The sequence below is a fragment of the Gymnogyps californianus genome, chromosome 17, assembly GCF_018139145.2.
Source record: "Gymnogyps californianus isolate 813 chromosome 17, ASM1813914v2, whole genome shotgun sequence".
NCBI classification, from domain to species: Eukaryota; Metazoa; Chordata; class Aves; order Accipitriformes; family Cathartidae; genus Gymnogyps; species Gymnogyps californianus.
Window position 1 is genome coordinate 5,328,754 of NC_059487.1, and position 144,179 is coordinate 5,472,932.

A 144,179-nucleotide genomic window follows, 5' to 3' on the forward strand; every position below is an offset into this window, starting at 1 on the left:
CAAGGCGATGGCCTGTCTGTGGGTGATTTGGATGCTCCCCTAGTCCCTGTCTCCTGATTTACCTACTGTAAAACAAATTGTTTTTGAGAAGAATCGTGATCTCTAGATGTCTGAGCGCTGGACCTCTTCCTGCTTCTACCAATGGGAGCAGGCAGGGCCAGAAGAAGATGCCCCCCATCTTCTCTCCATCCTTCACTGAGGTGTTCAAGCTGCTATCCCTTTGCTTTTCCATGGCCTTTGAAAGACTTGCAAGGATCCTGTGCCCAAGGAATGAAGATCACAAGCCCTCCAGAACTGATAGGCACTCTCCAACTCCAGTCTTCCCCCGAGCCTGCCTGGAGAGCCTGCAGCCAGCATCAAGGGCAGTTTTGCTTGTTCAGGGAGGGGAAGCTGGTCTGGTCTGCACCATAATCCCACCTTCCACATATACAGAGCAGTTATTGCAACTCGGGCCACAGAGCTGCTTGCACATTACACACAGCCCAAATGTGGCTGCTGCTGTCTACTGTCAGGTTGTATTTCATTAGGGTTTAGATGGATTAGAGGTGTAATGAGGACAGGCTGCTCTAGGCACCCACTCCTGCCTTTCATGTGCCACAGAGAACTGCAGAGAGTCAGGATGGGCTACGAGCTTCAACAATGCCATCACCCACCCCTCTTCCACCAAATATGCCAACGGTGCGAAGTGGTGAAGACAATACCCTAGAGGGTGGCTCCATTAGTATCAAGGCACTCTTTGAAATTGGGGTTATCCTCTCCTACCATCAGAATTGATCTGCTTTATGGAAAGCCATGAGCAGCGATGAGCTTGCAAGGCTCTGTCTGCAGATAACCTCTGTGACTGAGGAATGCACAGAGTGGAGGGTGTTTGCTAGCTAAACTGGACTGCCTTCAGTGAGAAGAGAAAGTGCATCCAATTAAAAGTACTCAATCAGTGTAGAGGCACATGCAAAAAAACCAGCAAAGACCAATCTTGTTTGCAGTGAAGAAACTGGCAATCTTAACATAAGGAGAAGTACAGGCCATGCGGTGCCTTGTACACCACGTATGTTCAAGGGAATCATTTTGCAAAAGTGTGCAGGATCTCTGTTTGTAGCCGCCATTGCGGAAAACTGCAATTTCATTATGAAGCCTGCCAGCAATACATGGTAACTGGAAACCACCAAGCCAGTTTTTCTATGAAGTTTTTTCTTCTATCTTCAAACTGGAGATGATGCCTAAGTACTAAGCTGGGAAGGGCACTTTAAATCAGAAAAAAATGGTACACACCAGCTTGGCTTCATTTTGGGGGATTTAGGACTGATGAATGACTCAGGAAAAAAGATTCCACAAAATTAGACTCTGATTTCATCAGCTGAGGGACAGAACACCATCAGCTCTGCCGCAGACTCTGGCTGGAGCAATCAAATGCTGCAGATATGAGACCGAGGCGAGCTGCTGTGAAACTGAGGGATAATTGATACCTAATAAGTTTAAGTGCTATCAGTGGTATTGTTAAATATAGTTAAATGCAGTTTATCCACCTCTAATTCAGTATTGATCCACTTCTCCTGTGCACCAAGGAGGCTGAGTGTACTTGATTTTTAGTGCATCACTTCAGCATCGCTAACTGCCCTGGAACCAGTGGGACCTTTTGGAAACTGTGGTTGACCTCAGCGATATCCACTCCGATTAGCTTAATGCAAGTTCTGTGATAACTGCAGTTTTCATTAGTAAAGCTCCAGCTCCTTGAGTCATGCAACCATATGAAGAACTCTTCTTCTCCTTGTTTCTTTAAACATTTATAACCTCCAGCATGACACTGAAAAAGGCTCAAAAATCTGAGCCCTAAAATCTCAGGACCTAAAATTCAAATCAAAAGGCTTCGACAATTATTATTCTCTAAACCTACAAGCTTTCAGCGAAACTCATTGCCTTTTTGCAGCCTGACTCATGCTACCCGATCACCCGAGGCTGGCAGTATTGCTTCCTCCTCCCTCCCCAGCGCGGCGGTCGGCTCTTAGACGTGGAGTGGAGAAGAGGCGTCGAAGCTGCGGCGGGGGTGCGGGGGCTCAGCTGCACCGCTCGCTGCTCGCCAGCCCCCGAGCATCACCCACAGCCCCGGCGCTGGTGATTGTGCAGTTTAAAGCTGGACCAGGCCGCGCAGGTGATTACTCATTGCAAATCGTTTGCAGTTTCCAGTGCCAGGGCTTTATCTGTCAGTTAGCCACAGGAGCAGAGAAGAGCCGGCTTCACATTGGCAACGGACCGAGCTGTCCCTATTTCTCCTCTGTGTGCTTTGAAGCATCAGTCCTGCTAACCCCCCTTGATGCAGACGCTGTTGGGGGGACATGTCAGACCGGTCAGGCTGCAGAGACCTCCTCAAAGGACAGCGTCATGGTTGTGGCTTCATCATACACTCGCACATTCCTGGCTTCACTTTGGAAGCTGTGTACCAAACCAGGGCAGAGAGAGAGCAGCAAATGTGCAAGGGATCAATCCTGCAACATGCCAAGCACCCTCCTCTTCCCGCTAGCTCCCACTCTCAGCACCTTGCAGCATCAGGCCCTTTCTTATGAACTGTCAAGTCATTATCGTCTTTCCCTGTTTGGCATTTAACGTCTCTTGGCAAAAGATTAATGAATTGACTGGCTTTCAACAGGTTTTATGAAGCAAGACAAGAGCATGCCAGCACAGACAGAATATTAAACGCGTTCAGCAGGGAAGCCTCGCATGCCTGTTGTGTGTCTGTGCAGCCAGTGTGTGTGTGTAGGCACGAAGGGCTCCGAGGGAACCGTTGGCTCAGAATGGCAAGCAAAGGGGAAAATTGCAATAAAAGCAACATGTGGCCTTTAGCTTACTGCCTTACCTCAGATGAACCTTCGTTAAAACTGCTCTGAGCCTGCTGATTTCACACTAACCCCTCCACGCACACCATGAAGATGATCATCGTGTATATTCACATGACTGAAACATATGATTTAGGGATTGGGGGATTTAAAGCATTGTTCATATTTCTGTGGTTATTTCACCGCAGCGTGAGTGCCCTCCCAGCCATGCCATCGGCGTTTGGGTGCACAGGCTTGCTTTGTCACCTGCTGCAGCAGGCAGCAGGCAGAGCTGTCTGCACAGGCGAGGGGAGAGAGAACAGTGAGAGGCGCCTGGGTGATTTATACAGGAATAATTCAGCTGAAGAGTTCTGGTGACTTCAGAAACCACGGAGAAGAGACTTCCCAAAACCAGATTTCATGCCATGTAATGTGTCTTTTGGTTGTTTTTTTTCTTTAAATATATGGATTGAGTGTTGATTTAGGTCTTTAAAACAAATGAACCGTTTTATTCAAGTAATAGCTGCGTTAGCCGTGACTGAAACTATTGCAGTGCGTATTTGCACGCGAGGATAAAGTAATGGAGTTCCAAGCCTGATGAGATCAAGCCAAAATGCTCATAAGTGTTAGAGAAATTTCAGTCCTGGACCTACTTTGAACTCCACGACTCACATCCCAGACCCAAATTTTTAATCCTCTTTAGTAATTGGCAATATGTGGCACAGCACATCTACTTTTGGAAGGTTTAAAGACAGAAAGCCATAGATGTTAGAAGGTCCTGACACTGCGAAGCGCTGAGAGGTGCAATTAATTTCTGATTCTCATGGATGTGAATGGGAAATAAATTTGGTCAGCATCTCACAGGTTTAGACTTATTAAGACAATCAGAATGATGTGATGGTTTACTAATTGTTGCCTCTCCCCATATAATATTGCATGGTTACTTTCTGAATAGAAGTTAAGAGCGCCAGATCCTCAGCTGGAGTCAGCCGGACTAAATCCATGGGAAACTAAGGGTGAGACTTTATACCATGTCTCCAAGGCCATGTGGGATTTGTAAACCTCTCTGGATCCTTGGCCTAGTCGTGAAATATCTGCTCAAAGTAACCAAGAAAAGTCGTTCAGAGGAGCTCCTCTGGAAAATACCTAGGGGAACCCACAGATCAGAAAAGCGATAGCCACTGCTCTTAGAGGGGTACCAAAAGGCGCAGGAGCTGTCCTGACGCTTGTGATTGATGATAACCTGTATGAGCTAGCTGTTGCAATGTTGGGACGGCATGCTGTGGGGTCATGGTGTGACACACAGCCCTTCTCCTCGCACACCCTTTGCTCCAGGGCTTGCGCGGGCACTGCTGGCCGGCAGAGCAATGCTGCCTTTCTCCAGCTGCTGCACGGGCAGAGCCTCAGCAGCTAGACAGAGAATCTGCGAACTTAAAATAACGCCAGGTCTCTTATCCAGCACAGACAGACAAGAGAGAAACAGCAGAGATCTCATCCCATGCCCTTCCTTAACAGACTGCGTGGAGATTTATGACACATGGCATGTTATGCAGGTAAATATTTCCACTCACATTTACTGCACAGAGAAGTTGTCATCACACACCACCACTCCTGCCAGCAACCCATATGACAGGGACAGTAGAGGAGGTCCTTTTCAGGTGACAACACTCTGTGCTAAAAATTAGAGGCATCCTGTTTCTTTTGGTATTAATAATGAAGTGTGCCACTATGAATTGGAGCTAGACTTGCAGGAGTCGTTCCTGTCTGGCTGTGCTCCTGAGGCCAGCTGCATGGTACTGAATCCAGCATAAAGGCAGTTAGCACTGGGGATCCTCCTTGGCAGTCTCAGGGATAGCTGTAAGTTGATGCAGAGGCTAAAAGACACTTTTTCCCTCCAGATGGGTTGTCCTGGAATGAGACTGTATCATCATGTGAGGGTCCCCTCCCTCCCTTTTTGCAGACAGGTACGGGAATGCAGACTGCCACATGGATATTCAAATGATACATATACATACAAACCATTATGTTCCCTTGCAGAGGGTTCAGCTGACAGTCATTTTGCAAGTGGTTTTCTTTGATACGACATCATGATCAGCATGTTCTAACTGGAACGGTGACATCGTTCCACACCTTGAACCACCCACATGTGTATCACCACAGCCTCACCAGATGCAATATCCTTGTATAGGCAGGAGTTTCCCAGGAGAAAAAAAAAAACCTGACTGAACCTACTTAGGGAGCTTGCAACACCGTGTTTTCTATTGTGTCTTTGACATTTTCTGCCATTACTGCTGTGGCCATGAAGTGAAGCCTTTAATGGCACAGAAGTCATGAATACAAGGCACGCTAGGCAGGCATTGCGACAAACTTCCACCAGCAGGAAGCACGAATGACACGAGTTACAGCTTTTGTAATGTCCTGTTTTCCCAGGTACCAATTCCCCACAATCGTCCTAAACCTGTATTTTTCACATATAGTCATTTAAGACTGCATTAGTGCAGCAGTAGTTTTCATGCTGACACCAGCGCTGGGGTACACTTACACACATATAGTCTTTTGAGAATTTGGACGAAGCTTTTGTCTTCTAGAGTTTTGAGTTCAGAGAGCTTTCCATGCTCAGAAATAGAAGACACTCACAATGCATATTTAATTGCAGCTTGGATTTTTATTTATTTACTTTTCATCAGTATGCTTCCTTGAGGCTCTTTAGCAGAAGGACTGACACTCAGAGCTTGCACACTCCAGCAGGTGATGATGACCACATCGCTCCGTCACATCAAAGCACTCTTTCGATACCCAGGAAGATTGGGTTCTCTGCACAGGGGGAAAATGTGCAGGTAAAAATCCTCTCCATGCATTTTGTGTGGGCAAATGATGGGGCAAACAAACTCCTTCACATCGCCTGCCTTCAAAAATATTCAATTTGTATGCCACCATCCACTCTGCATGAAGCATGTATGAGTGCAGGTGCTGTCATATAGGCCTGGTGGAAACTGTGGTCCCAGCAAGCCACCCGTGCTCCCTGCCACTGCTGTGCTTTCTGCGTGACCTCTGAAATGGTGGGGCTGCCTGGTGCTCACCGCTGATGAGAATGCACAGAAGGTGTCACTACTCAACAAGTGAAATGGGTATTTATTTGCCAAGCAGAAGCAGAGGGGGAAGAGATGTAATTCCCCAGTTTACACACACACACATCTGCAGTGTGTCAATGTTTCAAAAGCGCAGTTTAAGGGCACATGTGATCTCTGCTGCAAAATGAATGGCTGTTCTCAGCCAAGAAGGCTAAGCAAAGCTGCGCAAGTGACAGATTTATATGCCATTGCATTAACAGATAAACCAACAGTTTAAATACAGCTTACGTACTTTGCGTGGAGCAGTTCTATACCCTGGTTCACACCCATCCACGCAGGGTTAACTGACTAATAGTAAACGAGATCCCTACAGTGCACACATTCACGGCCTCATCTACAGCACACCAGCCTCACGTTTTTACCAAGTCGGGCTGTAAAACTCTTACTGTCTGTATCTTTCCATCCCTATCAAACCCCTCACCTGACGGAAGTACCCTGGGCGTGCCCACAACCCCGTCTCCCCATCAGACCTTGTAGCATTAATGCTTATGAGATAACAGCAGCTGTCATCTGATATTGCCCCAACAGCCTATTTTGTCTTAGGAAGAGTCATGGTCACCAGCTGCCCCAGGAAGGAGGCAGAAGACCATCTCAGGCAAGGGGAGTTTCTTCTTCAGCCGCGCCAGCTCCATGTGAGCATCCTCAACGAGAAAGGTTGCTTGCTGTTCAGGTATGCTGCTTAAAAAAGAGAGAATACTTGCAGTTGTGAAGTCTCCACAGATTTGTATTAAGTCGACTCGCTCTACTCCCTCCTGAAATGCAAATGATCATCCTGAAAGGTGCTGTAAAACCTTTGTGCAAAGCAAGATCTGAGACAATTTCTAAAGTTTCTGAGAAACTAAACTAACTCTAGGGTGGGGAGGGGATTGTAGCCAAAGGACTTGTTGGACTAATTTCAGGAGTATTCCTTGAAAACACAAGAAGGAGCAGGAGTGTATGTGTGTGTGTACACATACATATACATCTCTTTCCTTTCCTTCCAACAGCTTTTCCTGCTCATCCTCTCCCTTAATTGAGATTTTTTAGCTCCAACAGTGGATCACAGCAGTAATTATTTTCTTGATCTCTTGCCACACACTCTCTTTCATCTAAACTATTTCACCCACTCACTTTTGTGCAACTAAATGAGACAGAGCAAACACGTGAGTAGTGCATTCAAGCAGCAGAGGGAATAGGAAAATTCAAATTGGGGCAGCAGGGCTGTCTCCAGGCTTGCAGGACTCCATGGAAAGTGCCTTTTTGGGCCTTACACAGTTTCTTCTCCAATTGTAATTTATTTTTCCCCTGTTCAAAAGCCTGTGTTTCCAACCCTCATCATGCCAGAACTCTTCATGGCACTTAGAAATGAACCCAGATACTCTGTTCAAATTACTGGGAGAAGATCAGAAGAACTCCTGACCTCTAGAGTTTGATATAGACATCTCCTGGCACTTTTCTTGCTGATTTAATCTGAGTAATCTGTCCAAAATAACTGCCATTGATTCATTTCTGTTTTCAGCAAAACAGAGGTTTGGTTCTTTCTGGTGGAAAAATGTTTTGTCAGAAATATTTTGACTTTATTTCCAAACTGTGAAGCGCTTGCTAGTTCCTTTCTGTAATTATTACGCTTTTTTTACGTGTCAGGGAGAACACTGAAATGAAAGGGATGCACTGCTCTTGGCAAACCTGATCTTCTTTCTCCATTGTTTCTTTTCCGTAGCTGAGGGAGGAATATATAATTTTGTTCAAGAAGGGAAAATTTCTGCTATTTTCAGTGCTGTGAACGCTGGGAGTTCGATGACATGCAACCACTGTTCTTGCCAATGCAACAGGACACCAGTTCAGCTGTATTTTTGGCTCAGTCCTGTGCTTTCTAGGAACCACTTCACAGCACCACCACCACTGATTAGGAGTACGAGGGAAGGGGGCAGAATCCTCCTGCTGCAACACCCTATCCCTTTTTTACACCTGCACTGAAGGTGACTTTTGAGAAAGCAATGAAACAGCACACAAAACTTCAGGGAGTGCATTACCAATGCACACAGAGGAACTGCAAACCTTCTTCATACGGGGGGTTGTTGCAGAGATCCTCTTCGTGCTGCACTTCAGCTCCCTGGCTTTGCTCGTGCATGCTGAAGTTGGCACTGTGGTTCTCCAGCTACTGACACCTGTGCATGCTAACACTTGTGCTTGTTCTCGAAGCAGTTTAACACCTGCAGCGTGCTCAGACATCACCGCTCGCCCTTTCAAAACCCCTCGAGGGGTCATCTGTAGTTGTTAAATGGTTTTCTTCCTCCGTTCCACTTTGTGTCCCCTGTGAGTGGTAATGACAGAAGCCAGAATTTCGTTCTAGCCTTTGATATTCATAGCATCTGCTTTTCAGCTGCGGCTTTCTTAAATGTGAATGATAGCAACCGAAATGTCCATTTCTACAAAGCTGCTACCAGGCTTCACGAACAGCAACTCTGTGAAAACGCAGACAGTTTTCACCAGCAGTAGTCCTTTAATGGCAGTCACCGAATACTACCTGTAATGAGAAAGCAACAGGTCTGAGACTTGGTGTTAGGCTGACGTCTGCTAACATCTTCCTCTTTATCTGGAGGTTTTTTTTGCTATCTAGGAAAAAAACCCCAACCCTGAATAAGTGCATATTAAAAAAAAAAAAAAAGCCAGACAATTCAGAGGATGAAAATGCCTTCAACTTCATACAAATATGGTTAAAAGTGTCACTCATGGACTCAGGAGTTGTCACTCTTGACATTCTTCCAGATGATCTTTTAGTTTCCTGTATTTTATTCAATAATAGGCTTGTCCATATGGATTCCACAGGAAAATTAGGCCTGGGAATTTAAGGATTCTCAGGGAATGCTGTGGGAGGCAATTTAAGGTAGGCTGCTTAAGCCACAATTGACTAGTGAACTCAGAATTAGAACATTTCAAATTTTCTTTAATATCATAAATTGACTTTTATAGAACCATAAACAGCAGACCAGACAGTACTGGCAGGTGTGCCATGGGCAGTGCTGACAATCTGTGCAGTCATGAGAGCTTGTAGAAACTGCTTCCTGCAAAATGACTGAAGTTAGGATGGCAAAACCAGGTGAAGATCCAGACTCACAACCAGCATCACCTTAGCACTGGCGTCCTGGCATGGCTAAAGTAACATAATTGCCCTTCAGTGGTGTTATACTGTTACTAAACAGGTTATTAAGCAAAAAGGGAAATTAGCTCTACTATTTAAAAGCTTTTTTTCTGATGATAGAACCATTTTGTACATTAGTATTACCTTGCTGGGAAAGTAAACCACCTTCCTTAGCAATACAAACCCACCAGTAGCAAGACCGAGCAAAAATAAGAGCCGAGAGGCAATGGTTATTTCACCCTGTGTGGTTCCCCCACTTCCAGACCCAGTTCCTTGACATCAGACCGGGTATCAAACTCCCCAGTACACGCGCAGGAAGTCAGCAAAATAAGAGACTGTTTCTCAAGCTGCAGAAAAGATGTTTGCAGTGTTTCTAAAAAAAAATCTCTAAATATGGAGTTTCTTGGGATGAATTAAACTGATCCGGTGCCACGGTAGCCCAGGTGATCCTTTGCAAAACTGTTCACTGAAAAAAATCAACATCTGCCCTACACATTGAGGTGCAAAAGCAGGCAGGAGGACTTACCCCGCTGAAAAAAAAGTCATCTTTCCTGAGTGAATATGCTTGACCCGGGCTGAAGCCATCTGTTCAGAAGAGTGTGTCATCTTACAGCGCGCGAGAGAGTGTGTGTATATAGGAGTGTGTGTTTTCTGCTCCCTGACCTAGAATCATGCTGTTATATAAACCCTGGGATTATCAATAACCTCACATTACAAACCAGCTCCTGTTCAACTCATTAAAGGATTGTGTCTCTGCCTGTTCTGACTCATTTAGCCTCTTTGGCATTCTTTCTGTTAATGAAGATAGCAATTCATTACTCTGCACTAGCTGAAACACCCAGAGGTTAACTCAGATTTCCCTTTTGAAACAATTCTTTTACAATGGTATTGCAGCAGTTCCTTCTGCCCTGGCAAAACAGGCGTCACACCAGCCAGCAGCAAGATATTCCAACCTCAAATACTTGCTTCTGAAATTACGGCTAGATGTATCTGAAGTACCCAGACCTGGATTAAACCAGCAAACTTCCACCACTCTCGGCCCAAGCTCGGTTCCCCCACTTTATCACGTACGACATTACATCACCGCCTTGCAATGAAACATATAATCAAAAACCCAGAAGCTGACTCTCTCTAGGGGTTTTGGAAGAACCAGTTTTTAGGGAGAAGCAGCTGAGATGTGACCTTGTTTCTTTAAGCTTTTGTCATATTGAGCAAAACAACTCGTCTGTAACTAGGTACATAACACTGTCCTTTTTTTCTTTCACCAGCTCTACAATTTGACCAGGCCAATGGGATCAGCAAAAATTCTGCAAGAATTCTTCCTTGGAAATCCAGGAATTTGCTGTTCTAGTTCTTCTGGCTCTCAGCTCTTGTGCAACCTACTGTCTTGCATAGAGCCGTGCTCTGTTTCCCTCCCAGCAACTCATCCTACACAATCCACTGTGAATGCTGAAAGTCTGCTTTACAGACTGAAAGGCTCCCGTGATTTCTTATCTTTTTTTCTTAATGATCTTAGTGGGCTTTGACTCTAAACCCAAAGAAATCAGCCAGACTTGAAGGTGTAAAATTCCTCAGTGTTGGCCAGTGCCCCATGAGTTTAAATCCCAGGGTAGCCAGGACAGATTTAAAGATGCTTCCAGTCAGAAAGTGGCCAGATACTGATGGCCAGTATCACCTGAAAACATACCGGAGACAGGTTTGAGGGAAAAGCATTTTACTGGCTGAATAATCATCACTAAACAGGTGAATTTCCAGGTCGCTTTGTAAAGGAACAACCTGGACAAAACCAGAGTAAAGAAACAAGAACTAAACCAAATCCTCCAGAAATCACCCAAGGTTAGAGGGCACCGTGGCTGGAACTTAAGCAAAACAAAACAAAGGGGAAAAAGAAAAAGAAAAATAGAAGAGAAGAAACAAGAAGAAATGAAAAATAGGGGGCAGTTAATTTTTTTTTTTTTTTAAACAAAGCTACAGGACTGCAGGCAAAACCAAGGAAAATTATGTTGCTCTTCCTGTGGAAAAATTATGAAATTCAGATTGAGAGAGTGTTCTGATCCGTCTGAGGTTGGCATTTTAATGGGGCTGGCTTCTCCAAGGCAGCCTATTACAGCCCCATTCAATAGTTCTAACCATTGTGGAAAAATGCCATGTGCCAACAGCTATTTTCCACAATTTTCTTCAGAAAATCTGAAAGAAATGCAGAAAATTGATTTGCAGCCCTGGCAGAGAGATAGAGAAACAGTAGCACAAGGCTGCAGGCCAGTAATTTATGTTTCGAATGTCACTGAGTGCTTTGCCTATAATTTCAAGGGAGAATGATAATAATTAAAAGAACAAACTCTCCAGTCGTTTCTTACGAGGGAAAAAGCTGAATGTAGTAAGTGTAGGGATTTCTTTAAGTGCTTAACTTTTCCAGTGGAGTTTCAAAAATTAAATATAGTAATAATATCTGTCATCCAAAATTATCCCAACGAGCTTTCCAACGTAGACAGGGGAAGCACTTCAGGCACCACTAAAATGCAGCCACTGCTTGGATGAAACGTGGCAGCTGTTTTACAACAGGCAGCCCTCCACGGCCCCTTCAGCCCACGGACGTGGACCAGCGGCCGAATGCTCCCCCGGGACACGCAGAAGCTGCCAATGCTGTCGCTGGGGGAGCAGGGAGGGCTCGGTCATTCCGGCATGTCCCTACCCAGCACTGTGAAGGGTGATGAAGGGACACCTGAGCCGGAGATGAACGAAGGTCCTGCACCACGTGGACATGACAACTTGTATCAGAACTTGCTCATTTGGATTTCACCTGGGATCCCTTGCACGATGCTGTGTTGCACCATTAAATGAGTTTTTCATGAGGAAGTAGTCTGTAGTAAATCTGAACATACAGAGCCAGCATAGAGACAAGAATGCAAGGCAGAGTGTTATCAGAGCAACCAGCTCTGTTTCTGGCTTAAAGTTCATGAGATGTAAAAGATGACCTCTATACACAACATTGGCTCCAATATAATGCCGGCGGTGGTTGCTTGGTGTATATTCACTATGCAGTGGTTACATATGGGGTACTTATTTGGGCCTACACCAAGCCCAAGCCCCTCCTGGGCTGGTTCTGTAGCTAGCTGGGATACTGATTGAATATCAGGTTCCAATTCAACTCAAGTTGCAGGCTACTTGCTTAGCTGTAGAGAAACAGGGAAAGAATCACTGCAGCTGAAACCAGTCCTCTAATACCCTTCCTATCTACAGGTTCTTTGGCAGGGGACACAATACCAAACTGCAAACTATAGTTTGCCATAGCTAGATTTCCACAGGAGTCTCCCGTGGGAATCTCTGAATAAATGCCTGAATTCACCTCCATCCTGTGTTTGAATAAAACTAAGTGTGCAGGCCCCTGCGTGCGTGGCCCAGGAGGATGATTGTTCACCCTGCAAATACAATGCACTTTCCTAATAGTGGGAGCAGAAACCCAAACAGCCATTGCAATCACAAAGGACACATATGAGCCACACAAGCATTTCCACTTACTCTTTGGTAAAGTTAGTAAGAATTAAGTGTATGCACCTAAGAGCGAACTTTCTCTATCCTGCAAATAGGGATCATTTCCTCTACAAATTATTTCATTTGCCAATGACTTTATAAAAAAAAAAATGCACTTGTAACTTTCCACATCCATTCTGACAACCGTAAGGACATTCCTCAAGGCATTCACTACATCCACTGAGAAAAAAAAGACTTACAAGTAGTACTTTATATACTTCAGAAAACTAAAAGAATGGTCCTATTTCAGTAGATGAGAGCAAAAACTAAATACTGTATTTATGAAAACAATAAAATCAATAAATAGAAGAGAGACTGAAGAAAAAATTCTGGGCTGAGGAGGTATTTCAATACTATTTTTTCAGCAATGTGCCCACTACATTAAGACTATATCTTGTCTAGATTTTTCCAAAGTACATCACAGAACCTTATGGATACAGGCAATATCATTGCAGAGATAAGTGGCTTTCAGATATTAGTTTCTGACTGGGTAAACATTGACCCTTTGACCATTGACCATTTGTCCACAAATCATAATATTTACTGAAATACAAAGGAGATGTATGTATTGCTACATATATTCACCTTTTTGCAGCAGAAAATCTTCCTGACAGTGTCTTATATTGATTATGAACAGGACTTGAATTAGGACGGAGTATGGTAAAGTTGTGTATATCAGTGCTGCCCCCAAATCCTTTTTCTTCCTCCAGAATCTAAATCTTCATTAAAAATAAAAATAATTTTATACCTCTTCTAATAGGTATAAGATTAGATATTCCTTTTATAGGAGGAAAACTTTGGAAAAGTATTTGACTGTGAATGACACAATCTATGCCTGCCTGAGTTCGAAGAGAGCCTGAAGAAAGGCATAAATAAGTCCTCTATTCATCTCAGTCGGGTATTAACTCATTTTGCTTCTTAGCAACACGTGTAAGAAAGCAGAGGGTGATCTCACAAATTGCTGTGCTAACTTGTTACAAATTCCCACCAGAAACATTCAGAAGGAAAATTATCCCCAGGGATCACACTGTGAAGTTCCCAGCAGCTTCCCTGGATACAGTTAGCCTTGTGGAGGGGTAACAGCAGCAAAAATCCTCAGAGGAATGCAAAGCCCATGGAAAAGGATATCTGGATCTCCCTTCTATGTGTTACTAGCGTGGTGGTGTGCTTCACTGGACACAGCAATCCCATCTCAAGTCATAACTACTCAGTAAAAGGTAGATGATCCTACCTAGGGCAAGGCCTTTTGCTCATTCTTGGAACTGGTACACTCCTGAGAAGTGGCCTTTAGTACTAGTTTTCAATTGCACCAACACAATCGCACACGTTGCTGATTTAACTGAGGGCAGAATTTGACCCTCAAGCCTCGTTAGCTCCACGCAATGTCAGAGATGCTTCGACCACTGGACCTATGTTCCAAGCCCTATATGGTACGTTATCATATAATAAATATGTGATTAACGATTACTAAGCATCACTTAATGAAAGGTTTTCTTGCTTTTTCTATTTATATTACTGCGTATAATTTGAACCTTGGATAATGAAATGCTACATAAAATATTCCAATACTAGTGATCCTGGGAGCATCTTTTTGAATACTTGGCAACCTTGTAATGGTTTGTCATTAATAACCATGCCCTAATGTGACATTCCACTTCAGCAGCCTCTCTGAGAAGGTCTTTTTTTTTTCCATTGCAGCAAGGAGATGAAGACTGAGCTATCCAGAAGAAGCAGGTGTTGCAGCGTTGCTCCCTGCGGAGGTTATTTCAATACCCAGACGTCATTAGCACTGAGATACAGTACGTTGTAGTACAGTAAATGCGTCACGTTGCACTGGCTTCCATGGTACTCTAGTGCATCCTGCCATGTATCATCGTGGGTTTCTGTCAGCAAAGGTTGTTTGAAAGGGAGGGACTAGTCACCGTAAGCAGGAACTGCAGAGCAAAGAGGAAGATTGTAATCTTCTTTTTCCCCCTTTTATAGACGCTCTCTTCTTTGCACGCACTTGGCGTTGAAATAAAAGGAAAATACTGCAAATTCAAGAATCACTGGGTCCAGTTTAGAATAATTGTATCAACAGCAATATTAGCTGAAAAAACCATTATAAGTAATACTGAGTTACAGCCATGTCTCTGATGGTGCACCGGTGCTCCAGTGGTTTCACCAGGGAAGGATTTAGCCCTCTTGTCGCATTGCCCTGTGGTCGGCTGATGATACCATTTCTGAACAGGTAACATCTTACCAGGGAGGAGGTGGGTGGGACATGGATGTAGGTGTCCGTGCAACCTCTTTCTTGCCATGTGGGAGAGGCTACACCAGTTCTGGGGACCTGCAAGTCCTTTAAGCTCCTTGTCCCCAGAAAACCTGTCCCAGTTTTACAGCACAGGTGCCCGCCTTAGAATAACAGGATAATTCAAGTTTGAAAGCACCTCAGGAGGGTCTGCTAGATCAGACCAGGTTATTGAGGGCTTTATCCAGCCTTGTCTTGAAAACCTCCACGATGGAGACAGCACAGCTTCCCTGGGCAACCTGCTCCACTGCCAGTCTGTCCTCCTGGAGGAAGGTGTCCTGGTGGAGGCCCCTTGTTATGGTGCCAGTAAGCATGCAGAGCAAGTGGAAATTACACCCCGAGTGAGTATGAAGTGCTGTAGCAAGGAAAGCAATTAGCACGAGCGTGCAAGATAAAACAGGGGGGAATTAGAGAGGTTTGTCTAAACTGCTTTCTCAGATTACACCTAACACGGAGATAACCTGATCTACCTTAAACTTGCAGCTGGTCCCCATGCTCGTTAGCTGAGTGGACGCTGATGGTTTTTGGCCACAGCCCCTGTTGCTTAAGATTTGACTGTTTTGGTTAGAATAACTGTTTTGTTATTCGACTCCCTCTGTCAAGCTGCCTCCTCCTCCATCACATAAGTTAATTCCACTCATTTTTACACCCCTGAATAGCATCATTTAATGTCTCAGCTGGAATGAACAGTGAAGTCTCTCCACGGAATTAAGCTGGGTTTGTGTAGCTTTGCATGAAGTCTGGATTGATTTAGTAAAATCTGATACCAGCAACGCATGACGTACCGGATAGTCTTACTGTGTATGATGGGGTAGGAATGTATTGCTAATGCAGCAAGGAGGAAAACACAAACCTCTGGTACATGGAAGTAAAAACAGGTAGAAACAGGTACTCTTAATGAAACAGTTCAGAATGAGATGCCGCTTCAGCTCTGTAACTAAATCCAAAGTAAGAGAAGGCCCCTGCGGACACCCAGCAAGCTGACAGAGCAATCTGAAGTTACTCCAATCAACATCTGTTTCGGTGGGAGCAGAACTTGCCTCGGTGTTGTTAGTACAAGTCACAGTTTACACAGCATGAAGCGTTTCAATTTCATAATGAGGTTTGCATTTGAATGCGGGTCTCTGGGAATACAAGAGGATAATTTTATCTAAACCGATTTATCCACTCCTAACAATTTTACCCAGCAGGTCTCAGATGCCGAGTAGAGATTCACTAGTGGCTCTGCCTGTGTATTTCCAGGAGATGCCTCTTTTAATTCCTTAGCAATTTCTTTGTTACTGGAGGACGAGAATGAAAGGCTGGCTGAATGAAGGGAGGCACGACCCCTGTGTCTTAATAAAATAAAATCCTCTGGGGTTGGCCCAGAGGTTATGCTTCCATTGCCATGGGAGAGACCTGGATTAATTCCTGCTCTGGTCCTTTGCTGTGAGGACCAGCAGCAGCAGCGCAGGGTGTTGCAGAGGTTTCAGGCAGCGATATTCAGCAATGACCTTTCTGATTGATTGTGGGGCGGCGTGGATGAGCCCCGGGGGGACCCAGCCTTCCTCAGCCGGGCAGCATCACTGGAGAGGAGCGGGGACAGATGACAGCCCAGGGAAAGGAAGAGGACGCAGGGCTCTTTCGGGGGCATAGGAGTTGTCCTCAGGTTTAAAAAGCAAAAAGCATATAAAGTGACACACCCCGCTGCCATAGCTAGGCACGATGTGGGAAATTCAACAACATATTATTTGCTGGAAAGAAAACGTACTTTTTTTTTAAATGTGGCTCTCAGTGAAAACCACGTTTATAAAATTTCAAACAATGTATGTTTTGTGGTTGTTGGGACTGAGCACAGCACTCCTCACGGAGCTTTAAATCATTTCATATGAATGCAAAAGCCCTCTCTGCTTTGCTGAATCGAGAGATCTCCAAAAAAGCCTGAATGTGAAAAGAAAAGTAACAGCTGAAAATTCCAGCCAGTGGGTTCGAGTTTTCCAAGGCCTGTTTGCTTTGGCCTGCCTCTGCCATTCCTTTCTTTCTTTCTTTAGAAGTGTGAAACTGGTTGGTCGCTGGTATTTGTTCTGCGGTCTGCGCTAACTGTTCCATCTGTGTAAACTCCAACTTGCCAGCCTGGGAGTTTAACAACACTTTCCCTTCAGCTGGAAGGAAAATGAAAGTCCCGTTAAGTGGCACTTTGAAGCTTTGTAAAACACACTGCATTGAGTTTGAATGTAGAGCGGGAAGGTCTGCTCCTGCCCCGGGCTGCTCCTTGCCGTCAGCATGGGATCAGCCCCAGGCTGGAGCCGGCAGTGGGGTTTGGGGGCTGCACGCTCAAAGCATCTCTTGGCATGCTCAAAAGTGCATTAGCAAATTAAACAGCTGTAACCTACAGAAAAGCAAGGAGAGCCACGTAGCCAAGCCACCTACGTTTTTGCTCGGGGTATCTCTTTGTCTCTACTTACCAAGACTCTGATCTATGAAAGTATTCAGGTTCTAAAATGATCTCTTAGGCAGCCAAGTAGGAGTTAAATGCCTAAATATCTCAGTGGGTCTAGTTTCTAGCTAGTGTAGCACATTAGAATTGCTGGTTTTCTTGTCCTGGATGTCCAGCTTAGTCTTAAAGTGAGTCCAGTTCCCCTCTGATCAACCAGTTCAGCTGCGCCCAACATGATCAAATCTTTGACTGCCTCTGATTTTTAGGATTGACGATATTTCTATGTTGGTATTGTCATTACAGGTCACTACTATAACTGATATTTTGTGTCCGTGGATTGCCAAGCTGTGATTTAAATCTGAGTCCAGCTTCCAGACAACCTTGGTATCATTGACCAAGTCTTGGGGAGTGAAGGCTGAGGAGCAACCAGCTCCAGCACCCCGTTGGTTTGATGGAGGACAGACTCACTGTGCCATGTTGGATTGACCTTGATGGAGGATTGATCCCATCCTGGCAGGACTTCGAGTCTAGCTCTGATGGCACCTCTCTGTTGTTGGGCCAGTTCTAATCTAGAGTTAAGTTTGGCTCAGTTCTTGTTTAAAGATAAAATATAAAAAAATCCCTGATTAACTCTGCCTCGATGAGAACGCTCTCAGCCTTTTATTTACACAGAAAAGATGACTGAAATGCTCTTTTGCCTCCTATTTTCACACTGCTGTTCTTCTGACCCATGCTGTGTATTTGTCCTTCCTAGGGTTCATCAGCCCTGCCTAGATCATACTCCAGAGCCCTGGGCATATGGCTGCCTTCTCCCCTTCCTCTTTTTTCATGTTGTTTTGTTTTGTTTCCTGACTGTGTGCTTAGCGAGGGTGTATTTTCAAAGCTACGTATGGGTTTTAGCTGCCTGAATCCTGTTATGGCTAACGGAGAAGCTGTGCTGCTAATACACAAGTAATACTCTGAAAATGTGTAGTAAAATTCAGGATCAGTTAATATCAGCATAGGAGAGGGGCATACCGGCTCAGAAAAACTCATTGCTGCTGAGAAAGCAGAATTCATCAGATTCTTCTAACATAATGTTTCTGAACATTCATATGAACTCCCAACAGCTGTTGAGTTCAATCATGTTTACTCCTAATCAAAAAACATACTGTAGTTTTTTCACAGAAAATTTAGAGGAGGGAAGAGGGGATTGCGAGTGTTTTAAAGAAAACTATAAGTAACACTGGAAGTAAATGTATTTTTGAAGATGACTTTCAATAAATAACCAGCTTCCTGAAAAATGCCTTTTCCTGAAATTCAAACCAAAAAAATCACTGAACATTTTTTAGATTTGGCTTTCCCCTGCTGCTTTTTTCTGTTTAAAAACTGATTCTTTTCCAATACTTTTTAATTCAGCTGCAACACCTGATTTCTGCTGAAAATAAATTTCTATTGAAAAGTCCAACCAGCTTTTCTCTGTGAGGATTCAGGAGATCTCTTCAAGAAATGTTAGCAAAATGTTCTGTCACATAGTCTCTGCTGCATGTAACCTGAGATATTTGTTCTCTGAAGAAATCTCCATTGCCTAATGCAGACACCTTTCATTTTTTCTGCACTCGAGCTCAAAAGCCTGTACCTGCCAACTTACTTTGACCAAAGAAAGGTCAGCTGTGCATTTGCATAAAATCGAATATATTTGCATAAATCAAGCTGCAACTTCCTCATTACATTGATCTTGAATGCATATTCTGTTTTTCTTGGTGACAAGGGATGAGAGGCAGCAACAACCAGTTATAAGAGTGCCTGTCTTAAGCTCAATCCTGCATTGAAGTGAATAGAGATCAATCCCTGAATCTACCTGAATGCTCACAGATGTCAATGAGACCACAGTAGACAGTCAGTTCTGCTTCTGCTCGGCTCACCAGGGGATGGGAGACTCTTTTTTCCCCATTTTTCACCTGTTCTGCTGTGCAGAGCTCTACTGAAGTCATGGAAGCAAACCTGTAGGTGTTCAGAGGTCCACATAGGCTGAGAATTCAGATTAAACTATCCAAAACCAGGCTTTGCCAAGATCTTCAGTAAATTAATGCACCCGAGATTTTTATACAATAAGTTTTAGTTCATTTAAGTTTACCCAAGGTGGGAGGGTCATGATACATTTGGATCCAATTTTTTGTCTGATTTCATGAAAGTGGCAGAGAAAATTGAGACTCTCCTGACTTTAGGAACTTAAGCCTTCAAATTAATTTCAAATTCCAGGAAATATCTAATAAAACCACTGCAGCTGGCACTGTTCAAATTGCCAATATATTCAAAAGCAATTTAGAAGTGCCAAAGTGATGACGTGCCAGGCCAGCCTCTGCTACTGCTCTGAACCCACAGTGGCACCAACTCCTGTGCTGGAAAGCCAAGGGGCCAGGTCACCCACCCTCCGTGCTGACCTCTGGCAAAGCTTTTTCTTAAGAAACCACCTAAGCAGCTCCAGACTGGCCCTTTAGATAAGATGTGTCATTCCTTTCACCCTTAAATCCACCTAAATATGAGATTTACAGAAGGATGGATCTTAAAAACAGACTCCTGCAAGGGAACCCTTTTTTTTTTTGGTTTGGAGAGGAATCATTTCATTTCTTATCACAACCAGAAATTGCTTTCAAACCCCGCACCCAGGCTGTGCGAGTCAGGCAGGCAGGATTAGCTCTTTGCAGAAAACCCCTTTTAAAACTACACAGAGAATTGAAGTAGTGCCTGGGCCTTTCAGTGGCTTCCTTCCTGCAGCGGCTTTCTGTGTATGCCACCGTGGGGGGGTTAGCAGATGGCATGGCTAACAGTGTGAAACATTTTGATTTACCTGAATGCCAACCAGTTAGCTCTGAGAGAAATGACTGCTGTCAGCTCCACTACTCTGAGTAAAAATTAGATTGCTTATCCAACCCCCTTTGCTTTGATCTGCCCTTTTTGGGTATCACTGCTCTCCATGCTCACAAGCAAAACGTGCAGCAGAGTCAACAGCATTCAACACCCCCAGCAGCACCAAGTCCGCACACCAAAGCAGGACACAAAAAGGTGTCTGGCTGAGCCCCATACTAACCCCCCAGCACACCACAAGTTAATGCACTGCTTAGATCTAATTAAGCATGCAAGGTGGGATCCCCAGGCAGGTGATCAGAATCAGGAGACTCCAGAAAACAATAAGAGGAATCACCTGGAAACCAGCAAAGTTTTATTGAGGGGGAAGGGTGTGGCTTCATTTCCCCCCCCTCACCTCACTTGTGCCTCTGCTCTCTTTTTAGACCCATGTTTATGTTAAAAACTAGCTGGTTTTCATTTTGGTGTGCGCATGCCAAATCACCGGAGTTACCAGGGCAAAGGCTCTTCCTTTGAAGTCAGCAGCCAGACGCTTCAGGGCACCCTCTCAGACTTTGTGGTAAGTGTGGAGCTCTCCCTTGTGCCTGGGTGCGGTGGGACGTGGGACAGCCTGGGCTGCCCTCTCTGCTGGTGCTTTCTGGCTCTGCTCGAGCACACGCTGATTTGTAGGCTCTCTGCAGTGGAGCTGCTCTGGGGGCAGCTTTACCAGGCATGGCTTGATGGAAGGTTGTGCAGAAGTATAGGACCACGATGGTGCTGACATGACAAATGAAAGCAAAAGCAGCTCTTGGCCTGGGCATAGAAGCCGTTTATTACCTGCAACTGCGGTGGGCTTCAGGGGACACTGTTCAGTGGCTAGCAGCTCAGCTTGCAGAGCTGTAGAGCATGAGCTACTCTACAGAAGGAGAGCAGATACTGTGTGTGCCAGGGTCTGAGCTTCCTCTCATTCTGGAACAAAAAGGGAGAAATCCTACTGGGTCCATGGAGAACTTGGCTCCTCATTTCTAAAAATGCTGGTCCAGCAGGAGCGAGCTGGTGTATCTGCACCTGCATGAAACAGTCTTGAGATCTAACCCATCCACCGCAAATCAGGCAATAATGCTGTAAGCAGGTGATAGGTCACAAACTCAAACCTTTGATGCTACCAACTGGACTAATTTCTGCCCTAGTATTCAACAGGAGCTTTTGGAAGGGTGAGATAATGATTTGGGAATTGCAGCTGGCCTGAGCATAGCACAGTGAAATCTCTTATCAGTACTAGCTGAGAGTGTGACACATTTAAACCAAATCAACAGTGTATTTATTTTATTACAATCTTCTAATAGCAACAATGACATCAGTGCGGGGTCTTTTCTGAGCACTAGAGATTACCTGGGGTTAATAATCCACAGGGTGCTGATTTCTCCAAGGCAGTGATGAAGACATGGAGCTTTTTAAAAGGATTCATGACTGGCTGCTGAAGTCTCCACCTAACAGCTCCGTAAGATCTAGGCATGGTTTTTAATAAGCCAGGTCTGGCCCTCCATCACCCCATGCATTGCCTCCTAGCCAAAACTGCTTTCTTCTGGCATTTTTAGGAGCGTGTCTGTTCTCATTGCAAGTTTGCTTCCTCTGCGGTTTTGTAGCATGTTGCCTTCCATGCTGGTAGGGCCAACATAAGGGGAAGTAGGTGGGGAAATGCCACTCCTGTTCCTCTGCCAAAAGCAGAGGAGAACTCTGCCTTCTATCTTTAGCTTGAGGGAAGCAGCATTCCCTCCTGCTTCCCTTTCCTGAGCCACTGTGCAGCGAGGGCTCCCCGGCGGTTCAGTCCGTTTCAGCTGGATGAAGGGAGGAGCTGGTGGCTGTTAGTCAGCTTGGAGACGCTCAGTGCTTCTCCTTCTGCATGCCTGCCCTTGCCGTACTGAGTCTCAGGGCTTTTGCACCACAGTGCATGTGATAAGAATCAGGCCAGGGAAGTGCACATAAACTTAAGACTTAATTTAAAAAAAAATCTCCCTTTGCAGAATGATTAAAAACAAGAGGCCATTTAAAAAGCGTTACCAGGATTTTGAAAGTATCAAGAACATTTTGGCACCTCTGCTGTCCATAGTATGTTGTCCTGGTGTATTTCTTGAGGCGCTATGTGATGTTTTAGCTCCTGGCTAGATAATTATCAGACAAATATCCCATAATGCAGAAACATCAAGTCATTATCAGACCCTAGAAGAAAAAAGTAAAATCAAACTAAAAACAAAATAAAGCAATATCCTACAAACAAGTGATCTGTCTGATACCATTCTTCTGCTGGAGGCATCTCCATTAAGTTCCAGTGACAGCAGATGAAAGGCAGGACGCAGAAAGGCCTCTAGGAAGACTTCTTCGAGCCTGTGCTAAAGTTGCTTTTAACTACAATTACAAAGTCAATTAGAAAGTCATTTCAGCACTAATGAAACAACGAATGATTGATACTTAATGGTCTTGGCAGGCAATCCAGCCCAGTAAATACAGCTGAACAAAAAAAGGCAATTCAAAGTTACAAGACGTCAAAAGTTTAGGTTTTTTGTGTGTGTCTCTATATATGTATGTGAATGCATGTATGTTTTCCAAAATCAAAGCATTTCAGTTTGGGGTTGCAAATGAATATCTTTAACAAGAGCTGAGTTCGTACTCCCAGCCATTCCTGTGTAACCCATAATGTGCTCAGGCTGGCAAATCTGGTTCCAGATCCTAGGCTGGATTCGGAGCACGTCACTGTCCAGATCAGGTGTCAAGCGGTCATTTTGCCTCTGCTCCAGGTAGCAGTGTGCTTTGTGCAGAAGTAGGGGTGAAGGAGGCAGAAACCCAGATCTTTTCTATATATTATAGATAGATATATTATATTTCTCTATAAATATACACACATATAGATGTATATATATTTCTAGATGCCTCCACCTTGAAGAGGCGATAGGTCAATGCATTCCTGTTCTCTTTCCTGTGGCTTCTATTGCTCTCTCTGGGTTTAAAAGCAATATTGATGTTGTGGTGTCTTGGCCTACAAATCTAATCCCAGATGAGATTAGAAATCCTCTCTGCAGCAGGAGGAGAATCCTAGGGGGGGATTCAGACTAAATCCAGCTGCTGAGATAGAGAAGGAGGTTTCTGAGCTTTGTCCAAATGGAAAATCTCAAATTTCAGTCCTCAGAGTAGACAAGTTTTTCCTTCGCTGTGGTACAGCAGCGCAGAGCCGGGTGACTGCAGGGCACTCCAGCGTGAGCAAAGGCAGATGCCCAAAACTGATGCAACACGGAAGAATTAAAACAGCTGTAGGGAAAGTGCTGCAGTACAAACTGTTTGAGCAAAAACTCTTTAATGTAGATATGCTGTCCACACACAGATCCAGTTTAAAACGTAATACTAGAGCAGAGCTGCTTGTGTGTTATAATTATGTCACAGAGATTTAATTAGCAAGAGGAATTTCCTTAGTTTTCCTGTAATCCTAGTGAAACCTGATTGCAGCAAGGAAACTTTTTTGCAAGGGAAATGAAAGTTCTGGGATCTCCTTTTTGTTTCCAGTGAAAAATAGCAAAGGTCAGTTCATGGTGACAGTTACATCACTGTAAATGCAGGATAACTCCACTGGACATGGTAAAGCTCTTTCTTCTCATGCAGCCTGTGGTGTGCTCAACTTGGCTATGGAGCTTCTCTAGCTTTTTTCTCTGCGATGATTGTATGAAGATGCCAGGATCAGAGGCTGTTACCTTTGGCCCTGGACACACACACAGACACTGTCTGAAAGAGTTTGACCTACTCATTTTAACTATGCTTTATACTTCCCATCGGAGAATTTTAATGTGCTTTAATGTGTGTTCATGGTGCCTAATCATCTCTGAGGCAACTACTTTCTTGAGGTCTTGGGTTCAGAAAAGTGACACGTCTGTGATCTGTGTGGGTACCATCACTGCCCACCCTGTGCTCTTTCCATCACTCCCGTGTCCTCTATCTCCTTTCTCTGTGCAATTACATGGAAAGGTGCAATTTAACTGCAAAAGAATACCAGTGCACGGAGCAATTGGCCAGATTGAAACATTTACTTAAGGCTGTTTGCTTATAGCATCCTTTCACTCACCACAAGACCTTTTTTAGTTTTAATCTAGGCATATGAGGGCTGCGTCTTACAGATGCTACAGGCTTAACCTGCCCTGAGAACACACCACCTTCCTTACTCCCGGGACCCACGAGCTGGGTTTTTCTCATAATGCATTTGGTCTGCCTCTAGAGAGGCTGCTGTAAAATGATTGCTGAACCCACCTCCAGTTCACTCCTGCTAATTAAACACCTCTGGTTCAGTGCTCGCTCGCTCTTTTTTCTTTTCCTTTCTTTTTTTTTTTTTGGCTAGTTCCAAGAGGATATTATTTTTAGCTCCAGAGGGTTAAAGGGGAAGGGAATTGTGCCAGAATCAGGTTGTTAGGAGATGGGGAGAGAGGAAAAAATGCTGGGGGTGGGGGGAGATCTGTAATGATTAAAATTCCATCTAATAATAAGACAGAAAGCTCTGGTGCATGGGCCTAGCCTAAATTAAGCTCCTGAATTAGAAGCGCTTTCCAAAATTCCTCTCTAGACAATTTAATTAGGCGACAGGTATTTCCGGAGTCACACGGTGGTTCCACTTGGCAGTAAATAAAGACTCCAAGAATTTTTACCCTAGAATCCAATGAAGAAAACAAAACAAAACCTTCAGCAGGAGACAGAGCGGCGTGTTGTGAAATTGGCCCGGCTCTGTGCACCGCGGGCATGCTCTGCCTGCAGCCGTCTGCCCCCTCCCTCCCCGTCTCACCCCCTGCCCAAGTCTGGTAATAAATGGTGTACCAGCACAATCCCGATTAGGGGGCCAGGAGGTTAATCTCTGGGTCGCTCTCTGATAAAGTCCATATCCAGGCACTGTACTCCACAGCCTATTCATAATCTTGGGGCTTACTATTATTTAGTGTCGGTGCTGGATTGAGGTGTACAGTCTGCAGTCCTGCCACAAACGATGCGATCCATCTAAGTCAGCTTTGCTCTTTTTCTTATGCTGTTCACCCCCGTCGGCCCCCCCTCCCTCTCTGGTGCAGTGATTAAGGATGCAGGATCCCCAGCCCCTCGCTGACAGTGCTGAGCACTGAGGAGAGGTGATGCTGTCATGTTAGACAGTCTGGAGGAAGGGAGAAAGAGGGACTCGAACCAAGAGAAAACCCTTTTGCTCCCCCAAACCATCAAGCCCTTTATTCCTCATTTATAATTAATAAATAATAATATATAAAAAAAAATAAAGTTAATTATTTCCTTTTGTGGTGTAAATGATCTTTGTAACCCATGAAAGCAACACTTACACTCCTCCCTCCAAAAAATCTGCCCAGACATGGCTACGCTGAAGAATGTGTAGTGACACAACAAAGGGGATGCATTACTTTTACCTGAAAGGTATCACTGCTTTTATTTCAGACACAAGGACAAGTGTAACAATGTAGGCCACGTACTGATAGGAAAAATGGGAATTTCCAGAATTCCCAGAGACTATTCCTTCCAGCCACACTGATTTTCTCATCATCTTCTTTCTACTGGCTGGTCTTGTACTAATTCTTCCTTAATTCCACTCCCAAATATTAGATGCTGCCTTAACATTGTCTTGGAAACGCTACATGTGTGAAAATATCCTTTAGATTTCCTTGGGGTGAAAAAGAGAGAAATTAGAAACAAGAGTTATCAACAGAGTGTCCGAGTGTGACATCATTAAGTGACTTCAGAAGTCCCTACTGGAGAGTAATGTCTTCACCAGTAGCCTTTCCAGTATCAAGGGCTGGGTGTACAGACAGGCTGAGCAATCCTAAATTCAAGTTAAGCACCCAGAATGAGTGGAAATTTGGAAAATTCTTAAGGATTTTTAGTGTGTGAGTCAACTCAATGCTCATGGGAAGAGTCCTTGTTTCTCATGTGGGTGTTCTAACCTTTAGCAAACACGGTCTCTAGTAACTACCAGCTATTGCCAGGAAGAATTGCCTAATGCTTTGGGAAATGGCATGGGTTTGCATTCCTTGAGCCAGGCATCCTGGCCTCTGAGCAGTCCTCCGCATTTCTTCCTGAGTGGGTGTCTGAGTGTCCAGGTTAGGAGGATGTTGGGGATAAAGTATCAATTTTTGCACGAGGCTGGAGGAACAGAGTATTTCAACTCATCCTTGTTTGTAGAGTACCTTGAAATTGTTCAAATGTATCTGTGTTCCCATTTAACATATAATAATGATTTCATTTAAATCTGAAGGGATTCTTCTAGTTGCAAGAGTTATTACCCCATGTTAATTAAATATCCATTGATTTCTAAAACGAAGGAAAACACAGTAAAATCTCAATAAGCAGGAGCGATATTCAATATAACGTGGATCTATTGTATGGTTTAATCCTCTGCAAATTTGCATTTAATAAAGGACAGTTAATATATAGCAAAAGATTAATTAAGAAAATGTAATCAGATGGCAAAAGAATCATTGGCAATGGCAAAAAGGTGAATTGATGGTTAGTTTAAAATCAGACCGGACAAAGCTCTCGCCACTGAATTCAAAGGCACTTCTGTCATTTAATTTGTGTGGAGCAGTTCCTGTTCCACACCTCTGTGCAGAAGACCACTTTGTGCTGCTAGTGGGATGTTGTGGGGACCCTGATAGATTGTGCTACTATGGAATGAAGCTTATTTCAATTGCTTACTGATGATATAACAGTTCCTTTGTGCAACCTGCAGCTTGGCACCTAGCTCTCCTAGTGTTTTCTATGAGGCTAGCTCATCTGACGTGTTAAGGGAGTCTCTAGCCAAAGTCAGATAGCCAAGAACAAGTCACTGCCTTGTTCAACTTGATTTTCTTCTTTAAGTCTACCCTGTAGACCTTAATGTATGTGGAGTTTCTCTGAGGCCTTTTTTTCCACCCAAAACTAATATCAAATTGGAGGTCAACTTAAAAATATCATTAGGAACATCAAGTCCTTTTCATGTGATAGACATTTTTTTTTCTCTTTGACCAACACATAATTGGAAATACTAAAACAATAAATTTATTTTTAATCTTGTTTTTGGTTTAGTCCACAAGGGAAACATTGAAGTCTCATGTATTTATACAGCTAAGACATTTTAAAGTACTATTTGGAACAGTTACTAAGTCTGAGAGTCAAGGCTGGAAAGCATTAGCCCAGAAACTCTGTTTAATACGGACTTGATGATATGTGCTATAAAATCATTGCCTGAAAAAAAAAAAAAGGAAAAGAAAAAAAAGAGAGAGAGGCAGAAAAGAAGAAAAAAGCCCTCTTAGCTCTCACTTACCTGAATTATAGCTTCAAAATTCTTCCCCCGTATTCACCATATGCACTGCTCTTCATCCAAGTGTTGGGTTTCCCATGGTGCTGCCAATCTGGAAAATAAAATATTAAGGCATGTAAAAAAAAAATGAATCCTGCCCATTAATTGTTTATTTTTTCATTTGGTTCCTGCCTAGCACGACCTCTTCCATCTGAGAAAGCCATTAGCACTGGGAAGACGGGCACTGAATAAGTGTTTTGCTGGAAATGGGACATGTTTGCTTTCTTTGGAAGGTGAAAGTAGTGGAAGAAATAGAATTTGACAATAGGGTGAAACTGCAAAAAAATGGGGGTGGGAGGTGGATTTATAAAAGAGAAAGCACGTGTTTCTTACCATAAAGACTTCTGCTTGGATTTTCATGCATATACACGCCCCTGCATCTTAACAGCTGCTTCAAAATACCTCTGTCCTGTTAATAATACTGTGGATTCACAGTCTCTGAGCTTTTTTCCATATGACTCTATCATATTGTTTGTGTTGCTGAAATTGGCTTTAACGTAAAGTTGAGAATAGTCCTGCAGTGAGCAGAAAGCCCCAGAGGCTCTCCCGTGCAGGCAGGTGATGTGCAGCCTGTCCCGCACAGCTCTGCCAGAGCCCCTCAGCCTTGCTCTTCCGTGCTTTTCCCAATATTTCGATCTAAGTCTGGTCCTATATATCAGATTAGGCCAGAATCACATCTGCTTAGACCTCGGTGATGCTGCAAAAGATGAAATAACACTGCAGACTTCATTCAGATATAAGTTTGATTTGCATGATCTGTACTCACACTTTTTCCCAGTGTTGTGCTGTGCAAATATTTGAGGCAATCGACTTTCACTTGCACAGAATCTGGTAAACGATGAACTTCAAGTGGCTGCATTCACGAGTCACTTGGGGCGTCCTCTTTTTGGAAGAGTCTCAGGAGATGGAAGCCTGGAATAAATTGTCTTTCAGTCAGGACCTGCGCAAGGAGGATTTGGGGACCTTTTTTCTTATATTGTGTCAAGAATCATAGCCCCAAAAAAGGACTGGAAGGAAGCTCGTGAGATTGTCTAGACTATAGACTGGCCACAAAGCAGGATTAATTCAATGGGTGTCTTTCCTGACAGATGGTTATTTAACCTGTTTGTAACAGTCTCCAGCAGTGGAGATTCAGGGTCTAAACATTTCCATGCGCTGCAGAACAGGAGCTCCCTGTCCATCCCGTGACCTCAGGTTGTGCACTCGTGTCCAAGTTTTTTGAACTAGACACAGACTTTAGGCACAGCCCTGGGCGAATGGGTGGGGTGTAAAATTCCTCAGCTCAGGCCCAGCACTGAGATGACACTTTGTCTCAGTCTCTCCTTTAGTCACAATTCTTGTGTTCATTTTTTTTTTTCCACTGGGAGGTAAAAAATTTACTGTTGGCTTATAGTAACAGCAAAGCAGAATCCTTTCCACTGCGTCTCAGAACATGCTGGTCAGACACCACAAAGGTAAATCCAAGATTTTGCCGTGCCCTGTATGTTCCCACTCTTATGCTCAGTTTCCGTTCTGCATTTGTTACAGATTCAGGACTAGTTAGGACATACAAAGATAAAAGGGACTTTCTGTCTCTGTGCTGTAGGCCACTGTCTGAGATAGGCAAGGAAAAAAAGTTAAATACGACCTTTGCACCCAGCCAGCACATCTCAGGAGGGCTGATTTTTCCTCTAGGATGCTCCAAGTTTAAAACTCCCTTAACCTGTTTATCAGATCCTACTCCCTTAGTATCCGTACCCCTGGTGAATTCTGATTTTATTCCTGACTCGCAAGATTTATAGCTGTCACTTGTAGAGGAGGAATGATGCCGTGTGATCCATGTGACCAAGCCATTAGCTAAATCAGACCATATTTTGAATACTGAACAGCATATCTTCCCAGAGAATTGTTTGTGATCAGTCAATATTATTTATTTTTAAAAGGGCAAAAGATACCATTGAGTAAATTTGAATAAGAAATTTGGAGAAATTGTAATCAGCCTGTGAACATTTTGCAAGCAAAGAGAAAAAGAAATGGGCTAAATTAATTGATTAAATTATTTGCGGCAAGTGTCTCTCTCTGTTCTGATCCTCTTCTCAGTCCCTTTGGTATTTTGGTAGCATACCTCAAGCCTGACCTGAATCAAACTCTGCTATTCCAATCAGAGCTCTTTCTTTAGTGGAGATTGCCAGCCATACTCCATTAAGTGATGGGTTTGCATTGTCGGCGAATGATCATTAAGGGAGCAGGCTGGTAACATAAATCTCATTTTCACTTGCAAACAAAGTCAGGTCTTTAGGTGCAATAGAGACTGATGTATTTGCTCTTTGCCTTGCTTTTTTTGGCTTCCCACCCCCAAACAGCGATACAGTTTTCAGGATGGTGTTTACCACACGCAGTAAGTCTCTAGTTTTCCACCTACTGAAGAAGTGCAAGTAACATCTGATCAGCTGTAGCTTCACATCCAGGGATGACCCTGCTACGCAGGGAGATTCTTGAGGATAATAACAGATGGGGGCTTCCATCTGAACCAGAATAGCACTAAAGGTTGGAAGACTTGTTGATCTCAGCATGGAACCTCCCACACTGCAAAGCATTCACCAAGATGCTCACCAGACTGAAGTGTACGTGCCAGAGGCCTCATCCACTGAAATAGCTTCCTGATCTTTCCATGCTTTTGAGCTCAGCTTAATTGCTAGGAATCCCCAGGAAGGAAGGAAGGAAAAAACAATATCCTCTTGCTCCTCCGTACCCCCTCGTATTACAACTCAGCACTCTGCTTTGATGCTTTGCTTTAAGAAATCCTTGGCCCACAGCTAGAAGATATCAGGAGACAGTCATGGCACTCATTCTCCTTTGCAGCTCTGCTAGATGAGAAGGCTCTAGAGCTTTCTAATTCCTGCCTCTTGCAACTGGAAGCTGAAATTTCCAGTATAAGAGTGCCTGGCCACTGCAGCAAGGAGCTGAACTGTGCAAAAGCCTATGCTAGCGCAGCGATCTGTTCTCGTGCCGCTTTCTTTAGTCTATAGACCCTGAGGACTCGGCATGTGTGTGAACGGAGTTTGCGTAACTGTATATTGGAAGGGGGAGATGTGAGGAACTGTATGGAGGAAAAAGTTAAAAAGAAAATGTTGAAAGGAGTATGGTGCGGGCATTTCTGACCCCAACATCTGCACACAGAGGGCAGCAGCAATATTGCTATAAAGTAGAGGAACAAAGCAACATCTGGCATGACTTTTACCCAGCTGGGAGGGAAGCTGCCGGGGAAAGCAAAGAGAAGAGGGTGAATCTGGAATTTCAAATACAAAATGAAGAATGAGGCCAGCTCACGCAGGTAGGGTGCACTGCAAGTGCCTTTCTCCTTACCTCCTGCTGGCCGTGGCGGGCAGGGAAGAGAGCAGCAGTAAGCCGGCTGTAATCTGCAGGGGTGGTTTGATTTGGTTCGTTGAGCTAGTGAACCTCAGAAAGAGTGAATTATGGGCAGTTTTGCGTAAACCACTTCAGGTGAAGAAGGAGGCGGTTGTGATTGATGCCAAGAACTTACTGAGCTGAGGTGAAAAGTGTTTGCGTATTTCAATGTAGCGTGACATATAAGCCCTTCCAGTTACAAGGTGCTACCCAGCATAACCCTAGCACAAGGGTTGCCTTTTCATAATGCTAACCTGTGATGATGAAGGTTTCAGTCTGATGTAAAGTCTCTTACTTGAATTTTTCATTCTCTTTCCCAGCAGGGCTATGTTCCTCATTCTTGGAATGCAAAAATGGTGGTAAAAAGCCATAGTCTGTCTTCACCTCGGTATAGGCTTGGCATTTACTGCAAAAGACTGTTCCGCATAGCTTTTCCAAATTATGCTTCTTCCAAAACTCTCTGCACCTACCCCTAAGCACATTAGCAGTCCCACTGACTTGTATAGCTATGCTTCCCAGGTCCTTCCCCAGCTGCTGAGCTACAGGCAGAGGTAGGTCACTCTTCAGTCAGGACAACACTCAGGCGTTCCCAATAGTGCTCTTCCACTGGGAAGGGAACTAAAAGAGCTTGGTGGAAAAACAACATGCCCAGAAGAGGAACCTGCCCTTTTTCTTATTGTGAAAACAAGAAAACTCTGGATTTGTTTCATCAGCATAACACAAAAACAGCTGACGTTGAGACTTTGAATACCCAGACCAAGGGGCAGAAGATACTAGTGCAAAGGAGGAACGGCTCACAGAGGCAGAGCTGTAAGCCACATTAGCGGAGTATGCTGCAACATATACTTTCTTACTATCAGGTTACTATTTCCCAGATAGTAAGTTTTCCTTCTAGCGTGTCATTTGAAGGCTAAAGACTGTAATATGGAAGGTTACAAAACGGTAAAGAGAAAAATATGGAACTACCTCATGGACGTCCCTACACAAAGCATTCTGGTTAACTGTGATTAGGTAATGAATTCAGTGTGATATATGCTGAATTCTCAAATTTACAGACTTCTATTAACCCATGGGAGAGACCAATGTTTCAACATGCTTTAGCAATGAGTCTGAAAGATGAAATTCAGCTCCAGCCTGGAGTGCAGGAGTCAAATTCCCTTGGATGCCAAGCCTCCTCTGCAGATGCAGCTCCTAGCACCACTTTTAGACATACCTCAAAAAAAAATGTAAACAATTAAATATTTCTCCCTCTCGAACAAAAACTGCTTTGTCTTTGATGCAAATAGAGATTCACTTCCTCGAACGCGCTGTGTTTACACTCTTTATGACAATAACTCAGCTTTCACAAGACACTGATTCACAAGCCGTGGTCAGTGGTCTCCTAAATACATGCTTAACACATCTGAGAATTATAATTCTTCCATCAGCTTCCCCATATAAGCTAGGAGAAGCACAGGTTATAAAACAAGCAACCCGTCATCATGTTATTTTCTGACAAGTAACATTTCTTATGACAACTGGTAGATTTTTTTAGTCTTTCTTTGAACTATTATTAAAATATTAATATCTGACCAATGATGTCACATATTACTTATTGCTCTGAAAGCATATTGGTGCTTCAGAGACATACTGAACTATATTTGCCTATGTAGCAGTGATAGACAACATAAAGAATTTTTTTTTTCTGTAAGTCTTTTTGTTCAAGTTCCTTCCACTTTCATTTTGTCACTTTCTTGTTTTTTTGTTTCACAGATATCAATGCAGTTGGCATTGACCAAGCTCTACTTATGGTGATGTACAGAACAATAAAGTCACGTTGCTTCCTGAGAGGACTGAACCAGTAGGCAGAAAGAAGCTTCATCATTGTTCATTTGAGGATGTTATCCCAGGGAAGGCAGTTCTAGTTTGCTGAGAAATTTGTTTCAGGGTAAGTAAATGGATAAACACAAATTGGGTTCCGTCGTATCTCCAGACCTTTTGTCCCTTATGCGTGCCTCACTGATACTCCAGTATTAATTTTCACTGTGTTGATGGCCAGGGTGTCTGCTGCTTCTATCAGTCGTGAAGGCTTGTGCGCCTGCACAAGCAATACTCTAACAATGAACAAAGCTTTTGAGTACAGAATATTAAAACATGGATTTTCACTCCTCTACAAAAGCATCTATAGTAATCATGCACAAAATTAAACATGTCGTAAATTAAGACGGCTATTGGATATCAATGCCTCTCTTAAAAGTGTATCTGTCCCCAAAAGGAGAAAATCTACTTATTTGATCTTGTATGATATTTCCATTGTACTCTGTAGAGCAGCACTGGTGGAACTCATGCATATGATTAAAATCAGCTTCACTGGCAAAGTATTTAATATAAATACAGCATTTCTAAAACCAGAATTGTCCTTAAGGAAAGGGGAAAAAAAAAAAAAGCGCTTTCTACCATAACAACCAAGGTGAAAAAACTTTTTCTTCATATTTGATCTGGAGTTTTTGAATATATGAATGTGTGAATGGAGGACAAGAGCCCCTCGCACACTAATCAGAGCTCAGGGTCATGCCAGAAGTTATTGGAAAGGTAATTTTTTCTAGAGATGTAATACGGTTTTGAATTTGACCTATGACTTCTCAGTTGTTACCCATGACCCCAAATAATCCAACTTCAGCTTCTTGAAGGCTATTAGGAGTTGAAGGTCATGCCATATGCTTCCACATTTCCAAGGTAAAGTGTTAGGCCAAATTATAGACCATTCAGAAAATCTGTAGAAAATAACCTGGTGAACAAAGCATTTCTTTATGTTTCCCATCTAATAGGATGTGATTTCGGATTACCCTGTGGTTGAACAAGCCCCTAGCAGATTCTACTTCCTTATTTTTTGCTGGAGAGAAGGAAGAGATGATAATTAGTTACTAAATGTGGTTATAATCTGAAAAAGTCAGATATTTGTTTATTAAGGAAAATCTGTTACTGTGATCTGTGCTCATACAAATACCTAGATTTTTGTATTTTTCATGTTATTTAGGAAAAAGATGTGAAATTCACTTTTCCCAAACTTTCACTGTAGATACCTAAACTGTAAATGTCTAAAGACCTCCATATGAGCTAGTTGTATAAGTTCTCCTACAGACTATGGAGAATAGTCAACAGTTCCGAAGCACAATTCATCTCATTTTGATGTGCTTGACAAAAATTGGTCATTAATCATGATTTAGAAATCCCTACTTCTCTCCATTGACTCGGCCGTAAATGAATCATGGATCACTGGATCACACACAGTTGTCCACACTAGAGTTGTCTGGAGTCAGGTGAGATGAATCCCTCCCTAGGTTTCTGAAGAGATCCATGCCAAGGACAGATCTCTTCTCCAGAGGAAGCTAATTCAAAGCTTGATGAAAGTCATGTTTCCCTCAACTTCCGAGGGAAGTCTGGGACAGGAAGACTGTTAAATGCTCACTTTCTTTCTCTCCTCTGTTAATTGTATATATTGTGATTCTCTTCAGCAATTTATTTGTAAAGACGTTAGCCTCTTCTCGGCATCTGCTGCCTTGGTGATCTCACAATTTACATAATAATTTCCTTCCTAAAGAAGACTGAAGAATATCTGCCTTGACTGCTCATGGTAAATTACAGTACTTGGCAATGGGACTTTTAAGATTGTAGTTCTGAAGCCAATTGTTGCAGATCTGCATACACTAAGTCTGAGTTCAGGCCACCAGTTGGGTCAGATAAGAGCGGTACTGTGTCAAACTCCAGTTCCTTGTTGCTGTTGCGAACCCAGAGTGATTCCATGAGTAGAACATCTACCAGCAGTTACACCGGTGTGCCTGAGGGCCCAATTTGGCACCTATGCAAACATAAGTATTTGCTATTTTTCAAGTAAGTTTTAGCTAGATGAGACTGAACTGAATTATTGGGAGTGACTGAAGCACAAAAAAATAACCAGGACCTATCAAAACAGACTTAACAATTTGGTATTCTGTTAAATGAAAAGTTGGAAAACTAAAACGTCTTTTCTAAAATCAAAGTTCCCCTAAAGGTCTCAGAAATATATGCATTCAAAATTGCTAAGTTTTCAAAATCTTAAACATCATAGCCTTTGAATGCTGTTTTCTGTTCACTGGGATTTATCAAACTTACTTGTTTCTTCCACATTCTCCATTCATTTAACTTCTCTTATCCCACTTCCCAAAAGCCCAAATACTTAATTTAATAAAAGCAATGATTACTTCCATCTATTTCTCCTCCAGGCAAGACCCTTCAAATATACCACTTTCTGTGAAACTCCACTGTCTGGTAACTAAAAATGCATGTGAGACGAAACTATGCCTGTCCCTCCATGTGACTTCTGACAAACTGAGATGAGTGAACAGAGATGTGAAACTTTGAGGAAAGGGGAAAAAGGGAGGCAGTTTAAATGCTGAATGAGTGGGTCGTGTTGCCTCATTCTTGCTCATTTGTTACCATCTGATGACTCAGCATCACAAGGGGAATAGTGACTCTGCAATCCTTTTAAACCCTGTCTAGTAATTCCTCCACATATCAAGTGGTGGGGGTTTTTCTTCTAAAGCAGCTAAAACTGGTTTGACATCTAACTTTGAATCCTGCTTATGTGCTGCCCGCAGTTTGTGTTTTTCTCCTACAATGTGGAATGATAGAATATACCAGAATGTGGACATCTTTTTTCCTGGATGCTCTGGAAAAAAAAAAAAACAAACCTGCAAAAATTAATTCTTTATCTCAAAGAGTTTGCAGTGTAAGTAAAACATATGCAACAAGCCATACCATGCTGAGGAATAGCTTTGTGTTGTGTTGCTGGAAGCTTTTTTCCATAGAGGAAAAAAAATGAACACTCCTGGGGAAGTCAAGCCAGTTTAAATACACGGTGCAGATCTCACATGATGACTGCTACGGTTTCTTGTAACTCTTGCTAGTGCAGAGAGCACAGTCAGCAGAAATAGTGTACGACCAGAATATCCTTACCCTCAGCTTCAAAGTTGAACAACCTCTGAAGTGCATTACTCAGTTGTGCCTTATGAAATTTTTTTTATTGTAACATTAGTTTTGATCATTGCCAGCAATATGGTCTGTAGGATGTGTCTGATACAGAGCTTGGAAACGTTGCAGGCTTCCGTTGCAAGGTAGCTTGGAGAATGTGCTTCTGCACATGCATTGCGGTCAACGCTGTTGTCTAACAAAATATCTCTGCAGAGATGTTTTCAAGTCATTTGAAGTCAAAAGGTTCAATAACAGGACATCTCCGAAAGCAGAGCCAAGTAACGTAAGCTGTTCCATCAGCTCCTGATACTATTCTTTTATTTTCTTCCAGCCTGCCTCTCTCTGAAGCACTTGGCATTTGTCTGTGCAAAACTCCTTCTTTCACACCCACCATATGAACTCCTTCAGGGAGATAGGTCTGTTCTCTTGTAAGACACGTTCTTCTTCTGTGGGCTCCTGACCCACCAAACTAGGAAACTAAAGGTGGTCCTTTCATAGAAGGAGAATACATCTGAGCTAATATGTTTTTGAGCAAAAAGAGGATAAGTGGGAACTTTTATTTCTGAGGAAAATGAAAAAAGAGCTCCCTCAAGCAGCATTGCACTAAAATAGGAAGAGAAGGTTCTTCTACCCTAATCCCTTAGGTACTTTTGAAGTTAGTCTCCATCCACAACCAGATTTCCCTTCAGAAGGTGTCCTATCTTGCCTTGATTGTAAGATAAATAGGATGTCTAGCAGTTGTTTCCTGTTTCTGCAAATGTGCCTTCGGTATTCAAGGCCTCATTTTTAGTTTGAGTCCAAATCCCTGAGTGGTAAGAACAAGGTTGGAAGCTCATAGGAAGTTATTTTGCTTAACTAGTCTTGTGCTTCTTAGTTACACCGACTGCTATGAGTAGATGGACAGCACTAAGAGAGTAAGGAGTTTCAGCTGCGCCAGACTGCAATGCTTCTAACCAGAAGTCCAGCTTCTATTAGTACTAAAACAGTGGGACACAGAGGCATGAACCCAGCGGGGTGTCTCTGGGTGTGGTGGTGCCATTTTGGCCAACGCTGGGGATTCAGAGCCACACATAGACCAAAATCGGCATATCTGCTGTGCAGTGGGATCCAGCTGTTAAAACCTTAAACAAGCAAAGGAATCTGAGGGCTCTGTTGAGGAATAAAGAGAATAGTGGGAAAATGCCAAGAGATTATTAGCTTAGCCAAAGATTACACATTTGCACTAGTAATTAAAGTATTTTGCATTGGATGCAGGCTTTGGCAAGTACCACTGACAAAAGATTTCACACATGCGTGCGTGCAAGTACACAAGATATGTCGCTCACACACACACACACAGGCAAACAGAAAGAATGAAATAAGCCATTAAGAAATATTTCCGCATAATGCAATTATTACAGCTGTATAATTGAATGGGGAAACCATTGATCTGTAGTAGAAAGGAAATTGCTCTTTTCATTGTGTTCCTATGAATATGTGAACATTAATCTCAATCTATAATCAACGTTCATTTCAAATCTGATTGCGTGCCACTAAACACCCGTAGCTATGCTAACATTATGTTAATACGGTTCAACATCATAGCTCCCAGCTTCACAGCACAAATATTTTTCTTTGGCAATCAATAGTAATTTCAGCTGAGTGGATGGAAGTCACGTTTTAATGGTAATCTTTCCTCCAAGCCTCCAAGTGGAAACTCGACTGGTACCTTAACACGGCTGCAGTGCATTGCATGTAATCAGATAAATTAACCTAAAAGAGAGAGAGAGAAAACACAGATCAGAAATAAAAAGCAGCGCCAAGCAGCTCTACATTTTCCTGATAGATTAAAGTGCTCATTACCATGAGAGAGAGAGTGGATTTCAAGAGGGGGAACTGAATTCCCTTGGCTCTCAGCCGTGGCTGTAGAGGCAGCAGGTCACGGTACACACGGCGCTCGGCGCAGTTGGGGGATGCCTCTGAGGAGGGGGAAGCAAGGCAATTCGGCGAGGGCTGACCTGGACTCTGCTTCCGAGAGCCTGGCTGGCCTCAGGGCACCAATGTTTGTCCAAGAATAAGGAGTCTCAGTTTTAATGCTGTGGTGCACTGCAGGCTTCCTGCGGGACCTTGGGTAAATCACTTATTCTGCTTGTGCTTTGCTTCCCTGGTTTTGTAAAAAGGACATAATAGTGCTTCACTGTCCCCTGGGGATGCTGTGAAGATTTTAGGGTGATCAGTCCCTGGGAATGGGAGCTACAGAGCTATGTTGCATTATTTAGATCTCTCTTGGCTTTGCTGTCTCACAGAGGTAAAGCACAGGAAATTTTATGCTGCTGCTACGTTATATCAAACTGCTTTATTTCCTTAATGGCATCTATTTTTAGGTATTTCCAAAGCCTTTTTTTTTTTGCATTGGAGGGGCCAAACTGCTGGACTGAGTTCCTTAAAACCTTCCTTCTTTCTAAAGTAGAAAAAAACAGTGGTCATTGTAAAATCTAGACAAAAAGTACTAGGTACAGACCAGTGTCATCTTCAGTTACCAGGAGCTCCATAAATTATTACCTCTATAAAGGTATTCAGACGTAAGAACATAAGGATAGGAAAACATCTGCACTGATTCGGACCAAGGCCTGCTTAGCCCGATATCCTCTCCTTTAAAGTGGCCGGATAACAGGAGTCTAGGCGAGCATGGGAGAACTGATCAGACATATAGAGATACTTCCCCCATAGCACTCTCCCAGGATCTGGTGGCTCAGGCGCTTCTTGAGCTATAAATGTTATCTTTACCCACAATAAAGGGTTTTGTTTGTTTGGGTTATTTTTTTTTTTTAATTATTTCTTTTCTTTTTTTTTTTAATTGGTGAATATGTATTTCTAAGAAACCCCAAGGGGTGTTTTTTGTCCAGGAGGTTTTCCAGCCCCTTTTTGAACACTTCAAGCCTTTTGCACCTTCAGCTTCCTCTAGCAAGAACTTCCTCAGCTCTGCTGTGTGCAGGAGTGAATTGCTTTGAATTCTACTGATCTAAAACAAGATTTTTCAATAGCAAATATAGACTGTGGGTTGCCTTGGTAGTAGTTATTTTGTTTCACATTATTTTTATTCCCTACCTTGAGGCAGCTTTTAAAGAACCTGATCTGTAAATCTGTTATCTGTAAATCTACTTCTTCTTTGAAGTCTCGTCCCTCCTAGGTTCCTTAACAGATTTAGGTGTCTTGACTTGTGTACCCCAAAAGACTCTCCAAATGGTGAATCACTTAAAAAATCTTATCCGTGTTATTTTGCTTAATGCTGGATAAATTCCCAGTGTCCTGTTAAGCCAGGTTTACCTACAAAGGTGTTCTTTATGGGAGGCAATCTTCTCAGTTGTTACTCCAGGATGCTGGCCCAGGTCTAGCAGAGGTCCTTGGGACTTTGCTCCAACCCAGAAAACGTCCATGCTTTAGTGGACATGTTTTAGGGGAACAGGGTCCTCCTGAATGGCTGCCATGTCTAATTTTGCAGATCTTCATAGGGGTTTTTCCTCTTTTCTAGTTCCCCCAAAGGTGTTGGCTTCCAGCAACCTGCTCAGATTTACCAGTGAGGAAACCAGAAGCAGAAAGACAAGCTCTGAAATGTGTACAGGTTCCACATGAACAGGCCTCTTTTGTGAGAGTACCAATTTTCCCTGCTTTGGGCCAAATCAGAAATCCCTCAAACTATTTCATCCTTGCAACTTAACCATTTTGACTTTTTGCCCTGTGTAAAACCAGAAATTCTGAGTAGTGTCAACTTTACTGTCACTATTGATTCAAAGTTTTCATAGTTCTGTTTCATGTCCATTCTCGGATCCCTCCTTTTACACCCCTTGGTTTTCTACGTAAGAAATGTTTAACCACTTGGTAAGCTTGCGTTACTAAAGGTGTCCAGCCAGACTGCATTTGGTTCAATAGTGCTTTTCCACTGCCTGGGTGGGAAGTGTGTTGGAATATGGGACTTAAATCCATCTTGGCTAACTTGGATATATCTAAGGTAGGTCCTTAAAAACAATGTTATTTCAAATTTAATAGAACATACTTGCATGTACATAAGCAAAAAGCAGTCCCTTCCCTCCTCTAAGCTGAGCCAGAGTTTCAACTGGCCTCTGGCTTTCCCCAAGATCAGGAAGCTGAAAATGTGACTGAGAGCCAAATCTCTCCCTTCTCCTATTTGTGCCGAAGCCACTGTGGACCTGACCCCAGGACCTCCTGGCTCTAAAAATGGATATTGTACTGCCCACGTGGCTCTGGTAAAGTGCAGAATTGGAAATGCAGTGTTTGTAGTTGTAATGATTTGCAGGGTCTTTGGAAACAGGGAAAATTGGCTGCCATCACCTCAGTGGCTTCTCTATGTGGTCCAAAGAAAAGGAGAACCAATATCTCCTACTTGCTGCAGACTATTCAAGTCTGCTAGCTAATGGGCTAAATTCCCACTGATGTAAATTGGATTAGCTCTGCTGAAGTCAATGGAGCTGAGCTGTCTCACATGCTGGCTTAGGATTTCTTCTGTTATCTTTGAGCATGGGTAGAATGAAAATTGTAGCATTACAATTAAAGTCCCTCGTATGCTGTGGATGATAATCCATGCCATTCCTTGCCCCTTTGGAGCTGAGTAAAGTTGTCTCAAGATTATGAGCCTTAGATGTTTAGAGCAATTTTGACTGGATCAGAGGTTATAGCCTCTGCTTTTTAACATTCTGCTTTTATTTGCAGGCTATGAAGTGTAATAGTTCACCATTTTGGTTTAAGTATCACAATAAAAGTCAGTGAGATGGAACAGGCAATAAGCAGCCGTTTTACATCAGTGCTGCTGAGACGGAGTGCTTAAGTCTTCATTAACCTACAGAGGAAGGAGTTACAGAAAAGACACTTGAAATAAAATACCAGGGATGAGGCTCAGATCTCTTCTGGATCTGCACAGGCAGGCACATTGGAAGGCTGGTCGCTGGTGTGAATGTCTCCTCGTGTCTGTGCTGTCATGCAAAAAGTGGGAGGGTGAGGACACCCCGCACTGGTGTGGCAGGGGCAGAGGTGGCCGGCTGTGTCACCGCTGATGGACACCAGGAGTTGAACTGAGTATATGCCAGACAGGCTGTACTGCAGGGTTTTAATAACTCAGGGATGGCATTTCTGTAGGGTGCATTTGCAGCATCTCTTTGTTCTTCATTAGGCCCTTTATTAGACTTATGAAACTGCTGGGTCTCCTTCTGACACACGGTATTCTGTTAATGGTCCGTGTGTTTCTACATATGGCCCAGGAGAAGGTGGGGAATACAGTGGTAGGTGGACAAATTTCAGGTTTCTAGGTACCAAAACCGCACAAAAGTATGGCAATGTCAGTTAGCTCAAGGCATGCTGCTAATACTTCTGAAATATATACTATTTCACTACTTTCCAAATATTTAGAGCTTTCATAACGTATATTCATTAAACTTACAAAATCGCGCTTTAACAAGTCACAGAAAATAATGCTTAGTAAGAGGCAGACAACTGGGGAACTGAATACAAATCTGTAAGATTTGTTGGAGGTTCAGGTGAAATTTTTTTTATGTTCAGCAATAACACAGCTTGTCACCACTGGAAACATGGCCATGTTTTGACTGCACTTGATGGTAGAAGAGATAGGCCAGCTGTGAAATAGTAATAAATAAACAAATAAATAAATAAGTCTCCCTCCCATCCCCTGGGTGAGTTCCACCGCCAAGAACAGAGTGTAACGCTCCTGACACTCGGCTGCAATCTGGACTGAAATCCCTTTCTCTTCGTTCAGACTGAGGCGGAAAAACCCTGTGGCCCAGTTTTCTGGGCTAGTGTGTGGGTAACTGGCACAGAAAGCTAACGCAGGGCTGTGGCTGGTCATCGCGTAGGGCCGTTGGATGGCACGTGCCCAGGTGTGTCCCTGGAGAAGCCTTGCTTCCCTCCCAATCCCCTTGGCTCAGTGGGTTGTGCCCGTACCACTAGTCCTAACTAGCGATGGAGAAACTGAGTGACGTGTGTGTCACCCTGGGGAGTGCAATCAATTGCAGTGAATTACCTCTCCTGTGAGCAAGCACAGGGGAGCCAAAGGCAAAACGTAGCTCAAAGACTATATTTTGAAGGCAGGAGAACCTGTGTCACTGGGGAGGAAACGGGCATCACAAGCTCCTGGGCTTGTCAACAAATACATTTTTAGAATCATAGAATAGTTTGGGTTGGAAGGGACCTTTAAAGGTCATCTAGTCCAACCTCCCGGCAATGAGCAGGGACATCTTCAACTAGATCAGGTTGTTCAGAGCCCTGTCCAACCGGACCTTGAATGTTTCCAGGGATGGGGCATCTACCACCTCTCTGGTGGTACTGTGGGCACCTGTGCCAGTGTTTCACCACCCTTATCATAAAAAATTTCTTCCCTCTATCTAGTTTGAATCTACCCTCCTTTAGTTTAAAACCGTTACCCCTTGTCCTATCGCCACAGGCCCTACTAAAAAGTCTGTCCCCATCTTTCTTCTAAGCCCCCTTTAAGTATTGAAAGGCCGCAATAAGGTCTCCCCGGAGCCTTCTCTTTTCCAGGCTGAACAACCCCAATTCTCTCAGCCTTTCCTCATAGGAGAGGTGTTCCATCCCTCTGATCATCTTCGTGGCCCTCCTCTGGACCTGCTCTAACAGGTCCATGTCTTTCTTGTGCTTTACCTGCTCTCCGCTGGGGCATAGTTGATGGTGCCCTACGTTAGACTTCATTTTATGAAGGAGAAATCACACTTTCCCTACATCCCAGAATCAGGAGAGCTCAGCTTAAGATGAAGGTATTGCTGCTTTCCCTCCTCCTGAACCGAGCCTTCTCCCTGGTCCCAAAAGTGCAGCATCCCAGCCCTGGGCCTTACGCAACGTACTTTTTTGCTGCTTCTTTAAAAGGTCTCCTTGAGATTGTCTCTATTTACTTTTCAGCATAATGAAGATTGTTTCCCTTGCCTGGGGGAAACACAAAGTAGAAATGCTGAAAATTTACTGTTCTGGCTTATTGCTTAAAAGAGATGTTGCTGTTCGGGGGCAGAGCTTACTGTGCCATGCGTGTGTCTCCTCCTTGTCCTGGGTTTTGCAATGTATGAGTACTTCCAACATCTTTTGCAATCTCTGCAGGATCTCTCTGTCTGCCGGGCTTCTGTTTGAAACCCAGTACAACTATTACAAACTTTCCAAAACACAGTCTCTGCCTGTGTTTGTGATTCACTTTCCCCCCATTCTCATCCTAAATTTTCTCTTTTGCCAGGCAAGTTGAACACCTCCTCCTGAATGCTGAACAGAGAATGATAATGTGTTTTTTTTGTTTCCTAACGTAAAACTGGGAAGAAACAATACACAAGGAAAACATCTCTCTTAAAATAGATGGATATACCTGTCTACTTCATTTATTTTACTGCAGGAAAACACAAAAAATTTAAGCAGCTGTAGGGAGAAAGACAGGGTTTAGAGTCTGTTCAGTTTTCAGCTTTGTTACAGGCTTCTTAAGTCACTTATTTTTGTGGAGAAATTCAAAGATATCTACCTGTTATTTAAAGTCCTTGTTTTCCATGGTGTTACACAGAAAATGGCGGGTTACAAGTAATTTTGCTTTCAATTGAAATTAGACGTAGTAGTCTTCTGGAGTACATCTGCTTTGTCAATCTACGTTGCCAAGTGGAGATTCACAGCTAGGTGTAAATGAAGTGGAAGCAATATATTCACATCAGTGTCTGTGAACCTGGGCTACTTACCTATACAGGCTGGCCATGCTGTATGGATATTCAAATCATGGCTTCAAGTCCCTCGTCTTATGCAAGGGCAGAAAAGTACTTTATTTGCATGACAAAAGCAATATATTAATGATGAGGAAGATTCAGGATAAATACTTTAAAGACTATGAAGCATTTTGATGCTACCACAGTGAATGTAATATAAGTAACTAAGAAAAATGGATGGTTAGGAATAAGTAATAAAGTAAATAAAACTAGATAAGGAAGTGCTTCATAAAGCTCTGCTGTTTCGTCGGAGAACAATGAGCTTTCCTGGTGTCCTAAGATTAGTAGGTTGTGTGTGATTTTACTGGCTACCAAAATTCATGTGAGAAACTGAAAAAATCACAAAGGTCTTACGTAGTTTTGTATTTGTATTTTTAGGCCTCTGAATTCCTGTGTGTGTCCTTGCCCTGAGAGGCAAAGATGTGCTAAAGCTGTGCTGGAGTCTGCATGGTTTTGAGCATAGACTAAATGAAGCACTTTTAACTATCCACCTAGTGACTCAGTGTAAATCTTATACACTACTTGGAGATAGCATCTAAAATAAAAGTGCTTTTTTTCCTCTTTTTCTCCATGGCCGCTGTTGTCCTACGAGAAGGGGCTCTCTGTGTATTTAAACGTTGATGAACTCTTAAGTAAAGAATCAAAACAAAGGGAAAAAAAATAGTCCCCAGGAGTGTATGAACAGTGAGGGCTTCTCTGCCTTTGCCCTGATTTCTTTTTCCCCTTCGAACAGCTGTAAATCTTCATGATCTCTCTCCTTGTCCACCGACTCTGCTAGAGGCAAGTGAGCAGGAACATGCACAAATATTCAACCCAAGAGAGAGAAAAAATGCCGAAATAATCTCTATCTACACTCCACCCCCCATTTACTCTCTCCCCTCTCCATGCAGCCACGCCAGTGCCAAGACGTGTCAGCACATGCAGGGCTTTTATCTGATGCCTTTTTAGATCCCTGCTATTTGCTTGCAGGACTTAAGCAAGTGAGAATTTTATAAGGGGCTGATCAAGAATGAACAGAAACCTTCTGTTATTCCCATCTCAATTTTCTGAATAGCAGCATCTATTTCTATGCATCAGGCTTTGGAAAGGGGACACTGCCTCTCTCAGAATCCTTTTTCTTTCCCCATATTTTTTTCTCCAACTAAAAAAAGGATAAAATCCATAAGAAGTGTGTAGCAACACCAAATTGGAACCATCCAGTTTGTGCCTGGGAGTCCTCCTGGAGAGGTGATGGTACATTACATTCACTGGGAGTCCGGGTAGCATCACTGGGATGTTGCATTTATCCCACCCAGGGATGTGGCTGAGATATCCACATGCTCCTCTCCGATCTCAGGAGCATTGGCTGTACAAATCTGAGGCAAACACAGTGCAGGAATGACGTATCTGGTACAAACCACGTCTATAACTACAAGAATTATAACGTAAATAGAAACAACTGAATGAACTTTTAAAATCTTCAAAAACTGAGACTCTAGAGGACTGGGTCTATGTTGCTTTGTTGTTTGTATTTGTGACAAGGTTAATCCTTCTCTCACTGTGTCAAAGGGATTTTTATCATTGCCTTTTAAAGTGTAAGTTCAAACAACATTAGGATGTTCTTCTCTTTAGCCCTATTTGATTTTTCTATATGAAGTGAAATGAGCAGTATGTCATACAGAGGCTTAAAAGGGCTTAAGAATTGGTATTTTTCCATCATATTAGACATATACAGGCCATCAAGACCTCACCTAAACATGTATTTAGCCAGAAATTCTAAAGCTGCTTCAATTTTTGGCATTTAGCACCTGGGGATCTGGTGGTTGAGTCTCAGTGGTGGATTTGAATACACAGCAGGACTGATACAGGGGTGACTCCATATGGTCTCTAATGTAGTGATATAGAAATGAAAAATCCCTTACGAGTTGCTGAGTACATCGTGTATATTTTAATGACCAGTTAGATGGTCTGTGCAATGAGCATAGCCAGAATATCCTTATTATTTCTCTATGAGAGAGCTCCTGCGCCTTTAACGGCGTGTGACAGTTCCTTAGCCGCCGAGCCCCTCGCCAGAGGTTCATTTTCTTCCCCTGGGACATCACTCAGAGTAATTGTCCCCAGTAATAATCAATAAATCCAAATTATCTTGAATAAAGCCAGATTTATTTAACACAGTGTAACAAATAGAAAACCAGAAAGAAAATCCATGTAAATACAATTTAAAGAGAACAGACTTGTTTGAGGCTATAGGCTGTGTAGTAAGCACTCCAGCTGGCCAAGATACTTTACAACACTGTGTAGAGACCAGCTCATTAACTCTTTATATTTAGGAAAGTAGATTTCTGACCTGGGAAGACTGCAGGCTGCATAGGACCTTCTTTTCTAAAAGACTCTCTCTAAAAAAAAAATACTTAGCTCTCTGCCTTATTAACCTGCCCAGTAAATAAGAAGTACTAAAGATGGATGCAGTTTTTAACTGAAAAGTCTTTTTGGATAATGCCACTCTGGAACTTCTCATGGAAATGCCTTAAAGGTTTTTTCTTTTTCTTCCCTCAGATGGGAGGCCATCAGAATATTCTCTGAAATCATCTATTGGTGCTTCAGCCTTTGGACTTCAGTGACACTAGGACCAAATTAATGCAAAACAATTTTTTACATCAGATTTCTTTCCCATAGCTTAGAAAATAAAATGCTATTCTCGGTTTTCCATCAGCTGTTTTTTCTTTCCCTGTTCCTAGAAGACAGGTTGTCAGAGGCTGTGATTTCAAAATGCCTTTTTCCTGGGACCGCTGGCTTCCAGTGCTTCTTCTCTGTTTCTGTGGTGACAGAAGTTTCCCCTAGAGCAACACTGCTGAGGCTCTCTTTCTCCAGCTGACTAAAAGTTTACACCTACAATTTATCAATACTGTTTGGTCTTTGCCTCCGTCACTGAACACACGTTCATAGCGGTGCAAGTGGGATTGCTCTACCCCTGGACCACTCCTGCAGTTGCCTTTCCCCCTGAATGTCCCTTTATTTAGCTTTATTTGATTCTTCTCTATTAAGTACAGTGAGAGCCTGCATCATTCAGAAACTTAAAAGGGATTTCAGTGGGAGGTTTTGGTGCATTTATACTTTCTTTCATTCTTTCATGGATTGGGTATTTAGAGGCTAATTTTCAAAGCTTTCCATGTAAGATGATAGTGCTGTGATGCCATCCTCCAAACAACGTCTGTTGGAGTCCCAGAGATCAATTGCTATATAGAGGGCTTTGAAATTTTGAAGGCTACTTAGTTAAAAAGGAGGCTTCCAACTTTGGTGGTTTAAATGTGATTTTTTTTGTTATAGATTACTGTAGTGTTCAAGCAAATAATTTCATGAACTTTGGGAAACTGAGTTTATTTTATGTGCTTGTGCCTCCAAGTTGAGGTCCCATGGGGATTCTGCACTAAGGTATCAGTGCACACTGCAGCCTTTCCCTTTCCTCTGAAAACTTTTAGGACCTTAATAACTTTGAGAATCATGCCTCTGCCAAATGCAGTTAAAATTAGCCAACTGTTTCAAAAGTTTAGTGTGCTTATGCACATGCCCAGAGCATGAGTGTATAAACCTTATTCCCTCAGAGAACAGAGCTAAAAGGAAATTGGCCACTATAATTGAAATTGATAAAAGTATTCAACATTTTTTACCAGAGCAAATCAAGACTGTTCTTACCATGTTCTTGCTCTTTTGCAAAAAATGGTAGTGACCCACATCCTCATATTTGTTTATGTCACTGAATACAAGATTGTGATAAGTGAAAAAGTATGCAGTGATGAAGTATACCCCAAAATAGCTGCGGATGCAGATATTTCCCCCTCTGAAAACCTTGTTTGACCAGATTATTGTGCAGTTCTCAATGTGTGTGTTTAGAATTTGTGGGCAGCTTTTAGCATGCACACAATTCTCTACAGACACATTCCTTCTCACGCCTGACCTCCGTTTTACATGATTTTAAGCTGTTTTCCTCTTAACGTGAAGCTATTCCCAGTGCATTTCAACAACATATTTAGCATGCCATTAATTTTTTTTCCCTTCAAATCTCATTCCATCTGATAGCCTGGCAGCTCTGACTATAACCAGTTTCCTCCTCATTACCAGTCCTTTAAAAGAGAGGAAGAAGACATCTTCAGGATTTCATTACCTTTCTTTTTTTCCATTGTGAATTTCCTACTTTGTCAAAAAAACGTGGAGATTGTTGTTCACAGTATGCATCCCACTGACAGAGAGAGAAATAATAAAACCATAGCGCTCAAATAGAATCAAATGCTGTCATTGTATTGCAGATAATTGAGCATATTTTTAGAGTCCTCCTCTGTGGAGTTATTTTGTTTTTCTGTTGAGTCATTCTCTGTGCAGGTTTTTTTCTTTGGGGGCCAGGGGGAACTGTGGGAGCAGTTGGCCACAGCAGTTGTCCTAAAGCCAGAGCAAATGACTGGACCCAAAGATATGCAGAACGTGACTAATTTTCTCAAAAAAGTGATCTTCCCTCACTACATGCATAAGTCTCATAGATTCAGCAGAAAGACAGTTGCGAGTACGGCTCAAAGACCATTAGCTTCTCAGAGATGGGCTTTCAGCAAGTGCTTCACTTCCAAGACCGTGTGGTTCTGCACCATGAATGTGCACAAAGCTCTGCTGAGCAGGACCGGGCTTAAGACCGGGCCTCGGATTTTCACAATTTGCATTATTTCCACATTGTCTTTTCAGTCTGTGCATCTCCCATACTTCAGCCTTGCACATTCAGTTCCCCGATGGTCTGTAACAGCTCAGTCTCTGAAGCATCAAGCACACCAATGTTACCAGAAGTCTAACACAGCCTTTGCTGCTTGTCTTAGGTTTTACCAAGTTGCTGCAAGGAAGGTCTGGTCCCGTCTCTACCCCCATATTCTAGCAAGTGTTAGTATCAGCAGAGACTCTAACAATCAGGTTTGTTTCTTGTTTTCCTTCCCCAAGAAAAGGTGCAGTTTGGCTTGTTGGCTCCCTTCCCATCTTTTGATAGAGTGGCCCTTGGAAGCGGAGTCAGAAATGAAGTCTTATCATACTAGGCACAGCTGAGAGCTGTTCAGTTATATATCTTCCACAGGAGAGGTTGATTCATTGAAATCAAACTTGTCTGAGTGAGAGAGTGAGTTTCAGTTTAAATTTTTCATTTTTAGGTGTTTCACAAGGATTTGCTTTAATTGCCAAAACCTCCCTTCTGTCTTATTTTTTAAATGAAAAGATTCTGACTTTTGTTCTGAAGTGATTCTTTGCATTTTTAAAATTGCTTTTCATTTTTAGCAGAAGATTTTACATGTTCGTGGGCCAGATCCTGCATTAGGGGAGACTTCCGTTTGTAAAAGTACTTGAAGAGAGTTGTTTTGTATTGTCGTCCTAGTTTTGGATAGGAAAATATTTCAAAGCTCAAAATCTGATGGCATGGAAAATGCTTTCCTTCCACTTCACTTTTTTGAATAACTGCCTCTGTTGAAATATTATTTTGCTTCTTTTTCTTTTTCCTAGTACCCATCAATAATTCATTACATTATTAGGAAATGGATAAAGCTGGAATAAATCATTTAATATAGTATTTTCCGAATTCATATCAATGTGAGCTTGAGTGTGTGGGATACAGAAGGTGATTACCATGTCTGTCAAGTAAAAGAAGGAGGTGAACTGTACAAAATACTCAGTAACTGATATAACTTTGGAAATGCAGCTTTCTGGCTCCCTGGACATGGCACAACCCAGATCACTAGAAACTATAAACATACAGACCCAAACACTGTTCAGTGTGGCTGTATATGACTGGGCTGTGGATTGCTAAAGGATTTAAAGATTGTCCAGGAGTGATAACTGCTTTTTTCCTGAAATATTAAGTGCGGCCTCTGACATTGTACATCACCATCTAAAGCAAGCCGGTTTCTGCCCCTCACACCTTTCAACTCGCAAATATGGAGCAGTTTTTTTTAATAGAGCTCCTGGCTGGATCCCCAATGTGAAACTGCACCTCTTTAAGTCCCACAGTCAGCAAAGTTAATCAGCTAAGTAAAAGTTGTGCACGTGCTGAAATGCTTTGCTGACGGGGAAATGCAGGCTTAAACAGTTTACAACCTGCGGAGACCTAAACTGGGACCTGAACATGAAAACCACTATAATATCCCCTCTCCCAGTTAATTTCCCCACCTATCAGTCTTCACGAAGGAAGACTGCAAAATCTCCCAAACACGCAGACTCTGCCCAGAAAGCAGATCAGACCGCAGCCAGTGCTCACGGACATCACCGGGAGCAGGGAGCAGCATGGGGGGCCTTCGTGGGCATTCAGGCACTGCAGAGGGAGCTAAGCTGAGACTGGCTAGTTAGCATGAGGTCAAGTTTCCTTGCTACAAAGTAGGGTTAAGGGGAGGAGGTTTTTAGTTAGCTTCTCTACTGGAGCTATCAGAAAAGCAGCCGCTGACTCAGCTTATTTAAAACTGCCCTAGAAACACGTGGGCTGTAGGGCAGACATGCCCACTTTAAAACGTTTTAGCCATGGAAGTCCATTCCTGCTTGATTTATAGGAATGTGGAACAGGTAGTTGTGCGACAAACCAAATTGTATGCCTTCCATGCTTTTTCCCCAGCTCATACATTATGCTAATGCTATTAATAAGGATTAATGTAGGCTTGAAGGAATTAGGAAGGCATCCCGTATGTCAGCCCTTCAGCAAAGCCATGTCTTACATTTATCACGTTTACAAACCTTCCTCACCAAAAAAAAAGAAAAAGAAACCCAAAAAACCCTCCTGCAAGCTCAGAGCTGGTGGCAGAAGAGTTCTCAAGCTGAAGGGAGGTGGAGGACCCCAAAGACAGGCAGAGAAGAGAGGGGCAGCTCAGCCCCGCTCCAGGGGCTAACGCTGTTTGAGCGGAGGCGCTGGCAGGGCTGGCTCAGCCCCGGTGCCAGCGCCGTGCTCTGACGTGTGATCCAGCTGGCAAGGGGAGCTGCGGAAACACTGCCTTCTCGCTCAGCAGATCTGCTCTTAATTACCTGCCTGTAAATCAGGATTCATTTCATAAGTCTGTGGAGCTGGATGGCGTGTAGGCTACAGTACCTGCAAGCTGAATTTCTCCTCTGTGTGTATGCGCATGTTTCAGCTGCTATTACGGTCACCTTTTCTCAGAAATTCTACATTTTGCTTCACGAGCCATAACTAAGTAGTCTTGAGACAGTAAGTTGGGTTCAAATACGATTTGTACAACCAACAAGAGTTTTTCAGCTGTAGCAGCAGGGCAAAGACACCAGCTCCCAGCTGCAGCGTGGGGCCAGATGCTGCTCTGTGGTCCATGCTGATGAGGTACCAAAATGGGTAGGAATGCAATGGTGTGGTAGTCTGCATATATGAGTAATATGAATGAGGACAGTTTTTCTGAATGGAAGAAAAAATAAACCCCAAACCTGATAAGCACACATTTTAAAAGGCCCTTGGAAAGGTTGAGCTCTAGGCGTTAAAAGTCCCTTGCAAAATTGGCTTAGATGAGACAAGTCAGAGGTGCTGATTCTAGCTGAAAACTCAAGCACTGAGTGCTCTGAGTACCTTATGTTCTCTTTACGTTTTTTTCAGGGTTGTAGGATGGTGTATTTTATTTCAGAAGAGCAGAATGTGAGGGCCCTGTTTTGGTGCCTTTAGAAATGTGTTCAGATCAGAAAATTACTTTCTTCTCCATTACTTTCTGAGCCCTCTGAAAAGTAACCCATCCAACTTTTCACTCCAGAGTTTATCCAACTTTAGACTGCTGTATCCCTCCAGCAGCAGCCCTTTGGCTTCCATAAGGGATGAGTGACGTGCTGTCTATCACAAAAAAAGCGAGCTTCTTCCATCACTGTCTTCATTTCTGATTTACATCCACTGGCACCTCCAGTTATATTCCTAATTTTTGGCTCCTAAGAGGGAAGCTTTTCATACATTCATCGTTAAGCAGAATAAGCCAGTCCATCAAACACAGGAGAGCTCGGGGTGGGGAGGAGCAAGGTCTAAGTCCACATTTTGGGGTTCTAATTTCAGTTCAATGGTGTTAAAAAAGATCATCCTCTGTGAAACAAGGTCAACGCAACAGTAGCAGCCTGGCTGCAGAGCACTCCCATATGCCCAGCTATTAATCATCTCATTTCTCAAGTTGTACCAACCAGCTTAACTCTGGAAATATCATTAAAAAGTAGCTAAGTGTTAAATTGCCAGGAATTTCCAGAATAAGGAGGGAAAGGGAAGAAGAACGAAAAGAGCAACCTTCTTTTTTTAAAAAAGTCTTTTTTTTGTACTCCAGCCAGATGGAATTAGGGCAATTGTTCACTTGCAAATACTATGGAGATTAATGAGGTCCAGAGGCAGAGCCATGAGAAAATAGAAATGTAAAAAAGTGAAGTTTCCAAAAATACGGCCACCACGATACCATAGGGATGGATCAGTTTGAATGTTTCATCTCACAGCCTGACTGGGCAGGCTGCCTCACGTTCTTAGCTTATTAAAAACCTGAACCCTTTTTTTCACCCTCCTAGGCCAACCCCTGTGCAAACGGAGCTCATGCTCACAGACTTGCATGTCTCTACCCAAAGAGTCACGGGCCCTAACTCTGCCAAATGTTTAAGAATACACTTAAACTCATCTAAATGTTTTAGGCTGTTATATTTGCATTTCTTTGGTGAGCTCACTTTGAATTAACTTGTGTAGCACTGACAAAGTGTTTTCTCAGTTTTGAGAGAGGGAGGGAGCACTGGGAGGCTGTGGTGATTAAACTGGGGACTCAGATGCAGATCTGAGCTTCCTGACTTGGAGCACTGTGAACCCAGAAGAATGTACAGGGACCCTTAACTCATCCTACTGCAAACGCAGGCTCTTTGGTTAGATGCTTACAATTGATTGGCACGTCTGAAACTCCAAAGGGTGAAGTCCTTCTCATCTTCTTCACCAAGGTCAGAAGGAAATTTCCACTTGATTGTAACTTGCAAATGCCAAGATTGTACCCTCAAACTTTATTCCTGCCTGTGTTGGGAAGTGCAGAGAGTGTTCAGCTACACGTCACATCTCAGCTTCCCAAGGCATGAGGTGAGGATAAAAAGCTATCTTGCAAATGACTTGGGCCATACTCTTGCTTGCAAAGTGCTTTCACAGCAGCAGAGATGATGTGCAAAAGAAAACAGTAGTGATACACCTGCTCATCGTCACCTCTCCAGAAAGACGTGAGAGATCTTTAACCTGTATACTTGTACAGATGATACAGCCCTGACGTGAAATGTTAGGAGGCAATTGCTGCCCACTTGAAGTTGCCAGTTACTTAAGAGGCTGTTATGTCAAGCCATTGGTACAAGAATATCTGCAAAAGAGTTATACAGGTTTGGGTCCCGCTTTCTTACATACCCATGGTCGATATAGCTTCTTAGTCTTAAAGTTGTGTGTGGAGAAGGAACAGGGAGAGGGGCTTAGACAATGGTACATTTGTTTTTATGCCTTGTATCTTTTGGGTGTTGTTTTAAACAGTTCCTCTTTTGATAATAAATCCAAGATGGGCTTTATTAGAGCAGGAAATACTGTTTAAAAGCGTTGCTTTAAACCGTTAGATGTGGTCTGAACCTTGCTGTGTTAACAAAGCGTAGAGAGGAAAACTCATGAGGCAGCTACTGAAAAATTTCAATACTCAATGCATGGGACAGTTAAATTTAAAGCAGCTTAAATGACTCTTGTGTTTTACCTGCTGTTGCTGCCACACACAGATCTTGTCACTTTAAATCTTCATTTGGCAATTTTCTGTTCCATAACTGTAGGGTATATACTTGGATCCACAGAAGTATAATATTCTGACAGCTGTTTCCTTTGCTAGCAGTTTATTTAAGCACATTATTTGGTGCAATTTAGACCTCATTCAGAACTGCTTCGAAAACTTAAAAAGACTCATTTCTCCCCCCGCTTGTCTGTCTGTCTGATACCACTCCAGTCTTCAGAGCTTCCAGTTCACAGTATCATTTCAGCCATAGTTAATCAAACTCAAAGAGGAAAGGCATATGCTTTCAGGCTACATTTAACCTTTATATGCGTGCCAGAAAATCTTTGGACATAGAAAGAAATAAGAAGAAAATGCTTCTGTTGAGAATAGCAGGAGTGTATCACTTTCATTTATAAGGGCTGCTCCAGAACTTGGATTATATGGAGCAAATTAACTGATTTGGATTAAATATGATTTGGGTTTAAAATTCTATGGGAAATTCTTTTTCTTTATGCACTAGCCCCTGGAGCTCAGACACATGCTCTCAGAGCTGCAGGTATCCTCAGGTCCCTGACTCCTGTTGAAAACAGTGGGAATTCAGTTCCTCAGCACAGTGAGTAAGGAGGGGTTTTGGAGTGAAATGATTTTACAGGAGCAGATGGGAAAAGAGGGATTATCTACAAGGCATTGCAGAGGTTTGTGTGACGGGAGAGATGGCAGAGGTGTCCCCTGCCTTGCTGTTTTTTCTGCCCAAGCACTGGGAAGCAGCAGAGTGCCTAATGCTGGGTCCTGAGATGATACAGCACCCAAAAGTGGGGGAAGGCAAAGCTGGCTTCAGGTAGGTATCGTAGATACATGTGCTATTTGATGGCTTCCACTGGAGTTAGGTCAAACAAAGAGCCAACTCAGTCTGGACTCATGCCCAAAGTTTCCTGAGGCCTGAATAAGCATCATGTCTCGTTTGCTGTTTGAGCCTCTCCGCTGTGCTGGGAGCGGACAGGAGCTTTTGCAGGTGGCGGCGGACAGGGAACCATGGCAATAAAATCATTTTGCAAACTGTGCTGAAGGAGGGTCATACCACATTTCCAACCCCCCCCCCCCCCCCCCCCCCCCCCCCCCCCCCCCCGAGCACTAAATGAGACAGAGAAGTCCAGGTCTGTGCCTTGAAATCAGAGTTTCCGACCTAGTTCCTGCACCCTGACAAAAGACAGAAGCCGTGCGTCTCGTCGCGCATCCCTCCTGCACCCGCTGACCCAGCTGGCTGCACTGCCCGCGCCGGCCCTCCTGCCCGAACCTGCGTGTGCCGCAGGAGGGGCTGACATCAGTCTTACTAATGTGGCTCGGCAGCCAGAGATATCAATCTCCCAGAAGTAATTAAATTAACCAGATTTACGCAGGCATTCACCACGTACTTTGGATTTACCAGAGGGCTGCCAAGATGCGGGACTGAGCCGTGCGGCGGGAGGGCCGGGAAGGGGGCCGGGAGGCTGGAGGTGGCCGTCCTGAGCAGAGCACAGAGGAGGTGTCTCTGCCCGCTGCCTCAAAGCCATGTCTGCCTCTTCCGGCGGCTGGCAAAGGGCTGCGGCATTTTGAGAGGGGCCCTGCCCCACTGCAAATCTCTAGACAATCTTTGACTGGCGAACAGGTCTTTCCAGGTTAGGGCTGCTCCTACACTCCCTGTGCTATCAGGCTGCATCTGATGTGGGAACTCTTCCTGAGTTATAAACTAATTTGTAGCGGGCAGCAGAGTGTTTGGTGGTTAGAGGGAGGGCAGGGAGGCATCCCTGCATCCACCAGCTGATCCAGATGTTTCAGCCGGCCATCACAGCTCAGCCCAGCAGATTAAACCAGCTGATCTGCTGCTAATATCTGAACTAGCTCATTTTAAAGTGAGTTTAAGTAGATCTAATTTACAGTTCAGTCACAATACACCGTGTGCGCTCATTTATTCAGTGCCACATCTTTCTCTTCTTAGTAATTTAACCAGACCCGCTTGCCATAAGGAGACTAATTGCCTGGATGAGGTGCATGAGATTTAGCCAATGCTTCAAGTATCTGGGCAAGTCATTTTAAAAGCCCGATGACTCAGTTTATCCATCTGTGTAATGGGGCATTCCCTTTGTCTCGGTGCTGTTGAAAGGCATAATGAGATCTAGCAGAGACATTGGGCTGCAGGTATTCAGCGTCTCTCAGGGCTTGGTCATTAGGTCTTGATGAAGCCAACCTTGCTCATGAAAGGAGAGGCAGAGACTTTCAAGAGTCCGGCAGGACTGCTCAGATGAGGAAGTGCTTTCAGCTGGAGAATTTGCTTTGTGAAGCGCTTTGATGCTCTTTGGAGAGAAGCAGCTATAACATGAAAATTCTTGCCCTTGCCTATTTTAATGAAATATAACCAAGTTTGTTTTAGTGGGTTTTACTTCAAAATGTCCTTTTGTGTCTGAAGAGAACAAAGTGGCTTTGTCAGCTTTGCTTGTGAGGTAACAAAAGTATTACGTTTGAAATGGAGCTGCAAAGGAGCAGTCTTTTAATTTAGTGGCATTTGGTACCATTCAATAAATGTTTCACCGGACTAGCAGCAGCTAGTGTTTGTCTCAGAGCTAATTTTTGGTGCAGATTTCTCCAACCTTGGAGAAAAAAGACACTGAAGAATAAAGTTCATGAAAATCGAGGCCAAAAAATCCCCTTACATGTCTCTGCTGTCACAATTGTACAAATGCAAAGCAAGTGGGCAGCAGATGCTTGCCCTGGAGATGTGAGTTACTGCTCTCAGTTCTCCCACGAGCATGGGCAACTCTGGTCTAACTCTCTGTGCATATGTTTCTTCAGTCTGTTTCTATTTTGCCTGCTTATATGACAAGCACTACAGCAAAGGTCTGCTTTGTCTTGCTCATTTTACATAGCTTTCCGTAATGCCTGGCCCAGTTAGCCCTGGCCTTGTTTGGAAGTGCTTGACCTACTGCAGCACTAATTTTCACCATGGTGTTGGAAGATCAGATGGTTTCAAACGGCTGGAGGGTGCTGTCAAACAAGTGGGCACCAGCTTGGTCCCTCAGCCAGAATTTTTGGGACCACTGAACACCTTTGCTTTTAGTGCCCTTATGGGATAACATTTCTACCCTTATAATTGCCAGGTATGAGACAAGGGCAGTTTTCACAAGAAAAAAAAATAAATGCAACACTAGCCTGGCACAGCTACTGAGCAGCACAGCTTAATAAAGGACAAGGAAAACCCATCTTCCTGGCATCTTTGTCCATTCACCCAGTTCCCCACCTGGCAGTAGATGTGTTCAGTTTGCAAATGTCACTTTGTCATAACACTTTGTCCTTTGCTGTCTACTAAATTTTATGCAATGACAGTCATTGTGGACTAAAGTTTCCAAGTCCTGAGGGCCACTTCCAATCTCACATGAGGTGCTACCCAGTCTTTCCTGAATATTTTAATTCATTTCCACATCTTGAACAATTCAGCACATGTTGGCTTGCAAAATCTCAGGTTTTCTACTAGGAAGGGAAGGAAAACAAGTAGCACTTTATATTGTTCACACTCACCTACTAACTGTGATGAAAAAGTTCATTCTCTCAGCATCCAAAAGAGTATGATATAGCCTGGCCCCACCTGTTGCATTGTCTCTCTCCCTATTGCATGTCCACATATTGTGAAAGCAAGTAAGCATGCATGTCCGGATTTCTTTCCTCGTTAGCCTCTTCATTTCTTGTGATCTTCCAATCTCTTCAGTTCAGGTGTACCAGCAGGTTAGCATGCAGTGACTTAATGACAAATGAGCCCCCTTCTTCGCCTAAGCTGTATCCATATCCCCTGTGCTTCTGCGGTTGCTGGAACACCATTCAGGATCCGTTGCAAATTGTTTATTTTATATTGCTCTATCAGGCACCATTTTGTATGGCCAGGATTAATCTGCTGCCCAGGCAGAGCACTGGAGAGGAAAACAAATACTCAGCTTCTGAATAGAAAGGTGACTGGGAGAGAGATTGTGCGAGTTCACTGAGCGTTACTGTTACGAAACATCTGTGCTGTTTTGCAGTATTGTGCAGATAACCAGAAAGAAATGACTCTCCCAGAATGATGGGAGAGAATATACAAGATATTTCTATATCTCTCAGACTCAAGACGTTGTATCTCAACCACTGATATATCTTTGGGGATTTCCCTTTCTGACCATAATATCAAAGTTAAAAATAGATCAGAAAAATGCCTCTTTTAAAATTAGATCTATTTTGCGGGTTGAGAGAAAACCATTGAAAAATCCCAGATCATTCTGCCAAGCCTATGAATTACAAATAACAGACATGCTGGCTCAAGAAAATCCTTATTTGCCAAATGCTCACCGTTATCTTCTTTGCGATGTTTCTTGCAGGTGTCAAGCTGCGGTGAGCTTAGCAGACACCACTGATTTTCTTGGAAAGGCTAATACCTTTCCTGAGAGACATCTTTACTCAGGAGACAGCTGGAAACAAATGTGTCCTGTGTCTTCCTGTCATAACTCATCCTTCCAGGAAGGCTCATGGAAGGACTCCATGCTATGACTATTTTCTTGTTCAAGGCAGGAGTAAGCACCATCCAGTGCTAAGGTCTTTCAGCTTCCCCAAGACCCTGGCTTGTAGCATGCAGGAGTCTTCTTCTGAGGGGCTATTTCCCTCTTCATCCTGAAGGTGTAGTCTCCTCTTCTCTCAGGCTGCCTGTTGGCTGTGCCCTGGTGCTGAAGGGGACTTGTTCCTTATTTCAGAAGGACCACAGTTAGACCTCTGCCCTGTCTTCTGCAATATGTGACTACCACAAGTATGAGACTTTGTTCACTCATGTTAGATTGAGAAGGACGGTTATGGGCAGTTGGGGTTTTGCAGGTAAAGAGCAGCTTTCAGCAGTACCTATTTTTACATTTGTGCCTGAGTGTCTTTCAAGATCACATCCTTCTACAAGTGACTGAACTGGCTCCTCGTTAGTGTGCCTCTCTTTTCTCCTAATCTGGGCTTCTTTTGCCCAAGCTTTCTGCTCTGGGATATGCTGATGGACAGTTACCCGGCTTACACATCCCCTCTGTTCTGCTGCATTACATTCTTCTGCAGGGACTGCTGATGCAAGCAATTTCAGAGTGGGACCCTCTACAAGAAGAAATCGTGCACTTAAAAATCCCCTGTTAACAGCATTCAAAATATGATCCGTTAATCAAAAGCACATTGCTAAAAATACTCCCAGTGCTTCTAGTGTTAATTCCAATAAAGAATAAATTTTCATGGCAATCTGTAAGTCGAGTGAGTTTTCAGTAAAAATATACACAAAGAAAAGAAAATCTATAACTTTTAAGTAATTTAATCGAAAGGATACGTTTACAACTTGCCACGTATATTTTGGGAATGTTGTTAAACTAATGAATTCTGAGGAATGACACCATTTAGATTCAACATGATAATAAGCACAGAGACATCCCTTGTTGATCTCAATTTCTTCCCACTGGGAGCCTTATTAAGCCTGGTAGTGAGTCTTAGAAAGTTTTTGCTAGGAATAGGCTGTTAAGACCAAAGGAATACTATGCCATTAGAGGTGGAAATAGGCAAAATATTGGCGATAAGCATGAACATTTTGAGTACGTTGGGAAATCTTGAAAAGATAAAGTTCCTTTTGAAGGGCAAATCGGAGGAATTCTTAGCATTAAAATAGTCTTTGTTTCACGTTTTGTTCAGCAGTCTAATAAATAGAGAAATCATACAATTTTAGTGACCAACACACGGTTCAGTTGAGAGCTCTTGAGCAGAATCCTGCTGTGATCATGTCACAATCAACTGTGCATAATTTGTTTGCACCATTTCCTTACTGGAGAAATACTCAAGACAGGAGAAATCATTAAAAAAAAAAGATCATGATATGTTCATGTAAAATCTATGAGTAGGAAAAAAAAGAAGATATATTCCTCCATAAGAAAAAATTCATAATGAATAATTCAACTTGCTATACTAGTTACTGCAAGTCCTGCCCTAGTTAGCCAGGCTGCAGAATGCTGAGTTAATGAAGGCTACTGCTCTGACAGAGAAGGAGAAAGAGTATGATTTCAGTAGACTTACAAATATATCTCTCTATCTATATTTTAAACTCCATTAAGTGCAGTTAATAAAACTGAAAAAGCACATCCTTAGTGTGCAGTACATGAGCGCTCCCATTAATTCAACTGTTGTTTCTTATGTTTAGAGTTGAGCAAATGCTTTTAACGATTTGCTAAATCTAGTCTTTGCTCCTTGGACTGGAAGTTACCTTCGCATATGTACTGCCCAAACAGTCAAGAAACGATAAAGGAAAAACCCCTGAAATTAGTATGAGCTTGACCTGAGTGTCTGCATAATACTCATAATAATAACCTTTTCGTCATCAAAGAGATTCTCACTGAAGCCTGGGAGGGTGTAATTTTCTCGGGGGCCATTGTGCATGTGATCCACAACGCTGTCTCATCAAATAATCAAGTGCTATGCTGCCGCTGGGATGTGTCAAGTTGCACAAAGAAAATTATGCTTTTTGTGTGTCCATAAAAGTTCAGGGGGGCTTTTTAGCATGGGAAGCATTAAAAAAAAAAAAACCCAGGAAGAAATATTTTCTATCTCCAATTGTACAGCTAAAGAAGAAAAAATCCTTTCTCCTTAAATACAATGATCACAAGCAGAAGGAAACTGCTGTGAAAAGAGCAGAAAAGAGAACTTAAATGCACGACTCCAAAACAGACAAAGGGTAATTACAAGTTAGACATGACATAGGTGAAATGGCTTCTGCTTTTAAGGAAAACAAGACTGAGGAAAGCAGTATGGTTATTTCTTTCACCCACCCAATCTCATCATAACTCCAAGCAAGGAGTGGCACAGAGGCATCATGGTTTGGCACTGTGACCGCAGTTGAGCAAATTGCCGGAGCAAGTGCTTGTGTCCCATTAGTGTGGCTTGCTAAATGTTCAATATGAGCTTCAAGTGCTTTGCTGAACTTGAGGATTTTCACTATTTTAAGCAATGTTTGTTTAGAGCTGGATATTTTTAATACTGTTAGTTATTTACAGTTAGAAAGAGGTGTGCACCAGTAAAATGTGGTCATAGCTGTATGCATGCTAATCTGGTCCTTACTACTGTCACTCTCAATTTTTTCTGCTTTTCACTTTAATATGAACAGTATTTCTTGTTGCTTTTATCTTCAGTTAGACTTTAAGCTCTTCGGTTAGGGAACTTGTACGTCATATCTGCAGTTATTGGCATGTTATAAGCATTTAGGTGGAATTCAAGAAGTGTTCAGCTCCAGACCAGCTCTACTCTGCTGGAGTCGATGGGAGTTTTACCACTGGTAGGGTGGGTGGGAGAAGTAGGGTAGAAGTAGATCTTGGTGCTTCAGAAGATCTCCTCCACCAGTGCAAATAACTCAGCAACTCAGTTTGGCAATGGCCAAGTGTGTTTTACTTTTGCCCTTGTTAAGGTAATGGGAGTTTTGCTCTTGACTGAATCCAGGATTAAAGGTTTGCATTTTTAGAGATCTCAGATTTAGCTCCTGTTCTCAGTGCATAGGGAGAGTCTCTTTACTGTAAAATCGGTAACTTCGGTGTGTGTCAGATCATCTTAATCTGCTGAGAAGCAGAGTTTGCTGCAGCCTGTGGCTTGAGAACCTGTCTCTTAAGGTCAAATCAGAGGTCACTTTTCCAACTGCTAGTTGAAAAATCACTACAGCTGGGCAAATATTGCAAAAAGCATTTATCTAAGAGAGGCCACGTGTTTGCTTCAGTGATACTTGCTTTCTGCAAACATTCACGTAAGCAACCTTTTGTTTGCACAGTAAAACAAAGTATTGCAAAGACCATACGCTAACTATGTTCACTTGGCTGTTTTGAAAGATCCTTCGAAGGTCTGGACTGTGAAGCTTACATACGGACTAACAGAATAAAAATATTTTATTATCATGAAACTTCCTGGACCATCAGAAATGGAAAATAAAATCTCAAAGTATTGCAGGATTTGTGATAGAATTATGACAGCTGATAACTAGATTTAATATCTTTATGCTTTTTGATCTTTGTAAAATGGAGATAATACTTCCTTATTGCAAAAGGGCTGAATACAAGGATGAAATCATTTAAAACTTTGACGTTCTTAGCTTTTGAACCGGTGAGGGCTACGTAATAGGTAGACAGATTAAAATGTTGATCAGTTAATGGACACATCAGTTAATGGATAAGTTGTTCATAGAATAAAAGAGAGAAATTTTGAAAGAAATTGGGTTTACCACTAATAAATTGCAGGACTAGTGTCCAGAAGAGCACACAAGCCAGCTCACTGTACAACACTCACAATCACAGCTTCATCCTACCCCCAGAAAGCTGTATCCCCCTCTGCCTGTGGGGGATTTTTCTGCTATCGTCTCACATCCTATTCTTAATCACCATTTTACAGAAAAGGAACAATCCCGCCTGTCCTTTCCCCACCTCTTTCATTTTGAGCCAATCTGGCATTTTCTACAATTTGCATTGTGCAGGGATGAGTGTCCATTAACCTGCATATCTTTAACTCTGTCTCCACGCACGTGGTCTCCCTCTTCTTCTCTTACAGTTTTGTGTGCTCTGACGACGTGCACACTTCACTTCCCATCCCCCTCTCCAGTGGGTCACTGATGCATGAACAAGCCCCCACCTCTGCTCCCTGCGGTACTCCACTTCTCACCTCTCACCGTTACCCCATCTGTATCCATTTATCACCACTTTCCAACTTGTCTAACCTCAGTTACCGAGTCATTCTTTTTTGTAGCCAATTGAGAATTTCACTATCAATGCCAGACTTATTAACCCTAAGTCTTTTATGCAGTATTGTATGGGAAAAAAAAAAAAAAAAAAGCCTTGTGGAAGTCCAAGTCAATTATGTCTGCTGCTTCAGCCCTGTCAGCTCTCATCGTCACCTCCGCTCCAAGGAGTTAATCATATTTGCTGAGGATGACCTACTCTTCGTAAATGGATTCTGCTGACTGCCCTTGCTTAGCTTGCCATTGCAAGAGCCTGTGTGGCATCTATAATCTTTCCCAATACTAGGGGATACAGTATAATAATTCTCTAATTTTGTCATTCCTCCAGCCAACTGCCCCCTTATACCATTACTTTTGTCACCAACAGGAACTTGAGAGTGATTTTTCCCCTAAAGGCCTCTACCAAAATGACAGTCCCTATAATAGGCACAAACACACAGAGCGAGGCGACGGCTGATGAGCTGCTTAACTCCAGAGAGAAAGAGTGGAGAGAATTTGCAGGCACCCAGGGTGAGCAAGAAGATGCTCAGCCATGTCCCTGCTGCAGGTCAGGAGCAGAGCTGAGAACAGAGCTGGCTTTTCTGATGTCCTTGGGCCTTGCTATGGCTCTGACTATTTTTATCTGGGAAAAAGCCCCGGCAGTCTCTTTGCAATGGTGTCCTCCAATATGCGAGCAAAAGGTACACAGCTACATGTATATCATTCGAGTATTTCTGTTAACAAAGGCTAATCAAGCAGCAGATTGGAAAAGCAGAACTGACACATGTGATGAATGTACGATGGGGCAGAGGGTGATCGTATGTAATGAAATATGTCAATTCAAGTCATAATAAAAACAATGAACTGAAGACCTGACAGGGAGGGTGGAATCCATCTCAGCTAGCACGAGCTGTCTGTGCTAGTGCCCACAGGCTGGGCTGCGCCTGGCGTCAGGGGAAGAAGACACGCGTCCCCAGAGGATGACCCACCACCCGTCACAGGCACCGAGCTTAAGGTGACCCATCCTCCAAAAGGGGTTGTCTTGCTCTTTTGATGAAGCAGCAGCTTTGGTGGCTGATTTTTAGACTTCTAATGTCAGGAGATGGTAGAGAGGCTTTTCTAATTATGGGGTTTGATGTAGTTAAATGCTCCTTTGGCTTTCTAAGAACAGCTAAAGTACCCTTTCTCCTCTCTACCCCACAGCACCATGCAGGACATGATCTGATCCCCAAGGCTCCTCAAGAGAAGACAACAGTGTTGCCTATGAATTATGATAATAGCATCGGGGAAGCTGCTAGACTGAGCCTTGTATTCTTACTCCCAGGTTACCCATAGTCCCAGACTGTGGACTGAGGACATGGCCTTGGGAAGCAGGGAATCCCTGCACCTACTCACCTACAGCATCCAGCAAACACCACAATCAACACAATTAGCGCCTCTTCAGTATAACTTAGTTAGTCTTTTTAGTTATTATCTATGGTTATTTTTTAGAACTGAGATCAAACCCAGGTTACAGTACAGTCAGCAGTAACAGCAGTTTGAAAAGCCCTGCACATCAAGGGAAACTGAGCTTAAACCCCGCCCCCCCCCCCAAAAATCAAAATCCGAAAAAAACAGTCCTAAACATAATCCCTGCAGAGTAGGTTTGCACATCTTTGTCTTCAATGGGAAGCATTTTTATATCAAAACAGTCATTTTGACAAAAAGGACTGTTAAGTGTCACTTCTCGCTAGTTAGCCATGAAATTGTCCTTAATATGTGCAGATATTTCAAGTACCACATAAATGTCACTCCACTAGCACAACTTCTCTTGTATATCTGGACCTGAATCTAATTGTTGCATTATGTGAGGAGCAGCATAATAATTAGATTCTTGTTGTAAAATGAAGAAAGGTTCACTGTAATTCACAGGATCAGATCCAAATGAGAAGTACTCTAATTTTATTGAAAATGGCATGGATCCACCTGTTCCATGTTAACTAAGAACCTGAGACCTCACCAAATCTTCACAGAGTATGTGAAATTTGGACTTCACAACTTCTCTATATCTATTTATATAAATCAGGAGTCTTTGTGTGAAAAAAGTTTGTGTTGCTTTTGGTATATACTCGGATACATCTCTTCTTCCCCACTCCTAGTAACCAACTTCTAAGTAAAACTTTTTTTCTTTTTCTTCTTTTTTCCCCTCATTTCTCCATCTGTGTGTAGTTAAATGTAGAAGCCATATGAAGTCTGTGTTGCCTTCCTCGTGTTTTCACAGCAGACTGTTATTGTAAGGGAAGCTTCCATGAAGAGGCAGAGACCACGCACTGCATTAGCATCTGAGCAGGCAGTGTAAAAAATCAGATCTGATTCTGCCTGTGGAAGATAAATGAGCCAGAGTCCCCAATGCCCAAGATTTGGTCATCTCTTTATGAGTTCTGAAGTACCTATTAGCAGCTTTGATGAGTGCTAGGGGAGATGAAGTCTACCTTGAACAATGTTAGAAAGCTGAATCAAATCACTCGAAATCTCCCAGAGGGAGAAACAGCCTGAACTGGTTATAGACACTGTATCCTTTTCCTCTATTGCCTATAAGGTTTATATGAACACTCTGATAGTGGGGGGAAAAGTAAGCATTTTTTTTTCAGCAAAATCTCCCAAGAATTTACTCATATCTATAATAGCTACTTCTCCAGCAATTTTATGTATGTAGTTAGTCAGTTTTGCTGAAGCTTTTATCTCCGCTCTGTGTCTTTTCTTCCACAAAGAGATGCCACCTGCTAAGATGAAGCAGGTGAAAATGAACTTTCCGTGGCACGTGCTCCTGGGCTCTGCCAAGGCCTGTTCAAGGTGGCCCTGAGGAAATATTTCAGGACAGCAGTATGTATTTCCAAAGCACTACACGATCAAGGAATGTGGATCCTGGACTAGCGTGTGGGTTGCCAGACACAGAAGAGTATGGCCACGCAGTTAAAACTGAGTTAATGTGATTTAGCAAGTCACCATGTGTCAGTGGAGCCACAGTAACTGCTTTTAGATTTGTTTTTAGCAAAGCAAGAATGCTTAAAATACCTTCAAGCTTTGAGCTGGGTGCCTGCTTATTTCTAGTTAGAAATGAGCTTGTCTTCATTGATAACAGACCCTAGAAGCCATTTGCATAACTGTGCCCCAAATTTCTCTGTGCCAGGCACTTTAGAATTGGAGTCTAGCACTCCTAAAGTTTGTTGGGGTTTTGTATCTGTGTTTGGGATCAGAAACTGATACCAGAGCTCCCAGAAATTTTTGCCAGGTGTTGGCAGTGGTGGCTGCAGCAGAGAAGTGACAACGTGGAGGCAGGGACAGTCGCCCCGTGCCTTGTCTTAGGCTGCATATGGTCTTGGTAGGGCTGACACCTCTCCAGCATTTGGTGCTGGGGGAGCCCTTGCTTAGACTGCTGATCTCTTCATTGCAGCACTGGGAGGCTGTAGGGAGTAACAAGGTCCCCTGGGCTCGAGCCCAGAGACTGTGTGGGAGAGAGGAAGAACTGCTGCCTCCTTTTCAGGTGGAGAAATGGAGCCATGGTTGTCCTACGACCTGATCACTGCACAGTGGAAGCCTGTGATGCAGCCAGTATTCTACAATCCCAGAATTTAAAGTGGGACCAGAGGAAAGCAGTTCCTTTCTTCTGCAAGCAACTGTCCCCATGGCTGTCCCCATGGCTGTCCCCATGCTTAGTTTGACAGAAAGACCAAAATGAGTGAGCTGGGAGGAGCTGACGTGTTTACAGTTGCTGAAGATGTGGAGCATGCTGCTATCCATGCCCTAACTCTCTGCATCAGGGTGCTCCAAATCCAGCCAGTTTGCTGGGAGATAATAACCCCCTCATCCCCCAGTATTGCAACTTGCATAGTCACTTGAGGCCTTTCTTTAAAATCTTGGTCTGGGAGGATGAACTGAGATCCAGTTGAATGCAATTCATTTTCTTTTTAATGCATTCAGTGGATGCTCTGAAGCAGATTTTGATGGCAGACTCTGTGCTGCTTGCACACACCCAGGAAAGACTTGTTATGCCATGGCAGAGCTTAGAGCAGGTTTGTTGTGCCTGATACTGATGGTTGGTAGCAACTCCTGAAGCCTTGAACATTGTATAGCACCAGCGGCTGTCACAGTCAGTGCTTTCTTCACTGCAGGGAGCTATGGAAGTAATGTTCAGCCTAGTTTAGAAGAAATAAGAGTTGGATTTGCAGCAAGAGTGACTTTTCTATAGTAGCCAGTGAAGTGGTGCTCCAGGCAGCAGTGAGAAGATCCCATCTGGGGCTGTATGTGGTGACTGTGGGGCTTGGGAGGAAAGGGGCTTGTTGTACCTAATGGGCAGTCACAGAGTTGGTGATGGCAACGCCATGCGGCGGATCACTTGCCAGCAGATCAGACCCTGCTTTATGCCTCTGTAGTCAGAACTCTGCATCTGGGGAGTTTTTTTGTGTTTGTTTTTTTTTCTGCCAGGTGCAGGATAGTCCTTTGTCTAAAAGCTATCACACTAAATCCCTTAGAGTGTCTTTGGGCTTCTCCATTGCTCGATGTTTTCATAACAGGTGCTTGCTTGTGCTCTCCCTCTGGGCCAGTGTGGGATGTGTGACAAGTAAGTGCTGACACTGTAATACTGTGAGTCTATTTTGATCTGAAGAAAAAGAATCAGCCAATATAAAGAGATTTCAGCATCAGAAGATACCAGTTTTCCCTCTGTCCTTTTTCCCTAATTGTGTGGAGCAAATGGCCAGTGCTGAGTTGAACTTTAAGCCCAGACCAAGAATTTCAGGGATATAAAATTATTTGATTTGAAAGCTTGGGTTCCTTACAGCTCCACTTCCACTGTGGGAACAAAAGAACTTCAGAAGCACAAGAGGAAGCCAGAAAAGCTTAGTTAAGCCCTAATGATTGCTGAAGGAAACCAGTAAAACTAAAAGAGGAAACAAGTCCCAGTATAAACCTACCCACCTGCTCCCACCTGATGAGGTTACTTTGTGGGCTGTGGTTTTGAATGTCTATGATTCGCAAAGACCCCCTCCTGCCCCCACTCCCAAGGGGACATGGTGGCGGAGGTTTTGCTGTCTTTTGCAGGGCAGAGGGACTGCTCAGCAGGAAATGAATTTTCCCACTACGCATTAGCCAGGGAGAAAAACTGATCACAGTTTCCCACAACTGGGGCAATGCAAAACAAATAATGCGAACATCCGAAAACATTCAAAATCACGGTCCTTTCATGGCACCTGCTGACTGCACAGGATGTTACTCTGAACTGATGCCTCAGCTCTTTACTCCCGTGACAGGACTTTTGAGGCTGTGTCAGATAGCCGCTGGTGAAACTCAGAACAGGGATATAGCAATGGAGAGCAGAAGTAACTCTGCCACTGTGAAAGGAAATACAGGCTGATGGGAGTCAGCTACACAAGCAGAAGGTAGGAGCTCCTATCCAGTTGGAGTAGATCCTATCCAGTTGGAGAAGCATGACCCCTTTTCTGGAGTGTTGCTAATTAGCAGCTATAGCAATCAAAGATTGTTGTACTCGCCCCAGGACCAGATGGTCCTATCATGATGCAAAGAAGTCTGAAGGTGATTAATTGTGCACTGTGTTACCTGCCCCCGATGCTGTCCCAGCCACTGCTCAGTGCACACGACAGGCTGGAATCTCACTTGTCCTGGAGGGCTGATGGATAGCTTGCTATAGGGTTCTTTTATTTTTCTTTCTCTGTCTGCATATAACCGAAGAGTGATGAAGGCAAGAAAGTCCTGTAGAGACTAGTCTAAACGTGTACTACATAGGACAGCGAGAGAGGAAAAAGGTTTATGGGCTGCAGTGGCAGATATCTAATCCTCTACAGCATTTTTCCATAGAAAAGCCACATGGGCTCCCTGAACTTTTGAGCTGCCTCAAACAGCTTTTGTTAGACCTCCTTTGCCTGCTTGGCTCATGTGTATTCCAGATGTTGGTGGCTTGAAGGATAGAGGGAGGTTCCTAATTCTCAAGCCTGGTGTTGTGGGGTCCCACCATCCACCGCTTTTGCATATTTTACTGTTGCCTTGGGTTTCTCAGCACTGCTGCTGGGATTTTCATTAAACTGTGTGCTCTACATGTCTCTTCGCAGAGTATCCTTCTTTTTCAAAGAGGATGTTGTTTAGAAGACATCTTCTGTACCTTCTTCATGAAAGCACATAGCATTTGCCTGTCTTTTCCATACTGTGGTTTTCACAGCATTTAGGCTCCCTGCAGGACAGAGCAGTGATAAGTAGCTGTTGCTCAACATCCAGCAGCAAGCCTTCCCAAGATCATGGTATAATAACGAGTTCAGGTAGATCCCATTCATCCTGTGTTATTGTAACTCTTCACAGTGTTATCCAAGCTTTGTTATGAGTAAGATAATGCTGCAGATTTTGCAGGTAGACAATGCCTTAGGCATGATGCCAGCAGCAAGAGGATTTTAGTAAAGTAAAGAAGTAAGGATCCAATACTGGTATCAACTGCTATAAATAAGAGTTACAATCCTTTGGGCTCCTCAGACACAGGCAACTGAATGCCCCATTGGGCTTTTATACCTGGGTCTCCCTGAGAAAGGAGAACTAGTGGAACAAATGCAACTTATCTGACATACAGAGAGGGAGCTTTAGGGAAATTATTTCTCTGCTACATTATTAAGGGTACAAGTGCTTGTTCTTGAAGCTTACTAATATTAACAAAAGCCCTGAAGAACAGTGTTTTGTTGTTGCATTAAAAATCTTGCTTTCCTCCCCCCCCCCCCCCCCCCTTCCATCTCTCACTCTTTCTCCCCTCTCTCTTTCCTTCTTTGTCTTTTATTTTTGGTCTGCTCTCTCTCATTTTAGTTGATAAACAGAAAAGGCAACAGCGCTAGAACAGTCAGTGCATTGTCAAGGGGCCTGCCTTAATCCCCTGAAGTCCCCGAGGAATAGTAGGGCTGTGTTAAGTGGGCTTCAAAAGCAGAAGGTGAAATGAGGTGTGATAGGAAACCAGCTCTTACTAACTGGTTCACTTCAGGCTAGCTTTAAATAAATTGCAGCTCTGAGCTGCTTGGACGTTGACAAGAGGGCTGTGATATTTGTGGCTGCACTACAGAGAATTTCAGCCTTTTAAAGCAGGAATGGGGAGAGCCTGAAAGGACTTAAAGCTGTGAAATTGTAAAGCAAAAAAACCCCAAGCCTCTCAGTCTGGAGGCTCCCTGGGCTTGTTCCTGGATTGCTTCTCTCGTAGACGAACTTTACCTGGCTCTTAAGAAAACACATGCTGCATTCCTTGTTATTTCGGCTTGGTTTTGGGAGCGGCTGAGCTCTCTGGCAGCAGCTTTGAGAAGTGCCATACATGGATCTTTCAGAAGAACTCAGAATAATGGGAACTGAGTTCTGGAAAAAATGCTACTTAGGACCAATTTGAGAGTCACCAGCAGCTGAATCTCTGGGGGAGAAAAAAAAAAAATCTGAACCCCACATTAGGTGCTGTGAAGTGAGTATCTAAGTCCTAAAGTGCAAATTCAGCACTGCCAAAGCAGCATGTGGACCGCTTAAGGGTTCACTTAGGTCTCCTCATCACCTAGCTTTACCACTATAGATGTTTATGAGTATAAAACTGCACCCAGTTTATCTGAGCCACTAATTGTGGAAGACCAGGGTGGACACCTGATGACAGCTCGGGCCTGATTTTTTGTCCGTTCAGACGAAGTCAAATCCTAAGTGCAGCTTATTCCCAGCAGACTCCTAACAGCATTGATCAGGCTCCTACTTTTCAGGTTTTTAGTCACAGTTTGAGTATCATATTCTCTCTTGCTCCCAGCTGTTTTTCCACCCTTAATCACCACCAATAGAGATGCAGATTGCTATTGATGTTGGTATAATAGCTGGTCCACTGATATAAATCAACACAGAGAGCAATGGGATAATGTAGATTTATATCAGATGAGGCTATAGTATGCTTTTAAAGGCAAAGTCTTGAAAAGCTGAGGTGACTGTTCAGAGTCTTAATTCATCAACAGCCGCTACATGTGAGGAGGTGTACAATGGAGAACACAGTTTTATTTGGTTAAATAATGTTTAAGTTTACGGGTTTGGCAGCTGGAATACCTTAATTTTTAATAAATTTGACTTAGAGAGATGTTGATGGAGGTGAAGAGCTGTCCTCCACTTAGCTATAGATGGCTGGCTTGCCATTCACCTGGGTGAGAAGTGTCCTACATCGCATTTTCCTGGCTCTACTTGGGGGAATATGAATGGTGGGGAACCCTTGCGAGCAGCTACACCCTCATCTGCTCCAACAAGATCAGCAGGAGCAGGTCTATCTGCACCTTTCATACAGATGAAATCTGACCCTCAGTCTCCATCAGCATTTGTTCAGGATAAAGTAATATAATCCCCAAAGGAGGAGTAGCAACAATCAATTTGAACGATGGTGGAAACCTAAATTGCTACCACAGCTTGGAAGGGGGGAATATGGTTTTAGGTGTAAGACTGCCTTTCATTGCTCTGATAGCATAAAGGGGCCTTAAAGTGAATACAGTCATAACTTACACCTGCTCAAAGATTGATTTGCATTCAAAATGATGTAAATAAGCTGTTTTGAGTGACTGACAATCCAGTTTCTGCATAGTGAAGAGCACTATGTCATTTGTATACACTCATTTCTCCAGCCACAACCCTTCTTCAGTTTGGCTGTCCCTTTAGAGAGGAGAAGAGGCCACTCTAAGCCAGCAATGGTCAGACTAAACCCCAGCAAACACAGAGCCTGGGCACAAGGGGAAGGCCAAGGAGTAGAGCAGTGAACTAAGTAAACACCATGGAAAAAATGCAAACCTCACAGTAGGCATTCCCACTGGGTTTTCACTAGATGTGGTGCTGCGTACAGCATATCCGCTGCACTTCCCATCATGGCTCGCCTCTCTCACATACGGACCTTTGTTAACAAGGCCATGACTCAAAGTGAGGTAAAGCCACAAGAGGGTTCAATCAGAGACCAGCAGGAGTGAGTTAGTGAAAACAGGGGGAACTGGCAAACCGAGCACCAGCAGGCAAGTAAAGCACGCCTTCTGCATGGTCGGACACCATGGGAAGCTCAGGAGTCTTGGGCAAGTCTCCTTTCTCCTACAAGGCTGACCTTTTTCCACAGCCGCTCTCCACATATGCTTTACCGCCCGGCTGTGCTGTGGGAAGGTTGCTGGGAGGTGTGAATACAGCTTGTTCAGCAGCACCCACTCGTACCATTCCTGAGCAAGATGGGGCAGGCAGGCACCCGGCCGGCAGAGCTGGCTGAAGGGACAAAGCCAAGTTTAGTCATGTGCCACTTGCGGTTCCTCAGAGGCTTGTGAGCTTTAGGGAGCACAGGCAGCAGCAGCCAGCTCCTGGCCACCATCCTTTCCATGAGGCCCTCTCCTAAGGAAAGGGCAGGTCGCCAGTAAAGTCAGCACAATCAGTCTGGCATGCCCGGGAGGTGCTGCACGTACCATGCGTGAGCAGACAGATTGCATGTCGGTGATGCACTGAACTAGGCCATAGGAGAGGTGTGCAGAAAAGCCAAGCTGGTGGGGAAGTAGGGTCCATGTCCTCTAACCCAGGTTTTGCAACCGAAGCGGCCACCACAACAGGGAAATAGGTTTGTGCTACCAGTGCCCAGAAGCTCTCTCATATGCACTGACTGACATCTGTCAGTGCCTTAGTTGTGTTGAGAGAGAGCACCCAGGTGACAGCTGTCACTCCCCACTCGTGGATAGGGACACTTCATGACTTGACTCCATCTCTTCAGATCTTAGCTTAATTTATGGGGGGAAAAAGTAATTTTTCTTTCAAGCATTTTTGACAGAAAAATAAAAAAACAGAACAGGTTACCCTCCAAGACTGGAAGACACCCCCAAAAATATCCTAATTAAAAAGTAACTTCAAATGGCAAAGAAAAGTTTTGTCTTTGATTCTGTTTTTGGGAGAGAGGAAGGGAATATATATCTCTATCTATCTATCTATATATCCATGGAGATACGTAGATAGATAGATAAGATATGGACATATAGATACATGTATAGATATATTTTGTGAATGTATCAAAGATTCAACTCAACAACTGTTGCTGAATCTGCAGGTTAAAGGAGAAGTGTAGGCTGCAGTAATGTTGCCCAGTTCAGACCCACCGCACTGCCCTGCTGGGATAAGCAAACCAAAGGAGAAGGTCAGAGCTGCAGGCAAATGCTGGCAGGGGAGGGGGCAGCTAAGGGATGGGCCACGATCCTGTGAGTCGTAGTCTATGCCCTGCTCTGTTCCTGCGGAAATGCAGCTGCATGTCATCCCATTCAGGTCAAATTGCAAGGTTCAACCGATCCCAAAGACTGTCCACGTCTCAAGGCTGTACCCTGCTCATTGTCTGCCTTTAAAATACTGAGTAAGTCCTGCTGCCGCAAGAGCGTGAATGTTAATGACAAAGAAAGGCAAAGTCACAGAGCTGTTAGACCCCACCGTGTTATCAATGTGGATGTATCCTTCCTGCCTGCATGCTGCCAGGTGTCCTCCCTGCCAGCTGGCAGAGCTCCATCCACCAGGGATGGCCTTGCAATTATGCAATAGGTACATCTGCCTGCCGGCCCAGCTGAAAGCTCCGAAGACAGTAGTTGACCAAGACAGGAAGAGCAAAACTGTGTCTCTCAGATAGAGCCCTTGGTTAAAGTCCCATTGATTTTGTGCTAACTGTTCCAAGTTCTCAATATCTTATAAAAAAATGAAACAAGAAAGGACTCTCAAGATGGATGGATGGAAATCCAATATGCCAAATGCTCCATTGACATTTAAAATGCTACCTAATCTAATGCAAATATTCATATTTAGGGGTGAAAAGGGTGACAAATGTACATATGATGACAGCTGCAATGCAGGGGACGGTGACCAACACTGTCTCCATGACACTGGAGGTCTAAAATGTATCCAGAGCAATTCCAGTTCAGGCCAATTGCAAGTAGATAATAGAGTCTGCTCTTTTCAGCCCTTTCTAAGACTGCTTATCTCCTGAAATCAAGTCATTGAAAGATATGCTTCTGAAAGCCATAGAAGTATTTATTCCCTTGAGAATGCAACTTGAAACTTGACTTTGGATGCAGGCTGACCCAGTTCATTGCTGTAACTGCCTAGCTCACTCCCCTGTGGGAGCAGGCTTCTTGGCTCCCATTGACTTGACCAACTAGAGCTGTGGAGGGCCTTCTATGTAAGATCCATGCTTTGGTCCTTGTAGCTTACACTGGTAGTGCAGGATGAATAAGATCCAGCTGTGGGTTAATGATCAAGCCTTTCTACCTGCAGACGAGTGCTTGGTGCTGGATCTTAGGCAAGTTGTTGATGTCTCTCCACAGTTCAAATTGGGCAGGCCCCTCCATAAATTGGTGGCATTAGTAGCTTCCAAATGGAGAACTTCTTGGAGGTTAATGGTGAGACATGCTGTGGTCAGAGAAGAAGGCCTTTCTATCATTTGTCTGTTGAGCAATTACTGTATTTCATTGTACAAGGTTTTAATCTTGCACTGAGAGGTTGATCCTTCTGCTATAGAAGTCAGAGGCAGTTCTGTCATAGTCTTGAACAAAGCCCGAATTCAGGACCAGATAATGTTATAAGAGATAAAGAACATGAATGGGAAAGAGAAAAATTGGTGTGTTGGCTGGACATTTCCTAAACAGATTTGTTTCATGCTTCTGAAATTGCACAATTTTTAGTTTGTGTAAACCACTAGTAATCTCCCATTTGGATGTATAAAATTTATTAGACAGTCCTTAAAAACAGATTAAAAATTGACCACAGAGGTCTCCCTCCATTCATAATAAATCCATCTTTATTAAAAGTAAAGTGGTGGGGAAGGGAATCTTCCAGTGTCCGTTTTCAGTTGTTTAGTTACTAGCCTAATCAGTGACAACTTGAGAGTTTAAGATTTATGACATAACAAAAATTAAACATATCCTTTTCTCAGAAGATTGTTCTGGAAAGGGTAATTACACAAATACAGTCTAAGCTTATTATCTTTCTCTTTCTTTTTCTTGTGCTATCTTCCCTCCTCCTCTTCCTTTTTACACTACTACATTTCCTACATGTGTTCAGTGAAGCTGAAAATTATATTTTGATAATGGGCACACAATGAACGTTTAAGAGGGCTGGTTGACAATGTGAGACTTTGTTAAGGAAAAGAGGATACAATGAATAGCTATAATGGGAGTCATTAATGAAGGGACTGCTTTTTTTTTTCCTGAGGAAGGCTACATCTTAATGCTTCTCAGGTTTCCTTCTCTATTTATACAACACTGTGGAGGTCAAACCTAAAGTTAGGTCTTTCCTGGTGATGTGTAATGAAACTTAGGTCACTGAAGAATTTGTTGAGCATTTTTTAGCCTACATGTATTCTGCCTGCAAGAGATTCTGCCTTCCTTTTTGTGGGTGTTCTCCTCCATTCTGCCTCTTAAAATAATTTGCAAATGAAAAATGAAATGAAACTATCAAAAATGTCTGCATATCCCTCTCTGATATCATTTGTATTCCAGTAATATCTAGGAGTCTTGGTCTGGGACAGCACTGTGCGAGGAGCTGTATAAACTCATAAATACAGATAATTCCCATCTGCAGAAGTTTACAATCTATTTTTTATAAAACTTTTTTTTTTATTTTAAAATGGCACTAAGGCTGTTTATCCTCATGATGTCAAGAGAGCTATTCTCACGAAAACTCACCTGAAAATTTAGAGCACCATTTCAGTTAAGAGAAAATCTAGGGAGTTTGATTGCAATAGTTTGTCAGAGCTGGCTGTTCCCAGCGGTGATACATCTGTTGCCTTCCCCTTTGTTATCACAGGTTTTCCCAAGGACAACAGGAGCAGCACACCCAGCTTTTCGTTGCCTCCTGTTCCCATCTCAGCCCCTCCTATGAAAGGGTCATCCTGGCACCAGCTTGGCTTGGGGACCTTCACTATTGGGGTGGCAAAATCCAGCTCCAGCCACGTTTCTGAGAAACCTTGAAGCTGCTGGGAAGGTAAGTACCTAGATTTGCTTTACTGTCCCCTTCTGTGTTTAGTAGTTGTATTAAACTATTGCCCAAGCGGCCATGCAGTGGATACACAGTGTGTTTCTGTGTCTGTGATGAAGGAGCATACCATGAAGTAAGTAAGTATTAATTTTCCTGCTGAGTGCTGGTGGATTGCGAGCCCGATGAGCAGGTGCAGGGCAGGGAGAGGAAGAGAGGGAAAGTTTTCTCCTTTAGCAGCAGCAAAGTAGTAGTAACATTTTGCTTTATTGCTGAATTGCTTTTCACTAGAATAGCATGCAAAGGAAACCCACGCTTCAATACCTCCATTTCCTTAATGACGGAGAAATCCTGAGATGAGTTATTCAGTGTCCACATCCTTCCTGTTGTGTGCATCCTGTCCGCAGCAAAGGAGGCTTCTTAATGAAATAAGTCCTTTTTCTTTCTCTTTTTTTTTTTGTCCCCTCTTTCCCTCTACACCGCATGTTGTAACTCACCTCTTCTGTCTGCCCAGAGAGGAAGAGGAGGAGACGCACCTTGCTCCACAGCCCATTAAGCTCAGAAATGCCATTCCTGAGGGCCAGCACCCTATGCCTTAGAGATTTAGCATCTGGATTGCCAGTGTGGGACATTACCGATGAATCTGATATGCTCTTCAGGTCAGGGTCACTGAAGCTGACATTATTTCTTTACTGCCATTGCTGTTGAGGAGAATGAACCAAATTCCAAACTCAGATTCCCCTGGGTAAGTCAAGACTCAAATCCACTGACTCCAGAGGAGAAGGTCTGTTGCTGTAGCGAAGTGCTGTGCTATCTGTTCTCTTCTAGCAGGTTTTTTTTACCCAGTTTCTCTTTCCATATTTATTTAACATCATCCACATTGTGATAGAAACTGTCCATGTTGACACAATAGGAGTAAGGCCAGCATATACACTACAAGGAGAGAAAAAGGATTTTTTTTTTTATTTCTTTTTTTAAAGATGCTAGATTTGAGATGGTTTCCACACTCAGACATAAGGTCATGGCTATCTAAAGAGCAGAGTGGTCAAGACCTTTTAATGAATCCACCCATTGCATCTAATTAAATAGCTTCAAAAGACGAGAACAGTTACAAGAACCAGTAACCACATGAACAGAGAAGGGATGCTGAAAAAAGTTGCCGATCTTCAATAAGCAGGCTTTTTTTTATTTTTAATGTAATGCTATATTACCACATATGGTTACACATGCAATGTTGGGGAGCTAGCTCTGAAAACAGTTCTTTTACTAGCTTTTAATAACACCAGATGTCTATGTGGCGAGAGGGAGGAAAGGACTGCAATTGAACTGGGAATTGGACCCTGTGGACTAGTTGAGCCCCAAAGCTGTAGCGAAGTCTCTTCCCTTCATACAGCACCACCTGTATTATTAACTGGCATCTAGAAATGGAAGATGCTCTGGGTTTTCAGATATCATAATTCCCTAGCCATCTGTTTGATGTGAGGCTAACATCGTGATACTGCTGCTTATGCCACATTGAGTGTTAAGCCATTACACAAATAATGTAACAAAACCACTCTGCTTTCTGTTGTTGTTGGTCTTTTTCTCTGAAATAGCCAAACACAAGTATTTTGTTGTTCCGTCTCAGCAAAAGACACCAGATGGGCTTGAGAACCAGAGTGCAGACTTATTCTCATGATCTCACCAGATGAGGGGCAGAAACCATGTTAATGTGATTGTCCACCTGTAGGGATATTGTCGCACAAGTCAGTGATGGGATATAGGAGAGTTCTCTACTTCAGTGTAGTAGAAGTTCATCCATACATCTTCATAATAATACAATATTATGCACTCACAGTATAATTATGTATTCATAGTATAATTCGATTCCAAAGTGAAATTATACTGTGAATAACCCTGGCTTCCTACCTGCTGTGGAAGTTGATGCTAATGATTACCATAGTCAGAAACAGCACAATCTGTGAAGCACGATCACGAAATAGCTGTTATAGCCACATCACTCTCCTCATTTGTTGTGTCTGTTCCAGGAGGGCTGGTAACATCCAAACGTGCCTCTGCGGGCACTTCCACTCTACTCAGGAGCCCATCTTTCCCTGGGTGAGCATGGGAGCTGGGATGTGGCCTGTTGCAGAGAAATGGCTTACCAGGAGATCCTCATTTTGACAAAGTTGCTGAGGTTAGTATCCCAAAGTGAGGAAGAGGAGTGTCCTGGCCTGGGGGATCTGCCACTGGAGGACCCTGTTTCCACAGAAAATTGAGTAATCTTGCAGATTTAACAGCTTTCGATGTGGGGTTTTTACAGACATCTTTGAGAGTTATACCTTCTACTTTGCATGGCTGTTGAAGGGAACTAGGGACCAAACTCTTTTTAGAGGTATTCTAAAATCTCAGTCTCTGTATTCAACAACAGGTACCAAACCCAAACATTTACTAGTTCACTCACTGCTATGGCTTTTATATAACAGAAACAAAACTCTAGACAACCATAACAGAGTGTTCTGGCCATGTAAAGGCGATGATACTTAAGTTTTTTAACTGCATCCTAAAAGCCAAGGTGAGGAGGGATCCCTGCCATCCCAGCTGAGGTGGGATTCTAGTGATGGGAAATGAGTGTGACTCAGAGCATCTGCCCCCTGAATTGTCCCAGTGAGAGCCAGTCTCCCTCCATCCACTCTGCCAGGAGCCCACAACACTCATAACTGAGGCACCTTGGTGAGATGTATGGAGTTAAATGTAAATCCTCCAGCACCTACTCCCTTTCCCAGTGGCACCTGGCCAGTGGCAAGTGTTTGACAGCAGGGAAAAGGTGTCTTCCAGACTGGGAGTGCTGCGGAGCAGCTCAGCTCTGTCAGAGCTATTCTCTATCCAGAAAGATGCTAGCACTGATCAGTAAGTTGATTTTAGTGCCAAAAGACTGTGAGAGTGGTTGAATTCTCTTTACGTTTTCCTTTGCTTTCTACTGAAGGTTGCATTCCTGACAACCTGGTGCCCATGAGAGGGAAAAACATGGGTGGACACAGCTGTGGTCAGAACGGTGGGAAGGCTGTGACTGTACCATGTGGTGCACCACAGCAAGGGGACCTTCCTCGTCTTTCCTGGTAAACTCAATCTGCATAAGGAGGAATGGTTTCTGTGCACCTCACACTTTTCTTTCTCATTTTTTGGAGGAGGATGTGGCCTAGAAACCTCTGGTACACACCATGTGTGAAAGGGTGTGCACCAGTGCCACTGTGTGAGTCACAGGACAAAATGTTGTCAACAGTGGTGCCCAACAGATGCTGCACTGCTTAGCTGTGGTCCATCGGAGAGTGAAAGGTGAACAAGTACCAAAAACCCTTATGCGCGCTCACTCCCCTCGAGTTGGTTTGTATGTGCCTTCCAGGGCTGTCACAGCCTGCCAGGCCATCTATTTATCACACATCCTCTCCCTCTGGCACTGCCAGCATCCAGGATCACCCACCTAACCCATTAGCTGGTTTGGTTTGCTTCTTCAGAAAGGTTTTGCGGTCCACAGAATAAAAAATCACTGAAAAACACTAAACTGGAAACTGTTTTCTCAAATTTTTAAAGATCTGGAAACGCACCCTTTCCAATTCAGACAAATATTTTGTAGCTACTTGGGAAACCAGCTCTCACACTGTCAGGAGCTTTTTGGGTGAAGGACAAAGCACCATGTCAGAGCTGCTCTAGGATGTGGGTAGAAATAGGCTGCTGCAAGCCACATGTAAAGTACATGCACAAAGCTTTCATATGGGGACAGGCGGGACTGAGTTAGAATTAAAATGTATGGAAACATTGCTAGATACATGCTGCCTCCTTTACTTCTTCATGAGTTGCTTCCCACTCTCAGGACCAGACCGTTCATTCCTTCTCCCTGAACTTAAATTACAAGGAGAATAAATGAATGCAGAGCAGTAAAAGCACAGGGGGGCAGAACAGGGGACATCCTCAAACCCCTCATATCTCCATCATATGCCTTTTGGAGCCAGGGGCTTTTTGGCCTAGGTGCCAAACACCCATCCACCAGAGATTTTCATTTTTGCTCTTGTGCTCTGCTTTGCTGTTAAGGTCTAAAAAGCAGATGGCTTTGGGAGCCACTCTTTTGGGGAGAAAAAAAAGAAGGATGATGATGCTTCTGCACTTTTTCAGATTGTGCGCTTTTTATCTCCCCACACAGTTCGTAAACAACAGGCTGTAAAATACAGAAGAGCAGTCCTCAGAAGTAATAAATAGAATATGGATTCAATCCAGCATTTTAAGAAAAGATAGTTCCGCTTACTGCAATGGAGAACAATGATGCCAGAATGAGATAAAAATAGCTGTAACAATTTTTGTGTTTTTAAGACTTTAGCAGAGAATAATCATAAATCAGGCTTTGGAAAACTCGGTATTTTTACCCACAGAAAACTATTCCGCAGCAGCAAGTAGACCTGAAGGGAGATCACACAGCCGGGGTTTCGTTTATAAAGTGACTGTCAAATTTGAGTCTACATCGTCTTACACATACCATCTGCAATCACATCTCCAGTCTGTCTCTGTGCTCTGTGCTTAAGGAAGCAACCGTACAGAAATATTGTGACTTATCCCTGTTGTGTGGAGAGGCTACACCTGTCATTTTATCTTGTTCACTTTGATCCTTTCTGCTTATCACTGGCTTGGGATGAAGGCTCATCCTCAGCTGTGTATTTCTTAGAGCTGATGCTCAGATTGGCATCTAAGGAAGGAGGTAGAGCTTTGATTCCCCGTTGCTCTGCAGCTGGTTTAGTCATTTGCACCAGTGCAAAATGGACGCAAACCGCCACTCAGGCAGAGCGGTGAATGGTTATACAAGGTGCATTGGCAATGGAGAACGAGACGCTGGGAGTATTGATTTAGCAGACCATGAGTGAGTTTTCATTGTTTCTTTTAGAAATGTTCACAAAGTTTGGTGCCAAGAGCAAAGATAAACAAATTTATCATCCAACGGTGGAAGGAAAAAAAAAATCACCACTCTGGAAATTCAGTTCTACAAGCTTTTGTAATACTAAACATAAAGGGATAAAGGAAGCAATATTCATTTTATTCCTTGCTATGGTGGTGGACATATATTAGCTACTGGAAGCCTCAAAGCACTACTTAAGGGATTACAAACTGTACATGCAGCTCAGCAGTCACTAAACTATTGCCACCTCTAGGCTGCAGTAAGGCCATCATTAACATGGCCTTGAATACTGATTGGGGGTTTTTGGCAATTATTTTAAATTGAAAAATGCCAGTTGATGGAAATCACAGGTGGTGATCTGAATGTCTGTCTTTGGGGGGGGAAGTGAATTAAAGAGGAATATTTTTGCTTTCAAATTTGCTGTGATTTATATTTAAAAAGTAAAAATTTTGAAATTAAAGTATTTTAAATTTATACACCAAAATATTAAAAAAAAGGAAAGTTCAGAAAAATTATTTGGTTGATATGATCTGAATCCTTTTAAGTTTCAGATTTCTACCTTTCACTCAGTATTAGGATGGGAAACCTCTAAACTGAGAATTGCTTGTGGATTGGAAAAACTGTTTCCTGCCCACCTCTCTTGCAAACTGCTATGTTTCTGTTTTGCTGCTGCAACTTTAAAAAGTACAGGCAATGGCTGGATCAGAGTTGATCTTCCAGTGAATGAGAAATCCTCCTGGGATATACATTTGTTCAGTAGCATGTTCATGGCCATGGGAATGTTTTGAAAGGTGAGGTTTCTGTAATAACTCCTGTGGCTTCTTCACCATGGGAAGGTAAACGAGCGATAAACATGCCCTCTTAGTCCCTTTCCACATTTGTGTTTGCTCTTCTGCAGGAGGAAAACATTTATGTGACTGATTTTCAAATGGGAAATGGCCATACCGTTGCAGCCATGTGATGTGGCTGTGGGGACTTGCAGCACACTGTGGTTTCGGGTGCTCTCTACCTTCCATGATGTCTTGGGTCTATCTTTACCTTCTTCCCCTATGAGGAAGGAGAACTCCTAAGAAAATTCAAATCCAAAACCATACCAAAACACCTTCGCTGACAAAGTCTAGATAACCCATGGAAAAGCATGTTCAGAGGAGATGACCTCAAACCAGGTGTCTCCACTCTCTGCAGGAGAAAGCTGAACTCAGATGTCTGGACTGGTGCTGAGAAGACCTCAGCAAAGTTATTATTTCTAACCCCAGAGCTCCTTTGGAACCAAAACCATCTCTGCTCCTTGCTCTGAAAAGACTGAATGAGGATCATCTTTGCACTTACCTAGTCATGCTGTTACGATGGAGATGGCCCTCACTAGTACAGTATCCATATGCTTCACAGCTCCCATTAGGAAAAAGTAAGCAAAGCCTTGGCACCTGCCTTGAGTTGTGACGCAACATCTACCATCACAGTAAGCAAAACCAATGGCCACAGTCATCTTGGGAAAGGAACAAATATCTAAACATAACAAAAACAATAATATAGTTCTTTTTGGAGAGGAAGAAACTATACTGGGGGCAGAGTGGAAAAGGAAAGCTCAACATGGTCCTTTGAGCTCTCTAGTCTCCCTAAAGAGACTGAAGAGACAAGACTTGCTCTTCAGATCTGGGAAGGTCTGCTCTTCTTGAGGAGACATTTGACCTAATGTCAAATACCTCCAGAATCCAATGTGTAGATTTCTAGAGTTCTGATTCTAGGCTTGATCCTCAGGTTTTAAGTAATTTGCACAAGACACGATCCCAATCTGTTTATTTGTAGACCAGGGCTGGAAATGCACATTTTCTCTGACAATGATGTTCTAAGTTAGCTCGTGTTTGTAAGACACTCAGGAGAGGGGGATCTGCACAGCGCAGAGAAACCCAGGTGAGGAAGGGCTTCCTTCTCCAAATCGAGTGTGACACCAGCACACCGATCTGGCTGGCTTGGAAATCAGGGCCGTTTAGCCAGTTTGCTCGTCTGACTGCTGATCATATCAGTGGAGAGCTGTACTAGAAGATGAAAGAAAGCAGCGCTGTATCAGGTGGTTTAATTTCTCATTACCCAGAACCAGTTCATGCATGCGCCTTTGTTCTCCCTCTGACCCCACAAGTGCAGAAAGGATCAATCCCAGAAATATTTAGAATTAAGAAGGGACTTATTTTTTCTCCTTTGCCATCCCAGGCTTTCAGACCAGGGCGAAAAGAAGGGGGGATGCAGGGTGTCAACAACAATAAGCAGGAGGCGAAAAGATGCCTGGCACTCAGAGAGTTCAGGCTGGGACAGTTTGATCTCTCCCAGAGCACTCTCGGTGCTTGAAGATCACTGCTTTTGACACGTTTCTCCGGCTACTGAATGAGAGGATTTACTTGGGTGAAATTTAGGCCTGAGGGGAACATGAAAATCATATTCATAATTTGAAGTGACATGTGATTCAGGATTAAAAAGCTGGCTGGCAGAGAAAAGAGCTGAGGTTACCCTTTTGAGCTGTGCTAATGCAGAAAACTGTGTTTTTAATCCTGTTTTAAAAAGGCCTAGAAGGTTTCCAGCTGGGGCAGTTAGAATATAAAGGAGTGGTAAAGATGAGGAATCCCTTTTTCAAAAGGAGGAAAAAAAACCCAAAACAACAACAAAAGATCAAGTTCTGCTTTTGTTTTTCTCTGTTAGCAAGTGGTTGAAAGCCAATACAGGAGATTTTTTTTAACCACCCTTCCGTTCTCTGACTCCTTAAAACACCTCATGCAGCAAGAGCAGTCAGTGGGACAAGGCAGAGGTGACTGCTAAAGGACACACCGGTGCTAAGGAGACACCGGTGCTCAGGAGAGGGCTCCTAGGAGCTGGGATTGCAGATTTCCTCAATTTGTGCATTTCTCTGGGGGACTGAGTTTCCAGCAATAGCTTCTCCCTTTCCATCACTGCCCAGGAGCTCCTTGTCCCTTGTACTGAGCACAGAGCAAAAAGGTGCCCCCCATCCCACTGAGTTTATGGTTGTGTAATTAATCTCTGCTCCTTTTCATGTCACTTTTCCCAAGAGGCTCTTAATTGTAGCAAGGGAGTGCGCTGACATCACTGCTTATTATGCTTATTATACTAATTTTAAAGTTTTAGTTGATCTTCCTCTAGATCCTTATTTTTATTTTTCGTCTACCATTTTAGCTCTCCTTCCCTCTTTTCTGACAATATTATTTGACTTTTTTCATTAGAGTAATTTTCAGTACTATGGGGCAAGAACTCACTTTTCAGTATAGCTGCTTAAAACATAGTAAATGATGGTCCATATTCCAAAGAGTATCATGTTTTAAACATGACATACTGGAAGTTAGTAAAACGTATCTCGAAGTAATGTGCAGAATGAACAGCAAATTGCACAATCACCAATTAACATGTTAAACGTGCTTTTCCATATTTACCTCAATAGTTCTGAAATAATTAGGTTATTTTTTCTCTAATTTTGCAAAATTGCATTTCACAAAGGAAGCTTTAAGGTTAGTTGAAACATTCTGGTTTGACATACTTGAGTTGATTTGGGTGAGATTTTTTTGGCCTTTCTATCTTTTACTATTTCACATAAAGTCCATTTCAAAACACAGGTTTGAATGAAATGAAAAAGCAAAGCCATTGTGCTCTGAAAAATATCACATTATTTTCCTATTTTTCAGAGTGGACTTGCATTCTTTCCTCTCCTCCAAAAAGCCCTTTTTAATTGAAATAGCATTTTCTAATAAAAATCAGCACTGACAAAAATAAAGCAAACTTCTGCCCAGCTCTGTTCAAAGTCTGTCACTGGATCACATGAGACCAAGGTTTTAACTTCCCTGTCTCTCAAGATACAATTATTTCCTACTGTTCTTTTCCCCCCTCTGGAAAACTCCTCAGCTAAGACAAAAAGAAATGATCCAAAGCTAGAGGAAGTCAATGAGAGCTCTTCTATATATCGACTTTGGGTTTGGGGAAAGCTCTGGATCAATAGGGTACTATTATTAATCTAATAGCCTATATATAGAATTTAAGTGTGCCATCATATGAGGGTTTTAAAACATCCTATAGAATTCAGTAGAAGTTTATTCCATTACATTTTCATGACTAAAAATGAATACTTGCTGGTTTTATCTCTTGCTCACCCTGTTGAGGCGATACGGCTAAGGCAGGCACGCAGCCTCTCTCGCTCCAGCATCATCACTGGACACTGAACTCCCATCGTGTAGACTTGTTCAAATCCTCCTGATAAATATGAAACTGAAGGAGAAACAAAAAGATTAGGGACTGCAGGGACCTAACCTGAGGATATGATTTGGCCTATAAAAACCTTTACTGAAAGCAACGCCACATGAAAGACCGAGCTTTGCTGGATGCTTCCACTCCGTTGCTAGCTCTCAGGATTAGCAGTCAGGGCAGAGGGCAACCACACCAAAACCTAAACCTCTGTCCCAGCACTGTTTTCACTTGTAAGCTGAACACATCTGATACTGGATCATTAAGAGACCATAAACATGAAACCCAATGATGCTATTTTTTACTGAGACGCTTTTCAGGGTAGAAGAGCACTTTCAGTGTGACAGATCTGGCTGCAGGCCAGCAGACGACAAAATCCTCCGGGCAGTTTCGTTACCATTGCTGGGTACACCAAGACTACATAGTGCATATTAGACGTAATCAGGGAAGCAACTTCTCCCTTGGGTTCTTAATAGAGTTTCCTGCCTTAACAGCTTCATTGGTAATTTTTGTTTGTTTTCTTGCCTCAAGTGTTGGCACATCACAAACGAGACGTATTTGCCAATCGCTATCTGCATCGCTGTCTCCAAAAGACACCATTTTGGGAGACTGAAGGGAAATGACTGATTAGGTTGTATAGTCTAATTCTCTGCCAGAGGAAGATAGCGTGTACTGCACAATGCTGCATTAACTAAGGAGATCTTACTGTAGGTGCCCAGCCAGCAAAATATAGCTGAAAACGCTGCTTGGAGCACAGTAGAGGAAGTGCCATCTTCCAGTCTGGATGTCTACTTGATTGTTTGCATGTACGATTACCACAACTGTGGTCACAATTACAGTAATTATATGGGCAAATGAAACATGCAATTGCATGTGCCCAGTTCTAAAAAGCTGGGCACAGGTAATTGCCAAAGACCACAGGGAGACTCTGCTCGGAAAAGGAGATGCAGCATCATCCCCGGGCTGGGCCGGAAGACGTGCTCGCCTCCTGCCTGGTGCTTCATGTTTTCCATCTCCTCATTGTCTATCTTGGAAGAAAGTAGGCTGAGCTTTGTCCTGAGCACCTCCTCTTGGACTTGCATAGCTACCCTAAGTTTCTGAATTGCTTTTGAAATCCAAAACAAAGATGAGGCCAGCCTCTTTGGATATCATTGTATGGATCTGCACAGGGAAGACACTATAAATAGTATCATCACACATTATTAACTGCATTCTCTGAGCAACCCCAAACCAACTGAGATCATCTTTATTCATAGGAAGAAGTCCTAGGCGTATTTGCAGAGCATTTCTCTAGGTTACTCTGGCCAGTATTACTTAACAGTTGTCATTTCATTGTGTGTACAAGAGTTGACTTTTTATCTGACAGCTTCAAAAATGAGGTTGAAAAGTTAATTCCAAGATATAAGAAGTATCTAAAATTATCTCAAAAAAGGAAAAAGCCTAGAAGCTTCATAAAAGTCAAATATAAGACTTTTTAAGAATAAAATTTTGTGAAATATACTCACAATTCCATTGTTAAAAATAAATTTAACATTTTTATCTTATTTTATCATTAACGTTATCTAAGTTCATAAAAATTGCATTAAATGTGATTAAAAAACCCTTCCTATATTGTGTTACCATTTCAGATCAGAGTGTAATCTTGCAATCATTGCAAAAAAATTTCACACACACACACAATTACAAAAGTATTTGAAAACAACAATGAATCTGTTTGTCTGTAGATTATTTTAAGTGTCCATGGTGATCAGAGTGCAATAAAGCATAATAAAAGACCAGTGAAAAATGATGAAATAAAAACCACTCTGCTTTTATAAGTAGTGTTATGAGAAAGACAGACCATTTTCTCTGAATATGTAATTTTTATTCTGTCTCTTTAATTTACATGAATAATTAAAATAGATTCAAGCAATCCTATGTTCCTATGGTTTTTCAGGATTAGAAGAAAATGTACTATAAGGAAAGACTAATGAATGAAATGCTGCAAAAAATAATAGGGACCCTGATTTGGGAGAAATGACTAGCCTGATTTTCAAACAAATATTGAAGGAAATACCTGAATGTCAATTTATTTTTCATCCCAAACTTTGAATTATCGAAATATCTAACTTAAATCTACAATGAGGAGAAAAAATATGAGGGGTAAATGTCCTAGAAATTCAGATTTAAATCCTAATAATTGAGCTCAGCTTTCAGAGCCAATAATGGTTTCAAAGCGAATGTTTTTAAACAAGATTAGATATTTGCTGTGTGCTTCATGAAATATCTTGCACAGATATTTAAAAATGTAGCAATATGTGTTGTGTGCATACATATACAACTTAATTAGACTAATGAATTGATATTTCATGTGGCCATGAGCCATCAGGTATTGTAGTCTAATGGAGACTCCCAGGAAAGTATTTTTCCTCATACTGCTTGTTTCTCCATCCACCTGTGTCCATCTGGCCAGCAGCACGAGGAAACATTTTGCATCCCCTTTTGGGCCTGAAGAATAGCCTACAGACAGCTTTTGCAGAGGAGTGTAACGTAAAATAACTGGAAAGCAGCTCTTTTGTATGAGATATTGCTGGGGCACTTGAGCATGCCCAGCAGTCCCACCAGTGTTGCCTAAGGTTGGACAGCTTAGGCTCTGTCTCTCCAGGGTTTGGGGTGTACCAGCCTGGGTGCCTCCATCTCACCTCATTTAAAGATCCTTCTCCAAGCTTCAGGAAGTCTAGACTTTCTCTGGAGAAGTATTGTCCAAAGTGGGTTCTTCCCATCTATTGTAGGACAGGATGAATCATGCTTTGGAAGTGTCCACCCCTCCTCTTTTGAGTTTGCATAGGTGAATAACTTTGACTAACTTCAAATAACCTGTAGACAGTGAAGTTAGGGGAGGTGAGTCCCAGCCCAGGGACAGTCCTGTCCCTCTCCTTGCCACCTGCTGAAGCAGCAGTCGGGCTCCCCAGCAGAGACCAGGACAAGGGGCCATACCCACCGCTAGCCTTCCAGTGCTCTCTGCGAAGGAAAAGCACCACACAAAGACTGAAGTAAGTCACTTTATTCAATGTTAGAACCTGGCCTGGTTTTCTGGCACATGACTCCTCCATCCAGCCGGAGCTATGAGTCACAAGCTAAGCCCTGAAGTTACTAATACAGCTCCACGTACAATCAAGTTGCATATTTTGCAGCATATTATCCTTTTTGGGTTTGGCAAAGTGAAGCGTCTCTGTCGCAGGCAGAGTAGGAATTATGATGAGCTTTTCCCAGCTGGACTTCTAATCGTCGCAGGGATAAAGAGTTCCTCGAGACTCCAGATCTTTCCCTGTCAGGCTCTAAGCCTGTCTCTGGCTCTGTTGAGCTTGTCAGGGTTTTTATTTGCAAGATTCAGCTAAAACTCTGTCCTGCCAGACTAAGCCAGGCTGTTTCTGCTTGTTCCTTAATCTCCAGGCTGCCTCCCTCCACATGTAAAGGGACACTTAGTTTGTTTAAGGCCTGAGGCAGGCGTAATTACAAAATTTAGGCAGAATCCTGAACTGACCCCAAAGGTCTTCCTACTCAGACAGAAATCATTTGTCATAATGAGCCTACTTGTAACCTGCTGACCCTTGGAGCTCAATTAATTTCACGCAGAAGAAGTGTTCACAGCCTCTAGACCCTGCTGCAGGAGGGATTTGCACGGTGGCATTTCCCACTCGCACAAGCCCATGTGGGCAAATGGGGTTAGAAATTTCTCCAGAGAGAACAGCGAACAGTGATAGCAAATTGTTTTTAAAGCAGGATGGTAAAATGAGGTATTTCTGTGTTCGGTTGCAGAGTAAATGTGTGTTCCTTTTAGAAAAATAAATTAAATATGCAGCAAGGCATATAACAGCTTGTGGGCACATGTTTTAATTTTGTGCCCCTTAAAACTCTTTAAAATACAATCATCTCTATCAAAGAGAGAAGTGATGCATCAAAAGGGCCTGATTTGCCAGCCTGCTGCAGCAGTGCTGTGCCAGAGCACGCTGCACCGGCAGCTCTGCCAGGGTACGTCGCTGGGGCAGGGGATGGGAGCTCCCCTAAGGGCATGGGAGACGATATGAATGATCTGCAGTGGAAATAACTAGCTTGGGCAAAACGCTGCAGCAAAATGGCCCTCCTGCTTCCCATAGGCAGAGCTGGGGCTTTTCTGCATCACACTGCACTGGGTCAAGCAAACACAGAACATATTTTGGGACTGGACCTTTACTAGCTGAAGATGAACTGCCTGGATTTGAGCTCTTGCTCTTTCTCAGCTACTGGCATAACCCCTGGATTTTTCTATTGTTTTGCCTAAGTAACACACAAATTAGAGCTTTAATCTGAATTTTTTTATGTATGTTTTCTGGTCTTTGTCATCTCAAATACTTCAAAGGAATGTCTGTGCAGTTCAGCAAATGAAATTAAAATCTATCTAAACTACCTAAAATTAGCTGTCTTGTGCAAGCTGGGTGTGGGGATGACAGGGAACAGATTAAAAAGGCGTTCAGATCACTTGGATCAGTGAATATATAGTCAGATCCCATAGCAGGCTGTCTTTTTGGTTATATGAGAAGGTTGCACTGGACCCACTCGTGTTGGAATAGATGTTACTAGCCAGAATAATAAAAATCTGGCCTGTTCTATCTCTTGGCATGGTCCAGCCAGCCTATTTAATTAAGATGAAAAGCACAGTCAAGAAGATAATTCAAGAGACATCAGTCATCTTAGACAATATGAGGCAGTGATTTTTTGTATCAAATCATTGAACCTGCTTATGCATTTGCGGGAATGCATGTGGCTGGACTGGATAATCCAAGAGGACCTTTCCAACAACCATAACTATTTGCACTTACATAGCACCTTTTGGCCACGGATCCCAATGTCTATAAATCTGTAGGCTCATAGGTGAGAGCTCAATAATGAATTTGAGAGCCATGTGATAAATTGTGTTTATTATGCACTTTCCTTATACAACGCTCATAATAGATTTTCACTAGAAACAAGTCCTGGACTGTGCAGGCTTTGTTGCGAGTTCTGCTGCTTTCATCTGAAGCAGCCAGAAAGCTGTCTTAGGGAAATCCCCAGATGGCACAAAATTGGCATTCCCTGTTCTTTACCACACAGCCTTTTGGCATAAGAGATAGTAAGGGGGTGAAGCACAGTGCACAGTGATTAAGCCATGTCAGTCATTAGCTGCAATCACTTTCTTTTGGAAATTCAGTCAAACTTCTCTAAGTTATGCAAGAATGGGCTTTGGATGCTACTGGGCTCAAGCCCTCTGAGAGCAGGAAGATGGCAGTGAATTGCCTCTGCCTCCTCTTCTTCCCATTTTGCACAACAAATAGGCTCACCATTTAGGGCAGAGCCCCTGGAGTTATACACAGCATATTAAATAGTGCAAGTGTACGACAGCTTCAACACAGACCACTCTCCCGGGCTTGATATATGCCTACTGTTTAGATTGTTTAACTGATGACACAATTTTTCCCCTGGTTTGTGCACAGTCTGACAACATTCAGAAACTGCTTTTCCCCTAAACGGTTGTCTCAAGTGCTTTCGCTCCTGAAGATCATAGAAGATAAAAATAATGCATGTTGAGTGTATGTAAGTGTGTATATATATGATACACGATTGCTGAGCGTTTATGACATTAATCTTCACTCACAAAGACAGAAGAGATAACTCATAAGTTATCCCTCTGCTCAACCATGAATATAAATGTCAGGCTCCTAATGGAGATGTTGTCTAATGAAATATTGTGAATTATTGAATCGCCTGAGCCATGTGCAAATTTCATTTCTTCTTCCCTTTTGGGTTCAGATTGGGTATTTTTGAGGTGATGCTATCAGCACTGTGAAGAGCTGATGGAAAGATTCTCAATGTAGCATTAAAGATCTAATCTCCATACTGTGGGATGCCTGGGGGGATGCTGGCTGCCCACTCCCGTGGCATCCATAATTAAATTTACATTAAAAATGAATATTTTGGAGAGCTCTTCCCTTATGAACCCAATTCGAAGGTGAACCTAAGGAAGTCTAAGGCTATAAGAGACAACAGCGTGGTCTATAAATCACAGTGGTGTAATTAAATCAATGTAAAGTGAATCAAGTTACTTTGGTGCCAACTCAACACACTTAAAATGGTTTAAGCCTTGTTTAAATAGGTTTAGCTTCATTTAGTAAATTAATATAGACAAGCCAAAAATTCTTTGTAATTTACCATTGCTTCTGGCCTCATCAGCTTGTATGTCACACTGGCTTATATCATCTTTGAGACATACTCACCAATGTGCAACTTACAACCTTATTCTTGCTTTTTGCTTTGGCTTACAGGATGGGGGGATTCATGAGCGGTACAGTTTGCCTGCAGAGAGGAAGCTCATTCAGAAGCAGTGCTATGTCTAAGGGCAGATGTGCACCTTGGAAACCTTGGTGGAAGTTCCTAGGAAAACTTCCACCTTTCTTCCTAGAAACTCCCAGCTCAGACCAGCGGTTGCCACCAACAATAGTCTAGTCTGCTCACTGACCTGCTCATGTTTTACTCCCAGGCCCATTTTAGTCTAAATTGCACTTGTTCATGCTACCGAGATCAGAGATTTTTGCTGATTTGACCCATTTGAACTGAAGAAGTCCAAATGCCTTCCCACAACCAGCTCTGCTGGCAGATCTAAGGCGGTAGAAACCTCATCGGAAGCATCGGGTGCTCGTACAGGAAGTGTCTTCGCTCACTTTAGCTTATGCCTCTTTATTTGTCTGCTTGAGAAACACATAATTTAATTTTGCTGAACCCCATCATCTCCTGCAGAGCTGATCTCTTACTTTCAGTGGAGAATTGTAACTTGCTGCAATCCGATCACTGTGCAGAATGTCTCGGTATGTGTAAACCTGTGACAGATAAAGCTGAAGTTTCAGCTTAGTCTTTACAAGGTACAAATAACCAGAGAGATGATCATTCAGAGGGCTGTGCGGCTCACAGGGAGTGCTTAGGGACAGTAATCCTTCTAGCCCACCAACACATTATGCAATAGTTGCGCTGATACCATCATGCTTATCCTCACATTTGCCCTATGATGTAGAGATGTGTTATTATCCCCACTTACAGCTGCAGCACAAAGGATGAGGGTAGAATAAATGACTTGCCAGAAGGCAGATGGGGAGTCTATGGCACAGAAGATTATAGGAGCCAGGTGACCTGTGTCTTGGTTTGGCTCTATGCCCAGAAAATCTCCTTTTCTTGCTGTAGTTATTGTGCCTCCCTTCTGCAAAATGGAAACCTCTATTGAAATCTCTAGCCCTTTAAGGCTACAAAAAAAAAAAAAAAAATCTAATTCCCGGGTTTAAAAAAATACAAAGGAGCCCTTACTTACACTGTAGGCCTAGGCATATTGCATGATTGTACTATATTTAAGAAATGACCCAGCATGAGTAATGCCTGTATTGTGATGTGGCGCAACTTTGGCCAGAACATTACCACCGGCCTCTTTTTTCCATTGACATGAGTCAGCTCAGTGTAGTACATCCAGGACACTGATGGTGTTAGTGGGTGCTGATCCTGATTATCTGGAGAAACCCGACAGATGAGGCACACCATTTGTGTATCAGATTGCCCGCGTGGCATGGCTGCCCTGCCGCTCCCTGCAGCAGAGATGTTGAATGACAGAGCTCTGCAATACTGAGCGTGAGCTCCATCACATCATCATCATCCACTGACACAGGGTCTGCACTGGGCTGTTAAATTCCTTAAGTATTTATTGAAGCCAGTAGTGCCTCAGGCTCCATCCCCCCCTCCACATACCTGGCTGAAAATTACTGCCAGCCTTTGCCACTGACCCTTACAGGAAGCATTGAACCGATCCCCCCTGACAAACACAGAGCAATGGCTCAGCCTTGCCGAATGACCCCCGGTGAGGTCGGCTTGACACTGTAGGCAAGGATTGATTGCAGGTAGCAGGTGAGACCCTTTCACTTGACTGCCTCTGGGACTTGGCCAAACGCTCTCGGCTTCAGGCAAGACACGCTGTGCGTGGGGATAGGAGCCCCAGCTACTTTTATTAGGGCTGTCTGGCGACTGATTTTCTTTTTAGGCTTGTAATTGCTGGGTGCGTTGATGCTTTTCCTTCAGCACAGTTATTGGGGAGCAGCAGAAGTGTTTCATGCTTCCCTGGGCAAAAATGGAAATGAGCACAATCTCTCTGCTTATCACCCCCCTCCTCCCTGACTGCCTCTGCTGTGGCTCCATCGATCTGCGGTGAAGATACTCCCCATTTACACCACTGTCCAGAAAGAGAGAATTTGATTTGAGGTAATTGTTGTCCGATGCAGTCGATCGGGCCTCTATCCAGCACTTTATGGGAGCAATATTACAGCGGTAGTGATTTTGCTGTTGCAGTGGATTGCATCAATATACGCTGGAACTGATGTGTTAGGATCAGGAAAGTGACATTTACTGCAGTAAAGGGAGTATGTATTTGGCCCCAAATTTAGCTGGGAGTCGAGAGACATAATTCTATCTTCAGCTGGAATCATTTATCCCAGTTCTGGGTCTTGCCAAGATAAATAAGCGCTTCTTCATGCTCACATGTTAATGCTGTTGTGATGAGCAAAGCATTCATTTATTTTTTAATCACTGTTCAAATTAAGCTGTTAAAATCAGGGAGAAACCCAAATTCTAGGGACCTGTGTATGCGTGATACAGTCCTTTATCTGCTTTCTGTAGGCTAATATGGGGGGGGGGGGTACATTTCTTCCTAATTTATATTAAAATTAGATGGAGGACAAAGAAAAAGAGAGAAAGAAAATGCCTGGTCTAAATCTGGTTGAGGTTCTGAATCCCAAATCAAAGGAGCGAGGCATCCTCCGCAATAAATGTTTTATGAAGAGCACACACAGCATGGTAATGCCCACAGAAATCTGACAGTTTTCTCTGCTTTCCCTCTCTCTGCTCTACTTTCCCATCCGTGCCTCAGGTCATACAATTGAGCCTTGTTGCTCCTGTCCTTGCCTGTGGTCCCTGATTCATCACTTTTCAGACATCACTTCGCTGTGTCTGGAAGAAGCAAGCAGGAGAGACACACTTTCCCTGAATTTCCTGGTCTCTGTTTTTACTTCTGCTTCCAATTTACTTGCTGCTCTTTTTCACTCTTTCACACTGTCTCTCCTGTTGTGTTTCTTTTCTCGCTACTGTTTCATTGTTTCGTGTCACTTGGGTGGAAAATGACCCCGCAGTGTGTTGGGAAGGAGCCCTCGTACTGCTGAAGTGGTCGACCCTGACCTTGGCTTCCCTGGGCAACCTCTGTATGTGTCTGCAAATCAGAGCTTTTGCAAAGGTCTGTACATTTCTCCCTGGTAGTGGCAGTTGTGGGTTTAAGGTGCCTCGAAATATCCTCAAGAGTCCGAATGCCTCTGAAAACGGGGCCTAGAGCAATCCCCCATGTGCTTGTATTGCTCATGGTGAGACTTTTGAGAGGGAACAGCTCGCTGCTTCCATGGAGCTCCGGTGTCTTATTATCCAGCAATTTCCTCATGTTGTTTAGGCATCTGGGGCAAGCCGTGGCTTTGTTGGCTTTTAACATGCTTTTCTAAGGCCCAGACTGCTGAGGTGTTTTTTGAAAAATCACACACTCTTTTGTTTCTTGTTTTCAATGTAAAGGATAACTAGGGATGAAGAATCTCCCCCTCCCTTGGTAGATGGGTCCTGTGATGCATTGTCTTTCCTGTTGGAAGTGTGCTCCTGTTTTCCTGTTGGAGTAGCCCTAGTCATAGTCATTATTTTTAATTTTAATTCAGCTTTATAGAAACCCTTTCATCACAACTAATTTAAAAAGATGAGGACTCTCTTCCAAGTTTTTTCCCTCAGCCTCTTACCATACAGCGTAGAGTGGCAGAGCAGAGAAGAGGATTCTCCATTGCAGTTCTGCCCTTTCTTGAGTTTTGCTTTAACCCCCTTCCTTTTCTGCATCAGAGAAGGATACAGATCGCACAGACCAAGTTGCATATAAACTCCCTTGCAATGGACCTACTTCTGCCACCAAGCCAGGAAACGAATCTCAAGTTGCAAACACACCTTCAGCATGGCAGCGTCCTGTGTCACAGCCTGACCTCAGCTCCCTCCCCAGACGAGATGACATTTTCACCCAGCCCCCAGCTGGCTTCATGTTGGTGCAACAATCGGCCAACACAGCCTTCTGGACATACTTTTGCAAAGAAATAAAAATTGAAATTCAGTATATTTACTGCAAATGACAAACGAGAGTATAAAGCTGAGTAGAGAAATTACCCAGGAAAAAAAAGTATCCCCCCAGGAATCAGATCATATTTGAGACTGTAACTGGATCAGACAAGCCACAGCCAGTGAAACTACAGAAATTCATTGTGCACTGAAGAGCTGCAAAATACAGACCTGTGGCTGCTCTACCCAGCCTCTCCTGCATACTCTCTCCTTGGCCTCTGAAACGTGCATTGTGCTCTCCTTGGATTTGGAGTTAGACCAATTTTAAAGAAGAGGCAGCGTGAGTATGCTTGTCCTGAAAGTTGCCATGCCAGAAATGGCATGTTATTATGAAAGCGTATTTTCAACACATGGGCAAGGTCTGGGGCAGCCTGTCCAAACGATTTATTGACAGGTCAACATTTCCACAGCCGGCACTGCAGAGTGGAGGATTCTCAGGCTATTGAATATTTTATATTCACTTGATAAGCTAGATTTTGCATGAATTATACCAAAAGGATCAACCAAAAACAGTCTGTTAGGTTCTCAGCTCTGCCTTGAGATCTGCTCTGCGAGACATTTCATCTCTCAGCTTCTCAGCTCTATTTTCCCAAGGTGAGGCATTGATTTTTCCTTTCCTCTGTACTTTGTCTTACCTGCTCGGATTGGTCTGGACTTTTACAGTGTTTCATATGAGTATCAGCAAAGTGTTGTCCCATGTTCTGTTTCAACCTCCAAAAAAACCCACAACAAAATCTCCATAATAACTATGGGGGGAGTTTTTGCCATCTTAGGGTTTTTTTAGGTTTTTATTTGTGTTACTCATTATTCTTCATAGGAAATCAGTGCCTTATCTAACAGAGAAGCTACAAAGATTTTCACTTTTAGTTTTGTTGTAATTAATAAGAACTATGCTATTTATATGAGCAGTGCTCTTCAGTGATCTGGTCATGCGATTACAGTATGAACTCATGGGGCCATGGGCTGAAGAAGCCTATGAGCTGGGCTATGAGGATGGAGGAATCTGGAAAGTGGAAAAGTGGAAGGAAAGCAGTGATTGCTGAGACGGGAAGAAAAATTTTTGTCCATTCTTTGCACCAACCCTGGCTATTTATTTGCAAGTCAGATGGGCTTAGCAGTTTGCAAGCAAGAAGATGAGAAGGTCCTTGCAACCACAATGGACAGCAAACCCCAAAAGAGGGTTTGGACTGAACACTGAAAGCACACATGTGAGCCATGAAGTAACACTCATGGAGGCTTCCCTGAAAGAAGTGGTTTTTAACGTCATAGTCTGTGAGAGAGAGAAAAGAGCATTATGGAAGGTGAAGTGGTGCAGGAAAGAAGATAGGAAGAGTGAGATGTCAGGTATTCAGGAGGTGGGAATGGAGGAGATACAATCACCCAGAGACTGCAGATACAAGGAGCAAACTTTCAATTGATACAAAACACCGAAAGGAAACAAATGAGAAGAATCACAGAGAAACTGGGAACAGATTAAAAAATAGTGTAAAAAGCTTTGAGGGCATTTTGACCTAAATGGAAAGGGATAAATGAGAAGTCTGAAATGAAGCATGAACCATCCTAATTCTCCCTGCTTTTGCACTTGTACAATAGGCTGACTACAGATGGGTTCCTACAACGTGTGGGTATTGGTTTTATCTGGAATTTATGAGATTTTTGACTTACTGTCAGAGCACGATTTCCCTGTGTTTTTTATAATTTTTTTTTATTTTTTACTCTTTCTCAGAGCTGAATGGGTGCATGAAGGGCACATAAAGGTTTATTGAGTAAAAGCCCTAAATGCTTGCAAACTTCTACTATTCTTCCAGGGCCTATAAATATTTTTCTCAATCCTTCTCCTCAAGGCAATAAAAAATTAGTTTAGAGGTTAGCTGTGGGACACTTGACATGAGTCTGGCGCTAATCTCATGTTGAGGTTAAGGAAAGAAGTAGAACTGAAACAGCCCAGACCGCCAAAGTATTGAAATAGATATTAACATTCTCCTGTCTATAGGCCATACATATCTGTGACATGTGCATTAGATAGGTGCTGCCCTCTCTCATAGGCATTGCTGAGGTTTGCATTTTCAGTGGAGTGGCCTCCTTTTTAAAGGGCATGGTCCATACCCCAAAATATGGCCACACTCTGAACAAACCTCATAGATGCAAGTCTATGTTGTGCATGTTGCTGGGTGTCTGGGGTGTCGCTGAGGAGCTCAGAGGTTCAGACACTCAACTTTGGAGGCCGGGATTATTTTCTGAGTGCAAAGTTACACAAAAATGAAATTTTATTTTACAAAAAAAAACCCAAAACAAAAAACATTTTCCTGTACTCATTCCACTGGCAAGCCGGGTCTTGCTACTCCAAAAATTGAGAGTTTAAGGAGGTACCTCTACACCAAGACTGTCTTAGTCACATTGCTCACAATAATCTGATTCCCAGATTTCCACCTCTGTCCGGCCTCTGGGTATCATCTGTACAGTTCGGTATGAGCCTTCAGTTAGGGGTTTGCTTAGCTGTGCATCCTTGGGACAAATTTAGGAGATACTAGGAAAGCAACTAAGAAAAGCCAGGCTGTGGCCCGAAGGTTCAGATCCATTGCACAAGGCCCTTCACTTCCATATGAGGGATTTATGTGACGCATATCAATGTGGCATCTTGTAACCACTCTGCGTGTAGCTGTGCTAATTCCCTGTCAGGACAAAGCAAATGAATTAATGAATTATGACTTACGACTATTTAAAAGACGTTCCTGTTCCAACAGCAGACATCTTTGTCTTCCTTCCCTTTCCCCTCCCTTCTGGGTCTATCTCGTCTTGGTTTGCAGGCCTAACCTGGAAGAACACGAATTGTCCTTTCTGGCTGGCAGGCGGCCAGCAGTATTAGAGATTTGGCGGGTGTAACGGCGTCCGCCGCCGCCTGCGGGGCCGGGAGGCTTCACTCAGGTGCCTCCGAGAGAGAGGGCTGCACTCGGGACGGGGATCCGCCGGTTGGAAGTGAGCTCAGTTTTCCCCTGATGTGTAAGTCAGCAAGTACAACTCCCACGCAGGAAGCAGAGCTCTTCAGCAGAGCAGCCGTGTGAAACTCAGCAGTTTTGGTTTGCGAGGGTACATATGAAAATATTTTTGGTGTCAGTTTTCCTGGACGATTCCAGCTTGTGAAAATTGAAGGCAAGCACTAACTTTCCTGTTCCGGAGCAGTTGTTGCTAGAATGTCTGAAGCTTCTCGTTTCATCAGCGTTTCACAAAAATATCCTGAAAACAGGAGAATTTCATGGGAATGCTCCTGAGGCCCCTCAGCCTGGAGGTGGTAGGAGGCTTGCAATAACACATTCATTCATTTAAAAGATTGTTTTGGAGGTAAACCCATTTCCTATGTAGATGTCTACACTGAGGCGAAAAGAGGAGAAAAGCGTCTACCTCACAGGGTTTTTTTTATATAAGAAAGTCCATTTTTAGTGAGAAAAACTCCAGTTATCTTTGAGTACCAGGCATTCCTCTAGGAAAGCTGATGTGAACATCCATAGCTGTTAAAGATTTAATGAGATCCCGCCATTTATCTAATGAGATCACATAGGTTCTCCTCTCAGCACATCCTCCTATACTGAAATCAGGCACCTTCTCTGCTGTAACTAGGCCCCCAGATTAATATTGCCTTGATGTAATTGTTCATTCAACACGACTGCTAATTTGTCAGTGGAGCTATCCGAGGGTCTTGCTCCAAGAGATATGAAAACAATAACCTTGTGACCAAGAGACAGGCCTAATGTTTTCACTGCTAAACTGTTGAAAGGGTATTTTGTGTGAAGGAGAAGGGAATGAGTCATCAAGCAAGGGGCACAGGGTTAGTACTTCTGAAAAGAAAGAAAAGGAGAAAAAAAAACCCCAAGTTATCCTTCCCTAATACAAATCAGAAAATTGATAGGGGACGAAAAAAGCAAATATGTACAAAGTGTACCAGAGAAATGCATCAATCTGCAAATCACACGAATTCTGGGCATCATTATTAAAAGTTTGTGCATTCACAAACACACATATGCGCATGCTTTGTCTTGCACACAAGTATGCATCACTAAAGCACTGATGTGCAGCTTCCAAATAATTGCCTTCTAATAACAAAAATGTGCCCCATTCCAGTAATGACAACTGCAGCACAATCAAAACCAACTGCAGCTAAAAAACAAAAATCATATTTCAAAGAAACACTGAAGATTAGCCTGTGGCTTTCACTAAACTGTGTCTCTCTGATTCCTGCTGGGTGACACAATGGGCTGGCTTAACGCAGCCTGGCCTCTGAACTCAGCCATACAAGCCTTGGTTCCTTGAAACAGCACCCTCACTGTCTATCAGATTTTCAAAGCTACACATATTCTGCACAATATAAAACATCCTCTTCTTTCTCTGCCCATTTGTCTGTGGCACATCTGTATGCCCCATCTCCCTATTTTTTATAAAAGTCCTCAGTCTTTTGTGCGTGTATTCCTTTCAACATCTGCAAAAGAAATCATTTCTCTTAGAAACAGTGTAAGGGTCGGGGAGTATACACAATAGCTGGAAATACTGTTTAAGGTCCAGAGGGGAGAACTTTTTTTCTGCTATGAAAATGTGCTGTTGCAATGCAATGCAATATTCAAACTCAACCCCCTTCCCTCCTATCCCCCAAGAAAAAAAAAAAAAGCACAAGGTGGAACAGGCTCATCTAAAGCAAAATATACTTGAGAGAACAGATGTGGCAAAACAAAACCCATAGCTTTCCATGAAGAGCTGCCAAAAATAACATTGGCTCGGCAGGCATGTGATCTTCAGAGGAGTTTGCTACTTGAATGAGTCAGAATGGTGATTCCATTTTTACCTCTTCAGTGAACAGGAAACACATTCTCCTTGAGCACCAGATTCTCCTGCAGTGGCCCACTTACACTGGATTATATCAGTAGGCTTTGCAGGTGCTGAGACAAAGTGGAAAGTGCGTAATGGTTTCCTCTAGTTTGAGAAGTTGCGCTTAGTTGAGGCAAAACCCAAAAGGTCATCTAGAAGTATATGTAAAAGCAGATACCTGTGTATACATATCTGAAATGAGGAGCTAGAAGAGGAAGGGGGAAGTAATCTAAAATATTCTTTTCCATAAAGAAAGAATTGGGGTCTGCCCAGAAAATATGTTTTATTCTAGGATGCAGAGCTTGCAAACTTTATGAAAAGAAGTCTATGATGTGGCAGATCTCACTAATCCAGCAAGTGTCCTTTGGCTCATTGTTCTTGAATGAAAATGCTTTGGTTTAGTTTTTTACAGAGAAATGGAGTGCCAATGGCTTCAGAATGTTTCAGGTTTTGGTATCCAACTGTCAGAGGTTTGGACTCTCTGAATCAACATCAGTGTTCTAGTTGCTGAAGTTTTATTGTGAAGAAGCAAAATATATTTTGATTTCCATGTCTCAGGAAGAGTTTGCAGAACTTTTGTTTGAGTATACCATCCTTTGTCCTGTAAAACTAGAAAACGTGGAGCTGGAGTCGATAAGGATAAATAAGAGAGTCACACAACTGAGTCTTTGCAGTCTCTTTTTTGTTAAGAACTGCATTTAAATGCAAAAAAGAGAAGGTTCCTTGAAAACCTGTTGCTCTCTCAAATGCCTTCCGTATCTCTAGGAAGAATCATTTTAATTTTGCAGTAACTGAGCATATGATATCCTGGCTCCCCTGAGGGAACCACAATGATCTTATTTGCCAGTTCTACAAGAACCACAATGGTCTTATTTGCATCTTCCCATTCAAGTATTGTCAGGTTTCCTGTGACATATTTGGGAGACAGTTCCTGATGTTCCTGAAAAATGTTGCCCACATTGTCCAATGCAATACCAAAAAGAGTAGAAGGAAGTCCAATTGTAGAGCTGGTTGATTGTAGGCCTGGTAGATATTTCACCAAGAACAAAGATATCATGGGAGCTGGGAAGTATTGTTCAGTTGGGTCCTGGGAAAATTACCGCTCATTAATAGAAAAAAATTAGTATTGAAATATCTTGGATGCAAGTACTGAAAACAGCAAAAGTAATGGTCATATGCCATCTCAGACAAACGCAGTCTCTCATCAGACATCTGAAGTCATGCTGTTTCTGTTGGAGATTTCAATAACTTGAGTTGAAGTCCATTGCCAAGACTTTCAAAACCAACTGTTGGGGAGAGGAGTTCAGAGGCTTTAGCAGAGCCCAATTTTCCCAGAGTTTGGGTATTCAGCAGTTTCTAAAAATCAGGCCAAGAGCTTTTCAAATTGAGAAAACACATCTGACAATTCATGACTGGAAAATGTGGTCAACATAGGGCTGTAGGTGCTCACGTCTTCAGAAAATCAGTCCAAGGTTCCCTCAAGTTAGAAAGCTGAAGTTTCCAGAATGAGAAGTCTCTTTGGAAAATGTTAGCCTCAAACTCTGTTTTAGCTTTTCTAGCTATTAACATGGGAAGAAAAATATTGTATAATGACTAAATATGATTATTATGTAGCGGCTCATTGAGCTGAAAAAGTGGAATAATATGTGGGAAATAATAGTGTCGCACTAGAGGTGAGGCACAGTTCATTTGTGAAAAGGCGGTGACAAAGTTGTCTACCACTGGCTTTCTAATTTAAGGCAGCCTCTTGATAGAAGAAATAGTAGCTGTTCTGTGACACTGTGACTTTGCATCTCCTTATTGTAGGATTTGTGGATTTGTGTTACTCTTTAATTATTTAAATACAAAGTTAATCTTTCAGCACTCAGAGGAGATAAAAGAAATCAGAAAGTACCAAGGATTTCCAAACTGGTTAGTCCTTCTTGTCCACAAAATTCTGTTTGAACTTAATTTCTTCTTATTTTCTTTTTTCGATTTAAGAACTGACTTCAGTTAGGAAAAAAAAAAAAAGGCAGGCCAGTTCTGGTAAAATCTAAGTGATAGGTATCTTTACTGCAAGATTTCATATCTAAACAATGTAAATGAAACTTTCCTTCACTTTGATGAAGCACCTGGAAATGAAGTCTGTGCTTACTGAGCAACTCGTGTGTCACAAAACATCAATTCTTTCATAGTTTCCACAGTCTTGCTTTTAAGTATTGGTGCACCTTTCCATCCAGCACTGCCCAGACTGTTTCACTGCTCCATCATTGTGTCGAAGCAAGCAATACATCCTGGACATTTTGAAAGACCTTAATTTCCAAGAAAACAGAAGAAGGAGCCAAGATCAAAGACCAGTCTGCTCTGGGAACAATACACCACAGTTTGCAGGCTTCTTTCTTAGAAAATTTGTGGCCCTGCGTCTTCCTCCTGATCATGATTGGTGGGAGCTGCTTACAGGAGAAAATATAATCAGAACACCTACATACATATGATTTGATAATGGCATCATTCGTTATATCTCCGAATTCCTCCCCTTTGGTTTAAATTTAAAACAAATCAGAAAGTTGTTCTGTCTCCTAGTTTTTCAAACACAAATGGGTGTTGTAATTAATTCCTGCACATTACGCGACTGCTGAGATATTTTTATACAACATTAAAATTATTACGTAATGTTCTGACACATAGTGACTGATTCTTCACTGGTGCCTAAGTACATCACTGAACACTTGGGTGGCATCAGCTGATTGCAGATACGCTCAAACTCTTTATAACTTTTTTTTTTTTAAGGTAGATCCTTTTGTTTTATGCCAGGGCTTTGGTTCTCCTCTCACCTTTAGAGGCAACATAGGTTTTTTATATGTTGATTCTTCTTTGTTCTCCCCTGTAAAAGAGAAATCTTCTAACAAATCATTTTCTATTAAATTTTATAGCCCCAAATCTTGGCAACTTCAAGGCCACATTTTGCCACAGAAATGAATCAAAAGAGGACTGAGAGATGACCCAGAAGAACAGACTCCCACAGGGCTGCTATCATGACGGAGCATTAGTAAGACCTATTTTCTCAGCTCTGGTGTAAGGCTCTGTCTCCAGTCAAAGGTTTGACTGAGTTTTATTATTGGTGGTCTCTGCAGATCTTTGAATGCTCTGATTTTCCTGCCCCTATATTACATTCGCAGAAAACCCTATTGGTATTTTTTTTAGAAAGTATCACTATGAGGTCAGTATATCTGAAGACATCTGTATCATGTACCCAAATATACTATTTCTACATTATCAAGGTATTGAAGAACTGTGTTTCTCCCCTCTTCTCCTCACTGCATGCTCAGTTGCAGCCCACATGGCAGCTGGATGGTAGATGAACCTCTGGGTAGCCAGAAGGAACTGCATTCCTGGAAAATGATGAAACCAAGAATTCATTTTTCATTCCGACCACTCTCATTAGCAGATAGCAACCACTTTTATCACTCCAAATATATTAGTCAGAAGGCTCTCACCACATCGGGGCTTCACAGTGCTGGATGCTGTACAAACACTCAATGTGTGCGTTCCTTCCTTGCAAAGGACAAGAAAATCATTACATCCTGGCCTCAAGCACCTCCCCTTTCCTAAGCCACCCTCTCCACTCTCTGTGTGCGCCTCCTGTTAATCATGCCATAGATCTCAGTGACTGGTGGAAATTCAATAAACACAGGTCTGATGCATGTTGATAAGAGAGACTCACAAACCAAAACAAGTGGAGAGAAGAAAAAATCTCTTCCTCTTTAACCCCCCCAGCTCTCCTCAAAGGAAGTCTCATGCGCTTGATGATGCAATTGCTTTTCAAGCCCCAACAAGAAATTTTTTTGCCCCATTGTGAAGCGAAAAGACCCCAGCACTGTTCGCCCCATAAATTCAACCACCATGAGTCAAGCGTCAGAAAATCAAGAGATGTATTACTACTGATAAAAACAAGAAGAACATGAAATGTTTTATTCTTTTCTTTCAAAGTTTTGAGGCCAAAGTGACATTAAGAAGTCAATGGTAGGGCTGGAAAATTGAAGGGGAGGATTGCCTTTTTACAGGAAAGCTGAAGTTCCTTTGTAGTTAATTAATTATATCTCTGGGAGCCAGGGTTAAGTCCAATCTGCAGGTTAATGCAAGGCATATCCTCAAGCTGAGGGGGCTGTAATATGGAGGTTCTCATGCAAGGAAACCCCCCCTCTGCTCATAGCAAATTTGCCTTTTTTAACCCCAGAAGGTCTGATTTGCACACTGTTGCCTGCTAAAAATCAGCCACCTACTACAGCTGCCCTTTTATATCCCTTCTCCGGGAGGAGACAGACCCAGACATGTTCTGGGAGGAACAGGCTGCTAGTCTGTCTCTGACACCTCCCTGAAATATAGTGCTTCAATAAGCACCTACGCCTCAGGGCATGGCTGGTTTTCCCAATTCAGCCAGCACGTTCTAGGAACGCCACACCCCACCCACGGGCTCAGCCTCTTCCAGCACCCACTGGTGCCACCCAGGTAATTGCCATCTCAGAGATAGGCCGTGCCTTATTTGCCACTCAGGCTCCTCGCGCAGTCTACGGGGCAGGGTGATGCCTATTCAATGGCTTATCCATACTGGGAAAGGAGTTTCTTGTGTGTTTTGTCAGTGTCTCATTTTTAAAAACATGTATTTACTTGTATTTCCAGAGGGGAAGGACAATAGTGTGGGAGCTGAGGAAGCCAAGGTTTGGTTCGTCATTCTAAGAAAGTCTTCTTGGGTGACCCTGAAATGACATAATATCTCTGTACCCCGATTTCCTACCTCTAAAATGAGAATAGTAGCTGCCTTGACTGAGAGGTGTGCTGGAAGGACAGAGAGTAACATTTATGAAGTGTTTGAATACCACAATCGGGAAGGAAGGGGAGCATAGAAGCATATTTGATGACAGATTTACATTTCCTTTACAGTTATATGTATGAGCTGTTCTTTGTGCCGTGCTTCATCTATTGACCCCAAGATTAAAAATTCAATGGGTGCATCAAAGGAACCAGATTCTTTCCTAAAATGAGTAAGATGGCATGCAAATCCCTTAATAGTCTGGCTCAGGGTAGTATTGTGCTTCCTGACAGACAGGGCAAAAAAGCAAGTGGAACAAGTTTGGATGACACCAAGCTATGATATGAGTGATAATGGCATGTGTGGCGGTGTCATTAAACAAAATTGTACTTCCAGAAGCTCCACCTGGGGTAGTTATATTATGGGAGGAAAAAAGAAGAAATGAATTAAAGGTACCTAAACCTGCAACTTCTGCATCTCCTGGGAGCATTCAAGCTGCTGGGTTATAGATTGATCAGAGCATGTGTCTTTTTTTCAGAGAGATGTTGAAAAGGTCTCAATTTCATTCCGGCAAGAAACAAAAGCAAAAATGGTCATGAAATGAAACTCTTGGAGTTTTGCCAATCCAGATTTTAAGGGTTTTGGGAAGAACTTAAGTTCTCACAGGGAGGCCAGCAGGCAAAGATCAGCTGCAAGTGATAGAATCAGATGTTACATATATAAAATTATCCTTTGAAAAACAGAAACGTCCCATTCCCTGTGCAGCTTTGCCATGATGCATCCTGACAGAGGCCCAGAAGCATCCTCAGCACAAGGCAAGGCAGCACTCGACAGAAGTGCACTTGGCCAGGAGGACAGAATAATTTTTCCTTGATTTCAGTGGGAGCTGCATCCACTTGCAGCCCGATAAATCTGATCCTGAGTAATGCAGCGCGTATGGCTGGGTATGCCTCTCTTGTTCTCTCACACACACCTACGTACACAAACACAGACATTCGCCCGCTGACTCACTGGCTTCCCAGCAATCGGTGCTCCTTTACTAGTTAAAACATGCGGCTGATACTCTCTCAACCCTGTGGATTAACCCCTGTCTCCTTTATATGCCATCACCTATCGCTTGGCAACAGAAAATAGACTCTGATTTGGGCCTGATGGGCACTCTTAGTGGTGATGCATGGAGACAGACAGATTTTTTTGTGAGCTCACTTGACCCTTCAGGGAAAGAAGTGGAAATACTTGTGTAGTAAATTGAGCAAACATGACATGGACGGTAAGAGAGAGAGAGACAAGGAGAGAAGGCACAAATAACTGAGGGCTCTACTTATTCCCGTGTAGCAGGAGGCTAGGATGGCACCAACAAAAAGGGAAGGAGTCTCTCTTGCATCACCCAGAGCTTAGTTTATACCTGCAAAGTTGACACAGAGATTTGAACAAAGACAGCTGGTTATCTAAAATAAAACAACCTCCAATTCAGTTGGTTTCCTAACATTCAGTTGTTAAAAAAAACAGGATTTTACCCCTCTGAATGGCACCTGGGAATGTTTTCATGATTTTATTCTTTCCACTTTGGGGTTGAGAGGAGGGGAAACATGCTTTTATTGTTGTTTTCCAGGTGAATAAATTTGCAAGATCCCCCAAACCCCATTTTCCTAATGCAAGAGAACCTGCAAAGTATGTTTGCAACACTTGCCAGGGCACATAAATGGCACAACAGTCTGCTATTGTTGCACAAAAGCAAAAGCATATCACTGAAATGAATGACAGATACAGGATTAGAACTTTTAAAATCTTTGAGTTGTAACCTAATCAAACTCAATATCCTATTTTACAGAGATAATGTTAGATTATGCTGCTTTATTCTACACTTAACCTTGCTCTTGCATATAAGGCAGACATCTCCACTCATGAATTCACATTAGAAAGAAGTGTCCAGAGCCCTTCAGTTTGCAGAAACGAGGTCTGGTCATGTTCTGGATACGGACTTCCCTGTCCTCTCTTCCCATAGGGCTACAGAGCATGTAGAATTTTGTCCCAATAAATTAAGTTTCCAAAATGGGTTTTATTTCATCTTGATGCCTCATCAAGAAGCAGTAGGTGGGACTGATTTGAAGCTGCCATACTCAAATCTCCCATTACCACACAGTTGCTCCATCTTGAACTTCTCCTGTTTAATAACTGGTTTAACACAAAGGGAAGATGGTGCCATCTACATCTATTAGCCTGTCGCTAGTCTATGGCAGTTCAGACATCAGGATACGAGCAGCCCAAAGTTTTATTAGTAACCTTGGTGGTTTGACAGGGGAGAGAAGCTGCTGCCTTGGAAACGTCTCAGTGAAAAGTTGGTTCCAGAGTTTAATGTTTCTGCAACCATCTTGCTTCAACACAGAGGGGAGACCTGCAATTTCCCAGGGCTTAAGAGTGAGGATGGGAGAGGCTCCATTTCACAGACTGCCAGTGCTGGATTTTCCCTCTCCATGCTTCATTTGTGCTGACATTCTTCACTAAGCAGCAGACCTTCTTGCTCTTTCTGGAGCACTGGGTGTTTACACCTCTGGGAGATGCATTCAGCAGATAAAGGTTGCAATCCCACATTGTGCAATGAGGTAGAGCTTGGCCTGACAAGCAGGGAGCAGGTTCGCCGATACAGACGGCTCGATCAAAGCATTTCTGTCCTCATCTGAAACTTCCCTCCATCACTATCACTACAACCACACATGCATCCCTGCCCTATTGCTCTAGCAACTTAAACTGAGACTTGCCAATTAATCTAAACCGGTGGCTATTATAAGATAATCCACTCGCCCTGGAAGGTTAAGTCTACTTTAAAGGGAATTGTTTGTCCAGACATGTAGACATAGCTTCTACTATGATTTTTGCTACTCTGGTTTATGACAGTTTTGCAGAAGGAATATATTTTATAAGGAAAGGCACTTTTGGGGGAGTTTTTGACAGTATACTTACATTTACCTAGGACTGTTGTGGTATGAAAACACCACTGAAGAATCACACCTCTAACCACCCTGGCTGTATTATCAATAGATTGTAGGCAAGACCTGGCCCAAAGGGAAATTACCAAACTTGCCAAGGCTTAAACGTATTTTTGAACCCCAGTCTGCAAAAGGAGAGAAGTTAGTGATTTAATCCACCAGCATCCTACCAGTCAGACAGATGAAAGGCCTGGAAAGAGCAGCACAAAGTAATCTGGCTATTTCATTCCCATTGAACACCAGTTTCCAATGGCCAGAGACAAAAGACATGGAAAAATATCCTAATGTAAACTGGCACAGGGGCCAGAGCACAAGCAGTTAACATTAATTATGTATTACAAGCACTATAGATAGCTCCAAACAGGAAGGGGAAAAACTCATAAAGCTATTAATAATGAACATAAAATTTGTAAACTCTCTATGAGGAATAATTTGCATGGCTATATAAACATGGTCTCTAATGCTGAAAAGCTGGAAACAGTACTCCGGTAAAAAAAAATCATTATTTTATATGTTTAAAACTATAGTTCTATTTATTTATTTATAAGCACGTACTATGGTCTCTAATTCACAGGTTCCTGACTGTGTGTAACATAACCACTTTGCTACTGCAGACATTCCCATTTGCTGGGCACACGCAATAACAAATCTGGAGCATTTGCTTTGCAATGGTCTCGGATGGACAGTGATTACTAGTGATACCTGTGCTTGTTTGAAGACATAGATGGGTCAAGAATGCCATAATCTAGAAGACCTGCTTTTTTACTCTGTCCTTGTGTTTTAATTTGCCTTATGAGAAGTCATTGCATTGGGTTGTATCTTATCAAAGGAGTCAGATCTCTGTTAGAGTCAGCTCTTAGCTTCTCAGTGAAATACGGAAATACGAGCAGTGACTTTCACCTACCCCATCTCCTTGAAAAGCTCACGTGGTTGGCTCTGGTGGCATGTCATCCTGAAGCTTGCTGGAATGACTCTAATCTTCAACACTTTGGTGGGGAGAAAGATTCATTCATTATGTGTAGAGCCCACTTTGTGTAATGTTTCAGGGGCCATAGTATCTAAACATGGTGTATGGATTTAAAACATATCATCAGTTACCAGGGGCCGGCAATGTCCTGACCTAGCTGTGCTGGAGGTCTGCACCATAAGCAAGACACTGGTTCTCTCATTACCCTTATGACTAACCTCAGGCTGTTAAGTTTTATCATGGGAAAAACATGACAACCTGCATTTATTCTAATCAGAACTGTTCCCAAATATTCAGAATTGTTTAAAACGTGAAAACAAATGCCATTTGTTATATAATCCGCAGGGTTCACCAGGCTTCTCTGGAACTGCTTAGGCTAATTCAGGAGACTACAGGAGCAATACAAAGCACGATGACATTTGTCAGACCTAGGAAACCACAGGGTTAATTTATGTCCAGCAACTTCAGCAGAGAAACCTCTTCCTTGCTTTCCACTGAGCCTGAGAAGCAGAGTGCTGGTAACCTGCACCTCAAGATATGACCGAAATTTCCCTATAATACAACAGGACAAAACATTGCGTGGGTTAGCACCCAGGGCTGGGGTGGGCTTCTCTCTCCCCTTGTCTGAAACTGGTACACAACAGCCTTGCTCTGCTTCCACACCTCACCAGAGAGCATACCTCCGAGTCTCAGCTCTGCCTACTCCACTTGGCTGGGGAAGCTTCCCGCGGGCTGTGCTAAGTTCTTCATAGCTGGAGGTTGCTTTTGCATATATCACAGACACCTCTTGGTGGGTCGTGATTTGATTTTCCAGAGAGGCCTCCTGGGAGTGTGTCTCAGGAACAGGGTACGGGGGAGGGTGGGGAAGGATGTGGTCGCATGCTTGATCAGAAAAGCAATAATGAAAAGTGGATGGAGAAGGGGAGAGAGCAGTGGGAGTTTTCTCATCAATCCTGGGTCCTGTTGGGCCAGCAGCCCCTCTGGTATGTTTAGGGATGCTGTGTGCCTTAACAGCCTCCATTTACTAATGCAGTAATGACCTGCTGGAGGAGGATTTGGCCGCTGTGCTAATTGCATTCCTCCGCAGCACAATAACTTAACACGTTATTAAGATTCCACAGAAGAGGGTCAGGGAATTCATCTCTCTCCAGTGCTCTCCTGACCCCAGCACCATCTCTCACACACACACACACACAGTCCTTTCCTCCTTTTCCCAAATCCAAATGGATGCTTTCAAAAGCTGGAAAGGAAACACTCCATCATTTGTAACACTGGTACAGTCACAGTTTTTTCTTCATATTCAACATTTTACGCCTAATTTTGAATAGCTGCAAGCTCCAGCTCTCCTGCTTTACACTGCTCCTGCAGAGCAAAAAGGCTGAGGTGGACTCCCTGGAGTAAGATGGCCACAACTTCACGTGGTGCAAGTCATATGTGTTGAAGGTGAGACCTCCTCTACCACAGCTCAGGTTTTTACAAGCTCACCCAGCTCTGAGGGACGGACCAAAGCACAGTAGAGAGATGTTTTTTCCCTTGGGATTTTTGTTTTGGTTTGGTTTATGGTTGGCTATTGCACAATCTGACCCAATATTGTTCCTCCGTTGGATAAAAGACTGTCAGAAAAGAATGTAAGGAGGCAATGATCATTCCAGTGTGTACATTTATAGCTGCTAGTTGGCCAAGACAGTACAGCCCTTGACTCAAAGCAAAATGGAGGGTTAAACACCTTTGAGAATTGCCAGAAACAACAGGCAGGGGGGTGGGAGGGTGGGAATACAAGGGTAGCTGAATCAACTTGGATTGCATGGCAAATAAGAGAGCATGGTGGAGGTGAGTGCTGTCCGCAGAGGCTCAAGGACAGCTCTCAACCTCGTTTGCTGGTGCAAAGTGGGGACCTGAGTGACCCCACTGCACTTCTCATGCCACCACAGTGATGGCAAGCAAGTGGCTCATCTTGTAACCTGGCATTAATGCTGCTGTGGATTGCCCATCACCAATTTCCTCCTCTTCCTCCTCATTTTTAGGTCCTCTCTCCTTTCCTCCTTCCCAAAGGATGGAAGGCCAAATTGCACCTTCTTCAGAGGCGACATCTCTCTTGCATGGCAGTCCGGTGAGCAGGCTGGATCCACCACACTGAATTGCCAGTGAAACCACCTGCTTGGCTCTGAGTCTGAAGGCTGGGGCATTGCCCTGACTCACCAGCAAGGCAGGGAGCAGCTCTGCTCCTCCCGATGCCTGCCCTCAACCCTGCCCACCCCTGCCGCATCTCCCCTGCTCACTCCAGACTGTGCATCTTCAGCCTGCTCATATGCCTGCAGCAGCTTTCCTATTAATATATGTCAGCATCCTTCAAGTTCTTCCTTCGGAAATCTTCTTAAAAGTCTCCTCTGTACTACACCATGTTCAGGCTGTAATGATTTTATCAGCTTGTGCTAGATCTAGTTAGTATCCTGCCACTTTTAGACTATTGGATTTGCAGGGAGAAGAGATTGTTTATCTCGTTGACTCTTGTCAGAATAACATGTACACTCAGCTCACTAAATAAATTAATGGTAGTAATAGTCATAAATAATAATTATAAATGAAAGTGTGTGCAAGGTTAAAACTCACTTGATAGAAGCTTTCCTCTGGCTCTGACTGGTGTGAACAACAATTTGTTTTACAATCTAGCCTCTTCTGCTTTTTCTTTATTTGTATGTATCCTTACATATCTATGTAAAACAGCAAATAGAAGGCGGCAGGTTAGGTTTATTTGTACCGCCAAAGTACCACGAAGCGTCACCGAGGCACTCACCTGGGACGAACTGAGCACGGTGAGCGAACCTGAGAGCCAAGAGCACCCCCGTGACCGTCCTCCGAAGGCCCCCCCTTGCAGCGGGCTGCAGGGAGGCTGGGAGCCTGCACCCGTGCAGGTGCACTGATCCAGCTCACCGCCAGCCTCCCCTCCCGGCAAGGTCACAGCAGGCACGGTGCCTGAGTCATCCCATGGGCTGGATCCAGCCTGGCGCACGGCAACTCTCAGAAAGGGTTACTGCTGTCGTAAATAGGAGGCTGTCGGGTCATCAAAGTGAAGTCAAACTTCTTTTTTTTTTATTATTTATTAAAAAATCCCTACCAAAAAAGTGTTGGGTTTTTTTTTCTTCTCTGCTGCTAGGAATGGGCTGGTTTGAATGCCGCGAGTTCTCTGCTCTAGTATGATCATGCTCAGGTGCAGAACAAGTTGGTTTTGGATTTTCCCCAAATAAGCTCATTAATGTATTAGTCACAAACAGACTTCAAGGACACTTGACCTCAGTGTCTCTGCTTTCCTCTCTGATCATCTTCCAGCTTCTGCTTCAGCAACAGAAAACTACAAAGAAAAGAAATGGCAGAGTCAACGAAACGAGGGAAAGCCAAATATTAGGGCTGTGGTTGGCTCAGCAAAGCCCAGCCTGTGTGCCATGTTCCCTGTAACTATTTCCAGGTTACTCCCATGATGTAAATCCAGGTAGTTACATCAGGAAGGATTTTGACCCTTCAGCTGGATAATTTTTTACACCATCTCTCTTTGTGCAGGGTTTTAAAAAGTTATGTTTAAAAGTAAAGCACTGGCATCTTAAATGATTAGTATTTTAGTGAATGATAATTAATACAACTGGGAAAACTCTGAGAAGCAGATAGGGTAAACAGCAAAGAAGTACATACAGAAAGAAAAAAAAAAGAGCAGCAGACAATATAGGAGAAAATAGAGTGACTTTTGAGCTGAAATTTTTTAACAAAGAGCTTTTCTTCTGACTTCCCATCTCTGCCATTCCCCAATTGCATTAAAGTGGTTGGCAAGATGAATAATATTTTTAGATGAAATATACTGGCAGAACAACAGGAACTGCAGCCCCTTTACTGTTCTGCTGGAAATTTCTGCTGCTGTTTCTGGTAAATATGGCTGGTGGCAGGACCTGGCTTGTAGCTTTAACCACATGTGGGAAGTTCATGGGCAAAGATGCCAAGTCTAAAATTAACCCCCTTGAAAAAAAAGATTAAAAAAAAAGTGCCTGGGGCAGGGTGAGAGTGTTTAGGTCGTTATTTTTAGTCTTTCATTATATTAAGACATGTAGAGATTTGGATTAATTAAGGATAAAAAAAATTATAAGATCTCAACATTTTCTGGACTGAAATGAATAAAGCATTTGCATGAAATACTGTAGCTTTAAATCCTTAGACAAGAACCAAGTAAGAGACAGAGCACTAAGGGCAAAGGCTCTCTGAAGCTCCCAGTATTGCTGTGGAGAGTGGATCTAAGCTGTCGCCAGGTTTTACCATGAGCAGCACATTTCTCTGAGCTCCATTACTGGGACCCCACTGATTTTTGCAAAGACCCCAGAAAAAACTGAGTGTGTGTCACCCTTGGGCTTGTGGAGAAGAATTTGAGAATGTAACATGAAAGGATCAAAATCTGTAAAGGAGATAAAAGGTGCAGCACCAAAACATATTGGTGTTTCCTCATTTTTATGTGTTTGTTTTTGTTTCTTTCTGAACTTTTTGAACACATCTCCTGATTTCAGGGGCAATTTAAGCCCTGAAGTTTGAACTTAAAAATATGATGTCACAGCTGATGCTGGACACACTCGTAAACATTTTTAAATAACTTTATTAATATCACCAGTATTACCAGAAAATCAAGGCTAGTCTCAAAATAACCACTGCTCCATCTTTCACTCCATGCAAAGTATTGGGATTCATCTCTTCTTTGGAAATAAGATGTTTTTATCTAGACTTCATGCCTCGCTGAGTTTTCTATTCCTTGCTTTGGGAGACAGTCCGTTGTCTCAGCTCCTAAATGTTTTGTTGCTTTTCCTACTCTGTCCTTTGAAACAAAAATCTGATGGGAACAGCTGTTGTAAAGTAGAGGTCTGTGCTAATGAGGGAATGGTATGGAACTAGTTAAATACATTGTATTGCAAGGAAATGTTAACATGGAACTACTGAGAAATCAGTATTTATCAGTTCTTTCATGAATTCCCACCTTTAGAAGTGATCAAAACCAGACACTTAATTATGCATCTCTGCATATATCCTACCACTTTCTTCATGTCTCAGTCCTCCATGTTACTCATCTTGTGGCGTTTCAAGCTTTACTGAAAATAACAATGTCAACTTGCAATTTTTTTTTCTTTTTTTAATTAATAAGCCCCTGCTAAATCTTTTCTTCTGCCAACAGATATGGACACTACTGTACAAAGTACTAGATATAAATCTTATTAGAAACAGCCCCTGCTCCAAAAAATTTATGGACCGTATTAATTACAAAAGAATATCATTATTTTTTCCAGTTTACAGAGATGTCAGTTCAGGCACAAATATTTCCCAAAAGCTACGTAAGAAACCTACAACAGTCTGAGTGCAGGTCTCTGAAATCCTTGCTCAGACCTCAGCCCCTCTTGGCAGGTAGCGGACTTGGGTGAGGAAGGATGGAATAAAAACCCCCAAAAATCCATCTCATCTAGGACAGATAATATGGGAATCCTGTGTAGAGCATGTTGTGATTGAGGGACCCTTCTGGCAATGGAAACATGACAGAAATAATCCCCTTCCTGGGTTGGGGGTTCCTGTTGTCATTCAATAAGAAAAATCATCTCAGTGGAGAATTCCTGGAATAAGGCAATGGTGATCAATAACAAATTCCCAGTTGTTGCTGGAAAACGTTTCTAAGATATTGCAGACAGGACAAAAGTGTTCTCAGTACCATTACTGAAAGCAAAGTTTTAGACCTGAAAGCTAAAATGAAACAAAGCAATCTTTCAATTAACTTCTCAAAGTGCTCGCAGTTCCCAGGTCAGGGCAGATGAAAAGATAAATATTGAACAAAGAGGGTTGTTCTGTATCTGAAGCATCTTAATGAATACAAAAAGTTATCTGACATATTAAAGGAGTGCTTTTGCCTCGTATCAACTGTTCCTTTCTCCAAGCCAGTGATGAGATCATGGCCCCTCATGGGTGATCAGTTCTTAAGAGTGATATTCGATGATTTATTGCATGCCCAGAGGCAAGTTGGAGTTTCCCCTTGAACTCTGGAAAATCAACATTGTGACTGATATGAGAGGGAAAATTTCTAATTAGAAAATCTGTAGTTGTCTGAGAAAAGAGAAAAAAATATCCATTACTAGATGTTTTTATGACTTTTGCTACTGACTTGTGTGACACAGGCAAATCACAAAAGTCCTCCCTCCTCCTGTCTGCTAAAGACTGGCAAACCCTTTCTTAACCATTGTGAGAAATGCGGAGGTACTGCAAGTGTTAACTTTGGCATGGTGCTGGTCACAATAGTAATCAGCAATGTTGCTGCTTGTTAATTGTCAGTATTATCATCACCTATGGTCCCATTTTGACTACTTAGGCAAAAAAAAAAAACCCCAAACCTGATTGCTGAGAAAGTTGCTGTTGCTAAACAGAATGACCAAGATTTTTCAGAGTCTGAATACGACATCTGCAGCTTCCCCAAAGATCATTTGCATTCTGTCTGTATCTGGCAGTGCAACAAACTCAAGAAGAATGTATGAGGGGGAAAAATTAAGTGCTTATAAATAATATTTGAGGCGGTCTTTCTAAGGCCAGAGAGGGATTACTGTAAGTAGCCCCAGTTACTGCAGGTCCTGGGGGTTTAAGGAATCCCTTAAGTTTTGCTTTAGTAAATTATTTGGGGAAAAAAAATGGATTAATCCTCTTCTATTACATGGATTAAATAAGCACGTTTGCAATTTATCTATGGTGTACTCCGATCTAGTGTTACAAACACTTAAATATTGCATAATGGAGTCATACCAGTTCAAACAGGAGAATCAGATTTTTGTGGATCTGAGCCAAAAGCTCATTGACATCGACAGGGAAGCTTTCTACTGGTTTCAGTGAGCTGCAACTAAGACTCCATAAATATAGGAAAGCTTTTTTATGGCTAGTCCTGCAAACCCAATGAAACTTAGGAGAACTCTGGTTTGTGTCTCATGCATCATTAACACACTCATGAGCTAAATTGTGACTACCGTTAGCCAGAAATAGCATGGCTCAATTTCTAGATCCCCGACTGTTTGCAGGGCAGTCACAAAAACTTTTAAAAACTGATTTGGGCTTGAGATCTGCAGGGACAAAAGAAACCAAACCCTGTAACTCTCTGTATAACTTTTTAAACTTGCAGTCATTGTTTATTCCTTCCTAATGACCAAACACACAAACCCAATATTTTTCCTTAATGCACTCAAAGCTTCAAAAGACATCCAGAGTACAAATAATTCATGGCTCTAAGATGCCATGAGCTGAAACCTTGAAGCTGCGGGAGTTTTGCTACTGACTTCACTGGGCTAGAATTTCACCCGAAGATGATTAATTACCACAACTTTCAATCTCCATAAATGTTATTTTGTAATGTTGAATTGTCTAAGCCAGCTCTTACAAATGAAGTAAGTAGAATAAAAATTAGAGGAACTGGAAACAGAAGTGGTAGGAGAGAAGACAACAGTAACAGTTATGTTTTTAGGGGCAATCCTCTAAGACCTGGTATCTGCATGACAGTCTTGCATGCAGTGACAGTACAGTTTTGCCAATAGTACTCAAAAAAATCAGATTTTCTTCATTTTCTTTCTGCAGCAAAGTGTCCCAAGCACAGCTACAACCAAGGTATGACACATTGACCACAAGAAGAGAAAGAATGACTCTGCACTTTCCTCTCACGTCCAGCCCGTTCCTTCTCTCTCTCAATGTAACCATTTCATTTTTTAAGAATTGAAAATGAAATCTCACATTGCGTTCATAGTTAAGTCCCTTCGATGTGTATGTGCAAGATACTTCTCTGTGCGTGGGTACATGGAGAGGTAGATCAGGAAATGCCAACTTCTTTTCCTTTTACTTGTTGTCTTTTACTCTTTTTATTTTCTTCTTTTGGTTTAATGCTTTGCATGTGAATCTTTCATGTTTTGCTCCAATGAGTGAGAGTGAAAAAGAGAAAAAGGGAAGGACGTCAAGATCACTTTTAAAATATCTCAAGATGAGCAACAAATAAAATCCTCAAGAAAAAAAAGAAAAGAAAACAACACAAACCACCTCAAAGCTTCATGCGCTGCGTAGGCTGCAAACTGGACCTCCAGTGTCTACTGCTGGGTCCACTTTCCCATCTCACAACAGAAAGAGAATCTTGTTTACAATGATCAGACCCGATCTGGGTGCTTAAACCTAAGCCAGCACTGTTGGGCTATCCAAATCCCATTAAAGTCAACAGAAACCCTTTGTCTAAAGTAACCTTCTTACTAGCTTTCCAACCCATGCCTTTGCTGCAGTAAGCTCATTTTACTTGCCTCCTTTTCACTCAGTCTCATCTAGATTTGGGTTGCACGTTAGAGTCGCCTGCATGGGGAGCCCAGGTTCTCCTTTTTTCTCTGCAGTTGGATCCTGCTGCTGCAGCTCCCCTGCTCTTTAACCTCCCTATTTTATAGAGAAAAATTAACTCTTATTTCTACATGTTACTTTGCCCAGTGTGATGCCATGGCCGAAAAAGCAGCCCATATAATCACAGTTGGATAGGAACAGAACCCAAATGACTTAATGTATTTTGGCACCATGAGGAGCCTTAGTAATCATCAAGACTCTGACTCTCTTTTCGAGGGGCTGTACTGGCACAAAGCAAAAGACAATCTTTGCCTTGAAAGGCTCTTGGAAATAGTAAGCAACAATACCTGCATGCATTTCAAAGCAGCAGTATTGCCTCCACTGGGCCACTCCAAGCAGCTTCACATGAAATGAACGGTGATGAACCTCAGAAAAGAACGAGGATCAAAGTTCTGTATCAGAGACCACCTGCAAGGAGAGCATATCCCAGGGCCTCATGGCAATTATTCTCTTTCAGACCCTGGTACGAGTCAGTATGCAGAATATAGGGGAAGGGGGTTGACAACAATAATTGATCAGAAATGAGACAATCAGTCGACTCGCATGGCTACGTGATTAATTGTCAGGGTCCAAAAATGCCATTAAAAGCTGCAAATGATGTGAAAATTTGAAGTGAATTTTAAACAAGTATACATTTCCTGACTCGAAGCCACTTTAGCCCTATAGCCTGTAGCTTAGAGACATCTATCTGGCTTTCTTCTGTCAATCGATACCATTAAAGCCCTAAAAAAAAATCCTTTCTCCATATAGTTATAAAATATCAATTACATACATTTTCATTAGCTGAATGCAGTGATCAGGGCTGATACATTGGTTGTTTGTTTCTCAGTGAGACATTGTTGGCACTCTCCCAGTCACAGTCTTACCCAGTGGGAGCATCCTCTAATCACGCTGATGGGGACCCATACTTGGCACCGCGCTTACCCACCAGCCGTCTGCCTACGACCGTATCGCAAGCTGTCAGTCACAGAGCACAAAATGGAGGTGCTGGGCTTTGGTTTCTCCTGCCCGTCACCCCTACAGTGCATTAACCACCGGTGCCTGCAGAGGATATTCTGCTGCAGGATTTAAAAGCTCCAAGCAGACATTAATGAGTTATGCTAAACTCACTGACACTCTTGTGGAAAGTACTTTCGCCTCTGTTTCACTGATGTAGACATTTAGATAGAGGAAAAGATAAGTCACTTGCCTAAGGCCATGCACTGATTGAGTATCAGAGACCAAATTAAACTCTGACATTTCTTGGCCCTTAGCTCCATGTTGTGGAAGTTCTGTCTCCTGAAGAAACTGTTGAAAGAGAAACTAAAACACATCGTCCCTACATTAAATATGCCACCTATTATGTGCTCACCCATTCCTTTGCTTTTAAATGCCACCCTGTCAGTACCAGCATGCAGGTATCTCTCTGTCCATGACAGCATATCTTCCTCCTCCTTTTCAGCTCAGCTCTTTCACATGTCCACTAGTGTGCATTGCCATCCAGCTCACCTTTATGTGGGCCAACACTCAACTGGAGATCTTTTCTCAAAAAGGCAGGAGCTGAACATGTTTAGAAGCATAGAGATGGTTTTAAACCAAGCAGAAACGTGCACGGCCACACTGAATGTGGTTTCGGAAAATGCAGCTTTCTGTTTTCATTCAGCACTTCTTCTTCTTCTCGGAAACAACACAAGAAAGGGAAGGCAGTGGAAGAAGGCTAGGTTTGTTCTTCGGAAGGAACATGTTAAACGACAGCATTAATTATTACTGGTTTTTATCCTCAGGGGAAAAAAAACACATAAACAAGTAAACAAACAAAAAAGTTGACACACCTCTCACACAACCTGCTGGAATTCATGGCTCTGCATCTCAGGTGTCCTCTGAAACAGAAACCATCAGCCTTGTCCCGGATATTTTCTAACAAAAGGAATGTACATACCTTCCTGAAGAACTTGAATGGGGCTAGAAAACGTGAGGCTTTGTATAAAATCAATAGACTCTAAGCCATCCAGTCTCATTTTCTTGTCTCCTTTCCTGTCACTTCAGATTGGTAGGCTCAAGAGGTCAGTCTCCCCATCTGATAATTTTTGGTTTTGAAGGACTACCAGGTTCTCTCAGGTTATCAGAGCAAGCAGACTAAGCACTTCTTGCCCGGCATTTCTTGCCCTCAGCCACCACCTCTGCTCTGTGGCAGAGGGCAGCAGATGCTGACACCAGTGTTGCAAGGATAGGTGTTACAAAACAGCGTCACCTAGCAAACCTCCTGTGAAGGAGCTATGCCTTATCACACGCATAAAGGTGCCTTATGCAAACTTCTCATGCTTGCACGGGGTAGCACACATAAGAGCACAACAAGACCTCATTTCCAATGATAGCCCTGTCACTGTCATGCTTGCTGGTAACGTACTTTGGAATAAAAAGGTCTCTCTAGTCCCCAAGTCCATCCTACGTGAGTTCAGAATTGGGAATTGCAGCTGAAATCCTAATGGGAAGGGAGAGGAGCATAAGCAAAATAGCATAGCGGGAAATAGAAAGCCTGTATTTTACTGCTCTAGTGCCAGACACAGAAGGGGTCAAGAAAATATTCCCCCACTGCAAAACTGTTGAGTGTGCACAAACTAAACATATTTTTTATTGCAAGAAGAAAAATCCATTGATTTTTTTCCCAGTTTTCAGCAACTGAAGAAGCTATCCAGCTGAACATTGCAAGAAATATCTGCGTGACAGACTGCAGACTTCCACTATTCAGTAGTTAGAGAAATGTTTGCCTTGTTAGCTACTGCAAACTGAATGCTTTCAACTACCAGGGTTTTATTTCTTTGGAAGTAATTAAAAATCTGACATTTTTCCTTGAGATTCCTTCCATTTTAATGATGGAAAAATATATCTAATGGTAAATTTCAACTAGCTCTTCTTCAGAGCTCTCTCTATCTTCCCATGATCACCAGACCTACAGGCAAAACGCATCTTAAAGAGACTCAAGAACTGCTTCCCCATGCAGTTATACATGAGGTTCTACAAGGTTACACAGCCTGTGTAATCATGGGCATGTGTGCTTGAGATTTGGAGATTTGACTTCAGGAAGACCAAAGTCCAAAATAAAATGGACCATCTCATTGCAATCCGATGCTAACTTGGCGCACAGCCACCCAGCAGTGCTGGGAAATGCTGCACGGACAGCGTGCGTGGCTCTTTCACACTGCCCACACGGTCAGCCGAGGTCTTTCCCCAGCAAATCCATCACTTCCAGTAGCTAGGTCACAGGACAGCATATGGCTCTGTGCCTGCCAAAACAAGACCTGTCCTCACCGCTGCTCAAGCACCATTGAAGTCTGCACTTCAGTCCTGCTTAACTATTCCAGGAGAAAGTGCGGTTTAAATCTGCTCTGTATCTTGGCTTCTGCTCTGCATCTGCCAGGAACTGCACATGCCGGGGTTACATCCACACAGGGATATGCGTTTATAGGCAAGCCCACTGCCTAGAGCCATAAAGGAACTGAGTCAGCCTGGTCCGCTGGATCTGGCCCTCCAAGGCTTGCAAGTTCTTCCAAGCCCATGTCTCACTGGAGTGTTTTTGGCCAGATGGGAAGAAGTGAGATGTTTAGTGGTAAAAATGACACCGCTTTTGATTAAGGGAAATGGTGAAGTTTCTCTCGAGGGCAAAAAATTGTAAATTCCCATGAAAATATATCTTCCCTGTGAGAAACTCCTAAGTAAAAGAAAGCAGAGTTTTACAGAGCTTTTGTTTGCCAAGGAGCTGTGCAGATGTGACTCATTTGCTCTCCCCAGGCCAAATGTTGGTTGGTGCCTAGAAAGAGGCTTAAGCCTCCCTACAGACACACTGAGACTCTCCACTAGAAACAGCACCACAGGCCAGGTTCCAGCTGAGAGAAACCCTCTTCACAGCTTCCTTGGGCTGTCCAGTTAACACCAGGGACAACGCGGGCAGAGGACTACCTGCAAAGCTCATTGCATGTCCAACAGAGGTATAACAACTCCAAACACCTTCCTCCCTCCTGGTCAGTCTCTTGTGGAAAATCAGTTTATGTCTTTCCAGAAACAAGTCTTCTATGGGGGTTGCAAGAGATGGAGTGCTTGTGGCCAACTGTTATGCTTTATTCTCTCTGCCTTTGAGCTGGTGGCTGTGTTCGGTCAAATTTGATAGAGGGGAAGAGACCTTGAAGACATCACGTTTCTCTAAGGTTTGCGAAAAGACTCCACCACACTCTTGCCCCATTCTGCTTTCGCACAAGGGAAAGAGGGAAAGTTTCCATTGTGGGGGATTGCCTCCTTCCACTGTCACCCTGGGGTGGGAGGTATCAGGAACCTCGGTTTCCCTGCTCACATGCTGCACCCAGGTGAGGGCTGAGAGATAGGGAGCACAGGGTTCCCAAAAGACGCAAAGACACACAGGCACACACATTGAAATCAGAGCATCATGGTCATTTTTACAAGCAAACCAACTCTGCACCAGATCTAATTTTTTTTTAACACCTAACTTCCTAATGATGGATATTATTTTATGATCAGGAACAAATGCTTCATCAACATGCAGCCTTTTGTAGGAAAAATAAAACAGGTCTTTCACCACATGTATTTTAGAGCTGATTTTTTGTATAGTCCCATTACACATTACTTTTGTTATTAAGATGATTATTATTAATATCAAGACCTGATACTTTTATCATGCTCTTTTTTTTTTTATTTCCTTAGATGTTTTCTGTGCTTTGCCATGTGCTTTCTTTAAAGTACTTCCAGGCAGCTTTAGACAGCAGAATCCACCTTTTTCTCTAGCATGACTGTAAGTTTGTTAGAAAGCAATGCTTTTTCGTGTACAGAGAAACCTGCATTCCTGTTACCTAGGCCATTAGCACATATATTTAATTTCTATTAGAGGTCACAGCAACAAAACTCTTGTTGAAAATGCATTATGCAATCCAATATATCTGAGTTTTGCTTGTTCCCCTTATAAGGAAAGGGATTATTTAGATATTGTCCTGAAACAGTGATGAGGACCGTAGTACAAAAGGATTTTAATCTTGTGCGACAAGAAGCCTGACATCCTTCCTGTTGCCGCTGATGATGATTTCATTTCTCTAGAGCCTTATTACTGTTGGAAGCATTTAAAGTTTTGGTTCTGAAAGCAGATGTGATCAGACATTTGAGTCTGAGGGCTTCAGCTAATTACCAGCTTTCCAGGTAGTTTAGATGTCTGTCAGTGTTGCTCTTCCAGTGTAAGGAGGGTAAGGCGTCTGTCTTGGTGCTAATGCTCCACTCTGGCTGGCCACTATGAATCAGAAGATCTCAAGTCTGTAGTTCACTGTGGTCTTTCTAGTCAAGATGAAGGGAGAGATAGGCAATGCATTTTGTATTTGGCTCAAGCACTTAGGTGGGTTCAGCAAACTCTAGAACACAAAGCACCATTGGAGCAATCCTCTGAATAGCGTAAAACTGTGTTTGGTCTCCCCTTTGCTTCCAAGGAGGGTTTTGCAGCCGGGATGTCTTGAGATGAGGATTTCTGCCAACTGTGAGTCAGGAAAAGAATTTAAATGTGATGGCCTCAGCCTAGTCCTTGGTGGAATATTTGTCCACATCATAAAACCACTGGACACAATATGGAAATGCAATTGACATTAAACCAAATGATATAATCCCATCTAATGGTATTATAATGAATCCCAAGTGAACTAAACATGATTGGGCAAGTATTTCAAAGTGTTACTGAAACAGTTTTTATAGCGTAAAGGTCTGCGTTTGCCAACCAGTGGCCAGACACACAGAACAGACTCTAATAAGTTAGCCAATTCCCACCCTGTAAACCTGTGGCTGTTTCTTAGAGAAACATCTTTTTTTAATTAGTGCTTTTACTTTTTGAAGGATTCAAAGGAGTTTTCTGAAGTGTGTTTCGTTTCTTAAAATACTGTACTCCTATTCCCAATTAGCTATTTCTGGTCTGTAGTGAAATCCCCTGATGAGTAGAAGGGGATTAGATTTCTGTAAATCTACCATTTATGAACTTGTGAGTTCCTAAATGATGTTGGCCTTTCACCTAATGGCTGGTTGTGCCTTACGTGTCTGTATGGTTTGCTGTGTTATTCCTCTGCTCTGGTGTTATTGTTTTTACTAATTTTGCATAAGGTACATTCTGGCATGCTTCTAAAAACCTGATCCAAATGGTATGTGAGCACAGCTGACCGTCTGCTTGATTGAATGTCTTCCAAGAGCAATTTTCAAATCTTCTTTCCTCTGGAGAAATGGGGAGGCAAGAGAGAGAGCTTTCCCTCCAATCTGGATAGCATCTTCATTTTTGACCAGCTTGAGGAATTCATCCCTACAAAAGAGAAAGGTGATTTCCTAGCTCGATGCTACTCAAGAGTCTGGATGTTCTTGAAACGGTGAGCTGCCCCTGAAGTCCCTCTAGATCACATGAAATACTGAAAAGCATTCACAAAATTTTGAGATTGTGTCTGATATCTTGTAATGTGTTTCACACACAAACCTGAAATAGATGTAGAAGGTTTTCTTTGTATTCAGCAACATTTGCAAAAATCACGTTTTGCATTTTCTCTTTATTGATCTAAATAGCTGCATGATACTCAAGTTGATAAAAAATGGAGCTCTGTATAGCTGGCCTTAGTGCAGCTTCCATTCTACTTTCTGATAATTATTAAATATCTTTCATTAAAGTTTGTCTGGAGACATTGATTGTCCAGAATAACAGGCTTACTGACAGCATAGTAGTTTCTCCGATTATATGATACTCATGTACAAACTTCCACTAGTGACCATCTCAACTGTAGGTGAACTAAGAGCCAAGGTCCCATTAACTTTCAAATGGAGTCAGGGGTGTTTCCTCCCTTCAGGCTCTAGGGCAGACAATTGTTCATCAGAGTATTGCGGATGTACTTGATTCTTATTCAAAGCTTTCCTCTGCTTGTGCCAATGCTATGTAAGAGCAATATAGACAAGGCTATTGTAGCAAGAGGTATGTATGACCTGACTTGATTTGGGTAGGGCTGTGCAATGGTCAACATGTTCTTGAAAGTTTCTTTTATGAGCTGTGTGGAACAGCCAAGGATCGTGCTCATTTCAAACACTCTGTCACCGGTGATATTTGCTGCCTGTTTCCCCTTACTGAGAGTGGCTCTTCCAGAAGGGGTGCTTCAGACACCCATAGTCTACTCTGAGCACTTGCATACTTCAAACAGAAACATAGCACAGGCAGTACTCTGCAAATGTAAACCTAGGTACAACATCAGAACAAAGCCTCTATCCAACCTGGACTGCAGCTCCCAGAGGCTTTTCTCCTTACCTCTGCCTGAGTTGAAAGAATGTCACCCCTCCTCTTCAGGCCTTCTGTTCTGAGCTTACTCACCCTATTACATCTCTATAGGGCTCACCTAATGCTCACCTAACACCCACCCACCCTTCTATAATCCTGCTTGAGTTCCTGTGAGTTGCCACAGGAGGAGGTTATAGCTCTTGCACCTTCATTGTGGATCAAGATAGGTCTTCTGCTGCCTCCGCTCATACTTGGTTCTGGGACAAAGCAAAAAGGATCCATCCAAAAAATAAGAGGTTGCCCTCTGTGAACTGTACAGAGCTATGTTATACACTGGAACAAACATGGTAGCAGAGCACTTTTAAAGCACCTTGCCACTTGATTAAGAAGGTCAAGTTCAAGACTTGCTCTGCAAATATACTGGAGACTCTGAGCTCATCTAGCTGAGGTTAGCTGATGCTAGGCAATAATTTCTCCCCACACGCTCAGCCACAGTGTCCTGCTTTCAACAGGCTAGCCTACCTGGACCCTGGGCTTAAGAACGTTAAAATGCAAGAATCCAGAGTCAGCGATCAAAATGACCACTGTTGGCCTTGAACCACAATAATTCTTCCACAATCTCAAATGTCCTTGTAGCTAGCAATGGATGAGAAGCGTCTCTAGCAGGCACAGCAGCAGGCAGCTTGAAATTGTCTCCACAAAACCTGCATAACCAGTTAAGTTTCTATACCAGAGTAATACCTTCACTAAGACTACTGGAAGTTATTTGAGTGCTGTAGCTATTTATATCCAGTGAGGATTTCCCCAGAAAAGAGAACATGAAAGATGATCTTGTTCCAGAATGCCTGAGTTCAATGGAAAATGAGCAGTGAGCATTTTCTCTGGAAAACAAAGGATTTGCAAACTCTGCAAGCAATTGGGGTCCCTTCATGATGTATTCAACAGAACATTTCTGAACAGGCATTTCATAATGCTTTTGACTACTATGATGATGTAAGTGGTAGAAGACAAAACCAGATCAATAAATGTATTAGCCTTGAAAGTAAAATTCATCCCTGGTCACCCTGCTTGCAAATTTCAAGAACAAATTTAGCTACACCTGTTGATATTTAAACTACTGTAACCAAGAACACAGCATAATGCAATACCAAGTGAACTTTTAAGAACTGAGTCCTGAATCTCTATTTGTGAAAGGACAAATTCAAAGAACATTACTTGTTTTTTCCCGATTTCAGTGATTCATTGGACTTCTGCTTTGATCCTTAGAGTAATCCTGTATATTTTAGTGGGGGAGTAAGCAATTTTCAAGGGCACTTTTCCACCCTAACTGAGGAGGCAAGTGTGTGATTACTCACAGATATATATCATGTTACCAAAATGTCTGCCATTGCCATAGGGTATTGACTACCCCATGATTTTCACCTGTGCCTTATGGGTTAGTGAGTCTGTATTTGGAGGGGAATGAGAGCAGCTAACCATCACACAGCAGCAGTCTTTTTTAAAAAAAAAAAAAAAGGCATTCTGCCTGAGAGGAAAATAATAAACCAAGAGCGGGCGAGCGGGCAAGTCAGACAGTTTTAGCTTTTTCTTGGGTAAAGTGCTGTGGATACAGATTAACTTTGTTTGTTCAATATTTACTATATTTTCCTTTTACCTGCTCTGAAACGAGGACTGGAAGCACTTTGCTAAATGGATTGAAATTATCCTAGCTTCACAGCATGCCTTGTAAGTGCCCTGGTACTGTCTTTGGCTATGCTGTTTTGCGGCTACATAGAGCAATACCCTTTCAGGCGTTTCCATAGATTCCCCTGCCTCTGCTATGGCAACAGCACACTCTCAGCTCTGCTCCTCCTCAGCACTGGAGGTCTGTTTGCATCAGAAAGCTGTCGCTCCTTGGGGAACTGGGCCATCCCCATGGCTCTGAAAGCTGAGACCTGCCCGGGAGCAGAGTCCCCTCAGAGTTCATGTTACCCCAAAACAACCACTACCTGCTGCCAGGTGTATGAGGCGCCTGAGCTTTGGCATCTCATTCATGGGGCCAAGTTTGCCCTGGGAGTAGGAAGCAGGCCACCGCAAGTCTCTTTGTGGGACTTGGACCATCTGTGCCACTTTCCTCTACGCAGCATGGTCTTCAGATAGGGGTTTCCTTGTCCTAAAAAAGGCAAAGCTGACACCATGGAAGCTGGAAGAGATATTGCAGCCTCTCCATGGCACAAACTCTACTGTTTTCAGTGGCAGAGGCAGAAGGACTCAATGACCTCATGTAAATCAGATACACCTCTGTCCATTTATTGTCTCAGCTTATTGATTTTAGGATCTGGTAAAAAAAAATCTAAACTCCAGCCATAGACATTTTGTCCACAGTCCCATGTTTCCAACAATTTTTCAGATATTTGCTGTGTCTCAGACTTTTAATTATGGGCTAATTGCACAGCATCAGTGGGCTATTACCTCCTCCATCCCCCTATGCTGGCAAATAATCCCTGTGACAGCCTCTTTATGGGAATCATTGGCAAAGCATTGCCGATATTTTCTTAAACTTTAGAATGTGGTAGATATCTAAGGGAACAACCTGCACATCTGTACACTACTCTCCATCCCAAATAAATGGAGAAAGTTTCCACCTAATCCAGGGGGCCAAGAGCAGGTGGTGGGAGACCTCATTGCCGTTGCACCCATGCCTTGTCCTCCTAGTAACTTCTGTACAGTTTAGGGCCCAGAGATGGAATGACTTCTGCGTTCACTGAATTCTAAGTCAATGTGTATAAATGTCTGTTGATTTAATGTTTCTCTCTAACATTATGTGGAGGGAAGCTGCCTGAGGCAAATACAGTACTTAGAGGTGCAGTGTTACAGGAAACCTGTGGCCAGGCAGCTGCGCATAGACCCGGGACAGCGTCCTCCCTAGCAAACATCTCTTACCTCTTTTTCCCCTCACTGCCTTGAGTTTGATGTAAGCTGTCCTTGTTTATGGTATCAGAATCACTGATGAAGATAAATATTGGAAAGAGGAGCTGAGAGAGACGCAAAGGTAGCATTTGGCCAATCCTCAGAGAGCCTACACCTTCCCTCCAACCTTCATGCGATATTGATGGTTTCATAATGGACATGCAGGAATATCAGATCAAAGGGAATATCTGAGTGTTATTGGTTCTAACTGCCCAAGCTTAGCCATGCCTTTAACTTTAAAAGCCTTGGAGAAACAGCTTCTGTTTTGTTTTACATTTCATCTGATACAGCTTGCCTTAGTAGCCAATTAGCATTTCGTGATTGCGTGTAATAATTCTGCGGGCTCAGGCTGTGCGCTCTGTGTGTTTCTGAATGCCGTACACCAGGCTAAGGTGTCACACTGGCAGCTCTGTTCCTGGCCCTGTCATCTTCAAAACACAATGTGTTAGGTCATCACTGTTAAGTAAGCCTTCTGGCGTTCAGTCCGGTACAAGTTGCTCTTTTTGGTTTTATTGGGGTTTTTTAATTACTATATTGAAAAAAATAGCGTCTTTATTCTGTAGAGGAGATCTTCTAGTAGAGGAGATATTGTGGGGTACAGTTCTTTTCAGCCCAGAAACTAAGATGCTTTTGTAGTCATGGATGGAAGAGAAAAAGGAAGAGGAAAGAGGTTATAGCTTTTTTATTAACCTACAGCTTATAAGACTCCATTTTGTGTGCCTACAGCAATAATGTTTGAGGACATGCTTTATTTTACTGTCTTTTCTCAATGTTATAGATACTGATCACTGAACTCTCCAGAAATTAATATAGTTTGCTAACTACTTACAAAGTAGTTGTTAAAATGCGCAAGTGATAGATCAGCAAAAACATGCACCAAAGAGAAAAGCAGTGTTTATTTCTGCTCCTTTAGTTAATTCCTTTTCCCTGTTCCTCTTGCTACAGAAAATGGTGGTTGTGACGGATACCATCTGCATGCCAGGAGAAAGGAGCAAGTCCCCAAATCCCTGGCTGCAAAGTTTACGTGCCGAAAGTGTCTCCCTTCCCTCCCGTTCAGTGGAGCTGATTTGTAGCTGTCAGCCAGCCCGCAGGACGGCTTGTACCCCCAGAGCTGGGAGCCTGTTTGCTTTCCAGCTGCTGCCTGCCCTCCAGCACGCTTGCTGATGTGCCCCGGCAGGCTTTGCTCCTGCCAGTCCCAACAGGAGCAGGGCTCAGAGCTGCCAGGTTGCATCCGCATCGCTGCAGGTGGGTAAGCAGTGCGAGAGAGGGGGGATCCCAGACTCTCCAGATAAAGGCAGGAAATCTAGGCAAGGAGGGGAGCGTAAATGCAGGCTGGAGTATAAATGCTGGCCCCGACTGGGAAGAATCAAAGGGAAGCAGCTGTTTTGAATGGGGAATAAAAGAGCAATCCTGAAGTGGTTGTGAAGTGGCTTGCGTTAACTGGAGAAGGGGGTAATGCTGGTTGCAGGCAGTGGCAACTTTGCAGGCTCCACAAAGCAACTATTTCCATGTTTTGCTCCCTGTCCTTTAGGATGCAGAATAGCTCTGTGCATGGTGTCTTTTTTTTTGTCTTTTTTTTTTTTTTTTTAAATCTCCAGGTTTGAACCCATTTTGGTTCAGCCTGTGGCACTCTCCCTGCCTGGAGGGGCAGCTCTGAAGGAGGACTGAAAACCTGGTACTTGAGTTTCCAAGTGAGCGAGACAGTTGGCTCCCTCCAGACATGAATAGGGGTGTAAACTTTCACAGCGGCAAGGTAAACAGCTGAAGGGTTTGGGGAGCTGTCTTGGAGCATGAACCTGACCCCTGAGCTAACACAACAGCAGAGAAGTCCCCAGGGACCCTTGTAGGACCAGATGTCAGTCCGTGGAAATCAGTTTTATACTGATTTTCAAACATCTGCAGCATGTCTGGTTAATTGCAAGTGGATGTATCTCATGCTTTTCAGGCTACCTGTTGTTACAATTTCTTTATTTGGCTGTATCGATATGGAGATGGATATGAACAAACACAGGTCTCCTTGTGGACAACCTGCCTACAGGTAGAAAGGTTACTTCAGTTGAACCCCTGGCATGCAATGAATAATTCAACCATCCATAACTATATCCATGTTTAAACATGGTTACCACTCTTACCACTGCCTTCTGTCAGCTTTCAGCTATTAAAAATAGCAACAATATACAGTAGTTTGAGCCAGCTTTATATTTACCTGTGTGTGGTTTATAAGAGATACTTATTGAACAGTTTCTGATGGTCAACAACTACTGTAAATAAATATCAAGGTCTGTCTCATTCATGAACGATCATTAGAAATCCTTGGTTGACTTGGCCTGAATCATGACTGAAAGATATTTACTTTTTGATCTCCTGAATGCTGTTGTGTGGTACAGTGCACTGGCTCTTTCAGGTGCTGTCACTGTAAGACATCGCTCTCAGCTCTGACAGCTCTGTGCAGAGAATGCGTTAACCTGCACACGTGTGATGGTGCACGGAGATGTCTCCATGTTCAAATGCGATGTATGCCAACACCATTGACCACCAAGCCAAAGCCTGCTGCAAAAGCTGGTGCTGTGCAGAACATGGTTGGTTTATTAGTAGCGCTGTGCTTTTATAGAAAGGGCATTCAGGAAAGGTACTTTTAGTTGGTATTTACAGAAAAGCTGGGAAACAACAGGACTGCCTGTTCATCGTGCATGGGTCTAACAGTTCCTTTACCTGAGCTGTCTGAGTGCTGGTGAGTCTTATCTGGTGCTGTGCAGGGGGAAAAAATAGTGGGTATTCCCAGGGTGGTACCTGGAAAGCCACTGGACAGATAGGATAAGAGGATCTCTTAGGATCCTCTCAGGGCTTCTCTTAGGATAAGAGGAATTGTACAGATAGAATAGCGTGTCCTTCCTCTTAAGCATTTCCCATAGTGTTCCCTGAGAGCAAGCAGCTGAGGTGAGATCTATATTTTACTTTGCTTCCAGCTTACTGTGCTCCTTGACCAAATAATATAACTTCCTCATATTTCAGCTCAGCTATCTAAAGAAATGCATACTTACCAGAAATGTACAAGAGCTTAGCTACTAGGCACATTTAATTGAAGCGCTGGTGATGAATATGATACTTAATTTTACACCTTATACACATACAGATTTAAATTAACTGCAAACCAATTTTTTGAATAGTGCATGGGAAACCCTGTTCCAGAAAACACTGTAGGTCACTATCAGGTACCTAATTTCCTCATACTTTTTCTAGAAAACAGCATCATGGAAGTTGCTAGTTGCTGTAGTCAAGGTTGACAGAAATGAGTCTCAAATGCCCACTGCTAGTAGAAATAGTAGTAGTAGAAATGTTACTAGTATTTCTATGTTTGTTACTAATAAAACTAAACAAATTGACAAGATGATAGTTTCAAAATCTGTATAGAAACAGAGAATTCTCCCTCTAAAACAAGTTCCATTTCCTGTAAGAAAGTTTAAACTCTTTTCTGCATCTGTAGTTTCTTCTGCATTTCTGCTCTGCTCTTAAATACACACCTCTTTCACCAAGCTGATAGCTGAGTCCCTGTGCCTCCTACAAAAAGAATGGGAGAGCATCCCTTGCCATCCTCTTAGTGTATTTTACAACAGCTAAAACATGCAGTAAGCAATTTCTTCAGCTTAATCAAAGGCCAGTTTCTCCATTAATACTTTCCCATGACACTGAATGAAGTGGAAAAGTTTTGAAGGCTTCTAAGGTATACATCATGAACAAATGCAAAACTGCAGAAGGTACCTTGCTCCTTGCAATATCGATCGTGTAGCCTTTCAGAGGGAACATTTCCAATTTTTTTTTCAAATAATTAAAGTATAATATTTTACAGCCTGATAAAATTTACAGGGACCCTTGGCAAGTAATTATAGTGCTTCTTTAAAAGAGACCCCATAAAAGATGCATGATTAGAAAGTTAAGGATCTGGATAGAATTACAACGATGTGACAAATAATTTACAAGCGATAAACCATCCCAAGGAGAGGGGGAGGGTGATTAAAAGAAAAAGGGGGAAAGACACATTAAACTAACCAGTGATGAAGTCTCACAATTAAAATAATAGATTTCCCCCCTGTGTTTAGTGTTAAGTTTTTGTAACTACAAGTTGCTGTGCTTTGGCTAGAGAAAAGATTCTCTCTGGCTAGAAAAGCTTTAGCTTAATGTTGATGTGAGGCATTTCTTTTCATCAAAGGTTGTTCTGAATTTGGCGCAGTAGCTTTCATTTTATTACATGCTTAAGATAAATATTCTGTATAGACGTTCTGCAGTACTAATGATCCCTAAGATTGTGGAACAGTAGCTTGGAGGATTTTTATCTGCCTCCAGATGTTGGCTGAACTCATTTTTTATAGAGCACGTTTATTAGGTTTCAGCTGAAAAAAAAGAATAAAAAAGAACAACTGATGGATTCCAGCTCAAAACACCCCCAGATCTGGGGAAAATGCAGGTTTGGACGTGGATTTGAATTTTGATGGTAGGGTCTGTATTTACAGGAGATGAAGGGCAGCTGTGACAGAATGAATAAGGGGAAAAAAATCTTCCTCAGTTTTTTCTCACCTTAATCACTCCCCTTGATAAAAATATCAAGGTCAAGGAGTATATTTGTCCCAGTGCTAACAATCATTGTCAGCACCGGACCTACAATGAACGACGGCTCCAACCGTGACAGGTGAACATCAGCTGTGCTGAGCCGGGGGTCCCGGATCCCACGAGAAGATGGAGAGCACATGTACAAAATGGGCTTCCCTCACAGGTGGGATGGACTGACATTCGCCTGTGTGAAAGTCTTTTCACAACACAGGACGATGCAAATAGCACCTTACACTGGGCTCAAGGGAGCAGCAGAGGATCCACGTGGATTTTCCCACTCGCCTTTGTCCTCATGTGGACAGCAAAATAAGTCATAACCCAATCTGTAAAGAAAATGTCATTAATTTTAAGTCCTCTGTTGCCTCTGTCTCCTGGAGCAGCAAGACCTCCAAAGAAAATAGCAACATGTTCTGGGATTTCTAGCTGATTTACAGAGCATGGGGACTGATTCTCCACCAGATAATCAGTTGCATTAACTCTTTGCTTTAACAAAGGTGTATCTCCTTTGAGTCAGTCTACATTTTTATATTATATATCTAATCTATTTATATTTTTTATATTTTTATGTTTTATATGTATTTATATTTTGCTTTGACAACTCCAATTAATATCTAAGAAGCTTGAGTAACTTTGTGAGAAAGGGATTTTTCTGCCCTGTTAACACATGAGATAGCCTGCAGCCTTTTTAAAGGTATTGCATTTTTTCTTCTTTTGTAGTTGTCTGAAGTTGCAGCCCCAAATGGACACATTTAATTAGTGGTAACTCCACATCAGATCATCTGAAATGCTCCACGTCCTGGCACTGGGGATTTTACTCTGGCCCTTTTGTATCTAAAGAAGTTTTGCAAAGCAAAAATCTAATTCAAGTCAGGTCGAACATTGAAGGTGTAGGAGCATAAATTTGACACCGGGTTGATTTTAGTGCGCTGCTGATTTATCCTGCAGTAATTGCAGAATCAAGCACATTAATCAGATTGATTTGTTCACATCTGTTTTTCAAAAAAACAGATGTTGATCAGATGAAAAGAAGTGCAATTCTTCTTACACCAACTGACGTAAATCAGGAGTCAAATAATTGAAGGTACCTACAATAGATGCCCATGGCAATGAGAGAAGAATGATACCTGAGGTCTCATGTTCCTTAAGAAGCCCATTTTGGGGCTCACTTTATTTTATTAAATCACTCATGTGAGTCTCCCCAACTTCTGTACTTTATTGGTAGCAGAAAGGTCATTCAATGGTTTTGTGAGACTCCTGGTGAGACCTAGCCATCTCTTCTCATATCCTATAATGGCAAAAGTGGAAAGAATATTATATAATCTTTCCCTTTTGAGCATATCTGATAATTCCTCTTTAAACCCCTTTGTTGGGGCAGGCTCTAATTTATTCATAAGTAACAATGGATTAACAGGAGTCGGAATAAAGTGGATTTTTGCAAATAAAAGTCAAAATGACTCTACTTCTCTAGAACTAGCAAAACGCTGTGGGCTTAACACCTCCTGAAGATGAACTGAGGAAATGATTTCAAGGCCTTAGTTGTCACTTGCAATATCAATCAGACTTTACCTTCCCCATGGCCCGAGTGTAGTACAGTCAGCGAATAAAATCGGAAAGAGCGAAACTACAGGAGAAACTACAGAGATTTCCCAAAGAAACACCTTTTCTGCTTCTCTCATTCTAGCCCTAGGATCCAATCGTTGTAACCCTGTTGCCATATTCTTGCGGTTTGTTGAGTGGAAAATGCACATGTGTTCAAACAGCTGTATTGTTAGAGGCTCAATCCTAAATGTAGTGCAACATCTGTAGGACAAGAAGAGATGTCAACTGAAGTGTATAAACCTCGAGCTAATGATACGGTGCTGTGTTGACAAAGCCTTCTGTTAGAGCTGAGATTTTCCTCAGCACAGAGTGGCAGGCGGTTCGACATTTTCCAGACATTCGAAGGGACACCTTCTGTGGGATTTCTCATGCTTTCCTGCCTGCGCTTCACACGCTGAGATCACTGGGACTTGAGAACCGGCTTCTCAGCCTCTCCGCAGCAGCAGATTGCAAGATCTCGCCTTTTGGGGGCTGTTTGTTAGCACTGTGTCTTCTGAGCAGCTTGAAAGTGGAATTTTGTTACTCTTCAGTCCTTTCCTTTTCTTTGAAGGATTCATACAAGGGTGAGCTCAGGGGTAATGCATGCCTGAGGAGCTCTCATTGCAGTCGCGGTGCCACATTCGTAACTCCTGTGCTGAAAGGCGCTGGTGGCTGGGGCAAGGGAATTGTGTCCAGAATTTTTTGAATGAGACACACCTGTCATGCTCTGAAGCCAAAAAGCCTCTTGTGCATCCAATAGGCAAATTCAAAAGAAGATGCTTTTCCAGTTGAAATATACACACACACACATCTTTTTTTTCTTGTTTATTCTCATTTGCAAGAACTGGAAAGGTACAATTGCAGAGCTAAAAATGCACTTGTTAAACACCAGCTATAGAAGAAAACAAAGAGTAAGCTAACATAAGGACAGTATTTCATCCTTGGAAACCCATGCTTGAGATGATCCCAGCATCAAAGATGAGCTCTGAGCTTCCCCATATTCTGGGAATGTTCTGATCCAGGGTTTGGCTCCAATCTTTGTGTAAGTGAGAGCCATGTGCTAAGCTCAGATCCAGACTGGAGTCTTCCCAAAATCCGAGGAAGTTCAGATCCAGGGTTTTGGCTTTAGCCCATGTCTAATTCAAACCAAATTGTCATCTAGATTCCAAGTGGAAATGAGTCAGAAGGCCTCATCTTAGCAGCTGATGAGATGTCCACACTGCATAATCACTGCGTGCAGTTTGGCAGCCAGCAAGCACCCTGATTCAGGAGTGGAGACCACGGCTGCACCTGTGGCTTGCAAAGCTTTCGTGGCCCTCAGGACCCCTCCGTGTGCTCAGCACCCACACCAGGAGGGGTGCACCTTGGAGGAGGTGACAGTTTGGCCCTCTGCAACACCTGGACTTTACCCAGGTTATGAACAACAAGCCTTAACGTGTTTAAATGAGGACTCTTTGTGAAACATGATGACCTCCATTATGTGGCAGGGACACTTTCCTCCTAGAGCCATGCACAGCGATCAGCTACTGTGTGTTCCCGTCTTTTTACTGGCTCTACTTGCTTGCTGCTGGGAGTCTCCTGTCTGAAGCTGTCATCCCTCAGGAAACATCTATATTCCAGCGCACTGGGAGGACTTGATTAAATGAACAAGATTCCCCTGCATGGCAGTAGGGAGTTTCATTATGCTGTTTTCACTGTCAGATTTGAGAGGAGTGCCTGCCCTGTCCTGTGGCATTTACTCACTGCATCCTTCCCGGCTGGGGACTCCTGTAGACTTGTAGTGTGACCGTGTCTCTTAATATGAAGGAAGTTTTATACCAAACCTGGAACAAATGTGTTAAGGATTGCTTCCATACATCCTCATTTAGATTTCGGAAGCAACCTTTTCTGAACACCACACCGTGCACGCAAAGAATTTCTCATCCCAGTCTCCATATACTTGGAAACAGCAATAGCCAATTTTGCCATTCTCATGCAGCACCCAGTAACAATTTCTTCCTGCTTTCATTATTAGCAATATTTATTATCAGCACTGTAGTAATACAATCAGACCCTTGCTGTGCTAAGTGCTTTGCAAACATGTGGAAAGACAGTTTTACAAGCTATTCACCCCAGTGTCCAGAACCTGCGGTGGTGACAAACTTTAGTTGGGCTGCTTTCTCCCAGTAGCAGACAGTGTTCAGGGAGGGAGAGGACAACTTCTCCTCTAACTGCCCCTGCCCCCAGTGTCTCTATTCAAAGAAAGGAGGGAAAAAGCAGTGCTGTGAGAAGAAAACATACAGTTGATAGAGAAGTTTAAAGAGGACAGGACTTTTCCTTTTATGCCCCCCCCCCCCCGGTATTTCAACTTTTTTAGAGAGAAAAATCTGTTTCATCCAAAACTCTGTTGCTCCCTTCATGCACTCCTAACATATATAGGACTAAGAAGATGCCCATCATATAGTTTTAGGGGACCCAGAGTGTTCTGGGCTGGCAAACAGGCACCATGCGGTCAGTGCTGGGCTCTGCTTGTGCACAGCACCTTACCCTGGAGGGCAGGGACAGATTTCTTTAGTGTGTCTGATAAAAAGCAGCATAGCTCCCTCACACAACTCTGAGCTGTGGTGCGGCCATGCACTGCTCTCCGAGACTGTAACCCTCTTGGGGCAGAGAAACTCTACCCTGGAGAGCACGTGATGTGGGCAAATGCCTGGAATTGCCCAGCATGGGTCCCATAGAGAGAGGGCCACATATCTGTGTTTTTTCAGTGCTTTGCCTCCCAGGAAAGAGTTAATGAAAAGTAGCTAGGCATAGAGTGGTGTTTCTTATGGAATCACGTGTTGTGAGAATAATGCAAGCAAACTACTTTCGCAACGATGCTGAGGTCACTCAACCACAAGCCTCCAGCTCTATTATATGCGAGAGAGAGATACTGGGACAGAATTGTGGGCAAAAGTTCTCATTCGTGGGAATCCTGTCAAACCTCTACAGGCCTTGGAGACACCTGGAAGAAGATAAGCATGATAATTATTTTCTAAAATAAGGGGCACTTTTGTTCATTCCCTCTACCCGCCCCCACCCCATAGCAAGTCAGCAGCCTGTTGTGGTTTTGTTCCACGTGATTCCTTGAAGAGAAACAAAGAAATGCAACATCCTATCAGAGTGAATCACATAACTTGGAAATGACCTGATTCACACGTTTTTTCCATTCTCTGTCGCTGATGTGAGTCTTAAAACAAAAGAAGAAATAATAGGTTCTGATGTTTAGTCTGTGAGTTGTTGGAGTCTGTGCTCCATTTTCCAGCTCAAGTTAAGACACAGGAAAACACTTTGTTTTTCTGAAGAGTCTTCTTTTCAGACATGGCTGAATGCCTGCACAGGGCAGATGCTCAAATACATTTCAAGGGTCAGAAAAGCAAAAAGTGACACTTAGGTCAGTGCAACTCCGAGATGTGCTCAAGCAGATCTGGGCCCTGGTTCCCCTTGAAACAAATGGAGGAACTGTGATAACAGGGTGCAACCGGAGAGTTTAACACAGGTTGTGCTCCTGTCTGGATGACGCTAGCAACCTGCCTTGCTGCCTCAGCCTCTAGCGCTTATGACCCAGATGAGCCCTTTGTTCCCTGAAGGGATCTCATCACTACACGTCTGGTTCAAAGAGACCCCCTTCTCTGCAGATTTTATTGCTGCTTTGAAAAGTTAGCAACAAGCGTCACACTGGGCATTTCTTGGGGGCGGGGGGGGGGGGGCAAGGTCCTTTCTTCCCTTTTCATGAAGCATCAAGTGTGGTCTCAGTAAAGAGATACTCCACAGAATAAATAATAGATGCACATAAGAAAATGGCGTATTTCTCTACCTAATTGCATAGAGAAATCGAATTGATTTCTTACTGCATAGAGAAATCTTCCTGACTGTGACACTGAAAGTCAAATGCTGTAGCTTCTTGTGCCTGACAAATTTATGACAAAATACTGGTCTTCATAATCAGCTGAAAACTTCCTACTGGCTAAAAGAAGGAGGACTCAGACTCCCTGTTACTAAAATAAAGTTGCATAAGAACCTCATGAGAGGAGTTAGCCTGACATAGTAACTGGACACAAGATCTGGAGAACATGCAGAGTGCATGCCAACTGCTGCCTTTGCTTATCTTGGTTTCAGTGGCTCACTTAGCCATTCAGACTGACACATATATATTTTATATATATAAAAAAATACAACTTTCAAAACGAGCGGGAGCCCCGCGGCTGGCATCTGCCCAGGTCCAGCGTGCCAGCTGCCGCCAAGTTGCTCTTTTCATGGTTTATTGGAGTCAGTTACACATGGGTGGGCCAGGAAAGGAGGAGGAAGGAGCGAGGCGGGAAGAGGGAGAGCAGCATTTCCCCCCACCCCCATTTTCTTCAGTTTGTTTTATATTTGTCGTTATTATATAACTTTGTTTTAGGCTTCCAAAGTTGTTGGCACTGAATTTGGTAGCAGCCCTGCCTTCCTTCCGTGGAAAAGCCAGAGAGTTGGTTCTGTTTTGGTTTTTTTAATTTTTATTTTGTTTTAAAAGACTTTCTTCTAGGACATGTACCACATGTTTGGAGCAGTAATTGTTCCAGATGTGCTTGAGCCAAAAACCTGGGCCTAAATTAGTTGGAAACTTAGAGAATTTGACATGTGGCTTTGCAACCCGTCTCTGAAGAGTTTTTTCCCCCCAAATGGAAATGCCATCTTCCAGATTGACTTCTGTGTCTGATCAACCTTTTCATTTTAGAGATCACCCAGGTCAATATGGATAATAAAATCACCAGGTGCTTGCTACAGCCGAGCTATGCCCAGGCTAGCTGAATAGACAAGAGCTGGATGGAGAGACAAGGAGGTAAAAGGGTTGAAATCTGCTATGCCACAGAGTACAAGCTCTCCATTCTGTAATATTTGGATGCTCCTTGCTTTAAAACTAGGATTTCTTGTGTCGATGGATTCTTGGATCCTTGCTGCATGCGTGATTCACATGTTCATGTCTAAAAGAAAGAAAACTAAATAAAGATTCATTCATTTAAGAAAATAAAGCCTACACTGAAGTAATGAATGAAGGGGGTATAGCATCCCTTGCAGATGACTACGAGTTTATAGTTAAGGTGTGGTGGTTTACACAGCCCCAAATAATAATACCTGCTGCCTCCTGCATAGAGGAACAGAAGACATGTTGGTCTACACCATAATCAGCTGTAGATGGGTTCCCACAGTGTCTATTGAAAGACCCACTTCAGTGCAAGGGGAAGCAGACACAATGGTTGTGTCTTCTCTGAGGTGGGGACATAAGTTTTGTGGAAAATAACCTTTCCTGCATGGTCGTGCACCTGGGGGTGGCAGAGTAGGCATTCTCTGGAGTGGGATGGGATGGCATGGGATGGGATGGGATGGGATAAGCAGTGGCAAACAGTTGTGTTGGGAACAGATGGGTGGTGTTAAGTTTAGGTGTAGCTAGTCACAGTGATGAGCCCAGTGTTTAGAGGGAAAAGCACTGTTCATTCAGGGCAGCACACAAGATACAACTGAAATTCATGCCATCCTTTAGGCAAGTCTGGAGGAGCAGAGGACTGACAGGGAAAATGCTGCATCTAGCTCTGTAGCTGACAGTCATGGAGCTTCACTGATTTAGATGTCTGAGGTCTGGTTCAGTCTCTGCTAAGGTCTCGGGGAAGAAGAGGAGCAAAAGGCAGCTGAGTACAACTGGTTAAAAGGAACAATACAACTTGTTCAACTTCCCCTTGAGAGCAGTGTTAAATGTGGACAAATTACCCAGAGAACCTTTTAGAGACATTAGATATTGCCAAGAGGGGTTGGGTTGTCAGTCCTTCCTGCTCTGACAGACTGTGGTGTGTGTGCCTCTGGGGACTTATATTTTCATTCCAGGTATTTGTGTTTACTTTTTTGGGGGTTGTTTTTTTTTTTTTTTTTGCAAGCACTTTGAATCACTCAGGGAGCTATTTGTGGGGCTGAAATAACATCAGATCAGACCTTCTCACGGTTCTTCAGTTCCCTGGGAGTCAAAACATGGTCGAAAGACCAGATCTCACATTATTTTTGGCCACACAGATTGTACCCAGGGGAAGGAAGGGTAAAAGTCCATTAAAAAACATAATCATAAATATAAATAATGAGATATTCAGGTTTGGGGGGAGTTCCTGTGGAGTCTGAATACACAGATTAAGGATCAAAGGCTGACAGCAATTACTTTCCTGGTTCCATACATCTTACCTGCTGTTCCCCAAGCTTTATGCTGTGTGATGGAGATCACCCTCCATTTCAGTACCAAAACCCACTAACTCAAAGCTAGATCCCATTTGTAGGCAAGCCGCTGTGTGAAGCCGTGTGTCACTGGGTCCTTGTGGCTCAGGAATACATCTGTGCTGTCAGATAAGTGTAGGTTCACACCTGATCCCAGGATTAGGTCCTTCCGTCCTTCACGTGTTAATTCACAAACCACATAAAGAAGAGTGCTTAGCCCAATATCACCATCAGTGGCCAGACCAGCCATGGTACCTGCTGGCCTCAGCTTGATCCCTCATACAGAACAGGAGCGAACCATGTGTGCTGGCTGCACCCAGTGGATGTCTCCAGAGGTCTAGTGACCTTGCTTTTAAGAGCTTTATACCCTGACCATGTGCAATATCTTCCTGTGTCCAAGTGTCCTACTAAGTGTAGTTGGGGTGGACTTCATCCTATTAAACTTCAGATATCTGCTGCTGAGCTAATTACCCTGGGCTCTGTGTATAATCAAGGGAGAGAGACAAGCATTTCTAGGGTTACCAACTATCTCCTTCTAAGAAGGACATCTAAAGGAGGTCAGAAGAGTCATGCTTTAGCAGTACTCCTCTCTGCCCACTAATAACAAAGCTTACACAGGTTACTCAGACATATTTAGACAGAGGACATATCTAAAGTTGTGGAAAATGTTTCCTATACTATGTATGTGACTGAGCAGTGTGGGTGGGACGTGTGCAGGGCTGGACACAACATGCCTAAATCTGTTGTTAACTGGTGGTGTAGACTTACCCCGAGCAGTTCAGTTCCTCTTCTGCTTCCTCCTCCTGCGGAGATGGAGCATCCTGGCCATCCCTCAGGTGTGCCTACTTTCCCCTGTCACCTTAGGGTGACCCAGTACTAACGGTGCTGCATGAAGGATGGGAGAAGTACAGGTACAGCCTATTTCTTCTCTTCCAGATCCCTGCCCAGGAGCTCACCAGATGCAGCACTGACCTCTAAAAACAGAACTACTGTTTGGGAAAAGCCATGTGGCCTGAGAGACAGCTACTACCACATCCAGCCTTCGCACAACATTCAGCACGTATGCAAGCACTTTTCATTCACGCTGAATTTCCATTTGGAACAGGAATAATCTTAAAACACTCTCTTTGGCTTCTCTTTCACTTGGGCAGGCCTTGCTTCACACAAGGAAACTACCTTCAGCATCCTGCGTTTCATTACTGTTGTTTACACCCCAAAAGCACACCAAAAGGTGCTAATTATGTAATGGACTTCCACTAAAAGCACATGTGCAGGGAAGATGTGATGGACCACTGTACCTTACAGGACTGCTTGAGAGCAGCTTCAGGGTGGATTTCTAGGAGGATCCACTGTCTGCTCATCTTAGTTTAAAAAGGGTGCTGCAAGGGTTTTTAACCCCTTTTAAAAGAAAAGAGCTTCAACTTGCCTTGTTTCCAGTCCTTTCAGTGCTTTGCTACTGAATAAAGCAGTAGGTAAGGCATGGAGATGCTTTTGCATTTCAGGTGCAGCCTCAACTGTGTGGACCCCAAAAAAAAAGGATGAGGGAGGGATTTTAAGTAACAGGCAGTGAAATGGTTCAAATGTGACACTAAATTTTAAGGCCCATGTGCACAGATCCATCGCACGAGAGAGGAGGGTAAGAAAGCAAAGACTGAAACAGAACAAAACACCTTGGGCAGTAATTCCCTAAAACATCTCCTGCACCCGAGCAGCTGGACCAGGGCTAGCAGCACCAAGTACAGCTTTGTACAGCTGAAGGGGGGTACCCCGCGGAAACTTGACATCATTTTGCGGCACTGAAACAGCACAGAGGGGTTTCATGTGTGCAAAGCCACAGAGAAGCTAAACTTTGCAATGTAAAACAACTCCACTAGTTTTAATACTGTATTTTTGCAAAGTAGATAGGACGAAGTAAAGAAAGTAGAATAAACAAAAGCAGGAGTGCTAGAATTAGATGAGGGAAGATGCAAATAGGGAAAAATGGAAAAAGATAAAAGAGAGTTATTGCAATACTGAAAAAATACAAACATGAAGATATTGGAATTAAAAATGTTTGTGATTTAGGTCCTTTTATAGAAAGTGACTAGAAAAAATTTAAAAGCATAAAGAAGGAAACATTATTAAGAGACTGATGAGACAGGCTGAGAGGAAATCATGGCAAGGAAAGGAAGGTAGGGCTGTATCAGACTGAAGAAAATCTGAGGAATCAAAGGCAATTCATGGCAGAGAACATTTCAGTTTCAAATTGTTCCTTTTCAGAAAGATGCCACTAAATTCTGTAACAACCAGCCAAGTCCCAGCCTTTGGTCTTGGCACGTTCTTTTCTTCAAATTTCTTTATCCCTAAAGGCCTAAGTAGCCAAAACTACCAGAAAACATTTGTGTGTTTCTGCAGTTCTCATTTCACTGAACACGGGAGTTAGTTCAGGATTGCCCCCATTTGTGAAGATCTTACCTTGACCTTCCCCAGGGACAAAAGTGCTTCAGCTCTTATGGACCTCTCACTTGGTTTTGCCCTTATGTTTTATAACCAGGGTGGCAATTAAGTTTTCCTCTCTTTGAAGGCAGTATCTTTCAGGGCAGGAGCTGAAGCCATAACTCACTTCATACCAGCCTGCTGAGGAGCCATCTATTAATAGCTTCTGACCATGTGGCATAGCCATGCTGAGGACTGAGAACAGGTCTGGATAGCTGTTAGATTATGCTGTGAAGCCATCAAATTCTCACTTCTTCTCAGTGTTGTGACATTTCAAGCTACTAACGTTTTACATCACTGATATAAGAAAAATAAGCAAAAGCACTGCTCTATTAATAAGCAGCAGTTAGAATTGAGCTGAAAAGTTTTCTTAAAAGTCAGGAAATAACTTCATAATATCTGTTCTTAAGAAACTTCTACTGGAGTGCAATAACCTACTCTGTACACATGCTGTGATCTCCACAGAGAGCTGACATGGGCACAAAGACATGCCATGCTGGAGGAGCAATGCAATGGAGGCAAACCTGTGGAGTGAAACTGCTGGTGATGAGAACCTGACCTCCATATTGTACATGTTTGGGGGACTATTTTGCAGTAGATCTAGTCCGGTACACTGGACTGAAAGCTCATTAGCAGTTGAAGCCCTTTGAATGCACATCTTTTGGTTTAAATTTTCCCCAAAATAATCTAGTTTGTACACTGCAAGACTGTTGTGCACTTCAAACTTAAGCATAGTAAATTAAGATATTTGGGAGATTTCCTTCAAAAGGGAATTATGAAAATGCTAACGTAGATGCATCCATTGTATTAATAGCTGGTTAAGAATACAGCCCAAATATACACAGATTAGAAAAGGAAGGGGTCCCGTCAAGAGGTGCGCTGAAGTCTGACCTGGCTTCCATAGCTACAGAAAAGAGCCTCCTTTAAATGCCAAAGGTGTGTTTGTGAGAACGCAGACTCATTTAACAAGATCAGGTTGTGAATATAAGCATGAATAATCAGCAGAGTCATGCCAACAGTACCTTGATTATATTCCTTACATGCAGAAATGATTGTTTCAGGCCTCATTCACATTGTGAATACACTCATGATGAATAACTGTTAATTTAATTGTTTCTCTAGCAAAAATAGAAGACAGCTTGGTCTTTTCCTTGTTTATTGAAACACATATTTCCATGAGCAAGAGAAATGCATTTTGGTTTCTCATGATGTGTACCATGTGGCTTCCTGACTTACTTGAAATCTAGGAGAGCTGCAGCATCAATGCTTTCCTCGTTAAGTGTGTATGTGAGAAGGAGAGGGTTTTAAAATTCTTTAAACATCGGAGAAAATCTTTCAGACACCTGTAAGGGAGAGAAAACTTCACTGAGAAGTGGAGTCTCTGTTGTCTAGGACTACAACTGTGCTAAGATCGAGCCTCCAGTACTCTGTATAGGCACTGGCTGGGATCTCTCCCTTTCCTCTCTCCTCTCCCCCCATTTTTACAAAACCTGTATGAACCTAAAACCTTTGAGACCTCTACTGTTTTATCAAAATTGGTTGCAATTGGCTAATAAGTTCAAATGTTATTAGAGAAGGCTGACAGATGGATACCGGTACAGAGCAAAGATTGCATAAGCTTCGTATTGTTAGGGATGTATGCAGAAAATAAGCCTGAAATTTTCAAGTATGTGGGGGGGGGGGGAGTTAGACTCCCTGTTTCTCGGGAAATAAGCACTTAACTCATTTTAGACTGCTTCAGAGATTCCAGTTTGAACAAAGTAACTGTCCTTTTGCACTGAAGCTACACAGATGCTCCTCCATCTGCCCATTGTCATGGCACCAAAAATGGAAATTCTTTGCTACAGCCTCTTGTGTGTTTACTCTCCCTGTGCAGCAGCAGAGCGTTAGCAGTGCCTTTTCAGATATGTGGATCAAAGCAGGAGGTCACTGCGGTCAGCGAGCAGCCTTGGTTACCACCACACCCAGCCAAAGCATTCTTCCTTCTTCTCTGCTGACAGTCAAGGCTGACTCCCTGCATGTGACTCCCCCACCATCCCCTCCCCACCACAGGTTTCTGGTCTTGCACAACTGAGACTACATATTGCATGGGCAAATTTGTCACACTGCAGGCCGGCAGTAGTCCCAGTAAACATTTCCCCTTTTCCCCATCCTCTCTCAACCTCTCCCCCCAGCACACAAGTGCACCCACCCGCTAGAAGCTCTGTTGTGATGCTGGAAGCTTTCCTACTCCCTGCTTCCTCCAGAGAGCTACGCAGCAAACACGTTAAGAGATATTTTGCAAAATCAGAAGGCTAAAGGTTGTCCCCTTAGATTTGTCACAGGCAAAGAAACATGAATTCATTTTTCCAGGAGTTCTTGAAAGTTAAGATGAGATTATATATAATTTAAAGAAAAAGAAAATTGGTGGGAAGCAAATAGCTCTTTGGAAAATCCTCAAAATGCAATGGATATCAACAGAATGTTTCTACCACTCTCGGGAAGTACTGCCAGCCCACATCTTTCTGCTAACTCCTAATGGGTCCATTAACTACTCCTAAATAATGATGGAAACCATATGGGTGCACAGGTGGTCTCTCAATAAATACCAAATGAATTCAGTATGATCACCATTAACACAATT

The 144,179-nt window shown here is 42.9% G+C and overlaps 1 long non-coding RNA gene across 2 annotated transcripts; it reads left to right on the top strand.

Annotated features, from left to right (window-relative positions):
* The first annotated feature begins 20,598 nt into the window (after positions 1 to 20,598).
* Positions 20,599 to 78,584, top strand: LOC127023379 (uncharacterized). Of its 2 annotated transcripts, none has more exons than XR_007767432.1 (6): positions 20,599 to 20,702; positions 32,622 to 32,796; positions 74,891 to 75,067; positions 75,573 to 75,803; positions 77,086 to 77,234; positions 78,024 to 78,584. It is a non-coding gene; the product is annotated as an uncharacterized LOC127023379 (long non-coding RNA). The 2 variants fall into 2 exon arrangements; XR_007767433.1 differs by having other exon boundaries at positions 75,573 to 75,717.
* The last annotated feature ends 65,595 nt before the right edge of the window (positions 78,585 to 144,179 follow it).